We start from the raw sequence: 135,964 nt of genomic DNA, 5'->3' as shown, positions 1-135,964 counted from the left end.
CAACCTTTGGGTGGAAGGAAACCAAACAGGAGATATATATTTTTATTATGGAAAAAATCATGAAAATTGAGCAAGTCCCAAAGTAAGCACGAGACTATGTTAAAAAACAAAAATAAAACGAGCCTTTTACGGCAAGGAGTTTGTTCGTGTTTCTTTTGTTATTTTGTTTCCTCGAATTTTATGTTCTCTGTATCTCAAAGAATAATTGCTATTTGTGTCAATAGTGTGGCGATAGAGTATCATTGCTACACTTTTTAACAATCTGTCTTCAATTACTTAGTTTAAATGTGACTATTAAATGATTAGGTCATTTAATAGTCACATAGCTATAATTCCACTGAAACTTTTCACACTATATGGCATAGTTATTTTTACAGGTTTGACACACAAGATAGGGGTTTAATTGTACACTAAGAGTCCTTCTGTTAGCTCTTATTCTGTGTTAATTCAATTAATGTATCACTTACGAGCACAGACGACGAATGTTAAGTGTGAACAATAAGATCTATGTGACTTTGGTTTCCATTGTAAATGTGAAAAATAAAATAAAATTTAGTCAATTTAATTAAGTCAAGTGTAATAAATATGCATACGATTGAGAAAATGCTTGAGATATGTGGTAAGTTTATGAAACCCCTTTTTTACTGAATAGTAGACACAGGTTCGAAATATTTTACGGTGTAATTATCTATTTAATTTAAATTAACTGTTGACTTCATTGTTTATAATCATTAAGGTAGGATATAAGATAGGACCCATCCACCTTTTTCCCATGGATGTCGTAAAAGGCTACTAAGGAGTAGGCTTATAAACTTGGGTTTCCTCTTAAGGCGATGGGCTAGCAACCACTCACTTTTTGAATCTCAATTCTGTCACAAAGCCTAACTGCTGAACGTAGCCTATCAGTCTTTTCGAGACTGTTGGCTCTATCTACCTGTAGTTTTAAGTATGTATGTTAAGATTTGCAGAACATCTTCTCACGTTATTCTTATATTATCTTGCATGCTAATTATTAATTTCTAGAACTTACTCGTAACATAGATCATTTCATCATATTTTCAGTCGGCCAAGTTCAGCTCTTCTTCAATTAGTGATTCTGAAACTGCTGACAGCGAGAAGTTTTATTAATTAGTACTATCAGAGTTTTGTTCCACACTCTTCATTTTTGATAAGGCACGAAGTAATTTGCTACGGACAAATAAAAATACCCTTTTTTTCTATATCACGTCTATACGTGACTTAGGCACGCCTGTTTTAGGATTATAAACAGGACCATTTCTATTTGTGTACACATACATAAATAGAAATGATCCAGTTTATACATACATACATATGGTCACGTCTATATCCCTTGCGGGGTAGACAGAACTAACAGTCTTGAAAAGACTAAATGGCCACGTTATATATAGAATTGATATTCAAATAGTGACAGGTTGCTAGCCCATCGCCTAAAAAAGAATCCCAAGTTTGTAAGCCTATCGCTTAGTCGCCTTTTACGACATCCATGGGGAAGAGATGGAGTGGTCCTATTCTTTTTTGTATTGGTGCCGGGAACCACACGGCACGGCGGTTCTAGCTACGTGGAATGTCTATGTTCTTCTCGTACTTCGTACTTCTATGTCGAAACCTCTTGACTGAGGGTCGTGACCACCATAAACTTTTCTTCTCCCGAAGGCACTCCAGGCAGCTCGGACTTGCGCCTGCTAAATGGCCTTCTGGAGGTTCATTTTGTTGGTGTTGGCTGACCTCTTCGGCTTGGGACATGATCATACGTATTACATATGGTCACGTCTATATCCCTTGTGGGGTAGACGGAGCCAACAGTCTTAAAAAGACTGATCGGCCACGTTCAGCTATTTGGCTTAATGATAGAATTGAGATCCAAATAGTGACAGGTTGCTAGCCCATCACCTAAAAAAAGAATCCCAAGTTTGTAAGCCTATCCCTTAGTCGCCTTTTACGACATACATGGGAAAGAGGTGGAGTGGTCCTATTCTTTTTTGTAATGGTGCCGGGAACCACACGGGTGGGACATGACCTTACACTAAATGTATGTAAAATTCTATGGAGATCGGTCCATACCCCGTAGCATGGCCCGCGCGACGCCATTTTTTATCACAATACAAATTATCTTTATTGCCCATAAAAAAAATATGTAGTAGAAACATACATTAAGAATATGTTGAGCAAAGGCGGACTTATCGCTAAGCAATCTCTTCCAGCCAACCTTTTTGTAGTGAAAGGTGAAAACTAACGTTATCAAGTAATAAGTGATCGCCGTTTCGCTTTTTATACATACATACATACATAAAATCACGCCTCTTTCCCGGAGGGGTAGGCAGAGACTACCTCTTTCCACTTGCCACGATCTCTGCATACTTCCTTCGCTTCATCTACATTCATAACTCTCTTCATGCAAGCTCGGCGGTTTCGGGGACTTTTGACCTGACCCTTTACCAAATTATTATGACATGAAATTTGACAGGGACAGTTTTTCGCGCGACAGATGACGCTGTGATTTTGTGGTTAACAACAAAAACATTTTCACATTAGTAATTTTTCAATAGTGCCGTGTGGTTCCCGGCACCATTACAAAAAAGAATAGGACCACTCCATCGCTTTCCCATGGATCTCGTAAATAGCGACTAAGGGATAGGCTTATAAACTTGGGATTCCTCTTTTAGGCGATGGGCTAGCAACCTTTCACTATTTGAATCTCAATTCTATCATTAAGCCAAATAGCTGAACGTGGCTATTCAGTCTTTTCGAGACTGTTGGCTCTATCTACCCCGCAACTGTAATTTTTCAGTACAGATTCTGAATTCCATGATTCTGCCAGTTGATATTTGGGGGTTTAAATTCGGGTTAAAATACGTTTTCGTGTGTATTTGTACACGGCATCCAGTTTAACTAAGCATAACTTGATGTGCCCTAGTTTTCCGACGTGAGGGAGTTTCGTGATGCAAATGACGTTGGGAAATTGAGTAAAGACAATGTAACATATGAAAATTATTTAAACCTGTTTTTTTTCTAGATTTTATAGACACTGGCATGGAAATCTTGTGTGGGTGTGAAGTTTTATGACTATTGCCTCTTTCGTTCACGTAAAAATAATGTTTTTTTTTTGTTAAGGAAATTTTCAAATTAATTGGAACGACCAAACAAAGTCAGTTTTCATTTAAAATAAATAAAGAAAGTGAAACAATTTTGTTTTTATTTGCCCATACATTTTTTAACATTTTTGCAAAATTATATATTTCTTTGTGGAAATACACTAAGTTTTATTTTTTCGTTTGCTTGTTATCCTCTACTTAGCAATATATGACGTTATGAGCAGTAGTTTCAAATAATACTTTTGTAAAAGGAAACGCCTTCAAAAGATATTATCTTTTTTTTAAGTCGGTTTAATTTATGAAATCTTCTAAGTGTAACAAACACTTTCTTGAAAACCGCATCAAAATCGGTTTAGCGAAACGCGTGATAATTGCGGACTAACATACATACAGTTCAAACTGAAAATCACCTTTTTTTTTGAAGGCGGTTTAACAAACTAATTAAAACTGCCTTTTCGGTTTTAACTGGGAGTTTTTAATTGGGGTTACAATGTTTGAAGTAAGTTTATTGTAGGTCAAAGGAAAGATAGCTGAAATTTTCATTATATAACAACATAATCTTATTCGTGCAGTGTAGTTCTGGGCACCAATAAAAAAGAATAGGACCACTCCATGTCATTCCCGGATTTCGTTAAAGGCGACTAAGGGATGGACTTATAAACTTGGGATTCTTCTTTTAGGCGATTAGCTAGCAACCTGTCACTATTTGAATCGCAATACTATCATTGAGCCAACTGAACGTAGCCTAACAGTATTTTCAAGAGTGTTGGCTCTGTCTACCCCGCAAGGGGTAATGCTTATTACATACAAAAAATCACGTCTCTTTCACGAAAGTGTGGGCAGAGACTACATCTTCTTCCTTGCCACAATCCCTGCATATTGTGAGATAAAAACACAAATTATACATACATACATACATATGATCACGTCTATATCCCTAGCGGGGTAGACAAAGCCACCAGTCTTGAAAAGACTGATAGGCCACGCTCAGCTGTTTGGCTTAGTGATAGAATTGAGATTCAAATAGTGACAGGTTGCTAGCCCATCGCCTAAAAGAGGAATCCCAAGTTTATAAGCCTATCCCTTAGTCGCCTTTTACGACATCCGTGGGAAAGAGATGGAGTGGTCCTATTCTTTTTTGTAATGGTGCCGGGAACCACACGGCACTACACACAAACACAAATTATAACTATGACAAAGGACTTCATTATGTTCTATGCGTCCTGTGAAATGTTGCCAACTTTTTCAATAAATTCTACAAACGTGTTTTGAATTAATTCGTTGGCAACAAAATTGCGACATGCATCTTCGTGGTGTTCAACCAATGTTTTCTGGATTTATACATTTTAGTTTCCTAGAAAAAAAAAATTAAAAATTGGCAACAATAATTCTTATGTTCTTCAAATACTTACTCGTTGTTTATTTTCAAAATGTCTGTAATTTTCTTTATGTGTCAATACCTACATATTTAACACACGTACATACTTACATATTAAATACTAACAAAAGAGATGCTCATTAATATATTAACTTTACTATCATTTATTAATTTGAATCTCAATACCGGCTATCTATCTTTAAAATAAATCCGGCTTTTCTATCTTTTCAAGGCTCTTTTTACCCCGCAAGGGATATAGACGTAATTATGTGTATGTAATAACATATAAATAAATAAATAAATAAATAAATGTTGCTCACACTAAACAATTAATGCATAAACACGATCTAAGTGTAAATTCAAAGAGCATGTCAGCATACATTACCATAATTGCTAATGTTGTATACAATGTTCTATCTTCCTCTTCTGACCTTCTAAAAGAGGACACTGACTGACTGATTGACTAACCTATCAACGCATAGCCCAAATTGCTTGGCGCAAGATTTTGAATCTTCTATCTATATTTTCTTCTATTATATAAAAGAAAGAAGGGAAACAAATGAAAGTGCCGTGTGGTTCCTGGCCCGGTTTCCAATGTAAAAAAGAAGTTTCCAATGTAAAAAAGAATATCTCTTTCCAATGGATGTCGTAAAAGGCTCTAACTTAAGATTCTTCTTCAAAGCGATGGCTTAAGACCAGTCACTATTTAAAACTCAATTCTATCATTTAGCTGAACAGCTGAACGTGGCCTTTCAGTCTTTTCAAGACTGTTGACTCTATCTACCCCGCAAGGTATATAAACGTCATCGCACACGAAAAGCTAGTTTGGTATAAGGTTGTTTAAAAATTATCTAGTAGTATCTATACTTTAAAGGATTTCTGAGGGAAAAGGAATTATCGGGAATTTTCGCTTTTTTAGCTGCATCTCATCGCCATTTTGAAACATGGTAGAATTTACTACTTTATATTAAAATGCGACAATAAATGAAGGACCCTCCGTTCTCTTACAGCCGAAAATGTAATCAAACTTTACCAATTTTTACTTTGTCTTTGAATTACCAGTTATTTTCTTATCTCGAAATGTAAACATTAAAACTTTATCGTATTTCTTAAAGTCTCTTCAAAGCATTTTGAATCATAATAGTATTAATCTAAGAACTAGCTTTTACCCGCAGCTTTGTTCGCGCGAAATTAGCGCCACGTACAAAATAATATAGGTTTTTAGCAAAATCCACGAGATCTACGGGATGAAAACTGCCCTATATCCTTTTTCTATTAAGCATACGCAAAATTTCAAAAAGATTTCTTCAGTAGGATAACGCGTGAAGAAAGAAACTTACGTATATAGGTACTTCCCTATAATATATTGGTTAAGATCGAAATAAAATTCCTTTCCCCTCAATCACTTTGAAACACATATGCTTATGTAATATATTTAACCTTGACCATTTCATAACGAATGATTTTGAACATGCAAGCGCTATCAGCACTAGCGGAGCTAAATAGCGGATATAACTTACAATATACATATGTAGTGCCGTGTGGTTCCCGGCACCAATACAAAAAAGAATAGGACCAGTTTATCTCTTTCCCATGGATGTCGTAAAAGGCGACTAAAGGATAGGCTTACAAACTTCGGATTCTTTTTTAGTTATTAATTCATTCCGCTTTGGAGTCCAGGGTTCGCGTCAAGTTCTAAGTTATTATAATGAACTAGGTGGTGTACCCGCGACTTCGTCCGCGTGGAATAGTAATTTTTGAGCATCATTGAAGCCCTCAAGGATGAATAATTTTCCCCATTTTTTTGCACATTTTCCATTATTTCTTTGCTTCTTATAGTTGCAGCGTGATGTTATATAGCCTAAAGCATTCCTCGATAAATGGTCTATTCAACGTAAATTCAAAAGAATTATCAATTCGTACCAGTACTTCCTGAGATTAGCGCGTTCAAACAAACACACAAACAAACTCTTCAGCTTTATAATATTAGTTCAGATTAGAAATTGCATGACCTTTCTGCTCTTTGAATAACAGATTTAATTGACACGTCTCATAATTATACTATAAAACAAATAACACTTTTCTGCTTTTATTTCCTTTCATTTACTAATTTGAACATCAAACAAAGTATAAAACATTAAAGGACCGAAATAAAAACGACTATTAAAACTTTATACAGACGCTAATCTCTATAAATAAGCATACTTTTACAGCACGATCGATCAGATGACAACATAATGGCCTCTTTTATCGTGGCTTCATAATTCAGAGTGTTTGAAACGCCGCCTATGTCAATAGATAGAATAGCAATTTAATAATATCGAAATTCTCAGATATCAAAATTGCCGACTATTTCGTAAGTCTTTATTTTCTGGCAACACAGTACGTTCCGCCGCTCCGAGGAAGGAGGTCGCGTGCAATGTAAAATTTTCCCGCCTACACCAGCGCGCTCAATCGCTTTTTATTTTTTCTATCGCGTCTTTTATTTCGTAGTGGCCAGTGTCGAAATGAGTGAGTTTCTGTATAAATTCGAATGGATGCAGTGATGGAGCAAGGAATGGAATTGTGTTTTTTTTAGTCGGTAGAATAACAGCAGTTATGCAAAATTTATTTAAGCGTCTTTTGTGCTTTTATTAAATTTTGAGGCGTTTAAAATAGTGTTATAGAACTTATGAGGAACGGTTGAAGATTTAATATTATGTTTAATAAAATTTCGCGGGATTAGAGTAATGTAAATAAGCCTATACACTGACTGATATATCACCCCACAGTTCAAACCGCTGGGTCTCGAATTTTCCACTTTGGCATATAGGTTTCTTTTTCCCGGAATTTCCTCGTAATTTTCGTTAAACGCCACAAGAGAATTCTAAAGGAATACGATTCCTTCGTGTAAATAGTAAAGACATGAAGAAATTGAAAAAAATTCAGTTGTTTGTAATAATATTACAATACACAGTGTTTAACTTTGAAATTTTAAGTAGTATTTATGTGATGAAGACTGTGTACAGTCAGCTATTCTTTCTATTACCTACTAGCTAATTGCGTAGCTAATTCGAATATCCTTTGCCTGTGCGGGATATTCTGGATATTATAATAAAAATGTACCTATATGACTTTCTTTAAAACAGTGACAAGCATATAGTTAACATTTTCGCTTGTGACTAGACTTTCAAATCTCCTGTCGCCACAAAGCAAGGAAGACACCGGCAAATAAAGGTCACGTAGGTGTGTGGAGGTCGTTCAATGCTCTGTGGTCAGTAACCTGAGCACGTTCCCTCTATGTTGCGTGTTGAATCCTTAAAACCTGTTCAGGAGTAAGGATTTATTTTTCAGTAAATTCAGTTTGATTAACAATGCACTAATAAGACATATTATAAATGAATAAATAAAAATATATTTTCTTTAGGTAGTAAGCACTAAGCGAGGATATCACGAATTTCCCACGGGGAAGTTAAATATTTAAGATTAATAAAATGAAAATGGTAACTAACTAATATAACTTTCGCATTGCTAAAAAAAATAACAATAATTTTAATTATGGTCACACAACGTGACCTATCAGTTCAAGATTGTTGGCACTGTCTATCCCGCGAGGGATATAGACGCGACTATATATGATTTATTTCTAAGTGTTTCATCGGACATGAACTTGCTTAAAGCAATTTCCCAAATGCAGAGTTAAATTTTAATTAATATCGGCTTAAATTTTAAATGATGTTAGTGTTCCGTGTATTGCAACGCCAGTAATTGCTATGATGTGATTATAATAAGCAAATTGCTTGTCTAAATTTTAAATAATGTTTTTAACAGATTTTTGAATTTATGATATTACTACGAATTACTCTACTTGTCATACAGTTGAACGTGGTTTACAAGTCCTTTCAAACAGGCTCTGTCTTTTTCGTAAGGCATAAAGACGTTATTGTATATATGTTTTTGCCTGTTTCAAAAAATCCAATATTAGCCAGCCTCTTTCTTACTTAGGTTTAAAACTAGTTTCCACGGACTTAAATTGAAAACGACGAAACTTAAAATGGATTCCTTTGTTAAACCCACGAAGACAAGTGCCTTACAGAAGATGTTTTAGAAATGGAATCCATTTATAAAAAGAAATTTCTACTTTTCATCACGTTGGGTCTGGTTTGATGGACTACGGTGGTACGGCCTCGTCTTGAGGAAGCCTACCGACTTTTTAGGGGACAGATGTCTGGCTATGCCGTCTCTTCCAGGTGCAGGTAGAAATGGCAGGTCCAAGAGATTCCGACTGGTCTCTCTTCTGACCTCGTGAAAGATGATTGCATGCCAATGGTCTTAAAACTGAACGAAAACAATAACATTATTTTTGGGTTGTCCCTTTTTAATAACACAGCTGAATAGTTTCACCTTTCGTTGCGTATAGTATAGTAGATATCCCTAGGTAAGCACTTTCCATATTTATGTCCCGTACAAAGGTCACTGGACCTTATAATAGATGTTGTAGATTTGTTCGTGACTGTACGTACAAGACTTCACATAGGTGTGTACTGTCGAGCGGAAAAGTGAGCACAGAAATAGGAGTATATTTAAAAAATTGCACTCATATAAATTACGTCTTCTATAGAGAGGTAGGCAGAGACTGTATCTTTAATAAAAAAAATCCAATAACTAAATAATGAAATGTCAACATAAAATTATACTTAGTTTAAATTAATAATATGAAATAATATTTTAGGGCTACGTAGTGCGTTATCCCCTTCTATATCTCATGACAGATAAAAATAAGGAATTCAAGCTAGCTGCTAAGAAGCTACAAATTCTCAGAGAAATATTCCGCTAGCTCATGACGTCTTCCTAATTTCCGAAACGTTATGTCTCGTAAAATTATGTATAAACTTTTGCACGTGACAGTACAAGGAATCCCCCAAGGAAGGGAACGCACTCATTTTTATTTGTACAACAACATTTGTACAAATTCTTTAGGCCATTCTATATATACTTACTTATAGAACATCGCAAGGTAGTGTGAGAATGTGTATGTGTATTTGTTCGCCTGTAAGTAGTTTGCAAGCAAATTTGTTCTATATTGTACCTCTTAGATAAATCCTCCTATCCATCTTCTTTCTTCTGGCGTTAATTACAGCAAAATCATTCCTCTCTGGAGAGGAACCCGGGAACCCTTGAGTGTCCTGGATTGGGTAAGTCAGGTTTTTACACGAAGCGACTCCCATCTAAACTCCAAAACCTTTGCAGGGTAACCTAACCCATAGTGGATCATGGTAACATCTAGTTGCCAGAACGTGTATTGATTGGAAATGAAACTAATGTACGTAACTACGAAAAGAGATTATAAATATGATCTTAGGAATAGAGAGAGGCACGTGGTTGCATTCAAATTCAATCCTGTGCACTTCATGGTCATCCAATTGCCAGGATATGCAGGTTTCCTCACAATGTTTTCCCTCACCTCCTTCATGCTCTTCTTTAAAACTCCTACATACATACATACATATAGTCACGTCTATATCCCTTGCGGGCTAGACAAAGCCAACAGTCTTGAAAAGACTGCAATGCCACCTTCAGCTATTTGGCTTTAAGATAGAATTAAGATTCAAATAGTGACAGGTTGCTAGCTCATCGCCTAAAAGAACAATCCCAAGTTTATAAGCCTATCCCTTAGTCGCCTTTTACAACATCCATGGGAAAGAGATGGAGTGGTCCTATTTATTTTTTTTATTGGTGCCGGGAACCACACAGCACACTTAAAACTCCTATCTATCAAATATAAGTGGATGTTCTTTTTAATTCAGAATCATGCAAAACAAAGTTAGAGTTGGTGGGGAAAGTTTAGAAGCGGTCTGTTATGTAACAAAATAGGGCGTATTTCTCACAGTGGTTAGAATCTAGACAAATATAACTATTACTATAAACATACTACATGAATCTGATTAGATAATGTATAGAACTTTCAAGAAATTTGCTTCAAAGATATTTCTCTAATTAAAATTGTTCAAATTTAACACACATGTTTGCCCACGAGTTTAATGCGAGTTTTGAATTTAATATTTAAATTAATATACGTATATACACACATTAGGTATTAATAACGAAATAATAGTTTATTTAATTCTTTAATCTATATCTATACATATAATAAATCTGTAGAAAGGTCAATTCTGTACATTGAAAATATTGAAAAAATAAATAGCAGGGGGTGTTACTGGATCGATACCAAACACAAAAATGTGATTAAAAAAATTTTTGTCTGTCTGTCTGTATGTTCAGGCATCACGTGAAAACTAACGGTTCGATTTTGATGAAACTTGGTATAATTATACCTTATTATCCTGGGCGTAAAATAGAATACTTTTTATCCCGAAAAAATACGAAGAAAAAAAAATCTTAATTTTTCAGTTTATCCATAGACGTTGTTCTGTAGAACCGCGAACACACGTTGCGTTACCCGCAGTGGATTTAGCGCCGTAACCTGTAGCGCCTAAAGTCGGCTTTGGCTTGAACCGTTTGCTGCACAAGCAGGCCGCTACTAATTACTATGAAAAAAATACTACATAGCTACATTAATTCCCATCAAGCTGAAAATGAGTATAATTATTTAAAACACAATCAAAAGCATTATTTCGAAATTCCCCATGATTCCGGTTTAAGGAAAAAAATTTACTCACGGTCAAAGGTAAAAAATGGGTGTATAGCAATTTTCTTTAAAACGGTAAGTTTTTCAAATCGGAAAATTACCTCAGACATAAATTGTAGATCATAAAGTTATCTATAAAAAAGGTATCAAAATTTTTTTTCAACAAAGCTACCGTTTCTGTGATATAACGGTGCAAAAAGTTGCAAGCGTCATAATATGCATCCGTTTCCTTGCCACCTCTGAGGTAGTGTACTATTAGCGCGTTTTTTTTTAACATTTTTATTATTAAACTTGAAAAAGTCTGAAATAGGTTAGAATAAACACGTGTTTTCACTACGCAGTGGCACTCAAGACTAACTTTCGCATTTATTATTTAAAAAAATAGAATAACCCTAAGTGAAGAAAATCATCTTAGGACAATAATAGAGATTACAATTATCAAATTCAATGCAATAATCAAATTAAAACTAAAACTACTTATAAAAAGAAAGAAAAAAGATGACTACAAACTAAAATTTAATTTATAAATTGTACAGTCCTTGCATAGCATCAACATGCGGGAATGTGCCCAGAAGGCTGGCAGCATTGCCAATTCGAATGGCAAAGCTGATTCTCTGAGCCAGATAATTTCCAGCCCTCCGGTCAAGAGATACCTCAATTAGCTTTTTCGACAATTGTCGGAAAAGCTGATGGGCAGATAGGCCCCCCGGTCCCAGAGTTTCTACCCCAAAAGGTTCAAAAGTATAGATATTACCGATAACTACATACAAACATACATACATAAAATCACGCCTCTTTCCCAGAAGGGTAGGCAAAGACTACCTCTTTCCACTTGCCACGATCCCTGCATACTTCCTTTGCTTCATCTACATTCATAACTCTCTTCATGCAAGCTCGGCGGTTTCGGGTACTTTTGACCTGACCCTTTACCAGGACGTCCTTAATTTGATCAAGATATGTTCGTCTAGGTCTTCCCACCCCGACCTTTCCCTCCACACTCTCCATGTATATCTGCTTAGTCAACCTGTTTTCATTCATCCCCTCCACATGACCGAACCATCTCAACATACCCTTTTCTATTCCTGTAACTACATCTTCTTTTACATCACTACATTCCCTTATCACGCTGTTCCTTATCCGGTCACTCAATTTCACACCCAACATACTCCTTAACGCTCTCATTTCCACTGCATTTATTCTGCTTTCGTGCTTCTTTTGCCATACCCAACTTTCACTCCCATACATTAATGTCGGGACCAACACCCTGTGCACACAAAGACTGCTCATAAAGGCATGCAAAGCTCCATTCACCATGTTCCCCGCGTTCACTCTCCTTTCAATATCACTATCACACACTTGCCATCTGATGTAAACTTTGATCCCGATAACTACATATTTGCGCCTTTTGAGGTTTTTTGCCTTATTTGAAGCAGAACGGCCTTAGATTTAGTAACCTAAAGATGAGACGGCGCAAGTGTGTCGACACAAGTAGCATCCCACACCAAAGGCCGCCCCAATCTCCAGGGTACCAAAGTCATACCATCCGGTCTCTTGGCATCATCCCGAGCCAGACCGTTTGGTTCTAAAACGGCTGGAACATGGATGGTGGCAAGAGCACGGAGGATTATATCATTTAGGGCGGCATGGCGCCCTAAACGGCCGGCACTCCTAGGGCATAAGAGGCCGTGGTGTCCATAGCCGACAACGGTATCCCCGCAAGGACAACTATTATTAAAGACTAACGGTATTTTGAATTCAAGTTAAAATTACCGACAGAACAATATTTTTACTTATATTACTGCTACATAGAGTATATACGAGACGTGCTTATGCATAATATGACGCTTGCAACTTTTTGCATCGTAATATCTCAGAAACGGTAGCTTTATTGAAAAAAAATATTGATTCCTTTTTATAGATATCTTTATGATCTACAATCTATGTCTGAGGTAATTTTCCTATAAAACTTACCGTTTTGAAGAAAATCGTGAAAATCCCATTTTCTTACCTTTGACCTTGGGTAATTTTTTTCCTTAAACCGGAATCATGGGGAATTTTGAAATAATGCTTTTGATTGTGTTTTAAACAATTATACTCATTTTCAGCTTGATGGGAATTAATGTAGCTTCATTCCTATTTTTTGGTCTAAATTGACCGGACTGAAAATAAAATGGAGAAATAAACCATCTACGCGAAGACCGACATCCGCGCGGACGGAGTCGCGGGGGAAAGCTAGTATTATATAAATGTGGTAACAAAGGTATTTATTACAATAATAGTACAGCACATTTGCCTGATCAAGGCATGCAAAACTTACATACTTACATACATAAATCACGCCTCTTTCCCGGAGGGGAAGGCAGAGACTACATCTTTCCACTTGCATACTTCTTTCGCTTCATCCACAGTCATAACTCTCTTCATGCAAGCTCGTCGGTTTCGGGCGCTCTTGACCTGACCTTTGCACAATTGTGTCCGATTTGATTAAGGTGTATGCAAAACTTGTTAATATACATATAATGGTTAACACCTAATTATCCAATCCAAGTTAATGATGTAACAATTCAAAAAATTATCATTAGCATTAACTTAAACTTCATTATTTAGAGTTCTTACAGACCGTATCAAGAACGTAAACAAAAATTGATGAAAAAAATTTTTATTAAGTAAAAAATGGTCCACTGGTAGAATAGAATAGATTTATTTTCAAAATTGGATACAAGTTATCACTTATTGACGTCATATCACTTAAATCTAATTATAACTACTACTGCTTGTGCAAAGCGTATATGTAGAAGAAGCGGCGGAACAAACTTCACTGCAGTATTTTCATCGGACGTCAATTATTTACAAATATAGATCTCTTAATCTAAATTGTGGACGACGTAGATAATGCTACTAGCATTAAGTCCGCCAATTGTGCTATACATTTGTATTTTGTGCAATGAAGTTTAAATAAATAAATAAATAAAAAGTATCTAGTAATAAATTAATGATGGCAATTTTAATTTACACGTCAGTCATACCAGGGTAAAAGTTAGTGTACCTACAGAATAGTGTCATTATCTTTAAAAACCTATAAAAAAAAATATATACGGGACAAATTACACAGATTGAGTTAGCCTCGAAGTAAGTTCGAGACTTGTGTTACGAGTAACTCAACGATGCTACATATATTTTTTAAATAAAAACTAATACCTATGAAAACTCCTAGTACATTATTTATGCCATAGGGGGTCGAAATTCATAAATAACCATTGTGGCTTTGAAAGTACTACAGCTATTATGTCGTCCATATAAAATGTGCAAACAGACAAATACCTTGAAGTTCGCGTGTTTGTGAAATGATGTGTAATGAGCTTAAATAAAACAAAGCTATGGATGTGAGTTTTGTAACATAATATAATATATATAATGGTATTTTGTAATCGTCACGGAATTACTTTTGTGTAAATAGGGATTCCCATCTTCATAAAAAAAATTGAATGTTAACATAGATGATGGATTACAAAATAAGCTCAAATAATGAACTCGTTTCGTTTTCCGGGTTCAATATAAGCTGTGATATTCATATACATATCTTCATATGTACATATAATCACGAATTTATCCCGTACTAGTTGTGCCCGCGATTTCGTCCGCGTGGAATAGTTGTTTTGGGCATCATTTAAGCCCTCAAAGATGAATAATTTACCCCGTTTTTTACAAATTTTCCATTATTTCTTCGCTCCTATTAGTTGCAGCGTGGTGTAATATAGCCTAAAGCCTTCCTCGATACATTTATTGAATAGACTATTGTCTATCGAACACAAAAAGAATTAACCAGTTTACTAAACGAACCAGTAGTTCCTGAGATTAGCGCGTTGAAACAAACAAACTCTTCAGCTTTATAATATAAGTATAGATGGGGTAGACAGAGCAAACAATATTGCATAGATTGAAAGGCATATTGTGTACAAAAATTATGTCAACAGTATATCGAGCCAAATGCCCACCCTGGATCATAGTCAAAGGCGCACCCCGGGCTCCTCTCTAGACACCGGGACTTATGCCAAGAAAGAAGAGTAGGCAGAGCAAATATTCAAAGTCCAAGGGCATAGCTAAACAGGAATTTCGGACCATAAATAAATATACACGGGACCAATTCACAGATTGAGTTAGTCTCGAAGTAAGTTCGAGACTTGTGTTACGAGATACTAACTCAACGATACTAAATTTTATAACAAATACTTATATAGATAAGCATCCAAGACCCAGAAATCCAATCAGAAAAAGTTCTTTTCCCTATCATGCCCTGTCCGGGATTCGAACCCGGGACCTCCGGTGTCACAGATAGGCGTACCGCTGCGCCACAGAGGCCGTCAAAATCTTCTCTTTATGCAACCATTAGACCATTTTGAAATCCCTAGGCCCAGCGGTTTTGACTGAATGATATGTCAGTCAATCAGTTTCCTCTTTTATATATAGTAGATATAGAAAATATGGTTTATTACGGGTTATTTGTACAATTTGTGTGCGGATAATCTCTGATATATCTCTGGTTAGCCTTGACTTTTTGGCTGTGGTTCAAGGATTATCCACGGGATAACCATTTCAATCCGGGAACTTAAAGGATATCTATCTATTTGTTTTGTTCTGTTCCTAGTAATTATTTATCTATATATATAAAAGCGAAAAACACTCACTTAGGAATCACAAAATCTCGAAATCTACTGAGCCAATAAAGATGAAATTTGGCAGGAAGGTAGATTTTAATTAGGAGGGATCCACTAAGAAAGGATTTTTGGAAATTCTATTCCTAAGGGGGTGAAATAGGGATTGCAAGTTTGTATGAAACTTCGTAATTTTTAGTGTGGGTTACGCGGACGAAGTCGCGGGCAACAGCTAGTTTTTTATAAAAAGCAACTTGTAATTTTTCCTGACTCCCAATTGGCGAGTCTATTTACTTATGTAGTACATATTAACGTATGTACATTTTATCAAGTCTATACACACGTGATTATATCAGAGAGTTTGTAAAATTGTGCCGTGTGGTTTCCGGCACCATTAGAAAAGAAAGAATAGGACTGACGGCCTCTGTGGCTCAGCGGTACTACGCTTGTCTGTGACACCGGAGGTCCCGGGTTCGAATCCCGGTCAGGGCATGATGAGAAAAGAACTTTTTCTGATTGTCTTGGGTCTTGGATGTTTATCTATATAAGTATTTATTATAAAATATAGTATCGTTGAGTTAGTATCTCGTAACACAAGTTTAGAACTTACTTCGAGGCTAACTCAATCAGTGTAATTTGTCCCGTATATATTTATATTTATTTATTTAATAGGACCACTCTATCTCTTTCCCATGGATGTCGTAAAAGGCGACTAAAGGATAGGCTTATAAACTTGGAATTCTTCTTTTAGGCGATGGGCTAGCAACCTGACACTATTTGAATCTCAATTCTATCATTAAGCCAAACAGCTAAACGTGGCCTATCAGTCTTTTGGGCTCTGTCTACCCCGCAAGAAATATAGACGTAATAATCTGTATGTGATATTTTAGTGATAAAAAGTAAACATGACGATTTACCACTCGTTTAGCTCGGCCCAGCCAATAAAATATTCTATCAGGGTTTAGTCAATAGGGCTGAACCTTCGTGTCATTAAAGTTTGATGGCAGTTTATGAATAATCAATTGGTTGTTAACGTGTTTTTTTATGTGTTTGTCTCAGTTGCAATTTTATTAATTATAGGCAATATTAACCTTTTCATAAACTTTATGGGTTCCACTAGTAAAATTACATGATTATTTTTTTTATAAGTAGTTATGATATCAAGTACAGACATTGCTTAGTTACTGGATGGATCGTACATACATACCTACACATTATCACGAATATAATTGCGGGGTAGACAGAGCTAACATTCTTGAAAAGGCTGATAGGCCTCGTTCAGCTGCTTGGCTTAATCATTTCTATCATTGAGATTCGAATAGTGACAGGTTGTTAGCCCATCGCCTAAAAGAAGAATCCCAAATGTATAAGTCTATCCCTTAGTTGCCTTTTACGGCATCCATGTGAATGAGACGGAGTGGTTCTATTCTTTTTTTTTTGTATTGGTGCCGGGAACCGCACGGCACTGGATGGATCGTGAATGTATTTATTAATCTGCCAACCGTTCCTATATTCATCGCTTGTTAAAACGCAAATTTGTGTTAAACAGCTTTCAGCTTAAACCTCTAAACTAAAAACAATCCGCAGTAATGGCTGCAGCCAAAGATAGCAATATAGACAGCCAATATAGACTTCCATAGATAAATGTGTTCAATATGGCGGCAAAGAATCGCAAGTGCATTCTTAAACTGTGTGCTGATGAAGAAACTTAAAGCTGCCGTGAAGAAGTGGCGGAGGATGCGCCTATTTCGGAAAAGAGATGGTAAGGAATCTCCGTCATGTACGAAGCACGAATTAAGCTTTCTCGCAAATCCCACGGGATCAATAGTTTTTACCGGAACAATAGGTATACTGTGTCCTTTCCTAGACTGTTAATTACATAAACATTGGTTGAGAAGATAACGCGTGAAAAGACAACAAATAAACAAAATTACTGCAAAAAAGCGAAGCCCCGCGCAAAAGTTAGTATCTCATAAAATGATGAACCAATTTCATACATAAAGCATGAGATATTTACCTAATAGCTTTCCGATATTATCGTTTTGTATTGAAATTCCATTCGATAGTGATTGCAATCGCATTTACTCGATTGCTTGTCTCTTGCACGTTGATGTGTGTACAGTCAACAGCAGAATAACCTGAACAATGTATGTATTTGTATGTATGTGCCGGTCGGTTTTTTAATGGTGTGTTCTATGCGCCACAAGTCACAAAAATAAAATCACGCGACGCTGTCAGTTAAAAACAGCGAAAAACCTAAATCGCGCAAGCAAAGATTTCACGGAATGGAGCATATATACAACCTCCGACACAACATTGTGAGAGCCGCGGTTCCCCAGGCATAAAACTTAGCCTGGCGGAAGATCTTCCCTTAGGTGGTGGTCGAACCGAATCATCGCTCCCGCTACAATTGGGGTTGAATTAAATAACAATAAGATAGATACACTATTACATACTTGGAGACATAAATCTTTATGATATACTAGTTTTATTCCGCGGTTCCGCCTTTGTAAAAAGTACTCGTTGTCCATCTCTATGCCATACTCCAAATGAACTTACCTATACAATATTTCATGAAGATCAGTTCAGTAGTTTAAACTTGAAATATGGATAAGCACACCGCTTCACCACTTCATAATATTAGTGTGTATAATTACGGGTGACATCGTAAGAAAAACTGTAATTTAAATACTAATATTGATAGAATTGAGATTCAAATAGTGACAGGTTTCTATCCTATCGCCTAAAAGAAGAACCCCAAGTATAAAAGCTCTTAGTCGCCTTTTACGACATCCATTGGAAAGATATGGAGTGGTCCTATGCTTTCTTCTATTGATGCCGGGAACCACACTGCACTGCTTAGAGCCACACGGAACTTTTTATTATGGCGTGAAAAATGGCAGCGATAATCTTTCGCGCTATAAAAACGGCGTCGTGCATGCCATGCTCCGGGGCAGGCTTACTAGAAATTGAAACAGTAGTTCTACAGGCTAATAAACTAAACCTCTTGTTGACAGATGCATCGATGACGAGACAGTCAACCGACCCTGCGCCGTCCACGTCCAGCACTCCCGCGCACCATCCGAGACCACCTCCTGCCGAGTTACTGCAACTGGTAATATATTATTGTACATACATTCCTGCTTATATTATAAATGCGAAAGTAACTTTGTCTATCTGTCTGTTACGCTTTCACGCCTAAACGGCTGAAGCGGTTTTAATTAAATTTGGTACAGAGATAAAGTTGTCCCTGAGAAAGAACACAGACTACTTTTTCACGTCAAAAGTCACAAAAGTCACGGACAAAAGCTAGTACATATGTACATAAATAAATGCCTCGTTCCAGGGGCAGGCAGAGACTAAATCTTTCCAGTTACCACGATCCCTGCATACTTTTATCCATATCATGCCAATGATAACGTTAAAAAAATCGCGCTCGGATTTCAAGTAAGAATATGGACAGAATGGGTTATACATAAAATGGAGGACGCTCCACGTGCCTCCAGTGAAGTTATAACAAGTATAAGACAAGATCTTATAAAAAAAAAATAAGAAGAACACATTAATCCACATTACACATTTGAAACTAGAATTAAGTTTTTGGGTACTGTAATACCATTGTTAAGGAAGAGCGTGGCTTTCTGATACAGGTGTTTCTCACTTAATAGAAGGTCACAAATACTTGTTTATACTGTACCACTTTGTTAAACTAATAAAATATTTTCATTTTAATTTTTTCATTTTCATTGATATTAAGATAACGAGTTCAGTACAAATTTGAATTAGGTTCTGTTCTTATACTGATGTAGGCAGCTAACTACATGGGCCTTGAAAAAGATTGATTTTTTAAAAACATAGATAAAGTTTCACGATAAGATAACACAAATTTTATAGTACACCAATATTGAGCAGGCTTAAGCTGCCGCTCCACTGAGGCGCAGACAAGCCTATATCGCCTACAAACAGAATCCTAAGTGTATAAGCTTATCCCTTAGTCGCCTTTTACGACATCCATGGGAAAGAGATGTGAGTAGCCCTATTACTTTTTTTCCCGTGTGTGTGAGTGTATAATAAGTGTTAAAACCACACAGCACAAATAAAACTATGAAAAAAAGCTGTGTTTAATAAAGACCTTGTTTTAGCTTCGAATAAATTTAGCCTATCACTGGATAAGCTTCCCACTCGAACCTTCAACCGACATTGTTGAATCCGACAGTGATATGTGATATCCGGATGATAAAGAGCTTATATATTTACCAATGCTTGATTCGTATTACATATACATTATTATATTACATATTGGACTGAGTGGAAATTTACAGAAATATTTTTTTACGATAGGCTTATAAACTTGGGATTCTTCTTTTAGATGATGGGCTAGCAACCTGTCACTACTAGAATCTCAATTCTATCATTAAGCCAAACAGCTGAACACGGCCTATCAGTATTTTCAAGACTGTTGGCTCTGTTTACCCCGCAAGGGATATATACGTGATTATATGTATGTATGTATTTTTTTAACTAACACGTTGATCAAATTGGGGATGTCCTGACGAATAATCAAGCCAATAGTATCCTAAACCAATGAGTTTTAATGGAAAGAGTTATTAATGTGAATAAAGCGAAAGAATTGTGCAGGGATCGTGGCAAGTGAAAAGATTTAGTCTCTGCCTACCCCTCCGGGAAAGAGGCATGATTATGTATGTATGTATATTAAAATGAAAACCTCTTTGCCGAAAGTGATGGCAGAGACTATAGGACCTTTTTACTTGCCACGATCCTTGCATACTTCTTTCGCTTCATCCACATTCATCAGTGATGCAAGGGTCCATAAAGGGTACGCTTGACCTGATCTTTCCCAAGAAAGTCACCAAATTGAATATATACCCCTCGACAGAATAAAGAACACTGTTGGACAAAGTAATTCCCAAAAATAGCACAATATTTTTTTTAATACAGAAACTCGTAACTAAAGATACTCAAGTTATTTTCAAAGCTAATTCGCCTACACGATCTCTCCGTTTTATGAACCTTAACATAAAGGTCACAAGGTACAAGCAAGTATAAGTATAATGATACTAAGTTTATGAGACTCATTTCATTTATTAATTCAACCATTAAATTATTAAGGTTAGGAAGGATGGCTGTGACTACGTATTGACATGGGTAAAATACTTACCAATGCGATACATGTATTGTGTTCTTTCGTTCTATGTGTTCTTTCAAGGTATAAAAGGTAGCGAAATAACTGATTCATTCATTATGTCATTGAAAAGTTATTATAACCTACATCCATATATGTACATATAATCACGTCTATATCCCTTGCGGGGTAGACAGAGCCAACAGTCTTGAAAACACTGATAGGCCAAATTCAGCTGCTTTATAGCTGGATAGAATTGAGATTCATATAAAGTGACAGGTCGTCAGCCCGTCACCTAAAAGAAGAATCCCAAGTTTATAAGCCTATCCTTTAGTCGCCTTTTACGATATCCATGGGAAAGAGATGGAGTGGTCCTATTCTTTTTCTGTTGGTGCCGGGAACCACACGGCACATATAAGTATTTTTTCCTGTCAAAATCTACCTAACAAATGTAGCTCTGGCGATATTGCTCTTAATAATATGAAGGAATTAAAATACCATTCCAAACCGACATTACAATACCTTATTAATAATAGTCCTTTTTTTAAAGGTTATTGTATTTAGCTGCGTCTCTTCCCGTGTAAATTGTAAAAGTCAATCGAGGGAAAGGCTATTTACTTGAAATTTTTCTTTAAAACGATGAATTAGGAACCTGTCACTTTTAGAATCTCAATAACACCATTAAATATAGATGAATGGGCCTTTTAGTATTTTCAAGACCGTTATGGCTCTGTTTACCACGTAAGGGATAAAGACGTGATTAGGTATATGTATAGGTATATTTACATCTAGTAGGGGAGTTTTACTTGACTTCAATCACTAGTTACGAATAAGTAGGTAGGTATGTACTGGCAGTAAAAAAGAAAGATCAAATATACTCTAGTTATATGATCTCACTAGCTGTGCCCGCGACTTCGTCCGCGTGGAATAGTTATTTTGAGCATCATATTTATTTTTGCAAATATCCTCGGCTTTATCAATTATAGGGTCACGCGGTCACGCGTATTAGAAAGGAACGCTCTGGTTCGCCGTATTAAATGTTTCGCTGCAAATTGCTTATAACGACTATATCTCAAAACCTATTCGTCTGATTTATATAATTTTAGTCTACATGAAAAGCCGAAAGTAATAAACATATTTATTTGGATAAGGATTAATACTGAATTAAAGAAAATTGGTTTCAAAATAACTTATGTTTACCTATAATGAAAAAATAATCTTAAAAAAACCGTTTAAAAATGAACATAAAAGTGGTTATTGTAAGTAAACCTTAAGAGATAGATATATGCTCTCGCGGACTTTTTTGTGGCAAAAAATGAGTACTTCACATCTTTAGTACATTGTTTTACTATATCTTTGTTGGTTTGCGCAGCGTTCGCGTGGAAAGCTCGCAGATGGCCGACTCATTCAACTTTCACCTGCATTGTTGACGTTTCCCGTAGGAAATCCGGGATAAAATGTAGCCTATAGCCTTCCTCGATAAATAGACTATCTAACAGTGAAAGAATTATTCAAATCGGTTCAGTAGTTTCTGAGATTAGCGCGCTTAAACAAACAAACAAACAAAACAAACTCTTCAGCTTTATAATATTAGTATAGATTTTTGTATGTTACGTGTCCGGCGTCGACTCCCAAAATTTGGGGTATTAAACATTTAAAAAAAAAACAAGTCTCTAATTTGATTTTTAAGGCAATCAAAAATTAATTTTGTATCAATTAATCTTCATTTTTTTTTAAAGGAACCAGACGAAGGACAAAGGCTAAGAGAGCAACAGCTAAGGCAACATTCGTTCTTCCAACTTAGGATACATTTAAAGAGAGGCCAAAACCTAGTAGCTATGGACAAAAACGGTGAGTTCTCGTCAAGATGCAAAGAGCTAATACGTTTGGGAGTGCATTTGTAAGGTTTCAGTAAAAATACATTACGACAGAATGTGAAATCATTAATTTCTAATGGTACACATCAAAATTGAACAAGAGTTTTTTAGTTATGAATTGTATTTTTGTTGTGATTAAATGTTTTCAGACATATAAAACTTTTTTTTTTATTTTATTTTTAAAAACAGATTTTTCTGTATGTCAGAAAATAAGTTTATAAAACGAACACGAAAGTTTTTAAAAATAAGTTTTTTTTTTGTACTTCTTCATTGCCAACTTTTTCACCTAAATATGAAGATATAAAAATAATAGCGATTCAACGTAAACCGCGATAAGAACTTATTTAGCAAACAAGCAGAAAATTATAATGAAACATATTGATAAAAAAAAATTAAAATATAAATGCTAAGCATGTAAAGAGCAACTCTTACAAATGCACTTAATTTTTTTAACTCACACCTACACGACACTGAATAAGCCTTTGCAGCACTTATTAACACTAAATTAAAATCGTATGTAGGTAAATAGAATATCTTATCTATTTGTATTATTAATTAAAATGAATTTATGGTATGTTATTACTTGCAAATATTCCGAGCATCCTTTAATTTATATAAAACTTGCAAATTTTTATCTTTTGAAATACCTATGTAATATACTTCAAACACAGACACAAACAATTATTGTATATGAAATATTATGTTTATCTTTTAATTTTATTTGCATGTTTTTTATGTTCACCTTTCATAATATTTATTGCTTTTGCCATAAATTTGGAATTTTATTATCACTTTTCAATCGAGATTATTAATATATTCTTATAATTTAAGGAATATCATGATAAATGTACACGTAACCTAACTAGTTTTTAAAATTCCACATAGTTTACTTACTTTTTAAAAAATTATACATAAGATGATTATTTAGAAATTTTTCGAGAATTTTTGACGTCCTTAAGTAATTCAAAAATATCTCAATAACTCTCAATACCTTGTGACTATGTTTTAACTTCTGAAACATTTTAATCTCCACTATTGTGTGACTGCGTTTTACAATTTGTAATTTTTAATATAGGTTTTTGTATTATCAATCAATAAAAGCTATATAAATAAATTTTCTTAAGATCCTTTTTAGATAAACCTTTTTAATTTTAATTTTCTTTATTTTCTGCTTCTTCCTCTTCTAACATAGTTTTGTGGGTTCGAATGCCAGGTTTGTTATCAGGAACGAGTGATCCCTACGTGAAGTTCAAGGCTGGTGGGCGATTGCTTCATAAATCCAAAATCGTGTACAGGGACCTTAATCCAGTGTGGGACGAGGCGTTCACGGTGCCTATTGAAGATCCATTCCAGCCAGTGCAAATTAAGGTGGGTAGTGTGGGTACCTACTGCTTTTTAACCGATTTCAAAAAAAGGGAGGAGGCTCTAGGAATTGATGTAGGTAGATTATGTTCTAACCCACTAATCGCCTAGGTAGTATTCAATTATTTTTGTTCTTTTTTAAGTCGCCTTTAACAAAAAAAAATATTGTTGGAATATTTAAATTTTTCTTTGATTTGTAGACATATTTCAGGTATGCTGGTAAAAGTTTCCCAATTTTCCATCGATACATTTTACGCCTCCTTAGAATAACTCTGGCCATCATTTACAAAATTCTTGCCTACTCATTCCAAAATCCCCTAAAATTCCTTCGAAAGATCATTTTGTTCTTGATCATATTTGTGTTTGCCGAAGTGGTCCTATGTTTTTCTATTGGTTCCCGGCACTAATAGAAAAAAGAATAGGACCACTTCGTCTCTTTCCTATGGATTTCGTAAAAGTCGACTAAGGGATAGGCTTATAGACTTGGGATTTTTCTTTTCGATTTCAATGGGCTAGCAACCTGTCAATATTTGAATCTCAATTCTACCATTAAACCAAACAGCTGACCGTGGCCTATCAGTATTTTAAGAAGTGAATACATGTATGTATGTATGTATTTATTATATTTCAAGGAGTACAAACTAACCATCATGGCGAAAAAAGCCATTCATCTTATAAGTACTATGATTTCATTTTCCACTTACTTGAGCTCAAAGACGGAAGATTTCCTTTGACAAACAGTAGACTCCCCCAAGATTATAAGTACCGTATCGTCAGCCATATTGTCTTTGAAGGCAAGTCTAGCTCTCTCGTTTTACCTCTTATGTTAAAGTGTCTCTCAGCCACTCAAAGTTATAGAATTTCAGACGAGCTCATTTTATCAAGTGGATAACAGATCAGACGATCTTGCAGATTAATAAGGTGGTATGTTGGTTCAGAACAAAAACTGAATTGATTATTATCGTAAAAATTGTTTTCTATTATTTATGATTAAATAAAAAAATACACAGATATACCTAATCCACATGAGTCAACGGTATGGAGAGCTCGATTAGTAAATGGAACTACATTAAATTGGAATTAACAATAAGATGGAATAAACATTGAGAGTTTATATATAACATAATAATTTCTTAAATAAATTTAAAAACGAGAAACGTATTTAATTAATTTCATTATTTAGAAACAGATAGTATGTAATTTTTGCAGCAGCTTTCAGGGTCCTTTTTTAATAATTCTACGTACTATAAATATAAAATTTTATCAAAATAACCTTTTTTTTTGGAAACCTAACCAGATTTTTGGGCTGCCGTAGTAAATCTCCTGAAAATATTTCTTAATTGACCCAAATGTACGCGAGAAGAATTTGAACCCTTCATTATGTTTTGGTAGTTAAGAATCTAGTCACGTGCCTATCGCATCCCGAAATATTGTAGGTTTTGTGCAAAAGGATACAAATGAGTACCACGTCTTTTCCGTAACTGGGTAGACAAGGTCAATAGACTTGAACAGCGAACGAGTCGGTTACTTTCAGATGTAACAAAAAATATTAAAAATTAAGGTTGTTTTTTTATAACCTCTTTGCAGTAGGATAACATATTTTGACACTTCTTACAAATTTACAAAGTTTAAATAACATTTAGACACACGCGGACAGAGCTGTGGACGAAAACTACTTAGTTTAAAGTAAAGAGTTTTAATCGTAAATGTGATTAGGTATATGATAGTTACATTATTCTTCGTGCATTAAATACAATAATGTAAAATAACTCAAATAAAATAAGAATATAATATGGTTACTAGCCCATCGCTTAAAAGAGGAATCTAAAGTTTACGAGCATTTCCTTTCGTTGGCGTGGAACTCGCGTATGTTTCTTTTTCACTTCATTATCTATAGCAGACCAACGTGGAAGCTTAATAACTTGGTATTTTGTATCTTTTTGGGATGAAATATTTGTACATACACATACATACATAAAATCATGCCTCTTTCCCGGAGGGGTAGGCAGAGACTACATCTTTCCACTTGCCACGATCTCTGCATACTTCCTTCGCTTCATCCACATTCATAACTCTCTTCATACAAGCTCGGCGGTTTCGGGTACTTTTGACCTGACCCTTTACCAGGACGTCCTTAATTTGATCAAGATACGTTCGTCTAGGTCTTCCCACTCTCCTTGTATATCTGCTTAGTCAACCTGCTATCATTCATCCTCTCCACATGACCGAACCATCTTAACATACCCTTTTCTATTCCTGTAACTACATCTTCTTTCACATCACAACATTCCCTTATCTCGCTGTTCCTTATCCTGACACTCAATTTCATATTTGTACCTACGTCTTAAACTATACTTATGTCTTCCCCAACTAAGAAATATATATTTTAAAAAGTGGTCCTATTAAAAAGTGCGTATCCCAACTCAGTCTTTTCTCTGATATCTTTTTAATTAATAAATACAATTTCACTTAGGTTTTCGACTACGATTGGGGTCTCCAAGATGACTTCATGGGTTCCTGTCACTTGGACCTCACGGCTCTTGAGTTAGGCCGTACCCAGGACCTGGTGCTATGTCTGCGAGACCACAACAAGCCTCACCAGGATATGGGGGAGATTGTCCTGAATGTTACGTTGATGCCGAGGTCACAGGAAGATAAAGAACAGGTGAGATAAATTTTAGCTCCATATTCTCTTCTATTGAGTTTCAGTTGCGGTATTTAATACAAAAAGTAGATACTAAGTTCGCAGCAAACTTAGAACTCGGGAACGCTTTAAGTTTTGACAAATCAAATCAAATCAAATCAAATCTATTTATTGTGGAGCACAGGTAAAAAGATAATATAATTGTATAGAGTACCACTGAGTCCTGTCTTTACAGACGTACAATAATTAATTACATACATTTATATAAAATAAAGTCAACATAAAAATTTAAATAAAATTGAAAATGTCAGTACACACATCAAAAATAAGAATTATATAAATTAAATCGAATTATTATGTCAAATTGTCTTGTACAAAATTGTAAAAAGTACTTGACCAATTTAAATGCCCTACGAATATAAAAATTCTATTTACAATTTTTTTATTTCTCATGACAGACATTTCAGACCAACGGTTCAAAAGTTATCGTTACAAACATACATACAAAAAATGTAGGTATTTTTGCCCTAATTTGATGTAGAATATGTACTCAAGTGAAATCTAAGAAGGCCATGTACCAAAGATAATTTTTTTTTTTTGGTTTACTTAAATTTTTTTGTTTGCTCTTACGGCGAAGGAAAACATGATTCACTTGCACATTCACGCCACGCACATAGTCACCATAGATATTATCCTATTAATTTTGTGGCACCTATTAAAGCCAGTTTTGACAATGTTTCCTCTGTATATATGATTAAAAACCCACATACTTACACGATAAGGACTGAAAACGTTATTTTTATTCGAATATCTAGATGGAACAAAATGGTGTAACTATCCCTTTTGTAATAGGTAACTATGTAGGTACCAAAATGCACATTGAATCATAAACTACTCGTTGCAGACCGTATTCCCTCAACTGTGAACAATGCAAGAGTATGTAGCAACTATTACTTAAGCGTGCGTCTAAGCAAAAATAGACGTTATTTTTATAAGCGAAAAGTTGGTAATTGAATGTTTTCTTTGTAATCGAGTGGTAGCCATAATCGATTCATTAGAGTTTGACAATTGATTGATGATGTTTTGATTTTTATTTTTGTTTGTTTTTTGTTATTGGATCAGCATTAGTTTTTCTATAGTTATGTTAGTCTGAATGGATATTAGCTGTGGATATCAGTATAACTATATCTATCTACTTACATAAAGTTTTGTATTTATTTGATAATAGATTTTAAACAAGAAGTAGGTACCTATTAGGTTTTATGTAAGGATTTTATACTTAGTGTCATGAATTTATTAATTTTGGGAATTATATGTAGGTACCTACCTATACCTACCTAGGTATTCACAGTTTGTTTGAATTTCCGTTTTATAGTTATCTTTGTTTCTGTTTAAACTAAGTAAGCAATTTAAATAAGGTAAATTATGGTTTTAGAAATGCCTTTGTACCATTTGGCATCGAGATATTAGGCATGGTAGAGGGAAATAAAAGTTCATGAGTTCATCGACCTTTGACAATTATATACCTATTAACCTTTGCAATGGAAGAATTTCGCACAGCAAAATTTTACCTCTTATACCCAAGAGTCTAGCTACAGGCTGACTCATACGTACCTACTACAATACCTAAATAGAGATTCGCAATAATTCACAGCATCGAAGGAAAACACGATTTTAGTTTTAAACCGCGCTGGTCGCGGCCGCACGCGTATTCTTTCATCTCAGTTCGCGCGAAAACAGAATTCACAGATTAAAAAGAAAAATAAATAAATCTCTATGAGAGATATACAAAACAAGTGGTGCGCGTACTGGCCGGTATTGGGTGTTTAAAAAAGTTAAATTTATGCCATTGTCGAACGCGTCCGATCATTCGGCCAGGATTTATGCGTTTGTTTTTTTTTTCGTTTTTACCTTCGTGTATTCACAGTGTTTTGTTTATTATTTTGAAATTTCTTATACTTATATACCTCGAGTGGTTAAATTGTTTTTATGTGTCTGTATTGGTTGATGAGATGACTGAGTTCTTTTTTACGCACAAAATTGAGTTATTTCTCGAAATCAGTTAACCGGCAAGGTTTTTAGGTTAGGTCAACTTCTTGTACACTTAACTTTAACTAAACCTTAGAGGAAAAAAACTAGGAACATAATATTCAATGCTCTTTTTTCTTTTTATAGAATAAATGATACATGAATAAACAATATTATAAAATAAAAACATTGTATTTTAGTTAGAATAATAAGGGTGGAGTCCTTTGCCAAACAGTGATGAAAAAAAAATATAGGTACCTACCTAGCTAGTGAAATATTAGATGGCTTAATCTCGGATTAAATCAATGCATTTTATAATGATGTCATTTTGATAATGATAATCTTACTTAGAAGAGGTCACTCTTAAAATGATACGCATTAACGTCAGCAAGTTTAGGTACTAGTTATTGGATTTAACATTGAACTCGCAAAACCAACTTTCATCCCAAACAAAATTAAACTCAACCTATGTAGATATGTAACCAATACTACGCTATTTTTTCGCTAGATATGTATACAATTTAAAAAAAGCTATTATGGCTTAATTAATAAATAGAGATTCAAATAGTACCTAACTATATCATCACATTCCTCACTTTAACCTTCTTCTTACATTTAAGAGCAGACTATTCTTCTTTCTGTCATTCATATTTTTTCACTTTAATAAGTATGTAAAAATTTAATATAGGCACGTACAGTCGTCTGCAGAGACTCATGACCTCACTTCATACAAATTAAAACCAAATGGAGAGTCAAATTACTCTGAGGGGGCTGTACCTCATACTGTGGCTTTAAGTAAAATAATTCGACAAACACCATACAAAAAAAAGACATAAAAGTACAAAATAAACGGAGTTCCCGAAAGGCTCTGCCTCAGCATAAGTCAACATAAACCGTTTGGTGTTAGTTAAGTGTCTATATACCTACTCTATTAGTACCTTTATCTTTGAATGTCATACGATAGACTTATAAGGTCTTCATAGCCGTTATAGTGGTTTACCACAAAAACCGTTCTAGTTAAAGTACAGTCACTAGCAAAAATTTGAGTTTTTTTTTTATCAAATACTGTATAATGTATTTAAAATATTAGCTTACGCTATTCGAATCTTACATCTATCATTAAGCCATACAGCTAAATGTGTCCCCGCAGGGGATATATGTAGATGTATAGACTCTTTATTGCACCATAAGAAAAAGAAAAACAGAAAAAAAAACCACAGGTAATAAGGTGCAAAGGCGGACTTATCGCTAAAGCAATCTCTTCCAGTCGACCTTAGGGTAGGAGGAAACTAAAAATCTGAATTAAAGTCTAAATATACGTGATTAAATGTATGTATTATTCTTATTTCTATACCTACCTAAATCGCACTCTTGTTCATATAAAGAGCGATAAATGTGAATAAAGCAAAAGATGGAGTCACAAAACTTGACCGTTTTGTAAACAAAACGATTAGGTAGACAACACCTAATGAAATTATCATTCCCAAATTAAATTATCGACCTTGTTATTATTCAATTATTACGTATCCTACTCGAAATTCTCAGGTATATAGGTAGCCTACGTAAAACATAAGTGGCAAAATTCTTACGGAGAAGTTAGTTTAGGTACTTATCAGAATAGGTATTTGTGTACTTAGATAATGTATAGTGAAGTACAATTACTATTAATTCTCCTAATAAAAATATAAGAGACTAGATAAATGTATCCTGGCACGTAATCCATCAGGTTAATAAGGGATAGGCTTATAAACTTGGGATTCTTTTTTAGGCGATGGGCTAGCAACCTGTCACTATTTGAATCTCAATTTTATCATTAAGCCAAATAGCTGAACGTGGCCATTCAGTCTATTTGAGACTGTTGGCTGTGTCTACCCCGCAAGGGATATAGACGTGACCATATGTATGTATGTTAATATTGGCAAGTATATTACCTAGATATTTTTAGTCGCGATTGTGTTTGTTTGTACATACAGCAGTTATTTAACGTACTGCTTTTCAGGTTTCTTCGCCACCTTTGTGTCGGCAACAGATATAATACCCGGGAAATAAGCAAACCTTAGAATTAGACATTTACAAAATACGCAGTGGCAATAATGCATAAAAAAAATTCAGCGCGGCGTCCCCGCTAACTAGAAGAATTCTACTTTCATGCCGGTTACTGTACCTATATTCTTTAAAATGAAAATGGCGCTAATGATCTGTTGAATTATGATTTTAATAATATAATACCTATTATTATCGTAATCCGAAACTCCGGTCCCGAAACAATTTCCAATAAGTGTGGGTAAAGGTAAAGGTTTTTTATAATATTGCTGTCGCTGTCCTGAATTTCATAAAAATGAGTCTGTTTTTGGAATAAGTACTTACTTATAAAAAATAAAAAACGAATCCCCAAATTTGTTGAATTGAGCATAACCCCTTAGCCGGCTGGGTTCAAGGTTCAACCATAGACTAAACGACAAAAGAAAAAAATATAACAAAACCTAAGTTAGCACATTATACAGATTGATATTGTTTGTTATATTGTGGCCTATTTTCCTGGATCATTTTATTGGGCCGTAAAACTTTGTTTGATCCTGATAACAGTAATCATAAAAACGAGAGCTACGGGCAAGAAAAACTTTTTTCATATCGCCTAGAAGAAATTAAAACAAACTGTTAATCGCGGACCGAGGCAATTAAGACAAATACAATGTGAAACTAATTTGCTTTAACACGATTGATACCTTTATATCTGCCTGTGAAAGAGTGTTTTAGTGCCGTTTAGTTGCCGTCACTTTAAATAGAACCACTTCTCTTTCCCATGGATGTAGTATACTGAGACTAAGGGAAAAGCTAGTAATCTTAGAATTCTACTTTAAGTCATACAGTTAAACATGGCCTTTCACTCTTTTCGAGACTAATGACTTTGTCTTACCCGTAATGGAAGACGTGATTATTTGTATGTTTGTAAAAGAATGTAAAATTTGTGATATTTTTGGAGAAAACATTATCGCACACATATAACATACGTTTCTTTCCCTTACGGGGTAAGCAGAACCAATATTGTTTGTTGTGGCTGTATATTTATATGCGTTTGTTATACCTTTTCAAAATAGCTTATGGCTATCATTAGTTGGTGCATTATCGCACAGTATACATCGCAAGGACATTACAATTAGCGAAGAAACTGACTATCATTATAAGCACGTAAGTCACATAGTTACTTGACTTGTAATAAATTTATATACTTATATATAATATATATATAAATCTCCGGTGTCACAGGCAGGAGTTTTTTCACGAAGAATAGTATTTATAGGTATATATACATATATATAGTATATTGAACTTGGGATTCTTCTTTTAAGCGATGGGCTAGCAACCCGACACTATTCTAATCTCAATTCTACAAGTATCATTAAGCTAAACAGATGAACGTGTCCTATCAGTATTTTCAAGACTGTTGGCTCTGTCTTCCTCGCAAGGGATATAGACGTGATTATATGTATGTATAGTTTATTGAACTATTCCGTTACTGTGTGACTGAATGACAGAGAACGCACACACAGCCCAAACTGCTAAGTCTAGAAATTTGATATTTGACACACAGGTTGCCTAAGTCGACTAGCACTGCACTCAAGAGAGAATTTCCCTTATTTCCTCTCTCTAACGTCTAATTTCACTAAGAGTGAAAGACGAACAAAAACACTTGTACTGAATTTCTCTTTTGTTTAAGTTCTAATTTTGTTTTCCTTGATGTACATAAATATAAAAATAAAAAAAAATATTATCATATCCATTAGTAGATACCTTCGGATATAGAAAATATTGCTGAAGACATTTAATTTTGTCAATAGCTCTCAGGTCAGGGTTAAACTTAGAGTATCCAATTAATTTTAAATAAAAGACGAATGCCAAGATTGTCCATTTGTTAACGTAATGGATAGTATTGATTCAATGTTGTTTTCAATTTGAAAACAATTTAATTGGTAATTAAGGATGTGGCAGTGTTACTCAAATAGATATAGAAATATATTTGTGGTGCCTACTGTTTTTACATACATTAATTATAATCACATCTTTATCCTTTACGGGGTAGACAAAGCCAACATTCTAAATAGGCATTGAGACATTTGTTTATACTTTTTTACATAGCCTTTACGGTTTGAAATGCACTACGACAGTGCATTTATCTGATACCAATTTGACTTTGTAAATGATAAATTGTATAATTAGCCTTGGTTAATGGAATTAGACGATTGTACGCCTAAAGCCGGGAAGCACAGAACTGCGCAAATTGTAAAACCAGTGTAACCTGTTTTCAGAAATAAAACTATATTGATTGAAATATTGATAAAAAATGTTGACAATGCTGCCTGTGTCCTAAAGAATCCAAAGAAATATTTTATTGTATTCTTCACATATTGAAAAGTTAACAATAGATAAAGTAGATTTTCTGAAATTCCCACGATGATAACATGGTTTAAGCGCATGAAACCACGGGTAAAAGATAGCAAAGTCAAGTCTGGTAAGTATACTAAGTATACTATACACTTTATGTAAATTCGGGCTTAAACTTTCGCACATTGAGCAACCTCATTTGTTGAATAATGCATCATTTCGCCTCCCGACCAAGGTTCAGCCCCTATCTTCACCGTTCGATAAAATTTGAGTTCACTGAACGTTAAAATTATACCTGGGCGACAGAGATTTTTTTTTATTTCAAATAACATTCGAAAATCCACAAAAAAGTTTCTTGTTTTCCTAGTCTATGTACCTGCACAAAAAAGTATTATTTTTCTATTAAAAAAATGTAGTAGGTTCAGAGTTGAACCTAAAAAGTTAACGTGATAGTCAAACATGGTGACCACTAGACCAACGGGGCCAACAGTTATGCGCAGGCGGCGCTGAAAATATTGTTACGTGGGTGGGATCCAGCTAGATAGATTTTTGGTCTCGTGTGAATCTTTTTTAAACTACTTAGCGGGTAGCGTTTATACTTTTAAATCTTCTTATTATATCATTCTATCTATTAAAAAACTGCAACAGAATCCATTGTGTAGGTTTAAAGATAGCCTACATACGCATAAAGACAGAGACCCAAATTATCGAAATCGTTTTTTAAAATGCAACAAAAAAAATCATGATTGGTTGAGTACTTAAGTCAGGCTTTCACACGAATCGACTTCCGGCTGACCTCCGCTTAACCCATATTGGATATTGTTAAACATCCTATTACAAATTGAGATATCTATTATCATCCGTGCTATATTTAACTCATCGTCATCAATGCTACATTATTCACTTGGGGCATCAGCAATTCGAGCGATATATTGCAAAGTGATATTTACATGTAAGGACTTAGTGTGTATTTTAATTCGTTACGAAAATTTTAACGTGCAATATTTTTTACTACAAATTGGTTGAATAGCTGATCGATCTTGATAGGGCTTGATATACATACTCGTAATACTTACAATAAAAAACAAAACAAAAATGTTTACAAAATTGATGTAGGTGATGAATTTCGATCTTGATAAAAAAAAATAATTATTGAAGATAGTTAAAATCTATTCATTTTAGTTTTGCGTGGAGTTTAGTTGTAGTGTGGAGATCGGAGAAGGATATAGAGTACTTACTTATGACGCTAACGGAGCCGTGGGCTTAAAGCTAATTATTATTCATTCAGTTGTAAAACTTTTGTCTATGATTATACTACCTTTATAGTCGGCATGTTTCATATTGTTCTCACCTCAAATACGAGTAACCTTGGCTCGTTCCGTTTAACTTTGGTCTACGGGCCATTTCAAACAAATTTGAAATAATGAAAATTGGTTCTTGATAAAACACTGAGATAATTTATTATGCGTTACGTTCATTGAATTAGTAATTTCTTGGGAGGAGTTAAAATTAGAGGGTATGTGTATGTTAACTGGCAGGAATAATTAATTGATATCTTTTCGATTGCGGTTTTATCATGATGGCAAATTGTATAGCGATCCATAGAAGTAAAAAAATACAGGTACTCAGTAGGTAATTACTTAAATACAACAACCGTAAAAATATTTTTCAACAAAATGAAATGGCAACATCATCGTTTTGTTGAACGACGGAGCCATAATATTAAAGTGTGAAGCTTCAAATAAATTTATACATTTTTTAAGTAGCTAGAGACTTTGCTTTGCCTTTTACCACCATCCCCCATCTTGGACAATGAAATTACTAATTAATAAGAGACAAATCCCCAAGAGCACTTCTAAAAAATTTTTCCATCTTCGTAGTTACGTCATATTTATTTTTAAATATCATTTTCCATTTCTCATTTTTTGGACAATATTAAAAACCTTCCAGAAATTAACAATTTTTTGCATTTTGCTTAAACTAAGAAGCCTAAAAGTAATTTAACTTCTCTAGAGGTAATTTCTAGTCGGAAACTTTTATTTCTTCGTCATTCCATGAATAATTCACCTACAAAAATACACTTTTCCGTGAAATATTTTACCGTGAATACACGACTAACATAAACGATAATTTCTCAGAAGTAACTCTAAGAATTAAATAAATTTAGGTTACATAACAAAAGCGTTGATGAATACGAAAGTGATTAACAAAAATGGAAAAAGATATAAAATCAGAAAAGAAGATGGACAAACTGAAGAATCGATTCATGAAACTGCAAGAGAAAATCCAAGACACCGTAGAAGATTTTCAAGACCAAGTGCACAATAAAATGGAGAAATCAAAGATAACCAGATTCATTTCGCATTTGTCTGAAGACAAGAGTTCTGTTGATAGTGCTGAAGATGGTAAAAGTATAGGTGTTTGTTCAATTAACTCTGAACTACTGAATGCTATACCTTCTCTTGTACTAAATGTGGATCCTCATAGTGATCCAAAAGATGTTTGTGAGAATTTTCTGTCTATTGAAAGAAATGACGGAAGTCCTATAAGGAAATGTCTCTCTGCTTTTAATTTGAGCTACACAGAAGACACTGTCCGAAGTTCCAGTGAATCTTGCCTGTCAGGCGTTACTTCTAGTGATGAAAGGTACTTCTTATTTGATAATCATCACTAGTAATGATTTTCTATTTCAGTTGTTAAAGTTTGTTCATTTATTTCTCAGTGCGGTAGCAGAAGTGGCAGTGTCAATATTAACTCCATCGAAGTAAGATGTAACTGTTCGTGTTACTGCACCTACCGCACTAAAAGCACAGCTTATGTAGATATCTCCAAAGTCAATGTTAATCATAAGTTTCATAAGCTACCTACTATTATGATCACAGCTTAACTATATAGACTATAGATCTGGCTCGATGACAATATTATTCGTTTCTTTATTAAACAAAAAAATTACAATAATTGTTGAGATCATATAAAGTTAGATGATATTTATTTAGTTTTGTGTTTAATTACAGTTTTGTCATTATTATTCTTTAACCTTATTTACTTAAATATTACAGCACATGCGCTTACATTTATAGATGTCCTAATTATAACTTCAATTTCTTATTTTAGTATCTACTTTATTTATTTGTGTTTTCTTTTATTTTTCATGACAGAACTACATCAGAAATAAGACCTCGAGCAGGCAGTCTCCCTCCAGATGGTCGTGTCAATTTGGATATACCAACAGCGATCAATACTTGCACAGAATTGATAGAGAAATTTGGAAACCGCTTCCCAACTTTCAAAAGTGGAGGAGATAAGATTCATAGGGTAGAAGTGTTTCATTTGGTGGTGGTGTTGTGGCTTTATTGTGATAGACTTACTTGGATGTCTGTTATTAACATTTCAATAAATATCTATGCGTTTATGTAATTAATTATTTACATTGACTTTATTTTTATCTCAAGATGAACATTCTATAAACAACCTCATAATTTGTCGATCCGGCTTATTGTAGAACGTTTATCGCGGTAATTTTTTTATTCTAATAGTTTTCGCTGTTTCATATGAAACATAAAATATGGTTACTTTGATAACAATTCTTTTTTTTACAACTAAAACAAATAATAAAAATTTATCCAAGGATAAGGCCTACGTAACGAAACTTATTCCTTCCTGGAAAGTAAATCATATAAGACTTATGTAGGTACTAGTAGACTCACGCGTAAGACAAAAAATCCCCTCTTAGCGCACGTCTAGACCACATTAAGAACCTACTCTTATATGCCAGAGCCAAATTTCAAATCTTTTGACCCAGCGGTTTGGGCTAATATGCCAGTCAGTCTTTCACTTCCCCTTTTATATAATTAGATGTAGGTACCTATGTTTATATTTACTAAAAGTAATTAACAATTCTTTTTAATTCGCCACAAGACCCTTCTAACACTTTCATCATTTATAACCTCACAACCGCAATTAACGGGAACGATGCTATTTGGTTTACTATCTAACATGGTGTTACGTTTTGATGGCCTTGGAGCTAGAGACCTACAAATGTTAGTAAGGCGAATAGTAGTTTCAGCTATCTATGTTTGCTCATTGTGATATTTGTTAGTTTTGGCCGTGGATTTGAATCTAGCATTTAGATAAATCATGATTTGTGAAGTTATTTTTAGTTCAGTTCAACATCATCCTCCCGGGGTGTTGATCCCGTTTGCATGTGATCAGTTCAAATGTGCAAGTTTTCTCCTGATGGTTTCTCTTACCGTGAGAGGATCGCTTTATATCTAATGCAATGGTAAGGCCATTTCATTACTAGGTACTCAAAGATTCATTGGTACATGGCTGCGGTAGGATTCGAACCTTTGCAGTTGATTGATATCGCGTTATGTATTTCAATCCGACTAAGCCATCCTGGTCTCCAGTGACTATTTCGATGTTTTGTTCTTATTTTTAGATTGTACCGCATACAATTTTCTTTTTAAATACAGGCATTTAAACCTTAAAAAATACAGAACCTATGTAGATAAAAAAATTTAGTTTAAATCTTATTTTACCTTTATCTGCGATCGAATTTACTTGTCTGTTTTTACTATATAATTAACTTTATACCAATTTCCTTTTTCAGTATTTGCTGAAAAACACCCGTCTGAGTGATGTGAACAAGAGGTTGAAGGCCCAAATCTGGAGTTCAGTGGTCACCATCGTGTTGGTTGAAGCGAAGAATCTGCCAGCCATGGATTTAGATACAAGGTCTAGCGATCCTTATTGTAAGTTTAGGTAAGTTACTTTGTCGTTAGGATTTTCTTTTTGATATTCTTACATATTAATGACTGCATAAGTGCTGTAACTAGTTTACAACTAATTATTCTATATCGTTATAATTTTAGTCATATTAATCTACATTGTAGAAATTACAACAAGGGTAATTAACGCAGCCTTTTATTACAGCAGAAGTTAATTCATGTCAAAGATAATATCTTTTCTAATTGTAGTTTGGCGTGCAAAAATGTCGCAAACAATAGGGTTAGGAAAATTTAGAACCATATGCATCCAAAGCCCAGTATTGGGTATCATACACATACACATTTATAATATCATGATCATGGTTAAAGGCAAATATTTAGCCGGGGCGTTATTCCTGTTAAATTCTTTAGAAAGAAATGAACCTAGCCAATGTTACATCCGAAGTTTATACATTACAAAAAATATACAAAACTTCTATCTTTAAAATGAAACGTCTTATAAGACATTTACAGTGACAAATAAAATGGTTCTTATTATTCTACTCCCGAAACAAAATACGTGTTCGAAAACTTTAAAAAATTCCTTTCAGGTTAGGCAATGAGAAATACAAGAGCAAGGTTGTTTGGAAATCTTTGCATCCGTCGTGGCTGGAGCAGTTCGATCTTCATCTGTATGATGATCAGGAGCAGATCCTGGAAGTCACTGTGTGGGATAAGGATAAGCAGACTAAGGACGACTTTTTGGGGAGGTAAATTTATCACATTTGTCTAATACTATTGATGTCCTTGTGGTTGCTTAGAAAAAATGCATCCTAATGCTATAAGGCTGCCTTTTGTACATCACCTTAGCATAAGTTTAGGATACGTTATTTTTGTTTTTCTTTATTTTCTGATAGATGTTTAATTGGCTTTCTATTTCTGCGTTTCTTTTTTGTTATTTAGCTGTAAGCCTACTATTTAAGAAGGAATCAAAATAAATAAGCAAGCAATTCTACTTGAATAAAGAAAGTAACACAACATTTCGTCACAAGGTTTCGTGAATCTATTGAATTTAATTTCGCTCAAATTTGACCTTACTTTTAAAGTGATTCAAATTTATATTGATGTAAGGAATGATTTTAGGTAATAATTATATCCACGAGATTAAAGGTCGCGAAAAGGTTAAGATACAATTTTAAAAGGTCAAAGATGGCGAATATGAATCAGTATTAAATGCCAAAAATAAGATTCAAACATACTTAATTTACCTACATTATAGCTACCAGACATGAAATGAAAATACTCAGAAACTATGTACATTGAGCTGACGGAATTAAATAAATAAATATAAATATATACTGGACCAATTACACAGATTTTGTTAGCCTCGAAGTAAGTTCGAAACTTGTGTAACGAGATACTAACTCAACGATACTATATTTTTATAATAAATACATACATTGATAAACATCCAAGACCCAGGATAATTAGAAAAAGTTCGTTTCTCATCATTCCCTGGCCGGGATTCGAACCTGGGACCTCCGGTGTCACAGAGACCAGTGCACCGCAGAGGTTGTATTTAAGATTTAGATAGTGATAGAATACAAGCCAATCGCCAATTATTCATATTTTAGGTGTGCAATAGACCTTTCAAAGTTGGAGAGAGAGAAGACACACAGCATCTGGCAAGAGCTAGAAGATGGCAATGGACAGATCTTCCTTCTTCTAACAATAAGTGGAACGACGCAATCTGAAACTATAACAGATCTGACTAGCTATAGAGAAAACCCTAGGGATCTTGAAATTATTGAAAGGAGATATGTAAGTAGTGCCGTGTGGTTCCCGTCACCAATACAAAAAATAATAGGACTACTCCATCTCTTTCCCATGGATGTCGTAAAAGGCGACTAAGGGATAGGTTTATAAACTTGGGATTCTTCTTTTAGGCGACGGGCTAGCAACCTGTCACTATTTGAATCTCAATTCCATCATAAAGCCAAACAGCTGAAAGTGGCCTATTAGTCTTTTCAAGACTGTTGGCTCTGTCAACCCCGCAAGGGATATAGACGTGACCATATGTATGTATGTATGTAGATATGTAAGTATTGTCATGTGGAAAAAAGCTAAGTGAGCGGCGTATGCACGCGTAATGCGAGAAATCCCGCTCAATTCCGTTTCCGTAAGAGTATCAGGTAATCTCCTCTTATTGCACCCTTAGACCACAACATGAACCTATATGACAAATTTCAAATCTATGGACTCAGTGGTTCGGGATGTGCATTGAATTATGTCAGTCTCCTCTTTTAGTATTCAACAAAATTCGGATGAGTTTTTGACACCAATTTTAAGATTTTAGTGATATTTAACACCTCTACACTAGGTTATTATATTTTGTGATCACTCCATTTGCTACCAGAGTTGTCAGCTATATTATAAATATCTAAATCTTTCTAATATTTTTCTTCGTGAAATTATAGACCTGGTACCACCTAAACGAGCAGTCAAGCGGTGTGGGATGGCTTTGTGTGAAAGTGTATGGAGCTAAAGGTCTGGCCGCAGCAGACTTGGGTGGAAAATCAGATCCGTTCTGCGTTCTGGAGCTGGGGAACGCGAGGCTCCAGACCCATACGGAGTATAAAACGCTATCGCCGAATTGGATGAAAATATTCACTTTGTAAGTACTTGATTCTACCGTGAAGGGAACTTTTGAATAAGGACAAGTATTATAATATTATCTTGACAATCAACACTTGAGAAAATAGGGAAAGATAGAGTAAATAGACTGGTATGAGGAAATTAAGTTGATAAATATTACCAGTGAATGATGAGCAGGAAGGAGGTAACAATTAATAACATTGATAATTATTACGGACTAGCTTTCCCCCGCGACTCCGTCCGCGCGGATGTCGGTCTTCGCGTAGATGGTTTATTTCTCCATTTTATTTTCAGTCCGGTCAATTTAGACCAAAAAATAGGAATGAAGCTACATTAATTCCCATCAAGCTGAAAATGAGTATAATTGTTTAAAACACAATCAAAAGCATTATTTCAAAATTCCCCATGATTCCGGTTTAAGGAAAAAAATTACCCAAGGTCAAAGGTAAGAAAATGGGATTTTCACGATTTTCTTCAAAACGGTAAGTTTTATAGGAAAATTACCTCAGACATAGATTGTAGATCATAAAGATATCTATAAAAAGGAATCAATATTTTTTTTCAATAAAGCTACCGTTTCTGAGATATTACGATGCAAAAAGTTGCAAGCGTCATATTATGCATAAGCACGTCTCGTATATACTCTATGTAGCAGTAATATAAGTAAAAATATTGTTCTGTCGGTAATTTTAACTTGAATTCAAAATACCGTTAGTCTTTAATAATAGTTGTCCTTGCGGGGATACCGTTGTCGGCTATGGACACCACGGCCTCTTATGCCCTAGGAGTGCCGGCCGTTTAGGGCGCCATGCCGCCCTAAATGATATAATCCTCCGTGCTCTTGCCACCATCCATGTTCCAGCCGTTTTAGAACCAAACGGTCTGGCTCGGGATGATGCCAAGAGACCGGATGGTATGACTTTGGTACCCTGGAGATTGGGGCGGCCTTTGGTGTGGGATGCTACTTGTGTCGACACACTTGCGCCGTCTCATCTTTAGGTTACTAAATCTAAGGCCGTTCTGCTTCAAATAAGGCAAAAAACCTCAAAAGGCGCAAATATGTAGTTATCGGGATCAAAGTTTACATCAGATGGCAAGTGTGTGATAGTGATATTGAAAGGAGAGTGAACGCGGGGAACATGGTGAATGGAGCTTTGCATGCCTTTATGAGCAGTCTTTGTGTGCACAGGGTGTTGGTCCCGACATTAATGTATGGGAGTGAAAGTTGGGTATGGCAAAAGAAGCACGAAAGCAGAATAAATGCAGTGGAAATGAGAGCGTTAAGGAGTATGTTGGGTGTGAAATTGAGTGACCGGATAAGGAACAGCGTGATAAGGGAATGTAGTGATGTAAAAGAAGATGTAGTTACAGGAATAGAAAAGGGTATGTTGAGATGGTTCGGTCATGTGGAGGGGATGAATGAAAACAGGTTGACTAAGCAGATATACATGGAGAGTGTGGAGGGAAAGGTCGGGGTGGGAAGACCTAGACGAACATATCTTGATCAAATTAAGGACGTCCTGGTAAAGGGTCAGGTCAAAAGTACCCGAAACCGCCGAGCTTGCATGAAGAGAGTTATGAATGTAGATGAAGCAAAGGAAGTATGCAGGGATCGTGGCAAGTGGAAAGAGGTAGTCTTTGCCTACCCTTCTGGGAAAGAGGCGTGATTTTATGTATGTATGTTTGTATGTAGTTATCGGTAATATCTATACTTTTGAACCTTTTGGGGTAGAAACTCTGGGACCGGGGGGCCTATCTGCCCATCAGCTTTTCCGACAATTGTCGAAAAAGCTAATTGAGGTATCTCTTGACCGGAGGGCTGGAAATTATCTGGCTCAGAGAATCAGCTTTGCCATTCGAATTGGCAATGCTGCCAGCCTTCTGGGCACATTCCCGCATGTTGATGCTATGCAAGGACTGTACAATTTATAAATTAAATTTTAGTTTGTAGTCATCTTTTTTCTTTCTTTTTATAAGTAGTTTTAGTTTTAATTTGATTATTGCATTGAATTTGATAATTGTAATCTCTATTATTGTCCTAAGATGATTTTCTTCACTTAGGGTTATTCTATTTTTTTAAATAATAAATGCGAAAGTTAGTCTTGAGTGCCACTGCGTAGTGAAAACACGTGTTTATTCTAACCTATTTCAGACTTTTTCAAGTTTAATAATAAAAATGTTAAAAAAAAACGCGCTAATAGTACACTACCTCAGAGGTGGCAAGGAAACGGATGCATATTATGACGCTTGCAACTTTTTGCACCGTTATATCACAGAAACGGTAGCTTTGTTGAAAAAAAATTTTGATACCTTTTTTATAGATAACTTTATGATCTACAATTTATGTCTGAGGTAATTTTCCGATTTGAAAAACTTACCGTTTTAAAGAAAATTGCTATACACCCATTTTTTACCTTTGACCGTGAGTAAATTTTTTTCCTTAAACCGGAATCATGGGGAATTTCGAAATAATGCTTTTGATTGTGTTTTAAATAATTATACTCATTTTCAGCTTGATGGGAATTAATGTAGCTATGTAGTATTTTTTTCATAGTAATTAGTAGCGGCCTGCTTGTGCAGCAAACGGTTCAAGCCAAAGCCGACTTTAGGCGCTACAGGTTACGGCGCTAAATCCACTGCGGGTAACGCAACGTGTGTTCGCGGTTCTACAGAACAACGTCTATGGATAAACTGAAAAATTAAGATTTTTTTTTCTTCGTATTTTTTCGGGATAAAAAGTATTCTATTTTACGCCCAGGATAATAAGGTATAATTATACCAAGTTTCATCAAAATCGAACCGTTAGTTTTCACGTGATGCCTGAACATACAGACAGACAGACAAAAATTTTTTTAATCACATTTTTGTGTTTGGTATCGATCCAGTAACACCCCCTGCTATTTATTTTTTCAATATTTTCAATGTACAGAATTGACCTTTCTACAGATTTATTATATGTATAGATAAAAGACTGGAGTCGCTTTGTGTAAAACCAGACTAACCCAATCCATGATCATGGCTCAAAGGAAGAAGAGGAGCGCCCCTGGAGCTCCTCTTCAGAAAAGTGAGGACGGAACCAGGCTTAACGATTTTTATCTATATTTTTTTTAAGTCAAACCATAAAGTTTATATTTTATTTTTTCAGCACAGTCAAAGACATCTGTTCATATCTTGAGATTACCGTATACGACGAAGACCACGACCACAAAGTGGAGTTCTTAGGGAAGCTGATCGTACCATTATTGACAATAAGAAACGGAGAGAAGAGATGGTACGCTCTAAAGGACAAGAAGATGAGAGCGAGGGCGAAAGGGAACTACCCCCAGATATTGTTAGAGATGAATGTAATTTGGAATCCTGTGAGTAGAAATGAAAATTCTAGACATAACTATTTTAAAAAGTAGGTAATAGAGTATTAGTTACTGAAACTTTAAAAAGCAAACAGTTGAAAGATCTTCTTAAAACAAAAAATATCATAGACTGCCGTCCTGCTAAATTGAGCTCAGATGGATTGATAGCTCAGATATTGTCTGAAAATTGGTCTTACAACTGAGGACGTTGCAGACTGGACAACGTGGAAAAAAATTGTTAGAAAGCAGACTCAGACAGAAAAAGAGAAATAAAAAACTTTCAAATTTTCATTCGACTATACACATCATATTTGTGTGTGGATAGTTTAGTGAATCCAATAGGTACTTGACTTGCAGAATTCGGAATATAATTTTATGTTATTTACTTCCAGCTAAAAGCGGCTATACGGGCTGTGAATCCCAAGGAACCCAAATACATGCATCAGGAGGCTAAATTCAAGAGGCAGTTGTTCATAAGAAATGTGATGAGGTTAAAGGCAATCATAATGTGGTTTATAGAAGTAGGGAAAATTTTACAGTAAGTGTTTCTTTATTCTTGTATATAAATTAACTTGATAGTTTTTTACGAATTCCGTGATCATATAAACATTAATCCTCTAAACATTACAATGTCCTGAAGGACATAGTTTACCTAAATACCCAGCTAGTCTTACTAAGTTATATAGGTACTAAAATTCTGAAGAGGAAATTAATTATAGTTTTTAATATTGTTATAAAAATGTTGATGGTTAAAATTGATGAGAGGAGTGTTTATTATAATTAAAAAAATCTAAGTACAAGGTTTCACGATCTTGCCATGATGAATGCATTAGTTCTTTTGCTTCATCCACATTATCGCAAGCAATTTGCTCAATTCAGTGACATAGCTTTCTTTTTTTATATTGACGGAAAATTATAAGTTTATTCGTCGTGAGACACCACATTAGTTAATTTCACGTTTTGCTATTTTCAGAGACTGTTTCGAATGGGAATCCAAGTTGCTGTCGTTCATCGGTTTGTTGGCGTGGCTCGCTTTCTGCTATTACTATGAGATGTGGATGTTGCCATTTCTACTTCTCGTCTTCTTTACTAGGAACTGGCTCATTTACAGGCTTACTGGTAAGTTCAATGTTATGGGAAAATGTATGAATCGGCTGGTAAAAAGATATTGAAAGAACATTGTAAAGACAAGCTGTCTGCTAGAATTATAGCAAAATTTAATTGAAAAAAGTGGTCACTTCTTAAACAATATACCTACGTTTTGCATTAATTTTAAGGTTTACGTTGGGTTAAAAAAATATATTAAAGTAGTTAAAAGTAATTGTTATAGTACCATTCCGACTGCATTAAAAAATTACCTACATGAAAATTTTATAAAATAAGTACCCTTTTTTATGTATTATTTTCCGTATCTGTATTTATTTCCGTATCTTTATTATTATCTTATTCCATAAAGGTTTATTGTTTTCGTTGTTTTTATTTTTTTAGTTCAATTAAAACGTTCCTACAAGAATTATAAAAGTAATCCATTGGAATACATAAAGAAAATATTCGGTAGTAAGTTGAATGTTGTAAAACTATTTACAATTTTTTTTTTTGATCCAGCATGAGATGTAAAATAATAACTTGCATGATAATAACAAATAATATCGATTACAGATTTTGTACATAATAATTTAAATATATTTAAATAGAATTTTGAAATATTAATAATTTTCTACACATGTGATAGAATTTACGTTTCTCTAACATATTACCTGACAGGCGTACTATGTATAAAAACAATCCCTATGAAAAAGTGTCCGAAACAAATATGTTCATCCGTTTTTAAATATATTACAATAAAGCTTTTGCTCCTCAAATTTTAAACATTGCTCATTCACTATAGGCAAAGTTAAATTTTTTTAGAATTTCGTGATTTCTTACAATATGTTAAGATGTATTTTTGAATTTTAGATATCTATAGAGTAAGAACGATTTTTGTTTGATTTGCACTCATCTAGTTGATTGAAAACATAAAAAAGTGTAAAAAAAATAAACATACTTTGTAAAAAAAGGCGTAGAATTTCTTATTTAATATATTCGCATTCATTGGATTGCAGGAGGCAATCCTTTGTTACTACCGGTGGATGATGATGATCTTCTAGCAGAAGAGGACGATGAAGATGAAGCGGATAAGGTAATTCTTCAACTTATCATCAATCAATACTCATATGATTTTTCGGAACTGATAATAATTCGCTCTAAGATTGTAGTTATCAATTTTTATTAACTCTAAATTGCTTAATAAACGATTTTTTGAATACTTTAAAAAATCAACTATAGAAACTCTTATTACTGCTGTTGTTGCCTAACTTAAGTTATGTTGACGTCAATAAGCGAAACCATATTTTGAAAATAAATCTATTCCTATTTTAATAAAAACTTTAAGGATAACAAGCTTTTTACCTTGAGTAGTTAAAACATTATTATAACACATTACCTATACAAAAAATTATCATATGAGTAGGTAACGAGGTAGTTATTACCTAAATTAATGATTCATGTTAACAGGAGGAAAAGAAATCATTAAAAGAGCGACTACAAGCCATACAAGAGGTCACACAAACTGTCCAAAATGCTATAGGCTATGTAGCGTCCTTTGGTGAAGCTGTAAAAAAGTAAGACTAAAAATGTACTAAGAAAAATATTGTTCATGTTTTTTATGGTACTGACATAATTATTTTGGGATTGTTAATTTATTTAAAACAAATAATTAATAAAAGTTGCATTTATAAGTAGTTGGTATATTTGATTCAAGAATCAGTGGGTTCAATATGTCTTATCTTGTCTCTCTTTTTGGTTAACCTAAGAGTTAGAGAGTAAGGAAGGATGACATATAAGTTTTATCAACATTTTTCTAAACACGGCATGAAAGTGACAACTAGTAGGTATGTTAAGTTTTATGTTTACTCTAAAAAACATTGACAAACACTTTAATGTCGGCTGCATAGCCATCCTGATAATTTGGTGCATTTTATTTGTATGTTATTAGCAATACGTATATAAGTACGAATGTTTGTACTGATGTGAATCTAATTTAATTTATTATTTTTCAGCCTCATGAACTTTACAGTGCCATATTTAAGCTACTTGGCGATTATAATGTGTTTCGGGGCGATGTTAGTTTTATACATGATACCCTTAAGATATTTATTAATGGCATGGGGTAAGATATCATTTCTTCCTTCTATTTGTAATATTTGTGACTCATATGTATTTTATCTAAATGATGTTCACACTTAAATTTTATAATATAGGTTCTATTATTTGTGTGAGAAGACAATGATTATGTTTTCTAGGTATTAATAAATTTACGAGAAAGATCTTGAGACCACACACTATACCGAATAACGAAGTAATAGATTTACTATCGAGGGTGCCGGACGACGAAATTTTAGTAAGTAGTTTTTCAGATATTTTTACAGATGTCTGTGTACGTTATTTTTAATTATATCATTAGATGTGTAGTTTAAGTCAGCCATAGCTTCCAACTTTAGCGGCGAATTAAAAAGCAAGCGGTAATTGTTAAGAAAATTTAGGAAGATCGCCCAGATATTAACCAATTTTAAGCATTTTTTTTATAATTTCAGTTGGACTGTCGAGAACTGAAGCCACATCCACCAAGCGAACATAGAAGAGATGTAAGAAAGAAACATAAGGCTTCGTAACAGACTAAGAACTGGATCCAACGAAGGATCAAATATTGTGCTTCGAAAATTTCATCCAGTAAAATTAAATGAATAATTTTAAACCACCCACAAACTGCAATGTCGTCTAAATAAATTTTATATCCATTTAAAAATTAAACGAATGTTGTATATTTGTGCGAGTAAACACGAATAGATATAAATAAAAGCCAAATGAAACAAAATAATTTTGTTTTTAAGGTGAAAAGGCATATAATGCATTTAAATAAGTCTTTATACAACAACTGAACTGTTACAAAGTTTATCTTGGTTTTCGTATAAAATTACAACATGTTCTAAACGAAATATTAATTACGACAGTTCAATTCAAATAAGATGTAAATATTCTCATACCTCTCTAAAACTTTTTTTGTAAATCATGTAGACTTTTTAAAACTATCATCTTGAACTATAAATTCGAATTATTTAAGGACTTATGAAATATATCTAGTTATTATTATTTTTGTATATAAAAATATTACTTTTGTAAAGTCTTCCTTGCTTTTTATTTTATGAAATAGATTTAATATTAACGTTTTTATTTCATATTTTTATACTTGCTTTAGTAATTATAATAATAATCAAAGTCCACCCATGTTAGTAAAATTTGTCTAGGCAGACTTATTATTAATCAAATCAGAATAGCTTGCAAGTTGATTGAAATAAAAGGTATGCATATTATTCGGAGGTATGCAGCAATAATATGTTATATTTTAGAGCATTATAGTCCCAAATTGTATAAAAAATATATTGTTATTTATAGGTAGGTACTTAGATAGGATTTTTAATACATTTTGGTATCAGATGTTAAATTTGTTGAGTTTAACGTTGAAAAATTTTTTGATGTTCGTTTAAGTAAAAATATTACAAAAAGTTAGAACCTATTTACATCATTCCTCCACGGTTCAATGAAATGTACACAAATAGAATAAGACTGAGACCAATCTCATAAATAAATTTTAAAATATAGGTAGGGGTTGTCTATAATTTTAAAATTATCAATCTAGTTATTAAAAATCTACCAAATCTGTTTTTCATCTAAATACTTTTTCTCATTCCAATTTTTATATTTAGAAATTAATGAAAATTGATCAATCTTACAACTTAGCACAAATTCCATGTAGATGTGAATGTTTTCGGCTTTGTGGTTAAATAACGCAATTCGTACTGCTTTAGAAATAATTGCAAAAAGTATTACTCTGATAGAAATTATTTATGAGATGAACTACTCCCTATACTGTGGTATAAAATTGAACAAGGCTAGAATTTTTTTATTTTTTATTACGCTATCATAAAACTTTAAAATTATTTTAAAAATACGTTAAAATTTCATTCAATTAGTTTATCATAAAAATAACATGGCAGAAGTAGTACTACAAAAGAAAATATTCTTATTAACTTCAATTAATTAAGTAAATAAAAAATCTTTAAAGGTTTGAGAGTTTAAATTTATTTAAAAAAGTTTTGTTACTACCAAGAAATTTTATTTTCAAATTGTTAATCTGTTCTAGTCAATTGCTTCTTCAATGAATAAGTTCCTGAAATAAAGAAGCCGGTCCCGATCAGAATAAAATACCTACATGAGTACCTATTTATTAAACTAAAAAACATAAAAACAACATAAAAAATATAAAAAAGAAATTCCTTTTTTTGTTTTCACAAGCATGTTTCACAATTATTTTTTATATCTTTATGAAAACAAAAAAAAATAGTGAAGAAGAATGAATATTTTAACGATTTTAACTGATCGAGAGCGCGCTTCTTAAGTAAAACTAAGATTTATAATTAAGTTACCAGTGTACTATTATGTTGTCAAAAGCACAGCTTACGGCACTATTTACTAAAACATTTTGCACAATTGCACTTATCAAACAAAAGTTTCTATATTTAATGTAAAAGCATAAAATATTGTGATATTTAAAGCATAATTATTTTACAAAGAAATTTATTAAAACAAATATTGCAGTTTAATTTTTTGAAAATCCTGCACATTCCGACAACTGGATATTTAATATGCATGTTCAATCAGCGTAGTTCCTCTGCCATGGTTGCAGAGTTCAGATGGGAGTCACTTTTTGTAAAAACCTGCCTTACATCAAGGATCGTGGTCAAAGGTAGGTACACCCCGGATTTCTTTAGAGAACCGTGATATAGATATTGAGAGAGAGAGAGAGAGATATTGATAGATAGTGAGGACTGGACCGGTAACCCGAGAATAATGACATGATGAAGATTCCGGCCTTGCTAGGGCACGACTCAGCTGCTTTATTCATAATAATGTCACGAAAGTCAGACGGGAATCGCTTGGCTTGCATAGTAACCGGGTTCCTCCGCAGTAAGGACAATTTGGTATTACCTACTTATGTAAGTACGTATGGATAAGTAAAAAAATAACGCTGAAGGGGGAGTGCAATGGCAAAATGGCTTTTGATTTAACACTTTGATGACTTCGTATACATGGAAGAAAATAGTGTTCAGCTATTTCAGTAACTTATATAAAATTTGAAAATAAGAAAATTTTATTTAACGAACCAATCGTACTTATAATAAAATTGTCATAAGTACTCTATCATATTTTTAATATATACATATTGATTTTTCCTTTTTATATACGTTTTTTATACTTGATCGAAGATAAATACAAAAAGAAACTTTTATGAATTCAAAGAATTGATTGTCTATGATTATTAATTACCTTGGTTCCTGGCAACACTAAATGTTGGCGGCGCGGCAGCCATATTGACTGTCAGTGTCTTTGTCAACGAGTCGTGGCCGAGGAGTGACTGTTCAAGTGCCAATTACAATTCCGAAAAACTCCTCTCATCCACCTCAAAAAAATGGGTTCCAAAATTCAAGAGTACAAGGACACATTGGAGCGCACTCTCAATGACAAAAGCAAGCCATGGGTTAAGTATTTGGACTTGGCCGAACAGAAATCCGGCGTGAACAGAGTTTACCTTTTCGTTGGTACGTGCACATTTTTTTAGCGTTTATTTATATCCGTAGCGCTCTTTGACGTTTATTAACTTCTTGTGCAGGTCTTGTGGCGTTCACCGGTTTATATTTAGTATTTGGTTTCGGCGCGGAGTTGATATGCAACTCAATTGGATTTCTTTATCCTGCGTACATGTCGATGAGGGCATTGGAATCGCCACAAAAGGATGACGACACCAAATGGCTGACTTATTGGGTGGTGTTCTCGTGCTTCAACCTCGTGGAGTACTTCGCCGACTTCATCGTCGGCTGGTTCCCTCTGTACTGGCTCATGAAGGTGAGTTGCTGCCATATGTTTTAACTGTGTAATTAACAAATACTCTAGAAAATGTACCAGAATATTCCAAGGTAGGTTTTACCTGAGGCTCAATCCTGTAGGGTTTTACAGAAATTATAGTAGGATAATGATGTTACTTAATGTCTACACTATCTCAGTGATAAATTTTATCAAAGTCTGTGTACTTATTAATTTATGGGTTTGTTTAAATAAGATCCAAAAAAATCTGTACAGGTAATATCTGTATGAATAAATATTGTTGTCTGTTTATAGACCAAAAAATAATTTTGTATTCCTATTAGTTAACAAAGCACAGTGTGATAGTTCAAATAATCTTATATGCCATCTTTGCATAATGTATTGCCATTTTTTAAAGCATTCAGAAGTCATTTTATTACAAGAACAAGATCAAAATGCTTATTTAAATAACTTACAAGATTAGTGTATGCTTATTTGAAAAGACAATCCTCAAGAAAACTACTTACTTTGTTTGAATAAGAACTAATGTTTGTAAAATAGAAAAAAATCTATTATGCATTGTGTTAATTGTTATGGGAACAATATGATAAAACCCATGACATTTTTTTTTTTTCATTCTTTCTTTCTTTATGCTGTTACCATATTGTACCTCAATTTTGTAAAAATCAGACAAATAATTGTTTGTCCTTGTAAGATTTGGGGTATACTTTCTTATTCCCCTTCCACTCATATAGGAAAATACATACAAAATTGGCCTAGGGAATTCTCAATTCTTTTGGTGATACATAATTATGTTGCCTTGTCAGTTAGTTGCTCTGTAAACCATTTAATATAATTTTATTGACTGATTAATTGATATTTGGGAGATAATTCTGAGAAGGGAAAAAGAAAGATAGTAGTTTCATTGTATATTTCATCTTAGGTTTCAACTGATATGTGTTATCAAAATTAGTTTTTAATTACAAGTTGACTTGGAATCCACAACATTCTCATTACCAGTGTTCAACGATGTAGTTAAGTACAAAATGGCCACATGGTACTTTCCAAATATTGTGTAATCAAATAGTAATTTGATAACAATTGTTAGCTAACAAAATTAAAATTTCATAACTTTTGTTCTTTATATATTTTTTTCACGCACTGTTTCACTTCAGTTAAAATCTGTGTTAGCAGAATTTTTTGATGGAATTATCATGTCATTGAAAGTGTTGGTTTGTAAAAGTCTTCTCAATAAATCCATTCTTTGAAAAGTCCATAAAAATACATGGTATACTAGTATTTGCCTGCAGGTCTGCTCACATACTGTCATACTACATCATCCTGGAACATTACTTTTTGGGTATGATTTAAACTATATGACCTAAGTGATTATGTGTGCGCCAAAATAAAGCGTTAAGGACATGGACAAACATACACACTATCCTATTTATAATATTAGGTAGTATCGAAAAGTATAGAATGAATGTTTCAGAAAATTTATTTATAGTAAAATTCATGTAGGTTCCATTTTTATTAAACAACAGTAAAGTATAATTTAGCTATATTTAACTTCTTTTTGTATCCGCATGATTCACACAAAGCACCGGAAGTTACCTAGATCAATTCCATGACGATTATATTGCGTGTACAGTCGCACAGTAAAGGAATAAAGTTTAAAGAATTTATTCTCATAAATGGTTACAAATAAATCTTCTTACATGAGAACAATATTTATAAAAGTATTTATATAAGTAGGTGTACTAAAAGCACACACCGTGAGCATTTAAACAAAAAGATTTCAAATGATAACAAAAATTAGGCAGGCAAAAAAAAATTGTTACTATGAGGGAAGTCAAAAAGTCTCACTTATTTTATGACTTAAAGAATAAGCAGTTATCGACGACATAGTCACGTAACTTTCATATGAAATTGTGAAAGGACTGCTTTTGTGTTTATATCAATGTATCTCACATATTGCTTGTTAACGATTGTAAATAAGCGGGTTGGCAGATCGAACCCGATAAAGTGAGACAGCGGCAGGTTACCCACTATGCCAAATACGCCGTAAAAATGATCATCGATAAATAATAATAATAAATTGAAACATTGGTGCCGGGAACCACACGGCAGAAAAACTAATAGGACCACTCCATCTCTTTCCCATCGATGTCGTAAAAGGCGACTAAGGGGTAGGCTTATAAACTTGGGATTCTTCTTTTAGTATCTCAATTCTATCTTAAAGCCAAATAGCTGAATGTAGCCCATGGCTCTGTCTACCCCGCGAGGGATATAGACGTGATTATACGTATGTATGTATTGGTATTACTTGGTTTGGTACCTACAGTACTGTACCTTGTTTAGCTTTGTATCCGTGTTTAGGGTACAAGGTCTTCTCGTCATGTAGGTGATTAGCAACACAATAATGAGCTCAGTGGCGCACTAGGTGATAATTTGGTGATGGTTTTTTGTTAAAATATATTGAAGAGGTATATATTTTAGTCTTTTATGTTTCCAAAATATACCTGGGTTTGAAGCGATTCTAGCAAATTCAGTGCAAAGTTCCTATTGTTATGCGATTGCTCTTAAGTACGCTATTCGACCACAAATTATTTAGAGAGTCATTTCAAGATTTGTATTATATGGAATACTTACTCGACAATGTAATTTTTTTAAATAAATACATACTTAGAAAGATAAACATCAAGATCCAGGCCAATTAGAAAAAAATGTTGTCATGACCTGATCGGCGATCAAACTCGCTTCGTGGTTTATTCACACTACCATAGCCCCAAATATGCCGTGAAAGATACCTAAATAGCTTTATATTATATCTTTGTATTTAATGTCTGTTTTTAATCAGTACTTTTTGTTATCTAATCGCTATTCTTCATCACGTATCGTCGTGATCTTGAACTCAAATGATTACTTGTTTTAACGTCTGTCTGCATGACGTCAGTCCTTTTTAATACGTATCGTTTGTGTAGGATTGCACAATTTTTGCATGTCATAAACTGGTCATAAGTTATCTTGAACAAAGTTTTAGATGACGAAATGTTGGTTCCCGTACGCTGGGAAAATTCGGAAGTTTAGTTATTCTTACGGTTACTTAGGGAAATAGCTACCTGTTGATGATAGAATACTGACAAAATCGTCACCATTGCATTAAAATAAAATCCAAAATGTCTATTAAATTTTGTAGTATTTTCTAAATCAATTACTGAATTTACATTTTAGTAATGAACACCTTCCCTTTTAAAAATATTCTTACATTAATATATAATTTTGAATATTAATAAATTATAATATTAACTTCCAGTGCATCTTCGTCATATGGTGTTTCCTGCCGACTGATTTCAACGGCTCCCTCATCATTTACCACCGCATCATCCGTCCCTACTACTTGAAACACCACGACCGCATCGACCAAATCGCTTCCTCTGGTAAGTAATTTTAAAAGTCATTAATCCAAAAAAATATTTGTGTAGGATTTTGTAAAAAGAAAAAAAATGGTATAAGTAATTTTTGCACACTTAAATTATTTAAGAGTAAGTAATAAGAGTAGGATTAAAATGTGGTTAGTATACAAAATAATATTTTCTCAATATTTATAGGAAATAAAAATTGTGTATGGTTATTTCTTTGCACAGTTAAATCTAACCCAATTAAGTGGCAGGAAAACGTAGGTTGTAAATTTCATATTATTTATTCAGTTTATTTTTTTTTTGTCTTGTTTTTTTACATGTAAAAAATGAAACACTTGTTCTATTTTAGAGCTGAAAGACATTATAAATATGGCCAACAAGAATATAGATAAGACAATGAAGTCTTTCGCCGATACTATGAAGGAGTTGCACAAAGATTAAGTACAGTATGTACAAACATACAATACATCTATGTGCATGACATGAGCTTATAATTACTATATGTGCTAATATATGTTTGAATATATATTGCACTTACTCACTATACTGCTTTGGTATCAGTTTATTATCAAAATTATAGATGGGAAGTCTTCTTACACGTTTAGCTATGTTGTTCCAAATTTTTATCACTACTCGTAATTATCATTTTATTTTAAAAAGGCTAAGTTCTATTTTTATAACCCATTGTATGTTAAGTATTAAAACCTAATCTTAAAGCAATCCTATTTATTTTACAAGCGAAATTTCTTCTAAATTTAATTAACTAAAAAATATAAAATACTGGAAGAATAGTACTAACTGGGCGTATAAGTAGGTAGGGGAGACCGGGTATGGTTGTCTCACGGGTTGGTTGTCACAGCGGCCATAACACAAAAACGAACGAACGAATGAGTCTATTGAATGACGTCACAAGAGCGCAACAGCAATACCTCGCTCCCCACCTCAAGTCAGTGGCCTCCGAAATGCCGTGACGACAACACGTACGTTTGTTTTTTTCGCACAGTGAAAGTAAATTTTTGTGCCACTGCATCGAACCTCGTAAGTACAAGAAAAATTAACATACTAACAAGCTTTCCATACATTTATGATGGTAAATATTTGTTTAATGATAGGGCTCTGTAGTTTTTTGATATCCCTTCATTTGACTTTTTTTTGTTGGTTATTTTTCTAAACCGTGTTTTGGGGCAGGTTGTCTCACGTTCTTGCGGGCAGGTTGTCACATGTGACAACCTGCCCCAAAGTATACATGCTGGCTGTGTGTTTTAGAACATTGCTATATAATTCAACTAACTAACTTTGTCACAGGATATAAAACCTGCGGGATTTGTCCATTCAATAGAGACATATTTCAAGAGCATGATTATATGCCATCTTCTGTCACGGATAGACCATTAATTACGGTTCAAGATAATGAGATTGTTCCCAATGTCATCGACAATTCATCACATAATTGTCCTACTGAAGACAACAACACTAGCCCTAACGAACCTGTTGCAAGTCCATCTATTCTTGATAACCCTGCATTGCCAGAAGATAATAATGACTTTGTTGATCGTGCAATGACGCCAGAAGCAACACGTCAGAGTCAAGTTTTAGAGGAGTCCATGGCGATACCTGGTCCAAGTGGTGTAAGAACTTTTCTGACTGTATCACCCCAAATTTTGAAACCACTACCAAAAGCACCTCCACGCAAATTGCAACGAGCTGATAAAAGAAAATGTAAATCAGCAATCCTAACAGATACACCGGAAAAGACATATTTAGAAGAGAAAAAAAAGGAACAAGATGCGAAGAAAAAAAAGTATCGAAAAGAGTTTTGAGTGAGAAAAATGAAAAGAAAAGAGTTACTAAAGGGAATAAGAAAAGGAGGAAATCTGTTGACAGTCAAGAGAGTGAAATTGAGAATGAATATTTCTGTTTAGTGTGTCTGTCGCCATACTCAGCTAGCAGGTCTAGAGAAGTATGGGTCCAATGTCAGGATTGCAAGCTTTGGGCCCATGAAGAATGCACGCCTGGACTACCAAATTACATTTGTCAAAATTGTGACTCTGAATATTCAGACTGATATGAATACTGATCATAACTTCATTAGGTTAAGGATATTTGATAAAAACATATTTTGTAAGTCACTGACTGATTAAAAAAACGTCCCAAATATTTGCTTATAAATAGGTAACTATACTATTATTTTATATTTTGTTTTCTTAGAGAAGTCTAATAACAATAAGTGTTAAGTATATTTAAAAATATTATATTTGCTTAAAGCAAGTTTAAGTTCCTCTTGTTTGGTAAATTATGACTCTGAATACCTATTCAGAGTAATATGCAGAATAACAGTTTGGTCTAATGACTGATTAGTAGCTACATAAGAGATAAATGACTGATTATGATAATAAAACGTACAAATAATAATGACCTGAGGCCAAAGTGACTAGGTTAAAACTTACAATAATGATTGTTTTTATGTTAAGCTTTTAATTTCAAAGAAAAAAAACCTGTTGAGTGCAATTATACGTATGTTAAAGATTACTGCCTGTATTTGTTATTAAAATAAATACTTTTTTGATTCAAATAAGTGTCTTTTTTCTCATAAACTCTATGTAATTTTATTTGTGACTTCTTACCCCATATACTGTGACAACCATCCCAGACTCGGGGTTAAAAGTCACACTTCTCTCTTTTAGAAAAATGTTGTTTTTTTGCTTAACAGATAATAATATACAAAGAGACTTTACTTTTTTATACATTACTATAGTTACTTTATTAATTGGTCAACAATCGTCATTTGCAAATGGTAAACTTTTGTAGTAAAATGAATATTTTTAAAAATGTGACTTCCAACCCCGGTCTCCCCTAGTCAGTTTGTTTCGTGATGTCTGATGGTGGGGGGTGGTAGCTATGTGTAATTTGTTTAAAAAAATCGTTTTGTTTGGCAACCATCCCTTGTTAAATTTCAACCAAAGTATAAATATTTGTAACAGCAAAAAATAAATGTACAAATAGTACATTCATATTGATGAACAAACAGTAAAGTGAATCTTTTATCTTATCATCATAAAATATAACCGATGACTGAAGGTTATTTTGGTATATTTTATTAGTTACGCTTATGCTTAAATGCTGGCCTGGAACCGAAGGCATCATTTTGTTGTTATTTAGGCTAAGAAAAAAATATATATTTATAATTTTTTTTTTAGTTATCAGTTTATACACTTATTTTCAAATAAGAACTTATCAGTATAATTCTTTTTTTAATTCAGTTTTTTTTTAAACAATAGTAGTGGATGTCCACAAGTTAGTGGAAGGGGCAAATCGGAAGATCAACGCTTCTATGAAAAAGCTATCAGAATCTCCCACACCTCACTCTCACTAGCCCGATGAGACGTGATTTTGAGTAAACTTCTGTTTTTCTAAGTAAATTTTATTCACACTTCTTGTAGTTCCTTATTAATAGAGAACAAGGTGCTTAGATATTGGGTCATTCGCTTAGTTAAAAAAATATATTTTGTGTATATTCATTTGTTTTGTTATTTTATTTTATTCGTATATTTCGTCACTTGAGTTTAACAAAAAGTTATGAAGAATCCAATTCAAAACTTTTATTCATTATAATGGGACACTTTAATGTCACTTAATAATTGTCATATCTTTCGGTTTCACAACATTGGTGGACGTCAAATAAATTGCTTTAAACTTAGTATACTGCCACTTCCAAAGCGTCAGTGTAGAAGAAGCAGTAAGAAACTGCACAGCAGCATTTTCTTCAAATGGAATAAATACTTAAGCTTCAAAAAGAAAATAGAATAATTACTTTAATTATTTCTTTTTTCTAATAGATATACAAAAATAAAATTCCGTTAAAACTTAAATGACGAAAAATCATTCTGTCTACATCAATACTCTATTCCTATCGTTCTTATCAAATACTTGTTCACACTATGCATTATTAAGTATTATCTCATTATTATAGGTAAAGGTAAAGCTGATTAGTGCAAAAACGTACAAACTCGTTGTGGTAAGTCGATATAAAACCGCTTGATATTACTAACGCATGACTGAAATTATGTGCATCTATTATTATATCTGGCAGGAAATATCTAAAATAACACATATGTAGAAAATATATATTTTTTTTACTTTCATTAGTTATACCGGATGCTTTCTCATATTATTGGAAACATTCACTATCTTATTTTCTTAATCAGTATGATTTATAAGTGATTAGAAATGTTATGTTAAATGGATTAAGTTAATAAATTAGATAATTTAATTTTTAATGACGATGGTATAATTATGAATATTAATTATGCACAAAATTATTAATATTCATAATTATACCATCGTTTTGAATTTGTATTTTATGAATATTAATTATGCACCTGTAAGACGGAAAAAGTTATATTTTTATTAGATTTCACCAGCATCGCCTGAAATAACATATAATTATGTATTTTTCATAATGTATCATTCTGCATTAATTGAAACATAAACACACAATCATCATCTTCATCACACCTCAGTAGCAAGGAAAATACTTACCGCTCCTTTTTTCATAAATTTTGTGTAAAAATGTTAAACCTAATCATTGTTGTAATAATATTAGTATTTTATGCTGCTTTCTCATGATGTTACCACCTATTTTAAAAACTATATCCATACAATATTTATTTATATACAAAATGCATCGTGATTTCTTTCAGTTTTCGTTGTTATTTCGCTCAACTGCTTTAAGTGTGAATAATTTATTTATTTTTAAGCTTAATTAAAATCATGATTCTGCTAACTATGTGGACTAATACTGCTTTTAATTTGTTTTTTTTTCTGCATGGGCGATTAGTTGCCATATTTTCTGCCAGATATCTTACTATTTGGCTGTAATGTTTATGCGAAATGATTATTTTAAAAAAAAGTGTAGTTTAGAATATTTTAGTAAAAACGGTTAGGTAATACTTTGATATAGATTTTTAAAATTCCTTATTGGGCGAATGTACAGGATCTTAAACGGAAATGAGATCTTATCGGACGATATCTAGCAAAACTTCTTAGTTAAAAGAAAGTTTCTCCTTGCACAAATTTACTTTGCTTTTTGGTTGCACGTAGGAACTGACATTTTAAATTAATTTAAGCTGAGTATAGTATGTGTGTGTGTGTGTGTGTGTGAATAAAAAAGTTACAAAAAAAACGCATTTATGTTTTATCAATTGACAAGTTTGAATGAAGTTGCAAGTATAAATATTATTAAAGTAAATTGTTGTTGTATGACCTTGATATACTAGAGGTTCCTATAGGAAAACCCTATGATTTCGATAATTATTGTATTTTATAATGAATTTATTTACTTTTTTACAGCCCACCGCTTGGTAGCAGATGCGGTTAGGAAGAACAACTAACTGTCAAATATTACACAGAAGCGGAAAGTACAAATTTTTGCACACGCTTTTGTCACCAGCTTGCAACATGTTGACTGAATTTTAAAATTAAATTACTATCTATTGTATACTTACAACTTTTAAATCATCGAACCGTTTTGACTTACACATTCGTGTGTTATAAAAATCTTGCCTTTTCATTATGGTCTTACTTATAAAGGCTGTATCAAGGCAACGCTTCGAAGATAATATTTTACACAAAATTATATCAGGTGCATAAAAAATCTTGCCAATGCATCGATATTAAATTAAGTTTAAATATTGTCCTTCACATTTTTTACACATTTTCACAATGCGCTTTGTGATCAAGGCACAGTAACCGTATTTATTGTTTTCTAAAATCGTGACACAAGTTTTTTACAGTTTTCTTTTAGAATTAAATTGATAGTTGAATATTACTCGGGCCTCTTTTAGGGCTTAGAAGCTAAGTAAACCCTTAAGTTTTTTCTATACTTTAAGATCTCTTCGTGAAGCAATGAATTCTTATTTCAATGTCTTTCTATAAAAAGATATTTCTTTTATTCTAGATTTGCTCAAGGAATGTTAGTTTATCTGTTGTTTATTTTTTAAGGTTGAATCAATAGTTTTTAATGTGATTTGGAGAAAATATGTTGCCATGTAATAAATTGCAGCTATACCAATAGTAGTTCACGAATTTTATACTGTTTTTGTATACTCCCTAGTGACTCGAAAAAGCATCAAACTTGACATTTTTCTCAGTTATTACCAACTGTGAAAAAGTTAAATTTGGCGCGATTTCAAGTTTCAATGAGTGGAAGTGAAAAAACCCCATAATGTTGCCATTTTGTAATATTTAGTAGTTCACATTTGCTTGCAAGTAAAATCTATGTTATGCATATTTTAATGTGCCTTCTGTGGATTGGGCTGCGTACATTGTAATTGTATTTACACAAGGAAATGTTAATCTTGTATTTTTTTCACGTAATAAAAGGAATTCATTGTAATATTGCGTTGTTTGATTTTAACAAGGAGGCACTTTAGAACCTTCAAGCTCTCGCAACTCTCATTAGTTTTTTTTTAAATGCTTAAGCATTCTGATGGCTATGTTCTAACTCTCATTGGTTTCCTCTCCGACCTTGTCGAAGGAAGTCTGGAGGCGAGGAACAGGGACAAAGCCAACAGTCTCGAAGGCTGACAGGCCACGCTCAGCTGGATGGCAGAGTATATAATAGAATTGGCATTTAGATATAATAGTGTCAGACATTAAATAATATTTCCTGAAACTGCTGATGCTAAAACAATAAACAACATAATGATAAAAAAAAACCTATTTGTTTTGGACACTAATCTAATCTCAGAAACAAACCTTTTTAAGGATTTTATACCTATTACCTCAAACGTCATTTATGACATCCATGGGAAAGTGATAGAATAATTATGATTGTTTGGGTTAAGAATACTGGTTGAGGGTGCAATTTAGAATGAATAGTTGGGTTCTTCCTCTTGGCTTAAGGTTACATCCTCACCTTTCTGGAGAAGAGTCCAGGGTATGCCTTTGACCATGGATCCTAGATTGGGTGAGTCAGGTTTTTACATAAAGCAACTCCAATCTGACCTCCGCAACCATGCAGATGAACCTCACCCGTATTGGATCCATGTTTACAGTTTACATCCAGTTGCCTGTTGTTGCGATGTTTTCCCTCACTGTAAGAGTATCGGTTCATATAGAAAAAAATTGTTGGTTTGTTTGTCTTTAAACTTAGGTACAGAAATAAAACCAAATTTTTAAAACAAATATGTACTAAAACTAATAAATAACTAATTACATCTATATCTTAAGACGCCTGTTCAGATTTCTCAGCTTCCGCCAATTTTGCCAATCTCTCTTGTTCAGTTCTTCGGTTTCTCCACGCTGTCATGTAAGACCTTGGATGGATGGGGAAAAAGCCGGACAAACCTGCAATTTAAGATTTTTTATACAAAAGGTGAACATTAAGAAGATGGAATAATTACTACTTATTACTTCATTTAGAGAATGAAATAAAACAAATTGGAATTTTGTTTGTAGCTGTTCATTGTGGAGAGCTGTTCAGTCAAGAAGAGTACAGCCATAGGTGTAGACCATTTTTCCAAAAGTTCTCTCATGAATTTAAACCCTTATTGCACTGTAATTTACCTAGAAGTTCTGCAACAGGCGTTGTAACATGGGCCCCTTTGCCAAGCCAGTATTTTATTCTTTCCAAATTTAAAGCCACTAACTTCTCATTGTTTACATTTGGAACGGGATCATACGATCCTAACTGTTCAATGACTGGTTGAGTGTTGATACGCTTGCGCTGTAAAAAAAAGTAAATGTTACATAGTTGGGTTGGTACATAGGTTAGTTGAGTAGGTTATTAGATTCAGAGAAGTATATGCCAACAACTCAAAAATACTATTGTTAATTTGTGGCAGTCCAAGCATAAAGGTACCACTTGGGTGGTATTGAGTTAAGGCCATATTTGGATAGTTAAATAGTTGGTTGATCATATGGAATAAAAAAAAAATTAATCATAATAACATTTATTGGAATAAAAAATTTTCAAAGTTCACACTTACAAAAATCAAATTGTTGGGAAACAGGCATTGAAAGTTTAAGCTGTATTATCTAAAGATCTAGTTGTCAGTTACATAGATTATTATTTATTATTATAGAGCAATATGTTAAGTATAAAATCAATTAGTTAATGTTATGGAAACATTATCGAATAAAAAAATAGAAGCTTAAAACTAACTTTATAATAAGTTTAGTAAAAGGGCCCAGTTGAATACAATAAAATTTTAAACTGTAATAGCTAAAGATCTAGTTGTCAGTTACATAGATTCTTATTTATTACAATAGAACAATATGTTAAGTATAAAATCGACTAGTTATTATTATGGCAACACCATCGAATAAAAAAATAGAAGCTTAAAACTAACTTTATAATAAGTTTAGTAAAAGGGCCCAGTTGAATACAATAAAATTTTAAATTGTAATAGCTAGAGATCAAGATGTCAGTTACATAGATTCTTATTTATAATAATAGAGAAATATATTAAGTATAAAATCGACTAGTTTTTATTATGGCAACACTATCGAATAAAAACTTAAAACTAATTGGTAGTTATGTTAAGTTTAGGAAATGGGTCGAGTTGACCGAAATTAAGTTATATTTCGCGTACATTTTAACACACATTTATTAAGAATATACTACTCGTAGGACATTATACAAAAACAGATTAAATTTACGTCAAAAGAATAAAAATTAATGAATTAAAAGTCATTAATACGACACATTACAAAAAAGAAGAATTAACCTATTACAGGTTTCAAAAGTCAGAATTAAATCTCAAATATTTTCTGACCTGCGCTTTGGACAAAAATATGACCCGTTTCTTACTTGATTCCTATGACCGACTTCCTTGCAGTATGAACAAGTTGGCAAAAAATATAATGGCCCTATCTGTTGAGAGCTATGTGGTAAATGAACTTGCTGAGCAAAATCAAAAGAGTATATTTTTTTGACAAACTGCGCAAATTTATTATCATTGGAGTACTGTTTTATATAATTAACTGCATCAGCTCTGGTTTGTAAATTATAACAGTTAGTCAAAAAATCTCTATTATAAAATATCGCTGTTGACAGTAGATGTCTTTGTGGTTGGTTAAACATCGACATTAGTTGTTATTTAACTCATTATCATTATAGAATTCAATTTCAATCATTCAATTTAAAGAGTGTTGATAACTGGTCCCTTTTCACTAAACATATAATTGCAATTTTCTCACGTTGTGTTCGTTATTTACAGACGATTATTATACGAAAATGTAGCCCATTGCATGTTGCATTAAAATCCATTAAAATCGCATAATGCCAATTTTCCACCTTTTTTCACAAAATCTCAAATATCTCGGAAACTAGAAAGTGCTCAGTGGGCCCTTTTCGCTTGGACGGCCACATTTAATGGCACTTACATGAGTTACAGATATGTGGAAGAATGGTCTGTTGGTGCATCCGTGACGAATAAGGCGGATAGATTTGGCCGCTTTGGCAAAATACCGCCCTGTGCCACTGGCAGGAGGAAGTGACATTTTATTAGTTTTTACTTTATTTATTTTACGGATTCTTTTCACTTTTCAAAAATTAAGATTGTTATTTTTTATAACCTCTAAAACTATGAAAAAGTAATATCTTGACAATATTATACTTGACATTGAGAGCTTCGCTTGTCAAATGTATAACACATTATCGTCAGGCAAAGATCTTTGACCATACTGCATAAACTATCCCACTGCTCTGAGGAGTTATTGTGTTTTTCGTAAACATTCATTACTGGCTCATGCGTGAGTGACCGTCTAAATTATGCCTGTAAAAATTGTAGGTACTCCTTTTTGGGATTTCAACTCCAATAGCAAACGATTAATAAATGAAAATGGTTCGTTTATCTGTCTGTTCCATCACAACACAATCGATTTCCAGAAATGTAGCATTTTTAATATGTATAATAAGGATTTGATTTATTTAAGGATTTTAATTATTTTATTTACCAATTCAAGTTTGTTATTTATGATTAAGTACGTATTTATAAGATTATAATAATAAAGTGCAAATCTCAGCTATGGCGTTGCTACGAGCTACGGTGTTGCTCCGAGCTCAGCTACGGCGGTACTACAAGCTAAGCTACGAGTTACGCTACGGCGTTGCTCCGAGCTCAGCTACGGCGGTACTACAAGCTTAGCTACGAGTTACGCTACGGCGTTGCTCCGAGCTCAGCTACGGCGGTACTACAAGCTTAGCTACGAGTTACGCTACGGCGTTGCTCCGAGCTCAGCTACGGTGGTACTACAAGCTAAGCTAGGAGTTACGCTACGGCGTTGCTCCGAGCTCAGCTACGGCGGTACTACAAGCTTAGCTACGAGTTACGCTACGGCGTTGCTCCGAGCTCAGCTACGGCGGTACTACAAGCTTAGCTACGAGTTACGCTACGGCGTTGCTCCGAGCTCAGCTACGGCGGTATTACAAGCTTAGCTACGAGTTACGCTACGGCGTTGCTCCGAGCTCAGCTACGGCGGTACTACAAGCTAAGCTACGAGTTACGCTACGGCGTTGCTCCGAGCTCAGCTACGGCGGTACTACAAGCTAAGCTACGAGTTACGCTACGGCGTTGCTACGAGCTAAGCTTCAGTTTTACTACAACTAACGCTACAGAACTCAAATTAGTCCCGGTCAGATCCTGACATATCTATTAGTAATTTCTTTTTATTACCATTATGATAAATTTCAGCACAAATTGTAATTTATCTGTGCGTTTATTCATAATGTGTGCTATCTTTGCTTTTCTTCATAATGAAGAAAATTTATTAGCCACCTGCCGTGCGTGATGATTGGTCCGGAAATACAAGCATTAATGGTTTTGAATTAACAAAAACCTAATTTTCGTAAACGTAAAACCAATTTTTTTTATAGCTACAAAGATAAAACTTTTATCAGCAATAATTACAAAGCATTATTTTGAGAATAAAAAGTACCAATTACATTTTTCACAATCATAAAAAAAAGCCACAAATAGCCATTGTTTTTGAGACAATTTATTTTATGTACCAGGCGCCCATGAAATGATGAGAGTGATCTAATTCGCACAGTGGCGCCGCCGGCAAACGGCGTAATTTTTACGAGAGTAGAGATCCCCGCTTTCATTCATCGTCCGAACATAATAGTGCGGGCGCTTATCATTATCGATGTTTAAGAAAACAAAGAAACCATTTGGCAAAGTCTACGTAATGTAAAACGTATATTGTAATGTGTAAAAGGTGACTTACGTATATTTTGAGTTGTCATTTCGAAAACTTAATATCAATTTATAGAAGTGAAGGTGTACACTATCGATGGTATGATACGGAACACTTGGCTAATAGCACTTTAGGATAAGTATACACCCCCATCTCTTTCCAGTGGTTGTCATAAATTGGACTAAGAATAAAAACTTGGGAATAGCTAAAACCGTGAAATTTGTACAATTAGAAATCGATTAACGAAATAAATTACTTGGGGTTAGCTTAGGCTAGCATTACTCATAGGTTCCTATAAACATTTTTATTCTTGTTTTAAAATTTAATAAATACAATAAACACCACCACTAAAACAAAAATCTTATTCCAATGTCTCAACATCACTCAAGTTGTATAAGTAGATAGGTAATAATCGAAAACGAAGATATCGATAAAACTCCCATCACTATACTCCTCCCGATCACTAGCAGAATCTGACCGATATAACGCCGACCTTACTCCCGACAGAGACAGGAATATACAAAAAGTAGTGAACAAAAAAAGGATAGATGACGTATGTGGGTCACGGGATAAGAACCGTCTTGGAGGGACCGCTGTAAAAAAGCGCTGCATCGCTGAAATATAGTGTTGCTGAAAAATAGGGGCTGAAATTTTCTAAAAATAGACCTTTAGAGCTTTTGAGGTCGGTACTCGGTATAATTAATGATGCCTTAACTACTCTAGTAAAAGTACAATTTAATGAGTGAAATTAGAGAATTTAAGCTCTGCGTGAATTTAATCACCTATGTTTATTAAAGTTATTTTTTTTCAAAATTTAAACCCATTTCATTTGAAATAAACCTATATACCATATTTCAATTTAAACCCATTTCATTTGAAATAAACCTATATACCGAATAAAACCTTTTTTCGATATTTTTCTAGATAACCTTCCCCATGTTTTTGTGTTCGGATTGACCGTCCCTGATGAACGGGACCATTGAGTGTTGTGACCATTGGCTATGTCTTAAGAACGTGTGCGTAGATTACTTGGGTTCGCACCTCTTCTTCCTTTAGACATGATGTTTTTCAATTAACTCAGAACTTAATTCCTCCTCAATAATATCTAGTCTCATTCAAGCATGTGAATCTAAACTTTTTATTTCTTTTTTCTCCCTCTCTCGTGACTTTTTTCTTCTCTCTCTTCTACTCTCAGTCTTTCGTTCGGACCTCTTTCTGGCCTCTCTCTTCCCTCTTTGTTCGGTTTGAAGTGTTTTTAGTTTTAAGTCCATTTTTTTCATTGTTCTTTACTTCTAGTTATTTTATTGAAGAAGACGTTATATTGATATGGTTTTACAATATTATTGTCAGATTTTTTTAGATAAATGCCTAAGAAAGCACTTAACAAGCGAAACCAAGGTCTTGCAAGATCATGAATTGAAGACCAATTGTTTAAGTCTATATATTTAGATACATCCATAAAAACTAAACTTGAAGGTGTAACGGGTTTAACTGGGGGTGTGCAAGGATATAAAAGAGATTCACTTACTATCAATATAGACCCCTAATTAAACTAACAAAGATTAGTTTTTTTTTAAATACATGATGAAAAAGATTTATGTATCTTTCTCTTATTTAAATAGATTATGAACACCTAAATAAAACAATGATTTCAATCAAAACTAATCAACCTAATGAGGCCCAAACCCAAGCAAGGATCACGTCAACAATCAAACCCTAAAACAATAACCCTATAAGCGCTTCGGCGAATTAAACCCAAAAATATCGGCTTCAGCGCTTCAGCGGCTGAAAGAGAGCCGCGCATGCGTACTCCACTACGATCGATGTCGCGCCGCCTAGTGATCAGTGTCTGTGCACCGCTCGAGAAGTGCACCATGCGTTCACACTGACGCATCAAAGGAGCCAAGCTGTATCTGCGAGAGTACGCCGGGGACGAGGGGCCCTCGTGCCGGGAGGAGTGGCGCCGCCCCCAGGACTGGTCAGGGGGCCCTCGCGGACGGCTGCCCCAAGTCGACCGCAGTCCGTCCCGGCGCAGCCCCTACCTCAACCGAGATGACGAGCAGTCCCCAGCCCCTGACGAAAGGGGCCGCTCGGCGTCCGCGGGCGCACACCACCGCGGCGCCCCTCGCCCTACTCGACCACTACGATACCAGTCCTTGGAGAGAGACTATGACCGATCTTACGCCCCCCCTCCACCACCCGAAGACGACTATTATGACAGACGACGAGAACCGGCCCCACTATTCCTTGGCGAACTGCAATCACAAAATACCGAGCTCCAAAGGGAGTTGGGGAACCTTAAAAAGGAACTGGAATTGACCAATCAGAAACTGGGCTCTAGCATGCACAGCATAAAGACCTTTTGGAGCCCAGAGCTGAAGAAGGAGCGCGCGATGAGAAAGGAGGAGTGTGCGAAGTATAGCCTTATTAATGACCAACTGAAGCTGCTCAATCAGGAAAACCAGGTAAGTGATTTTTTTATATACTTACTATAACGAATTTAAGAAAATGCATTTTATCGAAAATCGGAAAATTCAAATTTAGAATTTATTACAATCTTGAATAGATTGTAATTACAATGCGTGTTATTGTAAGGGTGCCATAAAGGAACGAATGGCGGCCAAAGGGTTTCATTTCCGTGAAATGTTTGACAATGGCTCGATTCTGTGCAGAAGTCTGAAATTGTTGAGGTCTCTTTCCTTCGTATGAAATACGGTTGGGGCGAAAAAGGCTATCGACAGTGTGTAATGGCAAAAAGCAACTTATTCTAATGAAGTGTATGTTCTGTAGTACACTGTTAATTTATTTTTTCTTCTGTAAAGTCTTAGGTTTATTGCTTTTCATTTTAAAAGTATGCTAACCTATAAAATATAGGTACTTACCTGTATGTATGTACTTACCTATAATATTATAGGTAAACATATGTTTATAGTGCCGTGTGATTCCCGGCACCAATATTAAAAAGAATAGGACCACATCATCTCTTTCCCATGTATGTCGTAAAAGGCGACTAAGTGATAGGCTTGGGATTCTTCTTTTAGGCGACGGGCTAGCAACCTGTCACTTTATATGAACCTCACTAAGCCTAGCAGCTGAACGTGGCCTATCAGTATTTCAAGACTGGTAGGCTGGTCTAACTGTCTCTGTCTACCCCGCAAGGGCCATAGACGTGATTATATGAATGAATAATAATTGTGGATTCCATATTCTGCCTAAGTACAAAATGCTTGCGCACGCGTCACTCTAAATTTTACCTAAGCGTCTCTTAAATTAAAAATATACATATTGCCCAACAACATTATTTCATTTGTTTATCATTCATTAGTTTTATACAAAATTTATTTTAAGTTAGTGATGTCCACGCACAATGGACACACCCTAACGTAGATCTTGGTCCTTCGAACCAGATTTTGCGAGTTTGAGAGGGATGAGATAAAAAAGCTATCTATATGATTGAACCAAACACCCCAAGATTATTTTATTTGACTTGTTTTATTTCTAATTGTTTTATCTGCTTAATTACCAGTAGGTCGTGGGTTAACTCCCGTGGGAAGCTTGTTCTTGTTTTAATAATATTTTTATTTAACATACATTTCTTCCATTAATTTTTTTGAAAGCGAAGGTCTAAATTAAGTATTTTTCTGTTGAAAAAATCTGAAGATTTGTCATATTTAGTTAAACGCAATCTATTAATCTGTCGAAGGTTTTGTCAAGAACTTACCATAAAAAAAAACAAACTATCGTCAAGTAAAAATTTAAAAAAAAATCATTTATAAAATTTTTACTTCTATAGAATACTTATATTGTATAACGAAATCCCATATTTCCTTCAAAAGGTTATTTTCTCAAACGTAATGCAATACAGAGATAAGAATTGAAAGTTCTCAACTTGGAGTTCAATTTGAGATAAAGCTGTATCGATATTGGATTGAGATATCTATACTTCGTTTTGCAGAGTGAGCGTCGCGTATTAATACTATGCAAGAGATCGTTATTATTCTTCTTTCTTCTAGTGTTAGTACTGGTTAGATCCTTATCTCCGGGGTGAACGATTTTTGATCCAGATCCATTTAAGATTAATCATAATGAAATACTGCCACTATTTGAATATCAATTCTATAATTAAGCCAAATAGCTGAATGTGGCCATTCAGTCTTTTCAAGACTGTTGGGTCTGTCTACCCCGCAAGGGATATAGACGTGAGCATATGTATTTATGTACATAATGAAATAATTATGTGTAAGGTTCCTCTGCAAAATCTGACTTACCCAATCTTGGATAATGGTCAAAGATTTGACCTTTGTCCTTTGTCCAAGATCGGGTGAGTCAGGTTTTTACCCGAATCGACTCCTCTCTGACCTCCGCAACGTTTACGAAGGAACCTTAAACCATATTGCATCACGATTGAATAAAATGATCAATGATCGTTAATATTAAGTAAGTACAATAACCATTTTTTTAACTTTGTCACTCTATCTTTGAATCTCATTTTTATCAATAACTTTCGTATGAGTTTTGGTTCTGTCTATCCCGTCTGGGATTAAGATGCATATAAGTGTGTATAATTGCATTTTTTTGAGAACAAAAAAACTTTAACCACGAGAATTTTTACAAATATTATTTATCATTTGTCAAAAGTAGACAGAGGAGATATCGTTGTCACTTGCCACGTTTATTGCATACCTACTACTTTTACTTCATCCACATTGATCAATCTTTTCATGCTAGCTTGTCGGTTAAAGGTACTAATAAACCTTTCACCAGAACGTCGCCGATTTATAACTAAGTCTAAGATATATTTATATAGGTAGAGATTTATGGATTGAATTGTATAACACTGCGTTCTTAAATAAATTGTAAGAAAACTTATTTTAATAACATCAATATCTGTTATAGTGAATATAATGAACACTGCCTTCTTATAATATGCTGCATGAACAAAATCGCGAGTAAAACATAAAATACGTAGATTATATTAGTAGCTAATGTAATTTTATATCAATTGCCATTTCTGTACGATTAAAATAGCCGAAGTTTAAAATTCAGTAGCCAAGTTAGACTCGGCGGTGCAAAATTTCAAAGTAAGCATCCTCAGACTTTCAAAACTTGGAATATAACTTTGGATTATCAGCGTTTATTCTGAGGAAATTAAATTAACAGAATGAAACTAATTTAAATTATAATGTGCCGTGTGGTAACTGGCATTTTAGAAAAGAACCACTCCATCTATTGCTTTAGAAAGAGATCCAAATAGTGACAGGTTACTAGCCCATCGCCAAGACAAGAGCAATCCCTAATTTTTAAGCCTTAGTCGCCTTTTACGACATCCACGGCAAAGATATGGAGTGGATGATTCTAAACCACACGGCACGGCATTAATTACATATATTAGTAAGATTATGCGTTGTTTAAACATTGTAACGTATCCAACATATTTTACCCTTCAACACGTCCACCAGATGGCTGAGTTGAAGCTATCAAATCAATTTAGGAGCTCGTATGAGTCACGTCTGTTTATTGAGTCTGTAGTAGCCGTGGAATTTGTATCGTAATATACGATGGAACAGGCCACTGTAATTATCAAATGGAAAGAAAGATACATAGAATAAAAATTGGCTGAGTTTAGTTTTCCTAACCTACGTACATATATATATATACGTACGTTTTACATTTAAAACTTCATTTAAATACGACCTTTTCAATTTTTTCAGTGACATCTGAAAAGTTTTTCAATCATATAAAAATATTTTCTTACCGTCATTTTTTAGCAGGTCATAACGTGTAACTGTTAATTACTCTTCTTGGTACTTGGTTCCCGACACCTAAAGAAAAAAGAATAGCACCACTCCATCTCTTTTCCATGGATATCGTAAAAGTTAACTAAGGGAGAGGTTTATAAACTTGGGATTTATTCTTTTGGGCGATAAGCTAGCAACCTGCCACGTGGCAGGTGGATTTCAAGCCATTTGAATTTCAATTCTATTGTTAAGCAAAAAAGCTGAACGTGGCCTATCAGTCTTTTCAAGACTGTTAGCTCTATCTATAAGGGATATATAGACGTGATTATTTGTATGTATGTTGAATGAAAAATTTTCTAAATCACTAGATATAAATACTAAGGCCGGTTTCAAAAATATAAGCTTCAAGAAGACATTTTGAAAATGATGGGGTTTGTAAAACGTTTTACACGGAAGATATTAAGTGTTGTGAACGTTGATTCTGTTCACCCCGCAAGGGATATAGACGTAATTATTTATGTATATTCTACGAAGTATGTTCTGAACTTCTGACATCACTCTTCGTCCGGCCTTCACAATCTAATGGAATTTTACATACATACCAAAACCAAGAGGGTGACAGCTTCATAGGGATTTCTCATCATTTCATGGCACATTAAGCCCTTATGAGACTTTATGATTAAATAGCTGACTTCCTATATGGTATAATTAGCTATTACCCGCGACTCTGTTTGCCATAAAAAATCACTGAGAAAACTAGCTTGCCCCTTAGAGCACCGAATTCACAGCAAAAGTTGTTGAGTTTTGCGAAAACAAACATTCAGACAGAAATTCTAAAAATCTCATTTTTAGCTGGTCTTATGTAGATCCATCCCCATATCGATTTTTTGCCAATATCGATATCGGTCAGTTACTATGTCATTAGTATCTATAGATTTATCAGTAAATCCATTCTATGAATCATACCTATAAATGCAAGTCTTCGATGTCGCTTTACCGATTTTGATGAAATTTAGTATGTCTGTACGATTTTACCATATTCGTTTAAGTAGCCTTTTGCGTTTATTCTTTAAACAAAAACACGTAACTCTTTGTAGAAACCTTAGTAGGTATGTATCAAAATATAATTAAAAATAATCAACGAACACTTGTGAGAAAAGCAATTAATATACTCGTAACAAACAGTGGTTTAGGCTGTGCGCCATTGAATCTGGTCTATCTCAGTGCAAAATTGTATCAAAATCGGTGTGAAGTAGGTATTGGAAATATTTCCACTCAATGGTTGTACTCGTATGAACTTATTACATTTAGATAAGTATATACAAAAAAGAAGGAAAATATGTTTTTGTTTTAACCCTTGGATGAGATTATTAATATAATTTGAGCGCAATTTGACAAGGGTTTGAGTAGCTGAGACATTTTCACGAGTGTCAGCTTATTATTTATGAAAGGGCCAACCTTGGCTGAATGCTGAAAAGTATTATGTAAGACGGCCTCTGTGACGCAGCGGTAGTACGCTTGTCTGTGACACCGGAGGTCTCGAGTTCGAATCCCGGTCAGGGCATGATGAGAAATGAACTTTTTCTGATTGACCTGGATCTTGGATGTTTATTTTAAGTATTTATTATAAAATATAGTATCGTTGAGTTATTATAGTATCTCGTAACACAAGTCTCGAACTTACTTCGAGGCTAACTCAATCTGTGTAATTTATCTCGTTTATATTTATTGATTTATTAATTATTTATTTTTACACGGGTAAACACTATATAGTTGCACATATCTACATAGTATCTTTATATATACCAATTCATGTACACAAACAACATATAGGAATCATAAACACAAGGAATAATAGTACAAAGGACAAAATATTTGTACCTATTTAATAAAAAGGGTGGTTTAATTTACTATATATTATATCTTTCTCCTGTCATAAATTCCGAATATTTATATCCTTAACTCTGTAGTGAGGAGCCCAGGCGCCTTTTGACCCAATAACAAGTCGGCTTATTACACTCTGACCTCCGCAACTTTTGCAGGGGAACCTAACACAATGGGTCATGGTTATACACATTCAGTTACCTGAATGTGCAGGTGCTACACGATGTTTTCTCTCACTCAAACTTAGTAAGTACCTAAATAAAACTGTGAAAGAGTCATTGGTATCGGCTCATTACCTATTGTATCTTTTGCATTAAAGGAACGGGACTCATATAATCACACGGCACAATCGCATAGAATAACGGTGCGCCAGCGGCTTTTTCTGCGTAAAACGAAAAATCCTGTTAATTTCCGTGGGAATTTTGTAAAATTATACTTAGTGCATCCCGTAACTTTAAATTCTACATGCCAAATTACATTTCTTAGACACAGAGCCGTGTGGTTCTCGGCACCAATAGAAAAAAAGAATAGGACCACTCCATCTCTTTCCCATGGATGTTGTAAAAGGCGTCTAAGTGGTAGGCTTATAAACTTGGGATTCTTCTTTTAGGCGATGAGCTAGCAACCTGTCACTATTTGAATCTCAATTCTTTCTTAAAGCCAAAGCTGAACGTGGCCTATCAGTCTTTTCAAGACTGTTGGCTCTGTATACCCCGCAAGGGATATAGACGTGATTATATGTATGTAGTCTCAGCGATTTCGGCTCTTAGTTGATATGTCAGTCAATCAGTCAGTGTTGTCTTTTATTTTTATTATGATAAAAATTAGACAATATAAATTATACTACTATCTACGAGCTACGATTGTATAATACCGCCTACTGTCTATTTTGCGCCTAGACTGGTCCGGAAATAGGCCATTACGGCGCCGCCCGGGGCATGTTGCATCCCACAAGGACGTTTATTTCAGAGTTGTTTTTTTATTATGCATTTTTTCTCAATTTGTTGTCATTTATACCAGCTTCTCTCAAGGCCTTGCGGTAGTTTTTCAAACTTTTGAAGTGAAATTTTATATCTGCTTATTGGTTTATGAGTTCTTTTTGGAAATTGGACTAGGTGTTTTATACTTATTTTGGTTTATGAGTTCTTATTGTAAATTAGGCTAGGTTTTATGCATGAGGAACCGCGGCTCGGACGATGTTGAGTCGAGGGTTGTATTTATGCTCCAATCCGTGAAATCTTTGCTTGCGCGATTTAACGTACGCGCTGTGATAGGCTTGGTGGCGTATGACGTTTGATATGTCGCCATAGACTCTATGCTGCTATTGGATAAGCGTATCGTATTCTCACAGTGATTGGCTGATGGCTTGTGATATTAGTGAAGTCGCCATACCTTTATCTTTTCGTGGTTCATTCGGTCGGCTTTCTGATACTAATTTGCCATATGCCGCTATTGCTCTGAACATTTCATGATGCGATCGTTGATATGCTCATATTTAAGTATATGGACATCACAAATGAAATAACCAGTTGGCATGATGAAAAATTGATGAAGAACTGAAAGAAATAATATACATATTCAATTCAAAATCCGCGTAAAGAAAACAAACACCATACGACGCATAACAATGATGACTCACAACGGATACCTACTTTGCAATATGTTAAAAGTAAATTGTAAACAATAAATCCATGGTCGGCCATTTTGTCAATTTTGGCGCCAAGCCAATGTCATAATGGCGACCGTTGGTTCTAGCACCTGTTGACTGGAAGTTTGCATCGCTAATGAGTTTGTAGCTCGTTTTTAAATAAAAGTCCTATTCTGGAGCCAAATTAAAATTGTATAAGAATATGAGATTTTATTTATGAAGCTGTTTGGCATTCAAGTTTTTCGATCATTTCCTATCATCGGACAGGATATAATGTGAGTAGTATTTACAAGAGGCAAAAAGATTTGACTTTACCAATCCACCCACTGACACCACTAAACGGTAATTGCGCCGAGTGTAATCGGTAATTCCCGGCACCAATAGAAAAAAAATGAATAGGAACACTCCATCCCTTTCTCATGGATGTTGTAAAAGGCGACTAAAGCATAGGCGAAAAAAAAAGCAAAAAGTGGTCTCAAAAAGTACTTGACACTTTTTCGGCATTAAAAAAAAAACAGTATATTAAAAGGGAATTTATGTCTGTTCATTGAAGTAACGGTTGTTGGCACGTCTGACCACTTGACTGGAAAAACACTCCATGTAACGACTCTTATGTCCAGCCTCGTGGAATCGGTATAATACCATCTATTTGTATAATTATCTTTCTACGAAGTTTCTTTCTCTAACTCTTAAAAGTTTTGTACTAATTTTCTCCCAATTATTACTCTTTTAAACAAAAAATTACTCACTCTTGCATTGAAAATCCCCAAATCAAAAAGTCGGGAATAAAACTATTATTTATTAATCCATTGACATCTTATAACGCCAATCGACACATTTATGAATAAAGTGTTATGACGCTATGAATTCATAAATGCGCTTTTATCTGTCGTAATTACAGATCTTTTCACTTACTCCAGGGCGTTATTACTCCCGGTTACATCCTCACCTCTTTGGAGAGAGCCTGATCCGCCTTTGGACCTGATCCTCTATTGTATAAGTCAAGTTTTTATGCGAATCGATTTCCATCTGACGTCTGAAAACATTCCAGGGACCTGTCTGGACAATGTTTAATGTTTCAACCCTAAAATCTGCAATAAATGATCGCCTTCTAATACATCCAAGGGAAAAAGGAAAGACTTCTCTATCTATTAATTTTCTGATTTCTTATTGCTAACAATATTAATTTTTATAGGTTTATTATATTATGTACCTAAGTCTCGGGTCTTCGCTCCTAAAAGAAGTTAATACGGATCGTAGCAGGCGGACACTACCTAATTTCTGCCTACCCTTCCGGGAAAAATGGTGATTTTATGTATGAAGGTATGTTTGGTGGTTAAAATGTGTTATATAAAGATATAAAAAAACTCCACAGATTCAATTAAATTTAATCAAATTGATAGATCTGGTAGATGTGGATGCACGCGCTTAAAATAAATTTATCTACTCCCGAAATATGTGACATACTTCCGTCCAACATTCCATTGGGATTATTTTAAAGCAGTTCAGGATTATAAAAATAATAGCTTTTACCCGCGGCTCCGCCTGCTTTAAAAGTATGTAGGTGGTTGAGTAGTTTTGACGTGAAAGACGGACAAACACCTTTTCACATTGAAAATTTTAGTTCGTAACCATGGATATGGATTTTGTTCATTTCAAGAAAAGCTAATAAATTGTGCAATATTATGTAAATTTAGGCCGATAATTGAGTTTTTTACAAACCTACTTTGTTCATCACGATTTTATTTTCCAAAGCTTTTTATTTATTTTTTTCAGTGGGAATAGTTCAATGACCTTTTCACTCAAATACAACATGACAATTTTTTCTTATTATTTTATTCAGGCACTTACAAACTCTTAGGTACAATATCAATTATCCAAGTCAAGTTCAATCGAAATAAATTTGAAATTCGAAAAAGGAAAAAAAAATATAATTCTCAATGGCCTCCGTTACATAACGTACTATTTTCGGTTAGCGGAGCTGCGATCAATGAAGCGGAGTCGCGCGCCATCTACCGAATGCCGACCTCCCGTAACCTCTTGGGGGTTCATGCTGCCCTAGTACTCCTGATATGTCACGCCTCGCGTTAATTAAAATGCTCACTTAATTGTTAAGTACAGACAGACAGACATAATTATTTGTATTTATTTAAAGAAATTTACCAATTAAGTCCATTATGTGGCATGTGGTATCTTTGTCAAATGATCTAAGAATGAGTTTTCCATCGAGAGTTTTCACTCTAATGAATGGAAAGTATGTTTTCAGGAATACAGAATTCTCTATCGTCTTTATTTATTATTACCTAGGTACATCTTAACTAGGATAATCTTTGATAAAAATAAGATTTGAGTACGCCCGCAGCTCCGAATACCGGTAATTTCGGGAAATCCGCTTTTATTTTGAATTGCTATCCCTTAGCGACTAAAGAATAGGTTTATACAGGTTTAACTTGGGATTCTTCAATTAGGCGATGCGCTGGTTAACCTGTCACTATATGAATCTCAATTTCATCATTGAACCAAACAGATGCACGTGGCCTTTTAGTTTTTCAAGACTGTTGGCCCTGTTTACCCCGGCAGGGTTATAGATGTGATAATATGTATTGTATCCTTAGACCACATGAGGAACCTTCATGGTATAATTCATATCACAAGACCCTAGCTTTAGACCAGCCTTGTTAAATACTTTCACCCATCTGTTTGGGTTGTGGGTCGATATGTAAGTCGTGTTTCATCACATCACAACATATCGATGAACTTAATAATACGTATAAGTACATATTAATCATCATTAATATTCGTCTATATCCCTTACGGTGTAGACAGAGCAGTCTTGAAAGATAGAATTGAGATTCAAATAACAGGTTGCTAGCCTATAGCCTAAAAGAAGAATTCTAAGTTTATAAGACAATCCATTAGTCGCATTTTACGATATCCGTGGAAAATAGATTGAGTGGTCCAATTCTTTTTATAATACAAACAAAATTTTTATTCTTTAAGCATAGCTTCCAATTATCAAAACCACTAGTCTATACAGTGGTATAGACTTTGTCTACTACTTTTAGTAGTGACTAACTACGATGATTTTCATGCACGCCATCACAGAAACGAAAAATTACGCGCCCATTTTCAGGGAAAAATTATTATACGAGCCGCCGCCATATTTTCTAGCCTGCCGGTTACTTCAGTAGGCCATTCACGTCTCCGAGTATAGACGTATCATTCCAATTTCACCTTTATATTTACCTGTTTAGGTATGATTTTCTTTGATCTATGGAAGAAAAAAAATAATCTTAAAATTTTTAAATGGAGTTCTATTTTTAAATACGCTTAGGAATAATAACTTTTTTATTAATAAGATCACGTCAAGAAATGAAAAAATGTTACTTATATAGCTCATTTTTGCATTTTACGGGGCAGATAAAGGAAAATTGTCACAAGAAGACAGGTTGCTAGCCCACATATAAGTAGGAAATATCTGTATTCTGTGAGACCACCACGTAAAAGAGGAGCACAGACTTACTTAAGAGCAAAGTTTATTAAATAAGGTTAAAATTTATAAAACTTATAATATAGGTGTACTCTTCTTGCATTATTATTTTAGAAAATTTACAGAGCACCTCTCAAAAACTGCACGACTTTTAAATTGTAACACAAGATTAAACTAAACTTTACATTACACATGTAAAATCATTTTATTTTAAATTTCTACGGATTTTATGTAACACGCATGCGAAAGGTTAATGTGCCTTTAAGTGCAGGATGTAAAGTGCACTTCACAGGAAAAGTGCCCATTTGTAGGGAAAACGTACGCGACCACTATCCTAGCTACTAGTGATAAAAAATCGCAGTTTTATGAGAACTATGTTTTTCCGCGAACTTAGGATCTCTGTATTAAAATATCGTTAAGAAACTTGTGAAAAATGTTTTTGGAAAAATTCCTAATGAATTAGGGTAAAAAGTTTAATAAATTGCTATATAAAAACATTGCAATTAAATAATTCATCAAATATAATAGTTTAGAATCTCGAAGTGTTGTTATGAATTTTACGAATAAAAAAACCTAACAACACTAACATATCTTTTCAGTTTCAGTTCTATTCTTATAAACAATAATGATATAGATACATACTTGATGTACAAAAATAAATAAATAAACCAAGCATGTAAGAAGGAAGCGTCTAAGTAGTGAATAAATAATTCTATAAAAGTCATTATATCTGTAAGTCATTATCGTACAAAGATCTAATTCACAATTGGACACACCACAAACATTTTTTTCCTGAAAATTTATCTTACACCTAAATTGAGTGAACCTTTTCATATTTTCAGGACGAAAATAAAAACCGAGAGATACCTTTTTGCTCATTTTTCGCGCACTCTCCTTACATTCGCCCACTTTACAAAGTGGTTAAAGTGGATACAAATCCTGAAAATGAGTTTTGTGTTATGTTGGTACTTCCTTACTGAAATAAGGCACTTTTAACTTTGGAGTTTGAGGAAAAAAGGAAAAAACTTTTTGCTATAATTTTCTTTTAAATGTGGCCAGTGTGTTTTGCGAATCTTGAACGTGTGACATACCTTCCTAGTTTATATAAAATACTAGAGGCCGCCCGCGACTTCGTCCGCATGGAAACTCTATCAATCCCGCGGGAACTCTGGGATAAAAAGTAGCCTATGTGTTATTCTGGGTCTTCAGCTACCTACATACCAAATTTCATGGTAATCGGTTCAGTAGTTTTTGCGTGAAAGAGTAACAAACATCCATACATCCATACAAACTTTCGCCTTTATAATAGTAGTAGGATTTTGTTTCTAGCAAGAGTTGCTATTTTCAATCGACTCAAAAAAAGGTATTTTCTATCCGACTGAAAAAGAAGGGTTATGCCTTTTTATATGTTGTGCGATTATTCGGCAAAATAACAATTTCTCCGATTCTACTTTTTGTTGAATATCGTTTTAAACAAATAAGACTTACTCCAAATGGTTTATGAGAAAACATCATGTTTCAATATAATAAACCCAAGTATGATGAAGCTACAGAAACCGAGGAACACTTTAAGTAATTTCTAAAGCTCACCTTTAAAGTTAAAATAAAAACTCAAAACAGATTGAAAAGTCGGTTTTTTAAAGGTCTGTCGCGCCAACATTAACTTTTCAATTAACAACCTTATCAAAGCGAGTATCTTGTATCTAGCACGCCATCCGGCAGTCAGTCATTATATATATTAGTCAGTCAAATTGATGTAATTATCGTTTGTTTCCGATATTTGTTGTATCAATACATACGATCCTGGCAATTTAGAATGACCGCAACTCAATTTTTTTTAAGTCTATCAAACTAGTTTTTCAAAAACACTTACTTATGAATAATTTAAAGAACTCACATACAAACTTATTGAGTAGTTCGTGCGTGATGCCTAAACGAACATAATGTGACTGACAAATAAAATTTTGCTTTCGACTACCCAAAAATTGTTTGTCCTAAAATTTCACATGCAAAAACAAATCACATATTTTTTTATTTAATGTTTAAATTTACACTTAGCAACCATATCAGCACAAAATAATTATAGTAATAAATATTTCACTACTTAATCCGAAACGATAAAATCATTCCTCTACCTAACTCTAACCGTATACGCAAGGTGTGGGCCTTGAAATTATCGATTCCAAATTAAGGAAGAAAATAGGGCAGGGAAAGGGTCGATAAACTTGTGGACGGAGAGTAGCGGAGAGGCGGAAAGCGGCATGCAACAAAAATTTGTAACTATTTTTATAACAGTCAAAATTAAAATAACCGTAGATTTTTTTTTATTAGTAAGTTAAGTTAGTAGCAAACGATTGCTAACTAATTTAATTTACCTATTTTTAGTTAAAGTTTGACTTGAGAATATATGTTTAAGCTTACAGAATTGTTATTTATCTCACACTTTACATGTAGCTAAATGAGGCCAATCACATAAAAAAGAAACACATTCTCAGTATTCTGTGCTTTGAACCCTTAAGGGATAATGAGGTATATTACAGAATTGCTCTAAATGTAAATTGCGCCAAATTATATTTTTAAAGAAATCAGAGTGAAATTAAATTAATTTCACTTCTCTATTGGGTCCAGTAATTAGTTCAGAGTTAGTTGTAAGTAAGACAAACAGAACAGTGTGTTTAGGAAACTTGGATTAAATTGGTTTCTTATTCGGCTTAGAAATAAATCTTAGACCGCTACTGCAGGCCGAAGAAGAAAAAGTTGGACGAGAAACGTGACTTGAATTTATAGATCAATTACGAAACAAAATTATTAACCTTATTTATTTTTAAAAATAATTCTCTAATTCTTGACTAAGTGGTTAAAACGTACGGCTGAAAATAATAGCTACAATTGTTTGTTTTTTTTTTCAATTTTCGATCATATTAAGTTAAGATCAGTAAATGACCTCTTTAATTTTTTATGACATAACTTTAACCTGGCGTTAGTCTTAATTACATTTTAACCGTTCTGAAGTGTTGCCCGGGGAACGCCAATGCCTATAATCCTAGATTTGGTAAATCACGTCCCCCTTTAACGTTCGCGAGCTTTGTAGGGGAACCTAACCCATATTATATCATAGATTTTTAATTAATATGGTTATCAGTAAATGATACAAACAAATACTTCCACTTTACAACATAAATTTAAAACACTTGTATTATTTAATCATTGAATGGTTTTATAATATGTCCTCACCCTAACTCTATGTCAGCGCCGCATTCCGGCAAACAAATATTTTGCCATTGTGTCTCTAAACACAAGGTTCTGATTTAACTTGGAATTATGACAAGAATGAGTTATCATTATAGCCGGCACAGGTAAAATAAGACAATATAAGTTAAGATTGACAATAAAATTAGCAAATAGTTGAATTCACGGCACAAAAATTATGTTTTTAATTTAATCTTATTCTATTCTAAGGTGTCGTGTACTTCCTGGCCCTTTGAACAACATTTACCTACAGCTGAACGTGGCCTTTCAGTGTTGTTAAGTCTGTAGACTCTGACTAACCCATAAGAAAAAAAGACGATGATATATGTAATTGTATGTGTTGTATATAGATAATGTTATTGCATACCTACATTTACGATGTCTCTTCTCCGGTGGGCAAAATAACTTTAAAAAAAACTTATGTCAATGTCATCATTGAACAAAATTAAAAAAAAAATAATAATTTGGTAACATTGAAGACTGCATCTTAAAGTAGGTACATATTTAGTCTATGGCGCGGAATTCTTCTAAATATATACCATCAGCAAATTCCCAGCTTCTGAATGTGAGTGGGTGAGCAAAATTGAGGCCAAACCAGACTACTCAGACTATCGGGAACATGATGTCATAGTAATCTAATACTGAATGCACAGATTTACACCGAGAGATGTTGCATAAACAATGAGAGGGTATGCAGGAAGTACCTATAGACGATAGTTCAGGAATATACTATTTACACCGAAGAAGAAAGAAGGAGTATATCTACCCCGCAAGGGATATAGACGTGACCGTATGTATGTAAGAAAGAAGGAAAACTGAATAGGAGATCAATAATGAAATGAAAAGCACTATGTTTTAGGAAATCAAATAAAAATATTTTACAATAAACATTTCGATGTTTTTTGCTAACCAAACCAATCATGACAACCGTTGCTATGACATACATACATATGCATATATGTTTGCCTATCTCGGGTCTGCTGCAAGAGATTTCTTTTGAACTAAGCAGAACCTTTGTAATTTTGTTTCTTTTGTTTATCAGTCTCGATATTTTCTGTGTACATAAATTAGTAAATAAATAAAAGCCTATCCCTAATTCGCCTTTTACGACATCCATGGGAACGAGATGGAGTGGTCCTATTCTTTATTTTTTAATGCTGCCGCTAACCACACGGAACTGTTTAATATATGTATGGAATATTATAAGGATTTAGTTTAGCTTAACAATTTTATCGCTAACTTAATTAGTTAAAAGCTGAAAGCAAGCATAACAAAATATTGTCATAAATTTCTGACAAAGTAACGCGACGTCGAATATAACATACATACATACATATGATCACGTCTATATCCCTAGCGGGGAAGACAGAGCCACCAGTCTTGAAAAGACTGATAGGCCACGCTCAGCTGTTTGGCTTAGTGATAGAATTGAGATTCAAATAGTGACAGGTTACTAGCCCATCGCCTAAAAGAAGAATCCCAAGTTTATAAGCCTATCCCTTAGTCGCCTTTTACGACATCCGTGGGAAAGAGATGGAGTGGTCCTATTCTTTTTCTAATGGTGCCGGGAACCACACGGCACCGTCACGGTACATCGAATATTACTTGTGCGAGATACCCTTACTAAGCAGTTACGTCGTTTATAATACATTAGCCTCTTTTATTATGTGTATGCATATTTATGTACTTACACTTAATAATTCTGTTATGTTACGCGGGATTAAGACTTCGACGTTTATATGGTTCTTTACGAGGAGATTCGAAGTTTTTACGTTTTGATGACATATCAAAGGAGAGAAATGTTAATGGTAGTTAATATACTAGATCTAATTTAATTACTATGAGATATTACTACTATAAGGTAAGCAGAGCCAACAGTCTTGAAAATAACATGAAATAGAAAAATATTGAAGAATAAGTCGATGAAAAAAGAATTAAATAATCAATGTTATGAAACTAGGTTAATTTTAAAATTATCCGCTCATTAACTTATAACGTGGCTTAATTTTAAATTATTAATAATTTCCATCCTATTATTGGATAGTAATAAAAAGGATTTAGTCTATTTTTATGTAGTTACTAGCTGTGCCCGCGACTTCGTCCGCGTGGAGTAGTTATTTTGGGCATCATTGAAGCCCTCAAGGATGAATAATTCCCGTTTTTCTCACATTTTCCAATATTTCTTCACTCCTAATAGTTGCAGCATGATGTTATATAGCCTAAAGCCTTCCTCGACAAATGGTCTATTCAACACAAAAATATTTTTTCAATTCGAACCAGTAGTTCCTGAGATTAGCGCGTTTAAACATACAAACTCTTCAGCTTTATAATATAAGTATAGAAGTATAGATAATATTGGTATAGATATACAAAGGTTTATGAGTGCAAAATACGCAGACAAAACCTTAGTAACGAGTTTGTTGTAACATATAAAACACTTTTTACGGCTCCTGTCGATTCCCGAATGACCACGTTTTACGAGGAACATAAAATTGGGCTCAACTTCGCACGATTGAGATTTTTTTAATGTTTTATTTTACATGCAAACCATCACGCTTCTCTCTTGTTGGGATAGGCAGAGGCTATGACGTTTTACGCATATTGCGTCTTTACAATTGGCATTTTGGTACCATAATTGTTACTATTCTTGATATATTTGTAGCGGGAGCGATGATTCGGCTCGACCGCCACCAAAGGGAAGATCTTCCGCCAGGCTAGGTGTTATGCCTGGGGAACCGCGGCTCCAACGATATTGAGTCGGAGGTTGTATATATAGCTCCAATCCGTGAAATCTCTGAAATCGCGTCTTAGATTCTTCGCTGCTATTGGTTGAGCGCGTCATTTTCTTCGCGATGATTGACAGTAGTTGTTTGATTTGATGTTTGTGGCGAGTGGCGTAGAGATGTCGCCACAGTACTCCCCCCCAAGACCGGAGGTCTGAAGTCTTGATCTTGCTGTGCAATCTGTGCTTCAGTAGCTTGCAAGTGCCAGTTGTCTTCCAGTGAGTCGGAAGTTGCTCGAAGTCCTAGTGAGTCAGGAGTGAGCCGTTGCGTTGCTCGTAGTCTGCGGTGAGTCGAGACAGTAGAGAGCGAAGTCGAATTGTTGGCGCCGGTAGATATCGTGAAGAGCTGCCACGCTGGAGAGAAGAGCGGCCGTCGAAGAGATCCAGGCGTGGGCTGCGGTAGATGCGTCGGTCGCTGAAGTCGATGAGAGTGAGTGCGGGTGGAGACAGGACCAGGAAGCTCGGTGAGTCGGCTGCGATGGACCTGCTGCGATACCCAGTTGCTGGCTTGCTGTGAGACTGCTTGCAGAGTGAGGAGTGATGCTGAGGATTGGAGTGGAAGATGATGGAGAAGGTTGCTTCCAATCACGTCGGGGTCACCAATGTAGCGGGAGCGATGATTCGGCTCGACCGCCACCAAAGGGAAGATCTTCCGCCAGGCTAGGTGTTATGCCTGGGGAACCGCGGCTCCAACGATGTTGTTGACGAGTGGCGTAGAGATGTCGCCACATATTATTATGTATCAAATATACATTCTTTCTTTCTTTCTTTACTATTCTTTCTCTTCGCTAATAGACCAACATGTTGTTTAACTAAAGCTATGATACACAGTTTTTCTCGCTCACTGCTGAATACAATTATATTAGCTCTAATCAAAAATGACATCTGAAATTGTACCCAACTCAAAAAGTACAGCTTTGGCCTCTTGAATAGAAATATACGAGTACGAGTACCCTTTGAACTTAGTATCGCCCTGAGCGGTAGTCAAATTCATAATCAAATAAACTTCACTCTACTTCATAGGAAACCTTTGGCCTGAGGGCACTAAGGGCCAACGCATTTCAGGCACGTAACGTATCTAGTTCATTCATTCATAACGTCTGTATCCCTCCCTTCTAAGACCTAGTTTGAGTCTCCAGGACTTCAACAAGTTTTTGTAATTGTTTTCTCTTTTTTACAATTAATGTGTTATCTATTGTGTAACTTGTGGAGTTAAATAAAATATTTTTGAATTCTAATTTAACCAAAATTAAAATGTAACGTGATGGTGTACGATCTCAACAAACTGTGGTTAACGGTGTTAATTTTGTATGTACTTCAGTATTGTATGCTGTAAGCATGATAGTGTGAAATTTTTAGTTGACCCCAAAATGAAAAAAATAATTAATAATTATGTTACGTTACCAAATTCAGCTAAAACAAACTGGCTACCTTTTCAATAGCATTTCATCAACAATTTCTCGGATAGATAAGAGTTTGTTTAAAATAGTATAATTTCATCAGAAAGCTTGAATAATTGCAATGGAAAGGTATTCTTTTCCCTCACCGTAAGAGCTATTGGAACATTACCGAGGTGGGATTCGAACCTGTGCCTTTCTGCGCATCAGGCATTTAAACCTTACCGATTCCACCACCGACGCTCTTACACTATTCAAAAAACTCTATTTCAGAAAACAATTTATTACATGGATATTCACACAATAATGAAGATGATGTTCTAGATACAGAAAAAAAAATTAAAAAAAAAGTTGTGATGTTTTTCGTATATTAATACTATATAAATACAATAAAGTAACGATGAAATATTTGCCCACAGAAACAAGCAATGCTCGTCCGACAGCTGGAAGAGGAACTAAGACTGCGCTTACGACAACCAGCGCCAGAGCTCCAGCAGCAAATGGAACAGCTGTTTGCTGAAAACGAACACCTGCAGAGGGAGATAGCGATATTGAGGGATACCATAAAGGTGAGCGAGAAACACGAAATGATGACTATTGATGAATCTGCAAAACCCTCTCCGGCGGTTGCCTTGAAAGCTTCAAGAATATAATTTTTATTTCATCAAGAAATTGAGCGACATAAATTTTCATCTCTGAATGATTTGTTGACGGAGAAATAGAAGTTAATTGTGTCCGTGAATGGTTCGAAGTCCTGCCTTCCTACAAAAATATGCCATCTAACTGGTTGTAAGCAAAATGACCGCCAAAGAACAGTTTCAGACTCGCCAGAGCCTTGTTGGCAAGTAACTAACCATTGTATATTATTATTAAACATTTAGTATTCTACGTCAGTTATGGTTTAACCTTTAGGTTGCGAAGGTCAGACGACAGTCGGTCTAGGTAGAACCCAGTAACATCGTGAAATAACTTAGGTAGGTTATAATGGATCCCGGATCTCTGAAGACAATACCGCCAATGTTAATACCGGGAGCATACTAGATGATGATGATGATTCTATTAAACATTAAAAAACATATTTTGACAAAATGATCGAAGGATTACTTTGTAAATGCATCGTTTCTCTTTTATCAGGAACTAGAACTGCGAATAGAGACGCAAAAGCAGACGTTACAAGCGAGGGACGAAAGCATCAAAAAGTTACTGGAAATGCTGCAAAATAAGGGAATGGGTATGTTTTTGATAAACAATAGTAATATGACATGTACATACATAAATTCACGACTCTTTCCTGGAGGGTAAGGCAGAGATATACAGATAGAACACACAAGATACAGACAAGACACTACAGGTTTACGTGAAACACTACATTTTAAAAATCTAGACTTAAAATTAAAGAATCATTTAAAATCAGATGTTAAATCTAGATAAATTTTCAGGCAAAGAAGAAGAAAGGCAAATGTTCCAACAAATGCAGGCGATGGCACAAAAACAGGTAATTATCGAAATAATTGTACGATGAAATAATAAAGTGATCTCGCATGTTTGTGTTTACACACAAAGATTTCAATCAAACTGCCAACCACCTTACAAATATAACAAACACATCTCTAAAAGCTAACTTCCTTCATGAACTCTACTTTGTTACATTTAATTTTACAAAATTGGAATCTTTGTTATATGTATAGTCTGTTAAGTCTCCTTCACATGTAGTCGTGGTAGATGCACGTCACTTTGCTTCCTTATATTACTAGCTATAAAACACATGGGCGTTTTATTTTGTGATACCTTCATCATCGTCACTGTTTCTGTTAGAGCTGATCTTGATATTTTCATTTCATTCATTTGAATTAAGCCGAATGTGAGTGTCGCGATGCCTTACGTGTTGATCAACACTCGTTGCCTTCACAACTGTTCCAAATCTTGCTTTCACTTCACGGTCTAAAGCCTCTTTTACACTGTCAAGCTTGTCTCCCCAAAGCACTTCTCTATTTTCTTATTTCCCTTTACTTATAAAACGAGACAAACGAAATTCGACTCAAAATTTAATAATCGTATCAGATTCGGCCAGACACCAAAATTTGACGACACGACACAAAGATCACGACATTGCATGTTTAGTCGCTCATCATGCCCCGTCACAACCTTAGAGAAGACCGTCTCGTAATTTTGTTATTGGACATTAAGTTGAGCAATCATTTTAGATGCAAAATTTTTCTTTTTACCGCCTTCAACTGGGGCTGCGTCGTCACGACGATCTCTCGTCACTTTCAATGTCATATTTTCAAAAATCGCTGATAGGACGCGTACATCTGGAGCCCGCGTCCCAACAATTTACCGCGGAGTTACCACAGCGTGGCCAAATCGATCTCGTTACTCGAGATCGACTCAGGGTGTGTAATAAATTCATTCATGTCTCGATTCCAAATCAATTATGAAGCTAATTTAACTAAAGCGTTGATTTGTCAACGAGAAATATAAGTTCAATAGCCTCAGTGGCTGATCAGTATTAAAACTGAATCCACTCGATCATATTCATTATTTATAAGCTAACAAAGCAGTCTTTTCAAGAGATGGCGTTTAAATTATTTAACCCTGAAGTCTCGATGGCCGAACCGCTCGTAACCTCAACGAGCAGCGGGTAAATTGGCGGGAGGCGGTCTCCAGAAGCAGCCCCGGCGAGGCGCGGACGAGACGCGTCGCCTGTTGTAGGTAGGTTGTATGTTGCGTGCCGCCGTCGGCGGCGGCGGGCGGCGGCGGCGGCTGACCGTCTTCGTGACTGGCAGGAGCTCAAGGCGACGGCGGACACGCTGCGGGCGCTGCAGACGCAGCTGGAGCGCGCGCTGGCCGCGGCCGGGCTGCCCGGGGGCAGCGCGGGCGCCACGCTCACGGCCGTGCTGGAGACTAAGGAAGCGCGCATCGCCACGCTGGAGCGGCAGGTCGCGTTGCTCGAAGGCGAGCTGGCTGCGCTCGTGTCGCCGCCGCCGCCCTCGCTCGCGCCCTCCCACACCTCGCTTTTCGATAAAGCCGAACCTCCCTTCAAGAGACAAGTAAGTTTTCTGCTGAACGACGTGCGCGTGATGAAGGACGGGCGCACGAGCGCGCCGCCCGCGCGCGCCGCCCGCCCCGCGCTGCGCGCCTCCTACCCGAGGCTCTCGCCCTACTATAGTGCCACCACTCTGTGACTCCGTCTACGAGTTACCGTGTCAATTTCTCGCTTTAAGTCCGACCTTAGCCGAAGTCGTCGCCGAATGTTGACTCGTAATATTTTTATGTAATGATGTTCGTTGTTAAAGCTATTTTTATTACAATAAGAGGAATTATATTCTTGAAAGATGTCGATTGAAATATTTTTGTTAAATAGGGCCTTAGAAGTTAGATGTAATTTTATGGTTAGATGAAACATGTGAGATTGATTACGTTGACACCAAAATTGATAAATTATTGATAGACTGTTTAAGAAAAAAAGACTGTTGAGGTCGTATGCATCGAATGAAACCTTCGAGTACGTTTCTTGAATCCTTCAAGTTTTATGATTTTGATCATGTTGTGCTTTCGGTGTGTTCAAGTCATTCCGTTGAGCTTGGTCCGCCACCCGTCATATAGTTAGCTCATCACGACCCAATTCATGTAGACTCATGTCTCATCCGTCTTCTCACAGTAACGATAGTAAATGTATCACAACATAGGCGCCCGTGCATCGATGATGTTTCTGTCCAACTTTTGGTATTCTTAGATATCGAGTCTGGAAAACTTTCTACCGTCGCTCATGACCTCAGTCTTACCATATATTTAGTATTAGTATAGAAAGTTTTCCAGCAATAAGTGTCCATTGTTATTGTCGAATTGGTTCATTCGGTACTATTAACATTTAAGACGTAAACGAATCTCGTATAAATTGTAATGCATGCGGAATAAATGAGCGTGAGGAAAATATCGAAATGTCTTCCATGGCACTGCAACTGACGAAGGTGCTGGGACATTTCTTATGTAAACCATTTTATACATACGTAAGTTATGCGCTTTCATATCGGTACTAACATCACTCTGAAGATCATTACTAATGTAGATTAAATTTTTAACATCTATATCATTTTCGCCATCACTTTTGCCTAAGTAGATAGTTTCTATACTGTTGGGAGTACTGTTGTAATGTTTGGATTGATCTAATTCTATACCGACTTTGGGATGGATGGTGGAATCATGTTCAGTTGGACGAGTTCCGGTTGGAGATTCAGCGTCGGGACCAGGAGATCCTGGCGATGGCTGCGAAGATGAAAGCCCTGGAGGAGCAGCATCAAGACTACCAGAGGCACATAGCTGTCCTGAAGGAGTCACTCTGCGCGAAGGAGGAACACTACAGCATGCTGCAGACAGATGTGAGTTACATTTTATTATAAAAGTTATAGCTTAAGACAACACAGTACACAAAATCGATGTTAGATTTATCCCCACTATTTAATATAGTTAAGCTAAGATGAATCACAACTCGAAATTTTACGCTTGATAGGTCGTTATTTAGTAGTTTTTTTTTAGTACATAATATATCGACATATAGCTGAAACATCAACTATACATACTTGAATTATTATCTTTTGAAATAAGCAAAAAAGCAATTAAAATTTGGATACAAAAGAAAGATCTTTAAATATTATTGTATTAGGATTAACCAAACAAATTTCTTAGTTTTCTAGCCACAAAATTAATTGAAACTGAATGATTGGTTTTATTTTCTAGTTGACATCTAAACATTCAGCTCACTTGGTAAGCTGCCACCGCAACCTTCGGAGGTTGAATTAGATTGTTAGAGGAATGATTGTTTAGGAATATAGACGCTTCTGTTTGAAGTCTCTTAATTTTCCCCACTTGAGTTCAATTTCTAGGCTCAATGTTCTGGTAAAATACTAAACCAGACAAATTAATGATTTAATAAAATCTAGATTTAATATTATATAATGCCTGTAGATAGATTCACATTATTAGTTTGAAATAATTCTTTGCTTTTACTAATTTTTTGTGTCAATAGTTGTACAAATGCAAGGCTGAATTGAATGTTAAATAATGTGGATTTATATTGCTTCAGTTTCATGTTTTCAATGTGAAATTTAGAAGAAAAATACTAAAGAAAATATTTGAAATTGTTAAAATTATTTTAAATTGTTTGCATTAGGTATATATTATTTTTTGCACGTAAAATGTATAACAGTTGGACTTAATTCCATTTATTTTTTTCTGATAATACATAACTTGATCGTAATACAAAATCATAATGATTACATATAAATGAGCTTCCCAATCATAACCTTGAAAAATATTCTTATTTTTGAAGTACACATTAAAATTCTAAATGAAAACATGACACCAACCCTAGACAGTAGTAAAATTAAAAAAGCAAATAATAACGAAAACTAACTTCAGTTTGTTCACCAGGTTGAGGAACTAAAAGCCCGTTTAGATGAGAAAAGTAGGCTTGTAGAGAAGAAGACCGCGGCCGCCTTGGCAGCTGCGCACGAGTTGGCTGAGTTGAGAGACCATTCCGAAATCAAGGATAGAAAAATCAATGTACTACAAAGAAAGGTAAGATATAAGATATTGTGGTGGTGTAAATAAAAAGAAATAAGGGTAGTAAAAATTTAGAGACTTGCTCTAGACTATATGCTAGCTGAGCTAAAAACCATTTTAAGACTAAGGACAGGAAAATCAATGTACTACAAAGAAAGGTAAGTAAGATATTGTAGTGGTGTAAAAAAATAAATAGTGGCAAAGAGAATAATAAAGGGAGAAGGAAAGAAAATGGTAGTGCTTGCTTTATACCATAGGCTAGCTGAACAAAGATATCATTCCATGATAAATTATTATTGAGATAAGTATAATTATATTTAAGTGTGATGTGTGTGTGGCGATGAAGAAAAAAAATTAATAGAACTTAGTAAAGAGAATAGAAAATAAGTTTAAGAGAGGTAAAGAGCAGTACAGTTGATCTTGTCCTAGCCTATGATGGATCTTTAATACTAGAAAATAAATAAAAAATAGAACGGGCTAGCTGAGAGCCCGTTCTGAAATAAATAACGTAAAAATCTATATGCAAGACGAAATATATTTTATAAGGAAGAATATATTAAAGAAAGTATTTCTTTTCCTTTTTTGAAGATTTCAAAAAATTTAATTAAACTACTTAAAAACTTACAGATAAAAACATAGGTAAGTTGCTGAATGACAAAAAGAAAAAAGGTCAATTATAACCGCTAAAAAATTTCAGTAGCAAAGAGAATGTCGAAAAGTCAATTTTTATATAAGGTTAGGTTAGGTAAGAGGGTCTATGGGGAAAGAAGACCAGTGTATTATTACTTACTAAGAAGACTAGCGCCATTGATAAATTAGTCGGTAAAACAGTTCATAGTAATAAGTAAAAGATGTCGCTACGATTAATGTTTACTCTATCCATTAAAGACAGATTAAAATAAAAATGAAAATGAGAAATAGCGGTAGCCAATTAAAGATGACATTTTTGTAATTTAATTAACATTTATAATATCTAAAAGTGTAAAGCTATGTATGTATTGTAAAAAATACGCAATGAGTCTTACTTTGCCCAACAGTGAGGTCATTGACTTTGTTAAATTAATTAAGAGTGGGTCAGTTGATTACCCTATGACTGTGATAATTATTCGTGACTAGCTTTATGAAGTACTGAATAATTTTCTTGTAAGATTTATTTTTATCTTTCCTTTATTATACAATGTGTTTTCTTTTGTAATGTCATATTTACTTTACATTTGTAAATATAAATAAATGTAGTTATTTATTTTTTATTGTTTGGGATTATTATTTTTGTTTGTTTGTTTGTTTTGTTTTTATATTTATTACTGGCTTTAAACAAAAAAACTTTATCAAGAAAAGAAAAAGACACAAATTAATATTTGCAAAAAAATACCCAAACTGAAATCAAAAAATTAAAATAACAGTTCCATTTCATTTCTAGCTTATAAAGAGCTATACACCCATTAAAATTTCCTGAAGTTAAATTAGCTTATGGCCGATTAAAATTAATACAAATCGCGGGATCACTGACTAGTAATAATTGACCACTCAATCGTATATCAATGGGGAATGGAAACTGTGTCATGATGTCCAGGCATTGAACATCAAACGAACACAGAGCATAATACATTAGATGTATATGTATAAGTCTTGTCCAAACTAAAGCTATATTTTTAAGGGTCAGAGTAACTGAGATAAAATTGTGAGAATAATCTTGTAGTAGTTTTCAAATTTGAAAAACGATTTAATTAACGTAGGATTTAATTAACGATTTAATTAACCTAATAAACGATTTTCTGTTTGAAAAGTTGACTAACAGATAAGCAATAAGTGTTCCGTTGTTGCTATCAAATGTAAAGAAGTTTAAATAATAGTAAGACTAAGAACTAGAAAATAAAATTGGCAAGCGCGTGAAAGTTAAAAAGTTAAATCTACTCGTATTTAATTATTAAAATATCATATAAGGATCTATTAATATATATTTTGTAAAATTTTCAGTTTCGAGAGTTAATAATTCGTTGAATCCACGTTACAATATTCCCGATAAAGGTCGAAATGTTTCGCTGATTAATTAGACCAGCGAAGTCACGATAACGAACTAAGTTTCCTTATAGTGTACCCGTAACTAATTAGTTTGGCCAGTCATTGCCGCTGTAGTTCGCTAAGCCAGATTCATTTATATTATCCTTTGTTCGTCGAGTTTTGTGCTTGTTTCTGTCTTTTATTTCAAGGTATGTTCATTTATTTTACTGTTGATTACTTTTTTACTTTATATCATTTGTTATATTATTATTTTATTGATAATTTTATTTGATATATTATTTTCTTGAAAATGTAGTTAATAAGAGATGCTGAAATTATTCGTCGATTACAGATCGAAAATCTCGAAGACCTGTTGAAAGAAAAAGATAATCAAGTTGATATGGCCAGAGCAAGATTAAATGCAATGCAGGCCCATCATTGTTCCTCTGAAGGCGCACTTTCCTCTCTAGAAGAAGTAATCGGTGATAAGGAAAAGCAAATCCAACAGTTGAGAGAGCAAAGAGACAGAGCTGAACATGAGAAGAACGAAGAGAGAGAGCTTCATGAAAGAGAAATAGCTGAATACAAAATGAAATTACACGCACTTGAGAGTGAAGTGGAAAAACTGGGCGCTAGACTTGAAAGAGCACAAGCTGAGAAAGACAGACTCGAAGCTAAATTAGAAAGCTCACAGTCAGAGCTAGGAAAGTCTAAAGCAGAGTTAGACAAAGCAGCAAGTGAGGTGGGACGATCTGGTGCCGATTGGGAGGCAGCGAAACAACGTTTAGCTAGACTTGAGCTAGAAAATGAAAGGTTGAAACATGAACTAGAAAGATCCCAGACTACGTTCGGTAGGAGTACTTTGACTACGTCTCAAGAGTTAGACCGAGTTCAGGAAAAGGCAGATAAGTCAGCTGCTGAATTGAGAAGAGCTCAGGCAGAGTTAAGGGTTACCCAGGCTGATGCAGAAAGGGCTCATGCAGAGAACAGCGCCCTTCAAGACAAACTTGAAAAGTCACAGGGAGAGGTCTATCGACTGAAAGCCAAGCTTGAAAATGCACAAACTGAACAGGACAGCCTAAAGGAAGAGTATGATAGGTATGTAGCATTATTTTTTTTTACAAAGCTCCTCTGACTTTTGGCCCAGCTATAAATAATGATTGGTTAATACAACGTTTACGTAATATCGTATACAATGATGACGTTTAAAAACATAGAATCATACCTATTTGTAAAAAAAATAAAGTTATATGAATGAAACTGAATAAATTGAAAAATTACATGATTAGAGAGCGATTAACTCCGGAGTACCATAGTCGGCGTGAGCATTAAAATAAAATCTCCTAAAAATCAATGGTCTAAAAATGATTCTTTAAGTAATTTTCTTTTTACTTGTGTTATACTCAAATTTTACTTGTCCAGGATACAATCATCGATTAGCCGTCTCCATTCAGAACGCGACAAAGCTGTAGCAGAGCTAGACAAAGCTAGAGAAGAGCTGGAAAGAACTCAAGCTACACTCGGCAAGGCACAACTCCAGCAGGATAAGCTGCAAGCGTCGCTTGATGCAGCTCATTCGGAGATAGACAAGCTGCAAGAGAAGCTGGATAAGGCTGCTGCTGAGAATAGAAAGGTAAGCTTAAATAATACGTAGACCTAAAGGAAGGAAGTACATTTGTGAAGTTGGTACTAGGCACTACAAATGAACATTCAAATGTTGGATTAATACTCTATTTTCATCGCAATACTTTTTAAATGCTAATTGGTGTTAGACTACATACTTAGCGCTCTGTTTTCTGGCTAAAAGCGTGAAAAATATGTCAGATTGTTGATATCCTAAGTTGAATTTATTCACTAGTCATATTTTAAATCAACACAAGGAGATGAGGATGAATGATTTCTGAATAATAACTCTAATTTTAGCACTTCGAAAATAAAAACGTTTTTATGTTCGAAGTACTTCAAAATAAAGTTACAACGTAAGCTGTTCCTTGAACAAATTTACACAAATTTTTAAAAACAAGTGCGGCGTCGACATTTCTTAGAAAAATCACGAGAATAAAACATTCATTGAATTGCTTTCCTTGCTAGGGACATTTCATGGAAATTGCCATTTCTTTGCAAACGGAACTAGAAATGGATTTCTGATGCTATATTTGCCGGAGTTAGCATAAAATACACCTGTAGGAGTTTTACCTAATCTTTTAATGCATCGTGCCAGCGCTTTTTCTTTGCTTTATTTTAAAACTACTCGCATATGTAAAGTGCTATTTTTTGCCATTGAAAACTGAATTCGCAAATATGCGCTTTGGATTTTATTTCTGACTTAATATTTGATCAACACAAGTAGTAGTTGAAATGTTAGACAAGATAGGTTCTTGAACCCTTATCAATTCAAAGACCATTAAGAATATATTTTTTCAAAAATATCAAAAAACAAGAAACACAGGGAGTGTTATAAATATCAAAAACTACAAACGCTCAGTGCAGCAGAAACGTATTTTAACTTGACTTGACCGGAGAGCTCTAAATCTTGTGACTTACGTTTATACTTATCTTTACAAATAAATAAATTTATCTCTTTTAATAACAAGAGGCCGACGAATAAAATTTAAATTTCTTTCGTAGCTCCAAGTGGACCGTGAGAAACAGGCCTATGACTTCGAATCTCTCCAGTCGCAACTGGACAAGGCGTTGGGCCAGGCAGCTCGACTCCAGAAAGAGAGGGACACCGCACAGTTGGATATGGACCGTTACAGAGACAAGCATGACAAAGCCCAGGTATTTATCATCTTAATTGTGAAACTACTGTCAAAATGTCGTATAAATTATTTTTTTTAGACGCCGTATCTAACATGACTCATATCGTGACATCAGCCGTTAAAATGGGACCGAAATGTAGACAAAAGTTAGATGCCCAATCTACTTACTACCTACGGTGAAGATTCCCCCTAACTATCATCGTCAGTTTTTCATTCCTGACTCGGCTACAAAAACCTGAAAGAGATGAAAAATTTGAAAAGGTATGAGACAGAGAGTAAATCTCAATAAGGTTTGTTCCTTTAGTTTAAAATATCTCACAACAAGAAGTATATAAATAGACAATACACATATATTAACGTGTCATACACCACAAAGTCATCCACATAAACCATATATTCCCAAAAACATAGACAGCAAGTAACAATACTTTGTAGGATAATAATAGTTGCTTTTACATCCCAATAACCCTCAGCTTTGGCATCGCCATGGTTGTTAAATTGTAAATAGGGCGACACGGCGCCACCCAGTCTAGCCATTTGCTACACGTGGTTTTCATCCCAGACATTTGGGAATGTAGGTTAGAAACTAAATCTTGATTTATTTGGGCGATAAACTTTCTTCCTGCTTAGAATAAAACGAACATACTTAAAATTACTCCTTTTTAGTGGAGAGATAGGCAGAGACTATGTCTTTCCACTTGACACAATCCCTACATACTTCTTTCGCTTCAATTTGCTACATTCATAACGCTCTTTATGCAAGCTCGTCAGTTTAGGGTACTCTTGACCTAACCCTGGACCGTGTGACAAAAATCCAATCCGCAAACGTGATGTTTATGCGGAAGATGCTGATGATGTAAAAATATTTTGTAATAATAATTGACAGAATCAGCTGCTCACGTAAGTACATAATAATTACATCAAAGGGTCAACGAAACCAACCGCTTTGTGCGTGGGCCTTGTAAAGTCTTTCCCTTTTTATCCTACGAGTTAATATTTAATTCAAAGATCTGGCGTTTCAAGTTAAGAAGTTAATTCCGAGTATAAATAACAGTGGGCTGTTTGTTTTTGAATTAATAAACAGGGGCCGTTAGGAGCCTACTTAAATATTAAAAGAGTGGAATGAAACCGGTTTAAAAGTCTGTACACGTAAGCACATTTTGATGGGATCGATATGAAGTAACTTTTGTGGGAGCAATACTGAACAGTGAAGAGGAAATTCATATTTCCATATATGTATACTGGAGAAATATACCACAGTGATAATTTATTACCCATTTCTCATAATTCTGTGGCATAACCGACTACAGCATTTAAATTTCTTGTGCGGGCATTTTTTTTTATATATTCCATCGTTATACCACACTAATGATTATAAAATCCAAGATCTATTTGTAGGTCTGTTACGCTTTCACAAAAATGAAAAATATAATGTTTCAAAATAAATATTTAATTTTTTGAAGGAAAAACAAACTCCATCCTTTTTTCTGGAAAATTTTAAACAAAACCCCGGCTAATAAGCTTTTCTGATATTAAATCAGTTTTGTAGGCATTCTCCTTTTACCATTGGGGGGTAAAAAAGATAAATGTGGGCTAGACGTAGCGGCGCCCAAACCGGCCTATTTACACGATTTATTCACTCTCCACTACACCCTTGCCAAGTTTCAGAAGCCTATGAAAGATCAGTAGATCTCTAAATTATATTTAGGTACAAAAGTTTTTCGATATTTATTTAGAAAGGTTAGAAAGTTTTTGAGAAAGAAAATATGAGAATGTTAGAATAGATATATAATAACCATGAATTCCTAACAATCAAGCCAGAAAAGTTGAATTTTGATCCAACGTAAACTACATTTTTTTTTTTAATTTACCGTTCATTTCTAAAGAGTACATTAGATTTCGATAAAAATGGTACAGTTAAGAAAACATTCTGCATGCAAGGGAAGGGTTAAATAGCCGTAATTTTTTTAAAATAATGACGTCATAATGATGTCATATGATAGTGTGAGTCTTGTACCAGCCTCCATCATCCGGCCATCTTTGAAGCCAACAGTTCTAGAATTTAGGACGCAATTAAAACCGTCTTTGATTGAAGAAATTGAAACGAATCTATTTTAGTATTTTTAAAAATCTAATGCGTATTATGAAATGTTTTAGGTTAAGTGTCCTAATAATAGAATTGAATCAAAGCGTTAAGCAATAAGTAACATCTGAAAAGAGATTCGACTTTTATAACGACATACGGCTGAACGTGGCCTGTCAGTCTTTTTTAAGCCTTGGATCTGTCTACCCCGAAAGGGATAAAGACGGGATTAGGATATGTATGTGTGAAGATTTGACTGGTGTTGCTCGGGGCTTCACTCCAGTCGATAGATTTCAGGGATTTCTACCTTTCAGCTGTTTACGATATTGGCGTTGAACACAAAGATGTAAATAAAATTGTTCGTAAGGCCCGATTATCGAACCACCGACCCGAGAATGTATCCGAAGTCTTAGCCAAGACAAAGTTGATGCTTGAATTACACCTCTTCTTCTGGTCAATTCAGTAAAACCTATAAAATCCGGCAAAATGTACTAGGCTTCAATAGCTTTTAGTTTAAATGTTAAAACTAAAGCGTGTTTATCTCCAGATAAAACTAGTATAAACCGGTATAAACTGAAATACCTCGAGACGACACTAACCGCATCAAATATTTATGCAACTGTACAGCCAGTATAAATAGCAAATTCAGTTATTTGTACCGTTGGCAAATCAATTGTTTAGAGAAGTTATGTAACATTTTGAACTCATGTTCTTTGTTCTTCATGTTAGTTCTTTGCTATCGTAGTTACAGATAGCTTTTTAAAATTTATTAAGTACTTCTCTGAGACTTTTTATCTACTATAGCTGAATTTTCTAACCAAAAACCATTTTTAATAGAATTTTGCCTTTTCATTTTATACTTGTTTACTTGCCAAAGTAATTGATTCTAAGAACATCACAATCTTACATACTTACAAGGCCGATTTTTTTTTATTTCTAATGAGTAAATCCGTCCCTCACTATCAATAAAACTTTCATACTCATCAGACTACATCACTGAAGTAATCTTCCCAATAACCAATCCATAGCTCTACTATAAAGTGCATTACTCTCGTTCATATAAATATATCTGTCTCTTTTCAGGCCCTGGTTGCCCGTATACAGAAAGAGCGAGACGCAGCTCTAGCTGAAGCTGCTAGCTGTCGCGAAAGGGCTGAAGCAGCTGCAGCGGCTGCAAATCGAGCTGCCAGGGATCGCGACAGTGCTGCCACCGAGCTGGACGTCTTGAGGGAACGGTGGGAGAAGGCGCATCAACAACATCAGAAGTTGACGGTGAGTTTTAGATAGATATTAAGAGATAGTGTTTTATTGAAGTAACTACTGGTTCTGACGTCGCAAATGATGATTGTCACAATACGAGTATATATCAATCTCATATTGCGTCTAATTTCTAAGATTTATTTAGGATTCAACCCCGGGCTCACAAGCAACACCGGTTAGAATGCTATCTCTGACACATTTAGGTGATTTTGTTAATTTTTTTATTGTACGGAGAAGGTACAATGATTATTATAGCAAATGACAAAAAAATAAAAGAGAAAAATTAATAATTAATAATGTTTTTAATACGAGCAATATCTTGATATTTAAAGTAGTATGTCCCACCTACCTAAAATTAATGTTATTTTATTATTACTTAATCCAAAGCGATAAAAAATAGCTAATTATTACGACGACATAAAATATTATAATTATGTACTTAATTAAAATATTTTTACAGATGGAAAGAGATGATGCCCTAACTGAACTGGAAATCTTGAAGGAGAAACTCGACAAGGCTCTCTACTCCACACAAAAGTCCATCGAAGAGAAAGAGACGGCGCACAAAGAATACGAGAAAATGCTCGAAAAGTATGATAGGTACACTTTGTTCTAAATGTCGTCTTGTGTTGGTGGCGATGTGTTTTGTGAGTGTTAGCCAAACGCAAATTATTGTTATTAAAAAAAAAACATACATGGCGTTTGTTTTCTTTTTCAGATCACAGAATGAAATATACCGATTGCAAAATAAGATAGATATCTTAGAAGCAGATAAAGATCGCCTTGAACTTGAATTGGAGAAACAGTCACACTTAGCAACGAAATCTAGAGAAGATCAAAGGAAATTACAAGATGAATTGTCACGGCTGCAAGAAATGTACGACAGGGCTTCTATGCAATTAGGCAGGACTAAAGAACAGGAAGAAAAGGCTAAAGAAGACATGGATAGATTAAGTGTTGATATTGAAATGGTTAGGGATCGATACGAAAAGAGCCAGATAGAACTGCGACGGTTGCAAGCTGAGAAAGAAAAGTTGGTTGCTGATAATGAAAGATTACAGTTTGAGTACGATCGGGCTATGACACAATGTGGCAAAGCACAAGCTTCGAACGAAAAAACTCAGGAGGAAATGGCTAGAGTTCAAATTGAACTGGAAAAAATGTATGATAAACATGATAAAGTATCGTCAGAGCTTAGAAGGGTACAAGCTGAATTGGATAAAGTTAAACAAGATGCTAGTGGTGCGAGAGAAGAAGCGGAGAGGTATGCAGCACGTTACGGAAAGTACCACGATACTAAAGAAGAGCATGAGAGAACAAAATTGGAAGTGGAACGACTACGCGCACGCTTAGAGAAGACTACGCTTGAGTTGGAGCGAGCACGGAAAGCTGAGGAAGAAGTGGTTCGTCTACGGTCCGAGCTAGAACGCGTCGAAGGCCTTCGAGGTAAATACCAATTCGAACAGGATAAATGGACCAATGAGCTAAATCGAATGCAGGCAGAGTTAGACAAGCAACGCGAGCGTTACGAAGTAGCACAGGCAGACATTCAACGCCTGCAGTCTGAGAAGGATCAAGCAGAAACGAAACTACATGAACTGAATATACAGCTAGAACTGTCAAAGAGCGAAGTGACTAAATTAAGTACTGCGTTGGAGAAACAAAGAACTGATCTTGAACGTGCTCATATTGAGTGCGAGAAGTTCAGGGATCGATGTGAAAAACTTAAATTGCGTTCAGAACAGTTGGATAAAGATAATGAGAGACTTAAGGGCGAATTGCAGCAGATCGAAAGGATGAAGTTGCAAGCAGTTGCTGGCGATAAAGCTAGGACTGAAGACAGATTGGAAATTGAACGTCTTCGAGACAAATTGGAAAAGGCAATACAAGCTAGAGACTCGACAGAAATGGAAGCAGGTCGCTTGGCGAAAGAGCTTGAGAAGTCACAAATACATCTCGCTAAGTATCAAGAAACCAATGAGACTACCCGGGTAGAATATGAGCGCATGACTAATGAATTAGGAAGAATGCATGAGCGCCTTGAACGTACTATACTGGAAATGAGACAAATTGAGCAAGAGAGAGATGCATTGAGAGCAGAAATTCAGAACACGAGACGTAATATTGAACAGCAACAAAGGACTCTAGATCACCGAACGCAAGAAACGCTACTTAAGTTACAACAGGAACTTGCTCAATCGGTGCGAGATAGAGAAAAGATGGCATCAATATTAGAACAGAGAGACAAACAAGCAGATGCTATAGAAAAGCAGATAGTCAAATTAGAAGCGGACACGAAACAGCTGACTATCGAACGAGATCAATTAGTAGCTCAATTAGAAAAGTCACAGGATATGTTAGTTAACTTCCAGAGAGAACTGAACGCGTCAGAGGCAGAATTGCAAAAACAACGCGAAGAGGTACGCCGGTTGAAGGAAGAGCAAAGAAAGATGGCTCAGGATTCCGAACGTGGCACCAAAACCGTCCTTGAAACTCGTGACAGGGAAATCGCAAAATTACAGCAACAAGTGCAAGTGGTTACAAAGGAAAGAGATACTAATAGACAGCGAGCAGAAAAGGCAGAGCAAGAAGCAAAGAAAGTTGGTGAGATTGAGAAGTGGCGAGCTGCCGTTGAAGCTGAGAAATCCAAAGCGATTGCAGCAGAAAGGGCGTTATCTGAATGCCAGCAGCGTTTACAGAGTTTGGAGAAACAGTTCCAGGCTCAACAACAGCAATTGCAGCAACTTCAAGCACGGGGGCCGTCAGACGTTCGCGAAGTTCAAAAGCAGCTTGAAGCGGCTCACGCGGAGGCGAGGTCACTTGCTACGGAGCGAGAGCGTTGCCAGGCACAGCTCGAGATGCTGGTTCAGGAATTGGAGAAGAGCCAGGTCAGTTGGAGGATCGCCCGCCGACGAGCGGCTGTCGGGACGGCAATGTGTGGTTGAATCGAGTTTTGAATGACAACCTTCAACCATTTTATTATAATTTTATAAGTATTATAAGTATCGACGTACCCATAGACTAAATCCAATAATAACAGCTTCAGTATAAAAAGGAAACTCGATTGAACTGCTGAAAAGTCGCGTACATTGTCTGCTTACGTCGTTGCACCGGTGTTACCGAGTAGATGTTTTGATTTAAATGTTCTTACATATTTTTGGTTGGGATCATCTCGCCGGTCATGTACATTGTTGTTGTATAGTAGCATGCCTCCCACAGCCTACAGGCCATCCTCCAACCCCACTTTACAATTCGTATTTATTTTATTTAGTTTCATCATTGCAGTGTTTTTGTCGGAAATATCGTGAATGTTGTTAAGAAGCAAATTCTTGCACCTATCATTCGAACCACTCGCACAGATAAATCTTAGAATGCAATCTGAATTAATGATTCTTCATTTCAACTAGCAGTATTCTTATTTTAATACAATATGCGTGAATGTAGAAATTTAAGCCTCGGGCTTGACTATCGGTCAATGGATTATATAAAACAAGGACAACACGTACATTAATAACAAGTAGATTAATGAAGGAAATTATTTACTGCATGGAAAGCAAAGATGAGATCTAAGGTGGTATATTCTCACTCATACATCCATGGCTGATATGTTGTATCTCAGTTTAATCCATAAATAACTTATAAGTTTCGGTCACAAGATCATAGGTAGGAGAAGACGCATTACGAATGAAAGCGATTAAACTTTAATCATCATAATTACTGTGATAACAATGTTAGGTGCAAATTTGCTATTGGCTTTGGATATAAAAGTTGTAGGTTAATATTTCTCTTTTTCAGCAGCATCCGCTACTGTATTGTGTATATTTGCGTCATTTTCATCGTCATTCAAACCAAATGTATTTTTAAAATGTTCGTCGTTGTATTCTTATGCCTGAGAATTGAATCTGTTGCGTTTTTATCTGTAAAAAATTATGCTTCGTAAGAAAGTATGAAAATTTCAGATTTTTCGATTAGCTTCATCGAGCTTCTGTATTGTGTAAATAAATTTTGCTAATCTATTTCAGCAATTTGTCGTATCGTATTTCTTTATCTCATTATTGAAATGAGTCACTTAGATTTCATCTAAGTTACGTGATATTATGCTTTATAAATACGTCTCATCAAATAATTATTAAATTACTTTACTCTGATGGGAAAAGATAATAACGAATCCAGAAAATCAAGCAATATAAAGAAATTTATTTATTCGTCATAAAAAGTATAAACAGCAGCTATTTGATTTTTAAGTGACGCGTTTTAATCCTCAAAGAAATTCCAATGTTACATCATTTCTTAATAATTTTAATTTCTTTTTAATTTCTGCTACCAGCTCGATCTCCACGAAGCGAACAAGAAACTTCAATCGGCTGGCGCTCAGAACGCAAGAGCTGGGGAAGACACAGCCCAAGCTAAACGACAGTTGCAAGAAGAATTTAAGAAGTTGGAAGATGCGAGGAAACATTTCGAGGAGCAGAGAAGAACGTTCGAGAACAAGAGGAAAGACGTGGAGGAGAAGGAGAAGTCGCTGACGGAATTAGATCGACAGTTGAAGAAGAGAAAAGAGCAAATGGACCAAATGGAAGCTTCATTGAGGAAGGTAAACGCCTTACTTAAATGTATTAACTACTACTACTGTATCTTTAACTTTTTGACTGTATCTTTAACTCTTTAACTAAATGTACTAATGTATATTTAACTTTTGATTCAAAATATGCATGTTTTAATAGTCAGTCAAATGCAGTATAATGGATTAAACAGCAAAAAATTTGTAAAATAAATTATTAAAGATATCAAAAATGGAAACAATATTCTTAGCTAAACTATATGCAAAGTAAAGACTTGCAGTAAAGGCAAATGCATCATTTTCTTTTCAGCTAAGAATAGATTAAAGCAATTGAAACGATAAAAGAAGACGACAAATTTATATAAGAACAATTTCGTAAATTCCAGGCCGGCGGAAGCACAGCCGCGGCTGCAGACATGAACCGCAAGCTGACAGAATCACAGAAGGAAGCAGAACAGCTGAAGCAACAGATGGAACAGAGCAAAGAGGAAGCGAAGCGGCTCACAGCAGAGACGGAGAGGTTGCTACAGTTGGTGCAGATGTCGCAAGAAGAACAAGCGCAAAAGGAGAAACAGATTATGGATTTGCAACAGTAAGTTGAGCATATGAACATTTAGAGGCGGATCCATCATCATAATCCACCCATTTTTCTTCTTCTCTCTGAAAAGGGCCCAAGTTACGCCTTTTACTACTATCGTAGATTAGTTGTCGGGTTTTTGCATGAAGCAATTCTCGTCTGATCTCCGCAATCTGTGCAGGGAACTAACCCATATTGAATCGTAGTTACACATCCAATCTTCACAATGTTTTTCCTCACCGTATGACTTTTCAAACTAATATAGGTATAGACAAATGGCCGAGGCGTGATTTGAACTTGTGCCTGTGCCTTTCCTTTACCCTGAATCTATAGTCAATAGGCGATTAGATTTTAAAAGAACACTTAGTTCTCATAGATTGATGAAAATGAACTTAACAAAAGAGGCTTAGTAGTTATTGGTAATAAATTTAATTTCCATGGATAACACCCATATTTCCAGAACTTAATATAAATACGTAAAACATAAATCAGGAATATTCTCAGGAGAGTTGGGGTTAGATGATAAAAACAGATACGGATCTGTCTATCATTTACGGAAGTGATAGACAGATCCGTAACTGAATTTAAAAGAATGAGATAAAACTTTTAGGACAAATCAATGATAAATCACAACGATGATATAAAAGTGATGTAGCTTCTTGGTAATTGATTATTGACAGTTTAACATACATACATTTAATCACATCTTTTTCCTTTGTGGGGTGACAACACTCTCGAAAAGACTGAAAGGCCACATTCAGTTGTTTGGTTGCTAGCCTATCTCCTAAAAGAAGAATTCTAAGTTAAGCCCAGTAACCTTTTACGACATCCACGGGTCTTAGATTTATATTACGGACGCCCAGTTTAAAAAACCTCTTGTCATACATATTTTCTTTCATAAATTTCAGGTCTGTGAGAAACCTTCAAGCCAAACTGAAAAGTCAGCAACAAGCACAAGCACAAAGAGAAGAGGTAAATTTTTTTTATTTGTTCATAAACCATTAACAAAAGATATTTTTATTCCTTTACAATTAACGATGACACTAATTTTACAAAAGATTCATGTTTAAGAAATTTAACTACTGTCTTTCAATAATATGATAATTTAATAATTTCTGTTCATTTGATGATGCCTTTGAATATTTTTTATTATATCATAATAATTTCATGAACCACTTTCATCATTTGCGAAAGTTTTAGTATTCATATGAATTGTTTTTAATACTGACATTTAAATAAGTTCCATCTTGTTACATTTATTAAATTTCATCAATACTGGATGATTTGTCAGATTTTTCATGATTAAATGGTGAAATTGGTTTTGTATTATTTTCTTGTGACAATATTTTCTTAGCTATTGTGACTAACCCACTAACGTTTTGTTCCACGCAGGCCGGACCCGCTGGCTTCCTCAAAAGCTTTTTCTAAGTTAGTTCTTCACATCAAGACTGTCATTTATTCCTTTGCTCTTTTTTATTTACAATCATTTTCTTTAAACGTCGAATCTTTATTGAAAATATAAAATTCCGTTAGCGACAACTCAGACTCCACGTCTTTCGATCGAAATATCACAATTAAGCTTTACGCAACTTCTTACTAAGTAATGTTACTGATATTTATATTGAATATATTAATGAAAGTGTTCAGATAATAATACACTCATCTCTTGTTGATACATGATATCCTGGTACATAAACGACCGATTTTGTTCATTGTAACCAACACACAACTAAAATAATTAGTTTAGCGATATTTTTAAGTGATGTCTCTAATGGGGGAAAATAAGTAATCGTGTTCAGCCGGTATTATTTTTTAAGTAATAAAAAAAATTGTGTAAAACTGTTAAGTGAATATTGTATCTAGTTAGAAAGAGTAAGTCCACATAGCTCGATGTTAAACAGCTTATCTTGTTATGCGATATATCAAACTATTAATTAAAATCTATGTTGATCTTTCTCGAGTTATTTTTGAGTTTATATTGTTGATTCATTTTGTTGTTGAAGTAAAACGGAATACAGTTTCATTTTTTTAATTTCTTTTTGTTTCCATTTTTCAATCCCCTGTCGCGTAGGAACTGAGCCGAGCGAAAGAGAAGGAAATAGCAGCTGTAGATAGAAACAGAAAGGCCCAGACAGAAGTTAATGATTTAAAATCCAAACTGGAGGAAAGCAAAATGAAAGTAATAGATTTAGAGATAGAGTTGAACGAATCGTCGCTGATACTATCTGAAGTGCTCAAGATATCAAACGGTCATGAGATGGCACACATACAGAGGAGTAAAAGCTTTTTTGAATTACAGAAGAGTGGTAAGGTAGTGGATAGGCTTGATAAATGCAGATTCAGTAGGAGCTACAATGATTTGGACCTAATGGAAGAAAAAATAGAGCCTCCAACATTCAGGAAACTATCAAGAAAGATTTCAGACATGTCAAAAGAAATGGAAATAAAGAACTCAAAAATAATTGAACAGCAAAGATGTATATCGATATTAGAAGATGCGTTAAGAGAAAATAACAATATAGCCGAATTTGAACAACTTTTGGCAGTGGTGAGAAGTAAAGATGAAAGAATTTGTGAATTGGAACAGATAGTTAATAAGAAAATGTCCACGCCGGTTGAGTTTAAAGATAAAAGAATACAGGAATTGGAAGGGGCACTCAAGGAGTCTATTCTAATTGCTGCTGAAAGAGAGAAGGTTTTTTATGAAGAAGAACAGAGGAGAATCGAAACATTGAAAAAGGTAAGAAGACTTTTTTTTAAATACATTATGTCTTATATTTGGTAAAGTTCCTAATAGTTTTGGAGGTAAATATTTATGCGTTAGTTAAAAATAACGTGCCATATGTACTCGTGAACATTGTTAAAGTCGAATAAGTGATTGATTTTGATTTCGACGCTTTATTAGTAGACACATTGGGAAAATGAATAGATGAATGATGAATGAACCTAAATCAAATCGAAAACGTTCTTTAAAACCGACGAGCTTAGAAAAATATGGTGAATGTAGATGAAACACAATAGAAGTACAGAAATGGCAAATGGAAATATGTAATGTCTGAGAAAGAGGCGTCATCATAGTTGTGTAAAAGTTCACGTTAAAAATTACAGATGAGCAAAATGGAGCAACGGATCCGGTCGCTGCAAAACGCTTCGGCGCTGAGTTGCGAAACATGTTCGTCCGTGTTGAAGCGCTTCAAGCTGCTGGAAGATTCACTGCAGGACTGCCAGGTGAAAAGGGACAGCGTACTGCGACAATTATCGTATGCCGTGTCAGTATCTTAGTTATCGCACATATAATCATGTCTATATCCCTTTCCGGGTAGACAGAGCCAACAGTCTTGAAAAGACTGATAGGCCACGTTCAGCTGTTTGGCTTAATGATAGAATTGGGATTAAAATAGTGACAGGATGCTTGCCTATCGCCTAAAAGAAGAATCTTAAGTTTATAATCCTATCCCTTAGTGGCCTTTTAAGACATTCATAGGAATGAGACGGAGTGGTCCTATTCTTTTTTTTATTGGTGCTGGGAATCGCACGGAATTTCTTTCTTTTTTAATTTAACGCCACCAACACACGTGAATTCAGCGCCGCTAACAAAAGAATAACGGTTATTCGCAAATTTTACGGGAACTATAGTTTTTACCGCGATGTAAAGAATGCTCTTCTCCAGACGCTTACGCAAAATTTCAAGAAGATTAGTCTAGAAGATAAACGTCTGAATAGAACATAAACTTACTTTAACATTATAATATTAGTTAGTTAGTTATTTTTGATGGAATTTAAGTAGAAAAAAACAGATACGTCATTTGGTTGGTAAACCAGCACGATCAGCTGATTAAGCTAAATACGTAACATATTTGAGACTTAAAAATAATGACAATTTCTAGAAATATAATTCTTTTGTCTGGGTGTTCAGTCATTACTTGCTCACTAATTAAGATCTGTAAATAGACGTCCTTGGTTAAAAATGCTGCAGTTTAGTTTGGCCTGCCGCTTCTATAATTCCATATTTGCGCTTTGAAGCGGTAGCAGATCTATGTTATATTGACGTCATTTAGGTGGTTCCACCTTGCATCCTATTTTGAAACTAAATTATTTTTATTTCTTCAATTTTACAACCCCATTGTGTATTCATTATTTCAGGCAAGACATTTTGGAATCTTCCATCAGCGAAAAAGACTCACAGATAGCAGAGTTAGAGATGAAAGGTGTATTGGATGAGAGCGAGACGACTAGATGCGATGCGCTGAAAGAGGAAAGAGACAGACTGCTCAATAGGCTTAAAATAGAGGTAAGATTTTGCTATTGTTTTATTTGATCAGATGCAGGTCTATAGTACTTATGTAAGTTTATTTATAGTGAATTTTGATTCATAACATTACTATTGCGTGATTCAGAGTAAGTTTTCATTCGTAAACAATTTTTTTCTGCCATAAAATTTGATTTTCATCTTTCTCGTTGTGGTCAATGTTTGAGTAATTTGCTAATCTTAAAATATAAATACGGTGTTTAAAAATCGTTCCGTATTTTGTGCAACAAATTTTGATTTGGATAAGCCAAGTAACTTTTTAGACCTGGCTGTATGCATGCTTTCAATTTCGCCCTGGTGTTACTCCCGGTGACATCCACACATCTCTGGAGAGGAATCGGAGTTGCGCCTTTAACAAATAATCCTGGATCGGGTAAACCAGGTTTTACACTCCTATCTGACCGCCGCGCCCTTTACAAGGGAACCTATAAATGTTTTTTGCTCAACATATTCATAATGTATGTTTCTACTACATCTGTATATTTTTATGGGAAATAAAGACAATTTGTATAGTTTTGTAACCTACCTACTACTGAATCAAGCATGCTTTTAACAACGTGGTTGAATAATTTCACTGTATCACTATTTTTAGAACGAGCGGCTAGTGGAACTCCAGAGAGAGGTGTACCAGGAGCCCATAACGCATGAAGAGCGAACCACGCCTGTCCTCACACTAGCTGACGACCTCATAGCAGTCTGCGACGATAATGTAATTGTCTGGGTATAAACAACACGACTATTGAGAATGTGGGTGACGATTTGAAATTTGGAACACTTGAAACAATGACAGGCACAGATTAAACACTTTCCTCTAACCAGCCAGTTGCTTTTGGATTTATGTGTGAAGTGACTTTTGCTAATTACAAAGAGTGGATTGAATTTAAATTTTCATTGTCCCTACTTAATTATTAAAAACAGTTTTATGTGGATTGAACTTAATACCATGATTACTTATTTTTCATGACAATCACAGTTAAAAATATTTCATTATTACCACTAAAATCACTTCATCATCATTCTTAATTATAAATGACTTTAAAAAACTGAAACATTATAAATTTAGGACAATTTTTATTGACTTATCATAAATTGCAGGAGGAGGACATCCCCGCAACAGTGCTCTGACGCCAAAAAGCTAAGTCAAAACCTAAATGTGTTTGTGGCCTTAGCCTCATTACCGCACTTGTCACCATCTCACCCGCTACCTTACCAAATTCATCGCTTTTCACTCCAGCATTTCAATCAAACAAGTATTTTTTAAAAATTCGCCCGCTTGCAATTTCCGAATTCGAATCGTGTCTCTTCACATTTAAATTAAGAATTGTGTCCTAAGACCAAATATGTTTTTTTTTTTTATTTTATGTGTAAATAAATTTGTTTCTTTTTATTTTTCGTTTTCTTTTTTAAATCTTAATGTCGTTATTGTACCTCTTTTTTTTTAATAACGGTCTCTAAAATGAATCTAGGTGAATGATATTTTTTTATCTGAATCTATGGAACCAATTATTTATTATTATGTCTAAACTAATTATTGCACTTGTTAAACAAAAATGTATACCTATTAGAGCAATAATTTTAATCTTACCAATACCTACTCTAGATAAACCATGCTCGATGTCTATTTTTATCTCTAGTCAAATCTATTTAAAAAATATATTGAGATTGTTTATGGGTTATTGTTTATCCTAATATTGTAATTACACCGTCGATATGTATAGAATAGTTCTACCTTTCCGCTATGTAACACATAGCAATCTCGTTTAGAATTTGTTTTACGTTAGAACGAAAATGTTGACATTTATTTATACATGTTAGATGCATTAAATCAATAGCTAGTTAATTATACACGCACTTCTGCGTTTAGTTGAATATAGTAAAATTATTTGCCTATAAAGCTATCAGAAATTCGAATATTTTTCAAAACATATCATGCAAAAAATTTAAATAAACCCACAACGGACGGCCGGCATATCATAGCTTCCAACTGTCTGATTGTGTGTTTGGACGATGTCTTAATACGCTTGTACAATGTCAAAGCACTGCCTTACATTCTAAGTAATTTAAATGAGCAATTATTTTGAGCGAGATTAGAGTGCAAGGACGCACGTCCACTCCCGACGACTGCTGACGATAGAGTGAAACGATTGTATCAATTTCTACTTCCGTTACGGCAGCTATTTTTAAACTACCCTCATAAGCATTTTAAAGTTACTTATTGTGAGCTTTTTATAATATCTTTACAACAGTATTGTATTTTGTGATAAAAATAGTGAACAGTACGAGATCCAATTTCTGAAAAAGTAATATATTTTTAACTTCCCACGTTATTATAAAGTAATTTATATATAGTTAAGTACTGATATTATTTAAGCCATATTTGTACCAAGCTTATTGCTGTTTTAAGCAATTCTTTTAAGCCCAATTTCATGAATTGGATTTTCGCCCGGGAAAAACATCGAATACCTGTCTTTTGAAGGACAATGGTCGTTAAAAACCCCTTTACCCAGCTTAAAAATAGACAAATAATACCTATTCTTTAAGGGTTGATAAAAAAAACTTCTTGATTTATACTAATAACGTAACTTAAAATTTGTAATTACTTAAGCCAAATAAATTTTGATGAAACAGAGAATTAGGAGGAAGAATGAAAGGAAAATGAGAGTAGACGCAAGATTTAATGATTTAGTAAATATGTGATCCTTTTTAACTTTTTAACTACTGACAAGCCAATTATAATGCAGTAAAAACTAATTTACCATGTTATCGTCCTACATAATTTTTAAATTATCTTTATTGACATTACGCGTAAAATATTATTAAAAAAACATTCTAACCTTCTATTTGTTTTGGCTTTACCGAGATTAAGAATAAATAAAAATATAAGTGTGGGTATGTATTTTCTTTTTATTTTTTATTACCCTCGTCGATCCTAAAAGTTGTCTATGGGCCTCAAATTCGACCGTTGTCCTTACTTCCTTTGTCTATGAAAACTAACCTTTTTTAAATTCACAGATAAATAGAGTGTTGGCAAATAATGGCTTTATAAACACAATCGCTGAGTGTAGTGCATATTGTATGTAGACTGGGTTGTATCTGTATAGAAAACTGCGACGCGACGTCAAAATTTTCAAATGGTACAGATAATGCTCTCGTTATTTTTTTTTTTAATTTTTAATCTGTATTTTTTGTGATATCGCGTCGCAGCGGCAAGTTTTCGTATTGTATTTTTATCGGCTAGTAGCGTTGGCGACACGTCACAATAATTATATATGGTATTGAAGTAATATTAGTTACTTGTTATAATGTAAACGGTATAAGTGGGTATTGTTTGTCACGTTAACCGAAATTATGCTGAGAATATAAAATACATGTTCTTTGAAATATATAATATCTTCATATACGGAACTGTAGTGTGTGTTTTATTGTTTCTAAAGAAACGTTTACTAAAGGTATTCGATCATGGAGCCCCATTTTTGTAGCTTAAATGGAGAATAAAGATAAACTTGGTTTAATCAAATCGGGACGTTTTGGTAAAATGTGGTAAGGTACCATAAACCGACGAGCATGTTTAAAAAATAAGAAAAAGTTGAGAATCTCCACATTTTTGAAATCGGTTTATAAATTGAATCTAAACGAACAAAATGAAGTAGGTATGCAGGGATCGTGGCTGACGGAAAAGGGAACACGTAGGGCCTGCCTATCCCTCTTGGAAACAAGCATACATTATCATCCTACTACCTAATCCCACTAATACATAATTATGAATGCGAAAGTTTGTAAGGAGGTGTGGAAGTTTGAATGAACTATAACTAATCTTTTTATAAATAAAGAATTTACCCCGTATGTGATGACACTTGATTATATGTATTTAAAAAGAAATAACAAACCCTTTTTATATGACTGCAAAATAATCGTAATAATATTTTAGCGAAATTTTTTACGATATATAACTTTACAAGGCTCTACGTCCGTCTTGCCATCTCGTGTCGAGAGGTGAAATCTAGCGTCTTTCAAAACATTTACTCTACTAGCACACTAATGCGTGTGCTTTAAGTTTTTGATACTGCTACTCACTCACAGATGGCGGTACTGAAAAAAGTTTTACAAAGTTAATTATTATAATAACTTTTGTTAAAATTACGTTCTAAACATTGCTTTACCTGCTAAATTTAATAAAATTGCGCTTATAAAACTATTACTCATTAATTTTACTACACGTAAAAAAATATTTTTTATTAAAGAACCCAAAAGAGCACATGTAAGAGATTTCCCTAAATTCCTTTCGAATTAAACGTTCCACGATAGAGTATTCGCGGGCAAGAGCAACTTATAATCACAACATATGACCCCCGATCTAAAAGGTCAGTGCAGCGGAAGTGGCGGCGGAAACAGGTGTGGGTTCAGATCCGGTTGGCGGACGACCGTACTCTATGGTATGTATACAGGATGCTCTTTAATAATACTCTTACGGGTAGACAGAGGCAGCAGTGGTGAGCCTCAAAGGCTGACTTCAAATGAGTGGCTTAATAATGTTCATGTATGTGTCTCTCTTTTTTTTTTTAAATAATGCGTAGAATCAGATCATGTTAAAATTTAAACAGTGTACTTAAAAAATAAAGAGGATTAATAAAAAATTTGGTTAATAATTCTTATCTTTCTCCTAGCGTAAATCCGGCTCCGTATAAGTGTAATCCGTACTCACCTCTCTGGAGAGGAGCCGAATTAGGTCTTCAATAAAATGAAATAAAAAACACTCTGTGTACTAAGTAGTACCTATACTAGTACCTGCTACATACAGTTACCAGGTAAGGTATGAACCGTGACAATTGAATCGGACGGTAGAACACACTCTTTTATATAAAAACTAGCTGTCCCGGCAAACGTTGTTTTTCCATATTAACATTTTTGAAGTAAATTTTAGTTAAAAAAAATTATAGGTTGGACCCTTATCACTAAGGGGTATGAAAAATAGATGTTGAACGATTCTCAGACATACTCAATATGACACGAGAATTATTACTTAATTATTATTGAGACGTATTTGGCAAGAAATAGTTTAATAATCTCTGCATTATTTGTACTTCTTCCTAAGTTAAAATCTACTTTTTACATCTGCCAAATTTCTTCTATAAAACTTCTTCTCTATTCCTTGCAGGGTAGACATAACCAACAGTCTCAACAGCACTTAGGCATAGGCCACGATAAACTGAATGGCTTGATAATGGAAACATTCAAATAGTGACAAATTTAACCGATCGCCTAAAAGAAGAATCCTAAGTTTCTTACCTAATCACAATCTGATAAATAGAAAATATCTAAACTAACAATTATGCAATTTAGTCGAATTTACAATTGTTTAAATTGTTTAAACAAAAAATTACTATAATCGACTTGTGATCCACTCGCGCGCCGAGTGCACACTCTACTAGTGGATGGTGCCTTAGACCCTCAAATAATTTAATTAAAAAAAGCAGAATATCATGTAATGTTATTCATTTGAATTAGATATTCGTCCGAACCGGTTGGTTCTATTTAAGTATATCTTCATGTGAAAGTAATACTAAGATTATAATAGTACCTACCTACCTATATAATAAATAATACTAATACAATTCCATGTGTACAAGTAGAAATCAGAATATTTCGATATCCATCATATTTGTCTAAGTGACTTACCTACTTGCCTACATAGGTACCATCATATTTTATAATGAATTGTATTGTATTCTAACGTAGGTTACATGGGTTAAAATATGTATTTTTAAGAAAATTGCACTAATATTTGCGACGATTATCAAACCACTTGCCTCCAAAGCAAGAAGCGAAAACAAGGATATCGTCAAAATATATCAAATGCGCCAACCATAACGTAAACACCGATGATGTCCCTGATTCACCTAGCCCGGGGCGGGATTCGAACCTTGATCGGCACGGGGCCATTACAACAATTAGGATAACCACAGAGCATACGTGCGTTAAATTATAGTGGGATTGCTGTGGGCTACTTGGATGAGTTGGGATGCCTTTGTAAAGTATTCTAAATTTTGTCTTGATCTGACACTAGAATTTTTTATCACGTTTTTATACCCTACGGGGTAGACAGAGCTAACGATCTCGAAAAGACTGAAAGGCCACGAGCAGTTTGTCTCAACAATGTAGATTAAAGTAGTGACAGATTGCTAGCCCATCGCCTTAAAATAGAATCTCAAGTTTATAGCCTTTACCAAGATTGACTTTCACAACCTGCATGGGAAGAAATCAAGTATGTAGCACATACTATGTGTTTAATTTGGTTTTAATATATGTATAAGTTTAGTTAAATTTTATAATAATAGATGGCGTTATCCCGTTTTGAAACGCGATATGGTTTTGTTTTGATACAAACATAAATAGAAAGGTGATATTTGAATAAATGTCTTACTGTGGGCGATGGCATCCCCTCTGTCCATCGCCTATGCCGTCAGCTCTCGCGAGAGCCCTGACGGCCTCCCACGATTTCGTGCGAAAGACCGCGCGGACATCCTTGTGGACCACCTGGAGCGCCAGTTCACGCCGAACCCCGTGACCGACCAGGAGCACAACCGGAGGGTCACCGACCGAGTGCGAGAGCTTCTCACACAGCCGCTCGAGCCGACGGAAGACCCGGTGGTCTTCTCTCCCGGCGAGGTGCAGCGAATGCTGCCGAAATTGAAGCCCAGGAAAGCCCCGGGCGCAGACCGAATCACCAACGAGGCGCTACGTCATCTTCCGCCGCGAGCAATCGCGGCGATCTCGCGCCTCTTTAACGGCATACTGCGCACCCCTCAAACTGGAAGAACGCAAGAACCATTATGCTGCCCAAGCCGGGAAAGGATCACCGAAGACCAAACGGATTCCGACCGATCGCGCTGCTGAGCAAGTTCTCGCAGCTCTTCGAGCGCCTGTTCCTCCGGCGACTACTCCCATTCGTCGAGCCACGTCCGGAACAATTCGGGTTTCGGCCCGACCACTCAACGACGCTCCAGGTCGCAAGACTTCTCCACAGGATGTCCGAAAGCCATAATAAAAAGGAATGCGTGGCTGCCGTGTTCCTTGACATGGAAATGGCCTTCGACAGGGTATGGCACGAGGGGCTGCTGTACAAGCTGTCGGAGGCCCAAGTGCCCCCAAGATTGGTCAGGGTCTTGGCCTCCTTCCTCACTGATCGCCGAGTCCACGTCGCAGTGGAAGACGCCGTCTCCTCCGTGCGCCCTGTGCGCGCCGGAGTCCCGCAAGGAAGCTGTCTGTCCCCGGCCTGCTACGCCGCGTTCACCGACGACATCCCTGCCGTCGGCCAGGTGGAGCTAGCGCTGTACGCTGACGATGCGGCGTACTACGCGTCGTCTATCCGCCCGCTGTACGCCGCCAAGAGGCTGCAGCCCACACTCGAGGCTCTGCCGGGCTGGCTCTCCAAATGGAGGCTCTCGGTGAACGTCGGCAAGACACAAGCTATCATGACGGGGACAAGACCCCACCCGCCTCCACTGCGACTGCTCGGCGAATCGGTGCCGTGGCGGCCACATGTCAAATATCTGGGAGTTACCATAGATCGGCGTCTCACGTTCAATAAGCACGTGGGAGACGTCGTCGCGAAGACCAAGGCAGCCAGGGGGAAGCTCTACGCAGTCCTCTTCTCCAGCCTCCCCCTGAGGACGAAGCTCGGGATCTACCGAACATATGTCAGATCCCGCCTCACGTATGCGGCCCCGGCGTGGTACGCCTACTGCTCTGAGACCAACAGAAGAAGACTCAGAGCCCAGGAGAACCTCAGTCTCAGAGCAGTCGTCGGAGCCCCGCGCTACGTGAGGAACTCGACAATCCTCAGGGACTTGAAGTGGGAGGGCCTAGACGACTTTGTGGCCAGGCTGGCCACGAAGATGTTTGAGAGGGCGGACGCATCATCGCACGCCCACCTGCGCGGCATCGCGCCGCTCCACGCCCGCCCTCCGGACCGTCGCGTGAAGCCCTCACCTCGCTGCCTTGCGGCAGACGTCGTCCCTCAGTGACGACGCCGCCGCCGATGGGAACTCCCAGAAGATAGAAGAAGATGACCCAGGCCGCCACGGCCGCCCCATTGACCTGCCTACAGCCGTAGGCAGCGATGAAACCAGTGAAGAGGGTAAAAAGACCCTGACCACTCGCTCCAACTCCTGCACAAGGAGTTTGGGAAGACCCCTCGTCTCTAATAAATGTCTTCGTTCCGGGAGTCTGAGTTTCATTCAAGCTGCCTTGGCTCGATATACTCTTGTCTACTATGTTTTTACTTCGCTTCCAGACTTAATAAAATTTCAATATGACCAGATTCACACAAATCTTTTATCATGCGAACCGCTGTGATGTTGAATTCGCTCCACGCATCTCTCTTCCCCGATACATTCTTAATTTAACTAGGGGATTTTCAAGGCAAGAGTGAATAGGCATTTTTTTAGCTTGCGTGCCTTAGGTTTCATCTAACAGTGCAAATCACCAGGCAGATTGAGGTCAAACGCACTCAAATTATCATTAAAGGAGATTTATTTAACTTTGACTAAGTACAATTTTGGCAGGCGTGTCGCTCAGACTGTTGGCTCTGTCTGCCCCACAAGGGATATAGACGTGATTACATGTATGTATGTGTCTCACAGGTGGGATTTTACAGGAATGAAAAGAACAGATTTATTTTCAAAATTAGTTTTAAGGTGTCATAAGTTGACACCTTAAAACTAATTTTGACGTGATGATGACGTCAACATAAATTTAATGAAATCTAATATACCTAGATACCTATAACGCTCCTTTGTTACTCCTGAACCAAATTTCATTTATATTTTCCCTTTAAGACATGGAACCCAAAAAAAAATTGACATAAAAAAAGTAAAAAAAAAAATTTTTTTAAAATAATCTGCAATTTTACATAGTCTGATGCACCGCTGCATCAAATAATGCATTAACCGGTATCCATAGTTGCAAGAACACCGTACTGTTTATCTGCTGATGCAGAAAGATAACTGAATTGTGTTTTTTTAAAGATTTTGTTTTATTCCTACATACATACATACATAAAATCAAGCCTCTTTCCCGGAGGGGTAGGCAGAGACTACCTCTTTCCACTTGCCACGATCTCTGCATACTTCCTTCGCTTCATCCACATTCATAACTCTCTTCATGCAAGCTCGGCGGTTTCGGGTACTTTTGACCTGACCCTTTACCAGCACGTCCTTAATTTGATCAAGATACGTTCGTCTAGGTAGATTCTTATTTCTCAATATTGAATATACCTACAAAATGTCTCGGAAAGATTGTCAGTTGGTCTTAATGATAAATTGAGATTGAAATAATAACAGGTTGCTAGCCCATCGCCAAAATGAAGAATCTCAAGTTTATAGACAATCCCTTATTCGTCTTTTACGCCATCCATGGGAAAGAGATAGTGTGGTCCTATTCTTTTTCCTACTAGTGCAGGGAACCATACGGCAATTGTAATATTAATTAATTGGTATTATTTAGATCGATGATTCTCACGATGATTATAAGTCATCTGTTTAAAAAGACTTTCAAGGCTTGACACCTTTTCTATACTATCTTCTTCCTCCCGGCTTTGCCTGGCTGGCCGGTTGAATCCTTAACACAATTACTTTTCAATACATACTTATGGTCACGTCTATAGCCCTTGCGGGGCAGACAGAGCCAACAGTCTTGAAAAGACTGAATGGCCACGTTCAGATATTTGGCCCAATTTTAGAATTGAGATTTAAATAGTGACAGGTTGCTAGCCCATGTCCAAAAAAGAATCCCAAGTTTGTTAGCCTATCCCTTAGTCGTCGACATCTATGGGAAAGAGATGGAGTGGTCCTATTCTTTTTTGTATTGGTGCCGGGAACCACACGGCTTTTCAATATTTTCTTGTAGGTACTTTGGGTTTTGTCAAATTGTGTCAAATACCCGTACCTATATTACCTTCAATCGTGCTAAAGTCCCTTTATTTCTTAGCGAACGGTAAAAATTCTAGTAAAGTCATGTTTTATTAATGCCGCCGAAACGTTATGCAAATGAGGCTTCGACGGATTATGCTGGGTGCACACGAGGACTCCAATGTTTCTAGTTTTAAAATCCATAGATATATATTTTTGTTTTCTTTTCATAAAAATTACCAAGTTGTTATTTAAGATTTTCATTGTACCTATATTATTCAAATTCAAATTTTTTTTTCATTATTATAGGATACTTCATATCGCTTCATAATAATTGTCAAATCTTTTGGTTTCACAACATTGGTTGATGTCAAATAAATTACTTAAAACTAAGTTTACTAATTATACTATTAACTAACAAGGCGTCAGTGCAGAAGAAGCGGTAACATAGGTACTGCACTCTCAATGATGTAAAGAAGACAATAATATCTATTAAATAAAATCTAGAAGTATTATTCGAATCCAAATCCCGATGTCTCATTTACAATACTTAAATACCTAGGTACCTACACACCCAATTTCAAATCTTTAGATCCACCGTTTGAGCTGTCCGTTGATATGTCAGTCAATCAGTCAGCAACCCTTGCGGGGTAGACAGAGCCAAGAGTCTCGAAAAAACTGAAATGCCATGTTCAGCTATATGGCTTGATGATGAAATTGAGTTTCTAATAGCGACAGGTTGCTAGCCCATCGCCTAAAAGAGCAATCCCAAGTTAATAAGCCTATCCCTTAATCGCCTCTTACGACATCCATGGAAAAGGTATCGAGTGGTTCTATTCTGCCAGAGATCACACGGCAATTTAGAAGTCAATATCTTCTTTAAAAAGTGAAAAAAAGTAGCGTAACCTATTATAGCTATTCAGTTAGTTAGGCAATAGGCTAGCAACCTGTCACTCACTCTGACCTCGTTAATTGGAGACTTTTCGCTCTGTCTACCGCGTAAGGGATAAAGACGTGATATTTATTGTGAACTCGGCTTTATAAAACGCTGACATCGGCCAGTGAATGGTAAATAGGTGTCACCTGCTCAAAGGGCCGAACAAAATAATGTTAACTATAGAAGTGACACTTCTTAAGCGAGTTTCAATAATTCGCTGTTCGTAAAATGCGCATCAAATTGGTGTCTGTAATTGTTGAATTATTTTTTTTAAATTAATAGGTGTAATAATACATTTAACTTGGCATTCTTCTTTCAGGAAATGGGCTAGAAACCTGTCCCTATTTGAATCTCAGTTTCTTTTATAAAGCTTTACAGCTGAATGTCAGATGGAAGTAGCTTCGCGTATAACCATACTCACCCAATTTAGGATCCATGGTCAAAGGCATACCTCAGGCTCCTCTTTAGAATGGTGAGGGTGCAACTGGGACTAACGCCAGGAGGTAAAAGAATACCTCAAAGTAAGTAAATACGGTGTCAAAACGTGGTCACTAAATGTTGACCTCTTAAAAAGACTTAGGGTCACTCAGCGAGCTATGAGGAGAACTATGCTTGGTAAGTAAGTTAATGCTTTATTGTTCACTAAAGGAGTACATTACGAATATAAAACAACCGTACCTAGGTCTCTTCCAACCAACTTGAAAATGAGACTTGGTGTTTCTCTGCTAGATTGAATCAGGAATAGGAGAATTGTCGACGAACAAAAGGAACCTACATAGAAGCTCCTGAAGTGGCAATGGATAGGCCACATGTCTCGAAGGGCTGATGGCTGATGAGATCAGAATGTCCTCGAGTGAAGACAACGTTCCGGAAAGTATAGCGTAGGACGGGGAAACGTTGGATGCAGGTGACCTCAGAGCGAAGTGGAAGTCATTGGGTGAGGCAGAGCGAGGTGGATGTCATTAGGTGAAGCCTATGTTCAGTAGTGGACGTCTTATGGTTGAAATTATTATGATGATCAAAATCGATCCGCTGATTTTTATGGGTTTTTAATATTTTTTACCGCCGAACTTGCGTGAAGAGAGTTATGAATGTGGATGAAGCGAAGGAAGTATGCAGAGATCGTGATAAGTGGAAAGAGGTAGTCTCTGCCTACCCCTCCGGGAAAGAGGCGTGATTTTATCTATGTATGTATGTTTTAATATTTTTTTACTTTTTTAGATATAAATAGAGAATGTCTGTTAAAAAAAACTTTTTCCACAAGCGATATTTCTGTACTCTCTATTTTTGTGCACAGTGGTCAATCGGATAGTTCTATAACTGTAGATTGAAAAGTAATAGAGGCAGAAGATGCCAGCTAACCTAACTGATAGGTACCATGAAATATCCATACAATGAGCGGTGAGCCTTATAACTATTTTCTTATTGAAAGGCACATGACATTAAAATAGCGCAACCTAATTCCATACTGATTACATTGAAAAAGTTAAGATTGTTTTTTTTTTATTAAACTTTTTTTAATAATTTCCACGAGAGCGGAGCCATGAGGAAAAGACTGACCCATAATACTGGCAGGTAACAATAGAAAATGTAACTTGTTCCAATATATTTTTGAACGATTCCATACAGCACCAAAAAGAACCACAGTGTTCCATTTTCAAAATAGAAATGCGAGCGCACGTCAAGATTTTTTTTAATTTCCCTTAGACGAGCCCGCCTAGAGCCAAGGCCCAAGGCGGACGTCCAAAAAAAACACATATACCTACTGTACAACGCATATACAGGGCCGTACGAAAGTTACTGTTATCTTGGCATATCCTCTCTAGGCAAGGCGTCTATAAAGTACCGAATTTATTATCTTAATGTTCGCGAACAACGTTATACGGTACTTGATGTGCGCTCTGCTCCCCCCTTGCTGCTATTGTTACGAAGTTCCCATAAAGTATTGCATTAGAGATCGGAAATATTTCCATCTCTGGTTTCGGATTCCATGCGTAATAACTACGAAACGAAATAATACTTCAAAGATATTTTTACATAGAAATATCAAGAGAAAATTTACAATTTTTTGTATATAAAATTTGCTGATGTAAATATGTCGCAAATGTGAAAATTAGAGGCTCTTATATAAATTCCTTATCTCTCTGGCGTGTATTTTAAATGTGGTACTTTATGGACGCGCGCGTCCATGTAGAATGGTATTTCTGTCGTCGACAGTTGGAGTTCGGAAACTCGATACTTGCTCGGTCTCGGAGCAACCCTTCGTCTTATTCTCCGTCCTTGTCTTGCACGACGGTTGGCTGTGCTCCTCTACTTGTAGGGTAGTGTTCCAGCTATTGACATTTTATATCCTAGATATTCATTTGTTTCGAAATAACATGTACAAAACAATAAAATTTAATAAATTAGTTTCCTTGTCTCACTGTGTATTCTAAAAATCTAGTGGGTTTTCAATGTTATAATAAAAAAATTCTAAGTTTTAACGGGACATCACCCACTAGAAATATGTGAAAGTTATTTAGAATAAACAAAAGAAGAGAAATAGTTAGAATTAGTTGGAACTTCTACTTCTACTTGTTTAACTTTTGTTATCAAGCCGTCTCCTAAACGAAAAGAAGAGATGAAGTTATCCTAGGTATTTTTTTATTTATTTATTTATTTATTTTATTTATATTTAGCCTATGTAAAGAACAAAACCAACAGCTAAGAAAAAGGGGGAAAAAATCACTGAAATTTTCGTTAACTTTTAGGAAGACATAATATATTTCTGATGGCGTAGCTTCATTATATTGTCCAAGAGCTACTTTCACATAGTTTTAATATTATAGCAAAGATGCCGTCTCATAGTGTGCACAGGCGTTAAGCCCGCGCCGTCCCGCACGCCGCGCGCCTACGTAGTTATAGCGCGAACGTACTTTTGCCCACTTTGAAATACGACGCAAGACGAGGAAAAGAATGCAACTAGTAGGTGTTGATTAAAAAAAATACATTGTTCCTTAATAACGTGGTCAGATTTTTGCGTTAATACCGAGGTCAGAATTCTGAGACCTTTCCTACAGGCATTGTGGTCATAAGTTTTCAAAATTTTCCGTTAACTACTGAAATGGGAATTAAATATTATAATAAATGGAAGAAAATAAAGTAAGTACCTTCTAATCAGAACATTTTATATGGGATCATGTTCAATAATATTATTTATCTTATATTATAAAACCAAATGTTATTTATCTCCAAATAGATATCTCGTATACTCATACGGTTTTTTTTAAACGTTAGTTACACTGTTTTCGTGCTAAAATCATTTTCCCACAATCCATCAAATCTCGTTCAAAATAGATTTTCGTTTGATATTTTCGTTAAAAATCTGGCACTAAAAGCATGACGAAACATTTTTAAACCAGAGGTATACCAATGTTCACAAAATTAAATAAACAACCTTTTACTACGGGTGAAGTTTTAGATGTTACTGCTACTACTAAAGCTGTTTAAAACACTGTTAACCCTATTATTAAATATATATTTCTTATTGTTTAGAAAAGAAAGCCATAGAAACACTTAAGTTTTTTTTTTATAAAATGTAAAATTTATAAAATTGTAGTTGCCTATTTCTGCTCTTTGGGGCTGACGGCCTGTCTAGAAGCGGGTGCTTTTTTTAACATCGAGAGCCCATCCGCGGAGCGGAAAACAAAAAGACTGGATTTATAATATATTTTTTATTATTTTATTTATTCTCTTTTATTTTCTTAAAATTTTGCATATCGCCCGCCAGTCCCGTTTATTGTTTTTATATTTTCACGCGCCATTTTGTGTCATCTGTCAGATTGTTGATTTGGCGGGAACGCCGAGTGCTTTTCGTTGTGTGGTCCATACGTATTCCTGAATGCAGCCAATTCTATTCGAATTTCAAATATTTGTGTTGAATAGAGATATAGGATGTCGACCACCTACGACGGATGCGTGTAATAATTTAAAAAAAATCAGACCATATAGGTACAATACCTACATAATTTTGATGAATATTTAATTAATTTGCATAAACTTAAGAAAAAATTATTTAACCACTATGACTACTTAAGAGTTTTCTTTAAAAAAGTCAGATGACAGCATTTCGTATGATGTTCGCCCAAATGATAAATTAATCTAGTAATTATAACTACATACTTACATATTGCCAAGCTATCACTTTATAAGTTTTAAGAGTTTTTATAATTTTCACGCGTAAGATAACTATTAACCAATTTTGAGTTATTATATTTTTTTTTACTTTAAAAATACTTACTTCAGTAGTTGGCTCTGTCTTCCCCGGAAGGGTATAGACGTGATTTATGTAGTTATAGGCGTAGTAAGTACTTATATTGGTAAAGGTATGTTAAAATAAGTATGTGGCTGACTGAAGCTTAATCTGGTGAGTGATATTCAAGACTTCAGACTACCTTTATGAACGAATTCAGTAGATATATTTGGTTCTGTCTGCCACATAAGAGAATGTGTACTACCTTTGTAATGACAATGCCATTCTGACATTGCAATATTGAAACCTCTTTGTAAACATTAAATACCAGCCCATCATGTAGGTATTAAAACCAACTACTTATCACCTGGTAGTATTAACAACCCACTAAGAGATGATAAATGGTATACGAGTTCGATTTCCGGGCAAGGCACGTGTGTTTGTGCTAGTAATCACTTTGTACGGCTCTTTAAACGATCGCAAACAAATGAATTAGGGACTAACTAACTACAGACAAGATTTTTAGTTTTCCGGAATCTATAGGTACCATAAAGGTAAGTACTTACCTACCTAACCTATATTATGTCTAACGTTCGTCGCGGGAATACTTTTATGGATTTGAAATTCAGATAGAGAGTTGCTAGCCCATCGCCTAAAAGAATAATCTAAAGTTTGTTGACGTCAACCAATGTTGTAAAACCAAAAGTTTTGACAATTATTAAGCGATATGAAGTATCCTATAATAATGTAAGTACAATTACCATGTTTACTTGTAATAAGTTACGTGTGTTATTTTAAGTAAGGACTTGACATTGATTCGTAAACACCGTGATCAGCTGATCGACCTCCGCCATTTTTTTTAATCTCTTACTCCATACCAAGAATTGATCCGAGAGTACGAGTACAAGCAAAAAATTTTTCAGTTAGACTTTTTGAAGTTCACGTTGTTTCAGTCCACTAGGAAGTTTTATTTTACCATCTGTTACAAATAGAAACCTATTGTGAAATTTGTCTATAATCCCAAACGTATCTAACTAAACTTGTGCTCACATCACATCACATACTTAGTGACGCAACATACAATATACTTATATGTACATACATATATATGTATATAAACATATAGGTACTTATATGCAAGTCCGGTCCGCCGGCTAGCCTCCGGCATATTTGCTCCAACCTACGTAGGTAGGTAGGTACTTACTATAGTAATGAACATGTACTGGTAAGCATAAAAGTGATTAACATTATATTAGCTTTTATTTTAGGCAGAAAGGAAGAAAAGCATCTGACATAGAAATGTCTCTCTCATCATTATTTTATACGAGAGTTATAGAAGAAAATACCTTATGGTGTTGTGTCCACCTGTTATGCCGTGTGGTTCCCGGCACCAATAGAAAAAGAATAGGACCACTCCATTAGATCCCAATGATGTCGTAAAAGGCGATGAAAGGATAGGCTTATAAATGTGGGATTCTTTTATTAGGCGACATGCTACCCACCGGGACTTAGGTCGCCTGATAAATTAGCTACATAAATACAATAAGGGCCATTTTTGTGCATTATTTAAGAAGAATTATATGCGTGCCGGTAACGTGTGAATGGGAGCATAGAGTTACATAAGCCTACACGAACGTAAGTACCTCGATCAAATCAGGCACGTTCTGACAAAAGTTCAGGTCGAGAGGATTAAATGAATGGATGAAGCGAAGGAAATATGCAGAGATCGTGGCAAGTGGAAAGAGGTAGTCTCTGCCTACCCCTCCGGGAAAGAGGCGTGATTTTATGTATGTATGTATGTATGGTAAGTGGAAGGATGTCACTGCCGACCCCACCCGGGGGAGAGGCGTGATTTTATGTTATGTGTATGTATGTTTATAAACATACATACACATACATAAAATATATATACGCCACATACCACACATATACATACACATACCAACATACCTGTACTGTACACAGTCTAAAAATGTAGATCGCGCTTCTCGTCTCGTCAGTACCGCCAGTGTATGTAAACACTGGCGCGCTACGCTATATGCCTGCATTTAATTATGCCAACAAAAGGGGTCGAGATGAAAAACAATAGATTTATTTTGTACGGGTAGGTACGGGATGCAGGGGCAAAATTACAATTAAGTAGGGACCTACAATCATTCGGAGTCGTGATGCAATGGAATTTTTGGGCGGTTTATTTTTTTCATATTCTTCACGATTACGAGTACCTAATTCTATCTAAATAAGTACGTATATTTACTAAGTAACAGTAAGGTTATTTAATTTTATCGTTATTTTATTTAATGCAAAAACCGATTTTAAGGCATTTAATTTTGTCATTTTTTTCCGAAATTTAACGTTTAATTTGAAAATAAAGTGTACCAAATATACGCCGACTAAAATCATACATCTCGTAGAAGCTTCAGCGTAGTCGGCTAAGTACTAACTAGTGTCAGGTACTAGGTATTTCCCAGGTTTGAAAACAATTATAATTACCGCTTACATTGCCGTGTCGTAAACGTGACGCGGTTTTCAACATAGAGCCAAAAAGCCGATGGTTGATGTGGCAACTAAGCTCTTACGGTGAGGGAAAGCATTGGATGAAACCAACAGGCAACTGGACTGATTCTCCTGCAAAGGTTGCGGTGATCAGATGGGAGTCGCTTCGTGTAAAATCTGACTGGTTCTGCATCAGGTGTTCCAGATCTTCGATTTTTATGAGCCACCAGAAAATGCTCATCAGGTTGAACAACGTCTGTTGAAACGTCTTTGCCATATTTGGGATAGTTCATGCTCGATTACTATTTCTTAAACGTAATAATTTTTTTTTTTTTAAATATTTGTATGTACTTACATCATTTTTTTTTACTATTTGAGGTATTGTATCAAACATATAAGTATAATGCTATAAACAATAAAGTAAGTTATTAATTTATGCCACATTTTGCCACATCCAAACTTATAAGTAAAATATTATTACTCAACTTTTCCTTCGCATAACAACTTTTTTGCATCGCGTGCTATGTGACAGACAGACAGACGGACAGGGCAATTTATAATATGTCCCTATCACACAATCTTAGCACGCTACGTAGAACTAAAGTAACTAGGTCTCTCGACTCTTTACGTTCTATACGAAATAACTTCAGCGTAGGGTGATTCAGGGCTCTAATTAAACTGGTTGTCGGCTGCAACACGGATAGGTGACTATTAAACCGATTTTAACGATAACTGTGAAATTGGATGATAATTATATTCAAAGGGTTTGGAATTTTAGTTACATTTAAGTTTTACAGCGCGTAATCATTGTCAAATCTTTGAAAATACTTAGTTACATGTTACTTATCTACCTACTTATTTTCAATCAATGAAGGAGTAGATTAACAAAAAAGAATAATAATATCTATGATGCATTTACAATTTATAATGAAGTAAATTTTAAGTAATTTATTCGATATTTGTTACCTAATAAAAGTTACGTTTCAGGTTTATAGTAAGTTTAAGTAAAATAAGTAACTTACCTATTAATATGTTAGCACACGAGCCAATGCCTTTCTTTACATTTTCCTATCGTGAAGTTATTTCTTTAGAAATAAACAGTGTCCGTGCAGTGTAACAAAGGTTCTTCTTAGTCCAAGTTCTAGTTAAATTTCTTTTCCTTGATAAACATAAATGAACTCTTTTTTACTTTTCTTTCAATAGAGTCAACAAAGTCTAGAAGTGACGTGCATAGCTACTACATGCGACGGATGCATTAGACATTTTCTCAGTGTTAGAAAAAATCATTAGAGATTACCTGAACCTGGCCCTGCGTGAACTAGAAAGCCTAAAATAAGGCAAAAAAAGCAGGTTGTATAATACACCTTTTTAATTTCTCATACTAGGTATTCCCATAGGATTTTCGTTTAATTGAATGCGATATATTTACATTAAAATTCACGAGCTCGCGGTATAGGCTAGTTTGGTATAAATTCGGAAATTAAAAAAGTGGAATATCGGATTACATAACATTATAGCTTACTTATGCCAGAATTTACAACCAAGCGAAACCACGGGCGGTAGCTAGTCATACTTATAAATATAAGAGCAGCCTACGATACTACCGTGCCAGTAGTTTTTAATAAATTCTGCTGCGGAGCCATTTTTCATTCTTCTCATTACTTGCAACCCTTTGCAATTCCACCCCTGCATGTACTGAGCGCAAAAACATTCTCCTTGGCAAATTCTAATGTTAAATCGAAGTATTAAATAAAATTTTGAATATTAACTTTTGGTTATAAGTCTCACGAAAAATATTAAATTAAGTAAATATACCAGAGTACCTGCGCCTGCGGCCCGAAGCGCGGATTGTTTGATCAATTCTCTCTTAGCTTTCCCATAGACTTACCTAGTACGAGTATTAATGCCACAATTGGTGTTGCGTGTTGAAATGGCAGTTGATGGATAGGACATGCCTATTTTATACTGACTATATTTTGATATATTTTTTTACTTGCACAAAATAATAAATGTTTTACATACATACATATGGTCACGTCTATATCCCTTGCGGCCCAAGGGCCAACAGTCTTGAAAAGACTGAATGGCCACGTTTAGCTATTTGGCTTAATGATACATTCAGTCAGAAAAGTATCGGGAATGGATTATTTATTTATGGTTCCAAATTCAAATTTTTGTTTTTTTTGTTGTTGTTAGATTGGCACAACTGTTTTCCATTTTGGCGCGGAGTTTGAGTTGCATCTGTTGTTTACATTAAATACAGTGCTATTTTTAGTTATATCATATCTAGTGTGTATTGCTAATTTCATAATGGATACATCAAACATCGAACAAAGAGTTTGTCTTAAATTTTGCATTGCCAATGGAATATCGTGTTCGGAGTCACTGAAAATGTTACAGAAGGCTTACGGTGAATCGACTTTATCAAAAACTCGTGCTTATGAGTGGTACAAAGCGTTCAAAAGCGGTCGAGATGTGATGGAAGATTTGCCTCGCTCTGGTAGGCCATCAACGTCTGCAACTGAAGTTAACATCGCAAAAGTGAAGGAAATAGTGACTGAAAATCCTCATTCAACTTTGAGAGAGATAGCCACCGAACTTTCTGTATCTCACGAGTCGATCCGTACCATTTTAACTAATAATTTGGGTATGAAACATGTTGCCGCTCGGCTAGTCCCAAAAGACCTGAATTTTTTTCAAAAACTCAATCGCATGAGAGTCGCTGAGGACATGCTAGAACGAGTCAATTCCGACCCAACATTCATGAAACGCATTGTTACTGGTGACGAGACGTGGGTTTACGAGTTTGACATGCAAACTAGTCAACAAGCTTCGGAGTGGCGCCTTCCAACTGAACCGAAACCGAAAAAACCACGCCAAAGTCGTTCAAAAGTCAAAGTCATGTTGACTGTTTTCTTTGACTATCGCGGTGTTGTGCACTCGGAATTCTTGCCGGAAGGTCAAACGGTAAATAAGGAATATTATTTGAGTGTTATGCGGCGTTTAAGAGAGCAAATTCGACGAAAAAGGCCAGATTTGTGGAAAGAAAATTCTTGGATTTTGCACCATGATAATGCACCTTCGCACAAGGCCATCATTGTGAACGAATTTTTAACCAAACACTCAACAAATACCATCGAGCAACCACCATATTCACCAGATATGGCTCCAGCCGACTTTTTTCTTTTTCCTAAACTCAAATTACCACTTCGTGGCACCCGTTTTCAATCGGTAGAAGACATAAAAGAGAATTCGCGGCGAGAACTGACCTCAATTCCGGAAACAGCGTTTAAAAAATGTTTTGATGATTGGATTATTCGTTGGCGTAAGTGTATCGTTTCTAAAGGAGCATATTTTGAAGGTGATAAAATAAATTTGGATGAATAACAAACAGTTTGTGTATTATTGATCTTTTCCTGCTACTTTCTTGACAGAGTAGTATAATTGAGATTCAAACAGTGACAGGTTGCGAGCCCATCGCCTAATAAAAGAATCCCAAGTTTGTAAGCCTATCCCTTAGTCGCCTTTTACGACATCCATGGGAAACACACGGCACTATATAAATATTTTGTTACAGATTTTGCTGCTATCGGTACCTACATAGCAGTCCCGTGGCGGGGTCCCGCAGGCATTTTTCATTGCGACTTGATTAAATCCTAGCGGCAATGTACGGAACTATTGTCTTTGGTGGCTTTTGCTGTTGTGGTAGCCAGCGATTGATGAGAACAAACCCAGTGAATTGCTGACAATGACACATCAATGATAAAAAGGCTTTCTTTACTAGTATAGTAAGAATAGGTACCTGAAACCCACGAGCTTTCATGAAAAGCAAAAAAGATGCAGGGATTGTGGAAAGATGTAATCTCTGCCTTCTTCTTTGGAAACAACGTATGGATTAGGTATCTATTTGTATCGGTAAGTATGTACCTATTTACAGCATGTACTAAGTACTTACCTTTGTAAGTAAGTAAGATAATTACCGGAGAATATTATAGGCTTGGAAGTTATGAATTTAAAAGTAAGTAAAATAACACAAGACTATGTAAAACAGAATCGACCGTGTAGTTCCCGGAACTAATAGAAAAAAGAATAGGACCACTCCATCTCTTACCCATGGATGTCGTAAAAGGCGACTAAAATATAGGCTTATAAACTTGGGATTCATCTTTTAGGCGATGGACTAGCAACCTGTCACTATTTAAATCTTAATTTCTTTCATTAAGCCAAACAGCTGAACTCGAAGCTTATCAGTCTTTTCAAGACTGTCTTTCTCTGTCTACCCCGCAACGGATAGATGTGATTATATGTATATGTAGGTACCTTTGCATTTTAGTTCCATTACGACTAGAGATCAAACCGAAACCTCGCGTCTCATGAGTAAGCTACGCTTCAAGGGCAAACTTTAAATTTATAACCAGATTATTACGAAAATTATAGGTATTTTAGTCTTAAAAAAATAATGTATCACAGTGTAAAACACAATTTTTAATACAATATATAGGAGAATTAATGACCGGTTGATGTTTATATGTGTATATCTGTCATTAGGTCATATTTGTATGTGTATATGTCGCCAACTCATTGGATTACCTACGCGTACCTATAGTTTTAGATGAAGGTACTTAACTAGATATATCTGACACTTATAAGATATGTGCGGACTAAATTATACCCACCGTTTGCTTGCCTTGCATGAAGATAATGGTATTATCATACATACTTACATATGGTCACGTCTATATCCCTTGCGGGATAGACAGAGCCAACAGTCTTGAAAAGACTGAATGGCCACGTTCAGCTATTTGGCTTAATGATAGAATTGAGATTCAAATAGTGACAGGTTGCTAGCCCATCTCCTAAAAAAGAATCCCAAGTTTGTAAGGCTATCCCTTAGTCGCCTTTTACGACATCCATGGGAAAGAGATGAAGTGGTCCTATTCTTTTTTGTATTGGTGCCGGGAACCACACGGCACTGGGAACCACATGGTATCTTTTGGATATAGTGAAAGAAATAGAAAAGGGAATGCTCAGATGGTTTGGTCATGTCGAGAGGATGAATGAAAACAGGTTGACTCAGCAAATATGTATACAAAGAAAGTATGAATGAGACTGTTGGAGTGGGAACACCTAGACGAACGTACTTACTTTGATCAAATCGGAGATGTTCTATCAAAAGGTCTCTTATGATATTAGGGGTAACCAAAATAAGAGCTACATCATGGAATTATACCATGGTACTAGAGTGTCAATGAACTTATTTACAGGAAGGACTTTCTGTAAAAGTGGCGATGGTCAGACGGGAGTCGCTTCGTGTAAAAAACTGACTTACCCAATCCAGCCCCAGTAGCAAGAAACGCGCGACGCCGTTTTTATCGCGCGAAAAACCATCGCTATTGCGCTTTTTATTATGAAGTGAAACGGGACAGCGATAGTTCTTCGCGCTATAATAACGGCGTCGCGCGTGTCATGGTACGGGAGCAGGAGCGTTGACCAAACGGTGCACCCTGGGCTCCTCATAAAGAGAACTTATATGTACACTTCCACTTAAAAGGCGACTAAGGGATAGGCTTATAAACTTAAGATTTTTTGGCGGTGGGCTAGCGAACTGTCACTATTTGAATCTCAATACGGTACACTTCCACTTAAAAGGCGACTAAGGGATAGGCTTATAAACTTGAGATTCTAGTTTTTAAGGCGGTGGGCTAGCAACCTATCACTATTTGAATCTCAATTCTATCAGTAATCCAAACAGCTGAAGGTGGCCTATCCGTCTTTACAAGACAGTTGGCTATGTCTACCCCGCAAGGGTTAGACGTGATTATATGTATGTACACTTGCAAAAGTATACAAGTAAGTACTATCTTAGCCCGCGACTCCATCCGCGTGAACTTAACTTCCTACAAAATCAGGAATCGGTAAAATCTCTGCCAAATTCTCTATTCCTCCCTCCCGTCACCGCTGCTTCCACCTGCTGCCGTAAACGACCGTAAAAAATACTTTTCACTTTAGGAGTCGCTCGTTAAACGCAGGCAAGTCCGTAAATAATTTAACGGCCACCTTTACTACTTACTGGGCGGCGAATTTGTGGCGAAATCGTGCTTTAGCCAACAACAAAAATGGAGGTGTTGTGGTTTTCCAGTTAATTTAGAATAGGACCACCCCATGATCACTTCCATCTCCTTCTTCTTCCTGGCTTTTAGGCCCGGTTGCATTCTTACCACTCTGGAGTGGAACACGGGGTATGACCATGGATCCTGTATATGAGTCAGGTTATGTAAGGTAAGTCAGGTTTTTACACACGCTCACTTCTATCTATCACTAGGTATCTGAGTCTCAATTCCATCATTAAGCCATTCAGTTGAAAGAGGTGTCTTTTGCGACTGATACAGTCTACCTCGTAAGGGATAAAATATATCTGCGTGAGGAAAACCGGAGTCCGAACATCATAGGCTACTTTTTTATGAAAATTCCTACAAAAGCGAAGTCGGTCTCTCAGTTATCTTTACCCGGCTGTAAATGCTGGAACGATTCTGATGAATATACCTACTTAATTAACTGATATCTGATGGGCGGTTTTTACCCAAAAATTGCCACGGGAACTGGAAGAATGGGGATTTTAGATAACCACAGGCGGACTGTGGAAAAACTACTTAGTAATAAAATTTGTTTTTACGATCGACTGGCACCAAAACCGCTTCAGGAATTTTTAGTGACCACTTAACGCCCAGTAAGTACCTACCTACTTCGTTTGCCACGCAATTTGACACTCCATACCGAAAACACATTTTATGCTTGCCCGGATTATGCGTGATAAAAATATGCGTTAAAACACGTTTTAATGCGCGCAAAATAAAACCGAAACGACTCCTTTGATGGGCCAAGCCCATCTACCTGTATACTGTTGGATGTGATTATTTTAAATATAATACTTTATGTATATACATGCCGTGTGGTTCCCAGCACCAACATAAAAAAGAATAGGACTATATATTACTACTCCATTTCATTTCACATGGATGTCGTAAGAGGCGACTAAGGGGTGGGCTTATAAACTTGGGATTCTTGTTTTAGGCGATGGGCTAGCAACCTGTCACTATTTGATTCTCAATTCTACCATAAAGTCTAAACAGCTGAACGTGGCCTACGAGTCTCTTCAAGACCTTTGGCTGAGTCTATCCCGCAAGGGATATAGACGTGACTATAATATGAATATACATACATAAATCACGCCTATTTCCTGGAGGGGTAGGGTTACATCTTCTCTTTCCACTTGGCTTCATCCACATTTCTTTCTTCATGCAAATTCATAGGTTTCGGGTACTTCTTACCTGACGTTTTGCCATAAACGTCTCCGATTTGATCAAGGTACGTTCGCCTAGGTTTTCCCACTCCACCAGTCCCAAATTTTTAATGGCAACATTACTGTCTATTTCATTAATTGTCTATGACTGTTTATCTGTTGCGGAGATATAGAGTTGACGTACCCGCGTCTTTTTTTTTGTTTATGCCTTGTATCTATTAGTGTTATTGTTTATGACAATAAACAAATGTGTCCAGATTCGTGTGGTTTACAATTTTAACATCAAAACTACAGTCCGCTATCCGATCACTATGTAAGTAGGTCTATTTCTTGTAACTGTATAATTTTTTTTTTCAATAAACATATAACAAACAAACCTGTGAAGTGTTTATAAATTATTGTGTTATTAAATCATTTCCTGGAATACCTAATTCAGCTCTAAGTGAGGCGTGTATGATAGATATCTACAAATTTCTATTTGTAATAGTGGTAACATCAAGACAAGACTGATTATAATGCCTGCTCACGTCTAGGAGCGGCAAAAAGCCTTTACCCGATAAGGCGCCAGTTATGCGTTTGTGATATGTATACGATCGCAGATATAAATTATTATGTGGTCTACTTGAATGCAAGTCGAGGATTATAATGGGATACAAAGATTTATCATATTCCACAGCATCGTTTTGTATGGATGTCGTAAAAGGCGACTAAAGGAATAGGCGCACATTAATCTTGTGCAAGCTTCTATACTGGTCTGGTACCGAAGAACAAACATTGTGTGCGGGGGTGTTTCTCTTCTCGTGCAGATTGTAAAAGTCTATCAAGGAAAAGGCTAAACTTGTGATTCTTCTTTTACGCAATGGGTAGCAATCCGTTAATATTTAAATCTGGATTCCATCATTAAGCATAAAAATTAAAAGACTGATAGGCCACGTTCACCTATAATGATAGAATTGAGATTCAAATAGTGACAGGTTGCTAGCCCATCGCCTAAAAGAATCCCAAGTTCATAAGCCTATCTATTAATTGCATTTTACGGCATCCATTGGAAAGATATGGAGTGGTCCTATTCTTTTTCTATTGGCGCCGGGAACCACACGGCACATGTAACTCAATCCGTAATTTAAATCCAGCAAAATGGCCTCAAATACCATCCAACAGCATAAAGTATATAATCTTATTCTGTCAACAATGTATCTTATCATTCCTTAGGCGGCCTCAACAAAAACAAACTTCAAAGGACTGCGGCGCGACAAGACCTTTAGTAGACCGCTTTTGATATAGAATAGACTGCGACGCCGGAAAATCGGTAAGTACTCGATTATTTAATATTTGTTTCTGCAGGTACACAAGAGGTACCAAATGTAAATATACAGTTTACTTACCTACATATGCTAACTAGAAGTACACCCGCGGTCCTGACGTCAGGATGGCGGGTGTACCTATTTTATTTAAAATCTTTATAGGAGGCACACAGATTTTTAGGATAGGTACACTGAGGTACACATCAAGTACTTTTTTTAATCCAAAACAGATATTTAAATCCGTGAGGTACACCCGCGATTCTGACACACATGAATCCTACTATACTATTATAAAGGCGAAAGTTTGTATGGATGTTTGTTACTCTTTCACGCAAAAACTACTGAACCGATTACCATGAAATTTGGTATGTAGGTAGCTGAAGACCCAGAATAACACATAGGCTACTTTTTATCCCAGAGTTCCCGCGGGATTGATAGGGTTTCCATGCGGACGAAGTCGCGGGCGGCCTCTAGTTACTAAATAAATGTAGAGTTACACGGTAACTTTAACATGGTAACTGAAAATTTCCTTTTTTATCCTTGTAACTACCAGTTACCGTTAACAGACACATTATTTATTATCTTTTAATGTAATCTCCATCACTTTCCCATGGATGTCGTATAAGGCGACTAAGAGATAGGCTTATAAACTTGTAATTCTTCTTTTAGGCGATGGGCTAGCAACCTGTCACTATTTGAATCTCAATTTTATCATAAAGCCAAACAGCTGAACGTGGCCTTTGACTCTTCAAAACTTTTGATTCTGTCGACCCCGTAACGGATAAAGACGTGATTATAGGCATGTATATCTAAGAGAAACACATGTAAATTTATAATTTGACGTGTTGAAATAAAAGTCTGAATCCATTTTCACATACTTTATATACAATACCATCGATAAATGGCCTAAAAATAATTAACATTTACTACAATACACATAAAACACCCATTGCCTACTCACGTACAAAAATATTGTAAGGTT

The 135,964-nt window shown here is 35.3% G+C and overlaps 4 protein-coding genes across 15 annotated transcripts; 3 read left to right on the top strand and 1 right to left on the bottom strand.

The window, feature by feature from the left end:
* The first annotated feature begins 17,415 nt into the window (after positions 1-17,415).
* LOC106138504 (multiple C2 and transmembrane domain-containing protein) lies at positions 17,416-47,894 on the top strand. Of its 9 annotated transcripts, XM_060951756.1 has the most exons (18): positions 17,416-17,533; positions 18,789-18,886; positions 22,654-22,765; positions 24,005-24,159; positions 26,627-26,818; positions 37,821-37,972; positions 38,529-38,687; positions 39,552-39,738; positions 40,395-40,591; positions 43,718-43,931; positions 44,315-44,460; positions 44,896-45,041; positions 45,411-45,479; positions 46,025-46,101; positions 46,476-46,582; positions 47,021-47,130; positions 47,264-47,361; positions 47,555-47,894. In XM_060951756.1, exons 1-18 carry the CDS (start codon positions 17,416-17,418, stop codon positions 47,630-47,632), a joined length of 2,415 nt encoding a protein of 804 aa, XP_060807739.1. In that variant the 3' UTR covers positions 47,633-47,894. The 9 variants fall into 9 exon arrangements, with proteins under 9 accessions (XP_060807739.1, XP_060807733.1, XP_060807735.1 ...); XM_060951750.1 differs by lacking the exons at positions 17,416-17,533; positions 18,789-18,886; positions 22,654-22,765; positions 24,005-24,159; positions 26,627-26,818 and adding exons at positions 28,483-28,612; positions 35,347-35,854; positions 35,931-35,972; positions 36,367-36,523; XM_060951752.1 differs by lacking the exons at positions 17,416-17,533; positions 18,789-18,886; positions 22,654-22,765; positions 24,005-24,159; positions 26,627-26,818 and adding exons at positions 28,490-28,612; positions 35,376-35,854; positions 35,931-35,972; positions 36,367-36,523.
* A 2,488-nt stretch (positions 47,895-50,382) lies between these two features.
* LOC106138506 (receptor expression-enhancing protein 5) lies at positions 50,383-60,697 on the top strand. Of its 4 annotated transcripts, XR_001228717.2 has the most exons (6): positions 50,383-50,617; positions 50,689-50,921; positions 54,196-54,319; positions 54,651-54,747; positions 58,272-58,316; positions 59,651-60,697. XR_001228717.2 is itself a non-coding variant. In XM_013339676.2 (5 exons), exons 1-4 carry the CDS (start codon positions 50,488-50,490, stop codon positions 58,289-58,291), a joined length of 507 nt encoding a protein of 168 aa, XP_013195130.1. In that variant the 5' UTR covers positions 50,383-50,487; the 3' UTR covers positions 58,292-58,316; positions 59,651-60,697. The 4 variants fall into 4 exon arrangements, 3 of the variants coding, with proteins under 3 accessions (XP_013195130.1, XP_013195128.1, XP_013195129.1); XM_013339676.2 differs by lacking the exon at positions 54,651-54,747; XM_013339674.2 differs by lacking the exon at positions 58,272-58,316.
* A 787-nt stretch (positions 60,698-61,484) lies between these two features.
* Positions 61,485-63,922, bottom strand: LOC106138496 (small ribosomal subunit protein bS16m). Its single transcript, XM_013339654.2, has 3 exons — positions 63,689-63,922; positions 61,868-62,027; positions 61,485-61,648 (listed from the first exon to the last, which is right to left on the bottom strand). The coding sequence occupies exons 1-3, from the start codon at positions 63,803-63,805 to the stop codon at positions 61,527-61,529; spliced, it is 399 nt and encodes a 132-aa protein (XP_013195108.1). The 5' UTR covers positions 63,806-63,922; the 3' UTR covers positions 61,485-61,526.
* A 3,779-nt stretch (positions 63,923-67,701) lies between these two features.
* On the top strand, positions 67,702-110,193 carry LOC106138497 (myosin-11). Its single transcript, XM_060951820.1, has 21 exons — positions 67,702-67,968; positions 86,111-86,260; positions 86,826-86,922; positions 87,131-87,186; positions 88,478-88,741; positions 89,903-90,070; positions 91,122-91,268; positions 93,607-94,352; positions 94,677-94,887; positions 95,883-96,035; positions 99,183-99,371; positions 99,820-99,959; positions 100,078-102,247; positions 103,687-103,953; positions 104,307-104,512; positions 105,406-105,469; positions 106,569-107,237; positions 107,606-107,766; positions 108,641-108,788; positions 109,399-109,527; positions 109,902-110,193. Exons 1-21 carry the CDS (start codon positions 67,846-67,848, stop codon positions 109,929-109,931), a joined length of 6,288 nt encoding a protein of 2,095 aa, XP_060807803.1. The 5' UTR covers positions 67,702-67,845; the 3' UTR covers positions 109,932-110,193.
* The last annotated feature ends 25,771 nt before the right edge of the window (positions 110,194-135,964 follow it).

The sequence above is a fragment of the Amyelois transitella genome, chromosome 26 (assembly GCF_032362555.1).
Source record: "Amyelois transitella isolate CPQ chromosome 26, ilAmyTran1.1, whole genome shotgun sequence".
Taxonomy (NCBI): domain Eukaryota; kingdom Metazoa; phylum Arthropoda; class Insecta; order Lepidoptera; family Pyralidae; genus Amyelois; species Amyelois transitella.
Note: the sequence above shows the minus strand (reverse complement) of the source record. Positions and strands in the feature narration are given on the sequence as shown.

Excerpts from the sequence above, each read along its gene's own strand:
- LOC106138504 (XM_060951756.1), top strand. The coding sequence starts at position 17,416 with ATGTGTTCAATATGGCGGCAAAGAATCGCAAGTGCATTCTTAAACTGT. Across the intron at positions 17,534-18,788 it reads CCTATTTCGGAAAAGAGATG|ATGCATCGATGACGAGACAG; the intron begins GTAAGGAATCTC and ends TCTTGTTGACAG. Across the intron at positions 18,887-22,653 it reads CTGCCGAGTTACTGCAACTG|GAACCAGACGAAGGACAAAG; the intron begins GTAATATATTAT and ends TTTTTTTTAAAG.
- LOC106138506 (XM_013339674.2), top strand. The coding sequence starts at position 50,488 with ATGGGTTCCAAAATTCAAGAGTACAAGGACACATTGGAGCGCACTCTC. Across the intron at positions 50,618-50,688 it reads CAGAGTTTACCTTTTCGTTG|GTCTTGTGGCGTTCACCGGT; the intron begins GTACGTGCACAT and ends CTTCTTGTGCAG. Across the intron at positions 50,922-54,195 it reads CTCTGTACTGGCTCATGAAG|TGCATCTTCGTCATATGGTG; the intron begins GTGAGTTGCTGC and ends ATTAACTTCCAG.
- LOC106138496 (XM_013339654.2), bottom strand. The coding sequence starts at position 63,805 with ATGTCACTTCCTCCTGCCAGTGGCACAGGGCGGTATTTTGCCAAAGCG. Across the intron at positions 62,028-63,688 it reads TCCACATATCTGTAACTCAT|CGCAAGCGTATCAACACTCA; the intron begins GTAAGTGCCATT and ends TTTTTTTTACAG. Across the intron at positions 61,649-61,867 it reads GCCTGTTGCAGAACTTCTAG|GTTTGTCCGGCTTTTTCCCC; the intron begins GTAAATTACAGT and ends CTTAAATTGCAG.
- LOC106138497 (XM_060951820.1), top strand. The coding sequence starts at position 67,846 with ATGCACAGCATAAAGACCTTTTGGAGCCCAGAGCTGAAGAAGGAGCGC. Across the intron at positions 99,372-99,819 it reads AACAACATCAGAAGTTGACG|ATGGAAAGAGATGATGCCCT; the intron begins GTGAGTTTTAGA and ends ATATTTTTACAG. Across the intron at positions 108,789-109,398 it reads TCAATAGGCTTAAAATAGAG|AACGAGCGGCTAGTGGAACT; the intron begins GTAAGATTTTGC and ends CACTATTTTTAG.